Source organism: Peromyscus leucopus, chromosome 5, assembly GCF_004664715.2.
Source record: "Peromyscus leucopus breed LL Stock chromosome 5, UCI_PerLeu_2.1, whole genome shotgun sequence".
NCBI lineage: Eukaryota > Metazoa > Chordata > Mammalia > Rodentia > Cricetidae > Peromyscus > Peromyscus leucopus.
In genome coordinates, this window is record NC_051067.1 from 119,364,361 (window position 1) to 119,477,370 (window position 113,010).

Below are 113,010 nucleotides of genomic sequence, written 5' to 3' on the forward strand. Positions count from 1 at the left end.
ATGTGTATTTTAGCTTAGATGCTTTGTTTATTTTTGTTTGTTTTATAAGCCAATTACAAATCTTTCATAGAGCAAAGCAGAATGTAAATAAAACTGAGTTAATAATTTCCCACTCTGCTAGCTGAGAGAATTCCCACTGGGTTTTACAGTGTCCAGAAGAGCCTGGCTGTGTCTCCCCCCCCCCCCAATAGGCCTTGGCCTCTCAGCTCTTGAGAGAGGGGATACAGAGTAAAAAAATATTACTGCCCCAGACTTTTCAAATGCTAAGCCTAGTCTTGACCTTTCTCAGCTCTGTGACAAGCCATTGCTGGGCCTGACCTCAGGGCCCCTGCTTCCTTCAGTAGGCAACAAAAAAATCCCCATGGGATGTCACAGAGACTTTCTAGTTACATAGACATCTGCTTAGGTTGAATTCACAGTGCTATGGCCAATAGCTTTCCATAGCCCAAATAACTCCTGCACAAGGTGTGAGTATCCAACCAGCAAACCAAGCACTCTTTCTGTCTGGTCCTACAATGTGATAAGACCACTACCATAATAGTCAATGTCAGGCTCACCAAAGTGTGACCTACTCAGCTCTAGGTGGTGACTCAGCACAGTAACTACCACACTTAAGCGATAAAACAGATTTCAGTGCACAGTGGGGCTTGCCTTTAATCTCAGCATTCAGGAGGCAGAGGCAGGCAGTGTGAATCTCTGTGAGTCTGAGGCTAGTCTGGTCTACATAGAAAACTAAAGCACTAACATACACGTGTGTGCGCGCGCGCGCGCGCGTGCGCGCACACACACACACACACACACACACACACAGAGAGAGAGAGAGAGAGAGAGAGAGAGAGAGAGAGAGAGAGAGAAAGAGAGAGAGAATGAATCCCAGTCTCATCTCCTGGCCATTGTGAGACAGCTGCACCAGTCTGAGCCCTAGTAACAAACACTCCAGGCAATCTTCTAACCAAGCAAGGCTAAGGAACATGACACAGCAGAACCGTGGGATACACATGGAGACATCTAAGCCCCCCAACAGCTGCATACAGTATTCAGTTCCTGTCTGGTCTAGATCAATTCATCTGCCAGTTTATTCACACAGGTCACCCATCTGCCACTCCTATCTACGTAGGCAGGGTTTCTCACAGTCTGACAGCTTAGACATGTGTGTTCTTGGGGCTGGGGCTGCCCTGAACACTATAGGATACCCCTGGGGTTTGGATGTGAAATGCCCAACAGGCTCCTGTCTTTGAATACTTGGTCCTCAGCTGGCAGGGTTATTTTGGAAGATTGTGGAACCTTGTGGAGATTCATTGGAAGAAGGGGTTCACTGAGTAGGCAGTTGATTTTAGAGACCAGCCCTACTTCCTGCTTCTTAAATTTGGACACTGGTCTAAGCCACCTAATGTTCCTGTCACCATACCCTCCCTGCCAGTGGGATATAATCCATTGAACTATAAGTTAAAAATAAATCCTTCCTCAGGCCAAAGAGATAGCTCCACAGTTAAGAGCATGTGCTGGTCTTGTAGAGAACCAGAGTTCAGTTCCCAGCACTTATGTTGGGTGGCTCACAACCATCTATTACTCCAGCTCCAGAGAATCCAACACCCTCTTCTGGCTTCCTCGTGTACCTGCACACATATGTTTATACATAAACACAGACATACACATGCACATAAATAGATAATATCCTAGGGTGGTTCTTTGAGACAGAGTTTCTCTGAGTAGCTTTGGCTGTCTTGGAACTCACTTTGTAGACCAGGCTGGCCTCAAACTTGGAGATCTGCCTCCCAAGTGCTGGGATTCAGGGTGTACACCACCACCATCGTGCTGATAATTTAATTTTTTAAATAAACCCTTCCTCCTTAGATTGCTTCTTGTTGGGTATTTGGCCACAGCAATAAGAAAAGTGATTGAAGGTGAGTGGGGACATATGTAGCTCAACTGGTAGAGTGTTCGCTTAGCATGCAAAAGGCTGTGGGTTCTATAACCAGGGCTGCTAAAAAGGACATGATAGCACATGCCTGTAATCCCAGCATTCAGGAGGTAGAGGCAAAGGCAGGATGATCAGAACTTCAAGGTCATCTTCAGCTACATCGTGTTTAGACTAGCCTGGGATATGTGAAGCTCTATCTCAAACCAGAAGTGGAAAGGAGAGGAGAAGAGAGGAGAGAAAATACTTAGCAGCATTCTTGGCCTCCCCACTAGGTGTCAGAAGCATCCCTTCCACTCCACTCACGTCAATCAAACACATCTAACAGAAATTGCCACTGTTCCCTGGGGAGTAGACATGTGCAAAATCACCCCCGTGTCATGAACCACTGACCTGTGGAGACCAACCATTCTATCTGATGCTTAAACTAAAAGTTGACAACTTCTCAGTCTCAGACCCCTAAAACACATGCCTCCCCCTGAATCACTCCTTCCCTTTGGAGGATTCTGAGTAGTTCATATCCCACTATACAAAGTCCCAAAGTCCCTTGGTTTCTCTGGTCTAGATGGAGGCTATGAAGAGGACCCTTAAGTGAAATTATACATACGTCATTGAGACATCCCACCCAAGGGGTCCAGGAAGGTGTGAGCACCCACCCTGGCACAGTATGAGCTCCATGAAGGCAGACTGCTAATGCCCCACTACCTGGTCTAAAGCCCATGACATGTGATCAGTAAGCAATTGCCAGGAGTGTGGTGGAGGTGGACAGATAATCTGATAGGTGAACAGATGGGTAGGTGGACAAGTGAACAAGCAGGGGCAACACCCAAGGGACGACAGTTGGGTTACCCAAGCTCTCAAAGCTCCAGCGCAGCCACACTCATAGACTGTGGAGAACAACCCCTTCTGCACGGGGCTGCTGGGAAGATTAAATGAGAAAGTGAAGAGCTGTGTATAGCTTCCAGCATGAAGATGCTTAATGAAATGCCTGGCACATAGTAAATGCTGGCTCCCTTCTGTCTTTTCCAGGGTCCAGAGAACAAATTAAATTTAATTAAATGGTTCTCAGATATGGAGAAAGATAGAAGCGGTTCTCACAATGCTCCCGACGCAGACAGGAAGGAGCAGGGAAGTGCAAACACTCCTATCTTTCTGTCTATCTCATTGTCATAACTTCACATCATCCCTAACTCAGACGATGGATGCAATAAATTGAGATGCCACAGTGCCTTGCCAAGCACTTTCTGTCTGTGTGCCCTGGCACCTGGGAAACTTTGGTAAGCGGCTCTCTGTGCATTAGGCTCTTCTGCCTCTGAGCCAGTCAGACTCCTGACCAGTGGGTCTCAGAGTGTTAATCCAAAAGCCAGGGAAGGGGAGTATAGCAAGAGACAGCATCTCAGCCTTTACTTAGCACTTTAAACCCGGAGAGGCTTCGCTTGGCTCACCCTGGGTGTCCAGGACCTTGGACACCATTAGCGGATGTGAGTGCTGGGAACTGAACTCAGGTCCTCTGCAAGAGCAGCAAATGCTCTTAACCACAGAACCATCTCTCTAGCAGACTGCATTAACTTCAATGGTCCACTCTTTCCAGGCCTGGCAGGCCACACCTGTAATCTCAATCCCTGAAAGGGAGGGGAACTGAGGTAGAAGGATCATTAATTGGAGGCCAGGCTGGGCTACAAAGCACTTCTTTAAAACAAAAGGCTTATGTTCAATTTCAAGTGCACAATAAAGTATTATTAACTCTTAATTAATGACAACAATTTGCCATGATGTCATTAGAAATCCTACACTGACCCTTTCTACATAGCTGAAACCTCACCGTCTTTGACCAGCACCCCAGCCCAAAGAAAGTCCCCTTCCTCAGAGCAGAGAGGGAGAAGGAGGCAGCCTCGGAAAGATTTGACAACGTTGTCAAACATGAATTATAAAGAACTGTAATAAGCCTCAAATCTTAGGACTCAAGGAGCTACAAGGCCACGTCCAGATGGATTATCTTCCACAAGAAGTTGGGACAAGATGAGAGGAAGCTACTCTTCCCGTGCAACCAACAGCATAAGCAGTGCTTGCTGGACGAATGAGTGAATGAATGAATGAATGAATGAATGAATGAATGAGTGAAAGAATGTTCATCATTGGCTGATCCAACTCTCCCACACCTGGTTATTGCATAGTCCACACACCTTCTTTAGCTATCAAGGGGAATGTACAGAAATGACTTGCATACTCCTGTTTGGGGATTATGCGCTCTTTGACAATTTACACCATTTTAATGAAAGAAAGAAAAAGAAAACCGCAAGCCCTATGGCCTGCTCCAAAGCCATCTGGTGAGCCTTCCAAATTTAGACAGAGAAAGACACCTTGCCTTAGGTACCTGTCGCTAGAGCAGGTACTCCATATGTCTGCTCCATACGAGTACCTCCTAAAACGGCCAGATTCTCTCCTGAGAGATCAGAATTCTTACCCTTTCCCACTGCCTGTTCCCTAAGGGTGGGGACACATGTGATTTTGGGGGGACCATTGCATGCATGCACAAGTGCATGTGGAGACCGTGCTAAACTCTGGTGTTCTTCAGGAGCCACCCACCTTGTTCCTGGAGCTGGTCTTCCACTGCCTAGTAGCTCTCTGAGTAGGCTGCCTGGTCGCAGAGCCCTGGGAATCTTCCTGCCTCTGCATCTCCAGATAAATTTTTGTGGGGGTTCCAAGGATCAAGCTCCACTTGCAAGCACTTTATGAACTGAGCCATCTCTCCAGCCCCAGCACCCATTCTTCTGACACTTTATGAAAACACATTCCCTTACCCAGGCTGGGGGAAAGACCATTCAGGGGCTGGGGATTTGGTGGCCACAGCACAGCCCTGCTCGGTTCTCCTGTGTGAGAACCGCTGACATTCAGCGAAGGTGCGCTCTTTTCTCTCAGATGCCTCCTCTCAGTGGTCCAGCAGAGGCAGGGCAGAGAGCCAGCAGCCCCTTCCCACAGGCCTCGGCACTTCTACAGAGCGACTTCGGTTTGCAGACTCCTCACATAGGATGGTGTGCTCTGGGGTTTTTCCTTGCGCCACGCCCACGTTTCCCACTCTCCTTCAAGGCATCAGACTTGTCTCTAAGGAACAGTCTTGCCCACTTCTCTTCCTTCTTTGTCCCTCTGTGCCTGGTTTCCAAGGTCAAGTCTCCTAACGTGTTATTTGCATCTCTGATCCTATCTGAGTGCCTGCTTCCTGGAGTCCTGACCTGACCCAGACAGCCCGGCTGTTTAATAAATCAGAAAGGCTGTTGATGCTGAGGCTCCACTGTTTGCTTTCAGTTTACATGTTTACAAGGCAAGCAGGCTTTGATCTTCTTGTTATTTTTATTTTTGTTGTTGTTGAAAAGAGAATGGTGGGATTTAGAGTTTGGAGAGTAGAGAAAGCAGGCAGATGGAGGGTTGCCATGGTAACTGTTTCCTTGACCGACAGTGTGCAAGTTATATGGAAGATGGAATAATGACCAAAAGTTGAAAGGAGTGAATTATAGAGAGACAATGCGAGGAGTATGAGAAGTTCTACATGACCAAAAGTATCAGGGAAGAAGGTAGTCATCCTTATCACTGGCTACAGAAGCAGCGCTGCCCTGTGGGAATCTTTATTGACGATTGTGTCAGTTAGCTACTGCTGTGTAACAAATTGCCTCAAACTCACTGCCTCAGAACATCATCATTCATCATTGTTCATATGTCTACACATCAGCCTGGGTTTGGCTGATGTAGGCTGAGCTCTTCTAAGGCAACTTTGCTCCACATCTCTCATCCTTCTTCTTTGGACCACCTGGCTCCCCTGGGAACGTTCCTTTCCTGATGACAGCAGAAGAGAGAAAAAATAGAAATGTGTGAGATCCAACATGTATCATTGCCCGGAAGAAATCACTTGCTCAAGAGTTAGATTAAAATTCCTCCACCTATAATGAGGCCTTGTAAAGATCATGGAGATGGAAGAAAATGGAGGTTTTCTCACTAGGAGACTAGCAATGAAGACAAGTATCCATGAGGAAAACTCAACTAAGAAAGAACAAGAGTGATTCAACCCCCCACTGATGGGAAACTTTATCTCCCTCTGACTCTGAAGATTTGAGTGAAGCATTTAATCTAATTAATCTTTATCAATAAAAAACCTGTAGTCAAATATTGGGGTAAGAACTTAAAAGATCAGAAAACAGAGAGCAGCTGCCAGTCACTTCCTACCTTTATTGTTCATTGATCCAAAAGGGCCGACATCTCCTCTCAGCCCTGCCTTACTACTTCCTGTCTCCTCTCTGTCTACAGTCCTCCAAACCTCTATGGTCAGCTAGTGGCTAGCTTCACCCTCTGACTCCAAGCAAACTTTATTTGTCAGAACACAATCAAAATATCACACAACACTTGAGTCAGGATTTTAGCTTGAACCTCATAAAGTAATAAGACTTCCTCTGCCTTAGTTTCTGCACAGTACTCACTGTGATAACTTCTTTTGAACATCAACTCTGTCCCCTTGCTATCTTCATGGCGAAAAGATGACAACAGGCAGATCAGAAGACACCCCCTCTACCATCCAATAAAGGTTTAACATTGCCTTCTGGAAAGACCAACCAAGGGGCTGAAAAGACGGCCCTGCCATTAAGAGCACCAGCTGCTCCTCCAGAGGAGCCAGGTTCAATTCTCAGCACCCACAAGGAAGCTCACAACCTTCTGTAACTCTGGTTTCAGGATATCTGTCACCCACTTCTGGCCTTCAAGGGCACTGCACACACGGTGCACAGACATACATACAGACCAACAGTCATACACATACAATAAAAATTTTTTTAAAAAAAGTCTTTTAAATCTTGAAAAAAAAAAAGACCAACCGAGTACAGCCTGTCAAACAGCACCACGGCCATACTATACTGTTTCCACGTAGTACCAGTCACTATAGCAAGGACAAGATGACACCACAGCATTTCTCCAATCTCCTGTTGGCGACACAGCAGGGTAGAACTGATCTCACCAAGGAGAGAGAGCATGGCTGCTCTCAGGAAGGGTGAAAGGAATGGGGACTTGGGTAACCAGCATCCACTGGCAGCAGCCAACACGTGCATCTGCAGAGCACGGCATTGCAAACGACTACGTCCCACCTAGGGAAGCAATAACAGCGATACTGACACCAATGACTAGGGGACTCCTGACACGCACAGAAGCATGATTTGAAAGAGTGAGCATGACAAATTAGGTGAAAGGGGTTGTAGGTTGGGGACAGAGGAGAGGAATGCTTAGCACATCCCAGGCAGGAGAATAGGCTCCGGAACCAAAGGGATAGTGACATGGGAAGAGTTGAAAAGGAACCCATGCAGCTAGAAGTCAAAGATAAGTAAGAGAGACATGAGTTCTGGGGCTGCAGAGAGGAGAGAGCAGAGAGGCAAGTTATGCATGGTGCCCAAAGCTCTGCAAGGTATTTGCTTTTTACTCCAAAAGAGCATGGGATGATTGGAAGTTTCAGAGTGAGAACGGGAATGTGGAATGTGGCTTAATGGCCACAGAACATTTGCCCAGCATGAACAGGACCTAGGCTTGATATGTATTATAACGTTGCCAAAAAGGAAGAGGGGAGTGGGAGACAGAAATAAGGAGGAAGAGAACACAAGAGGAGGAGGAAGAGCGGTGTTAGATAAATGTCAAGATCCAGTTTATGTTCACTTTGCTCCCACACACTGGAAAGAATGTGTTGGAGGAACTGAGGTTGTAGACCAGTAGCTAGAGTGCTTGCCTGATGTCCGCAAAGCCCTGGGTTCTAGCCTCAGCACTGCAGGAGCCAGGTTTGGTAGCTCACAGCTATAATCTCAGCACTCATAGAGGAAGGCAGAAGGATCCGATGTTCATCTTTGACTCCTTAGTGAGTTCAAGGCCAGCCTGAGCTACATGAGACCCAGTTCCCTCCTCCCTGAATAAATAATGAAAGAATGGATTGCAGTTGGCAAGAGTGGCCGCAGAGAGACCTGAGTGGATATGCCGTTTATGGTTCCTGAAAACAAGGGTGGGAGTTTGGAGATGAAACAGAATAGGCAGACCTGGAGGGAGAGATGTAAAATCAACAAGGGTTGATGAGCCAGGAGGGAGAGAAAGTGGTAGCCTCTAACTCTGGGCATCGCCCTACACTAAGGGGACTCTGGTTTGACTATGGATGTCACAGGGTTGACCTTGGTAGTATATAACTGGGTTCTGAGCCAAAGTCTACCTAACATTACTACAAGCATTCTCACTCTGCCAGCATGATGCCATCACGCTTCAGGGGCTCTTCAGTCACAGGAACCCACCAGCTACGGCATGATCCATTTCCATTGACATATCCATTTCTAGCTCCATAGAACAGGAGTGACACACACCTCTTGTGGAGGACCTAACCTGGGCTAAGTCAATCAGATGATCTGTAGGAGAACCTCATGTCTCTTCCATGCTCAGGTCCTGTTCGGCTAGAGCCCCAGCTCTCTCCCTCCACTAACAGGCCTTGAGATCAAAACCAGAGAACACCATTACATCTTTTAGGCTAAATGATCACTTGGAGAATTAACAGGTAGGGCTGGGGTAATAACTCTGTTGGTGTAAAGTGCTTGTTTGACTTTGATTCCCAGAATCCATGTGAAAAAATAAAAATAAACAGCCAAGTGTGTCAATTTCATTTCTGTTTCTGTGGGGGGAAAATACCTTGACAAAAGCTGCTTGAGAGAGTTTTTTGTTTTTGTTTTTGTTTTGTTTTTTTTTGTTTTTGTTTTTGTTTTTGTTTTTTGGCTCCCAGTTGTGGAGAGATACAGTCCATCCTGGTTAAAAGGAGGTGGGGATCATAAGGCCAACTAGTCACATTGTATCAGCAATCAGGAAAAGAACAGAGAGAACAGGAGGTGGAGCCAGACTATAAAGCCTCAAACGCCACCCATTTTGCAAAGGGTAAAGGATTCTGAAATGCTCATTAGTTCAGTACAGCCCTAAGCGAAGTCCCTGTCTCACAGGCATATTTATCCAGCACATGGGATTCTGGAAATGACTGGTTTTATAATTGCTCATCCAAAAAAAAAATGGAAAATGGTTCCACAGCTCTTTGTTTCAATACCATGCCCCTACAAACTCAGGGGCCAAAACCTCTTATTGTGGCTTGACAATGAAGGATTTCAAATGGAAAAACACAAAGTGTGCTATTTTGAGCACAGCTCAGAAAACCTGTTGTCAGTGATCTGTCACCTGTGTCTAAAGTCCTCTTTGATAAATTACACAGGTGTGAAAGCCACAGGCAAGCAAATGTTCAAGGCACAAAGGTGTCAACGAGATCAAGCGAGGGGTTGGGTTAGTCTTCAGCAAAGACCTTAAATCATTTTAGCGAAAAAGAAAAGGAACTCTTTAATATGAAGCAGTAAAGCTCCGGGTCTGCAGCAGACTGAGAGATGATGAATCCTGGGACTTATACAATGCCAGCAGCTGCTCTCCACCTCTCAGCTCCCTCCGGTCACCTAGCCTTCCATCTTCCCCTTCAAATACCCCCCAGGTTCAAGTCCAACACAAAAAGAGAAATTTCCTTTTTAGTAGCTCTTGAGTAAGTCCTGGGTCTCCTCTGATTAGACCAACTTGAGTCACATTTTCATTCTTGGGGAGGGGAAGGTGTGCCACCTGTATATCTGACAGCTAATGTGAGCCTATGTGTGTATGTGGAAGCCAAGGTACCATTCCTCAAGTACCGCCCACCGTCCCTTGTTCTTTGGGATAGGCTCTCACTGGCCTGGAACTTACCAGGTAAAGCTAGGCTGGCTGACCAGCAAGTTCCAGGGATCCACCTGCCTCCAAATCCCCATCGCTGAGACTATGTTTGCCCCATTGTACTCCGTGTTGTGGTTTGAATGTAAAATGTGTCCCCACAGACTGGTGTTTGAACAGTTGGTACCCAGATGGTGGTGACATTTGGGGAGATTATGGAACCTTTAGAAGGTGGAGGCCTGCTGGGAGAAGTATGTCACTAAAGTGGTTTTTGGGGTTTCACAACCTGGCCCCATTTCCTGCTCTCTCTCTCCCCCTGACAGCCAATGTCATGTGACTGAGCTGGCTTCCTGCTCCTGCGCCATGCCTTTCCCAACGCCACAGTGGACTCTTTCCCTCTGGAACTGTGTGCCAAAGTAAACCCTTTATCCCTCCAGCTGCGCTTGCCAGGGTATTTTATCACAGTGACAGAAATAAAATTAACACACCTGCATGTCTTTAACATGGGTCCTGGGGCACCAGACTCAAGCCAGCACTTGAGACCACACTGAGCTATTGCCCCAGCCCCACATATTGATTCTCCAAACAGTCATTTGACCAGAAAGAGAGGATGGTGCTGACTGGTTTGGATCTCACGGCCTGTGTGGAGGGAGGGAGGGAGGGAGGAAGGGAGGGAGGGAGGGAGGAGGGAGGGAGGGAGGGAGGGAGGGAGGGGGAGATGAGGCTCTAGCCAAAACCTGAGCATGGGAGACAGGGATGGGGCTCTAACAAAACCCAGAGACTACTGTAAGGGAATGATGTGGGGACTCCCATCTGAGACAGGCATGGGGGCCCCTCACACAGCCTCACCTCAGCCTCTCCTTCCTGCTTCACTCCAGCTCTGGCCCCATGTCCTTGGACTGTGCCAAAATCAACTCTATCCTGTAATGATAATTTCACATGGCAGTACTCCCCCATCTGTGGCTTCCTTTACTGTTAGGGAATGTGGCTATCTGGAGAAGTCTTCTCCTGGCCTTCATATATTGATGACTGCTCTTGTTCAAGGCACCCCTCCACTTCATCCCCGACCCTTCAGTCTGGCGGCCACCTTCCCCTGAAGCTGCCCAGTGCACAGCTCCCCAGGACTCTCAAGCTGAACCAGTGTCTGGGTGCACTTCCTCTGTGGCCACAGCTCCTTTCTGTGTTCCAGCACCCCATTCCTTCCTCTTGTCCTTCCAGACCCATGGACCGCAACAGATTCCAGCTGTTGCTGCTCTCTAGGATTCTCAAGAGCCCTTTTGGTCTTTTTAACCCTGGCCTTCCCTCTAAGATTATTCCCCTAATTAAAATGCTTCAATCCACCTAAAGTGGATGTTCCCTGTGGGACTCTAGCCGAAACCTTCAAAACACTGTTCTGACACCATCCTTCCTCCCCCACATCCATCCTGTGTCTTCCTCTCCCTCTGACTAGTACCTGGCTCAACTTTCCCCAAACTCAACGCAACCTTTCAGCCCTTGGGGTCCATCGAGTGTCCTCTCCCCTCCCCCTCTCTTCTTCATTAAATAAGTGCTCAGGCTGCAGGTGGAAGAGGCACAGTCTCGCAACTGCTTGCCTCTTTCCATGGCTTTCTTCTCCCGCACAGCTTTGGCAGCTCCTCATCTGAAGGTCACCCAGGACATCCTGTTCCATACTCCCCAGGTCTCTGTCTCTCTGTGACTTCTCCTCTACTTCCTGAGTCTGAAATGTAGAATTCCACCTGCATGTGACCTGTGCTTCTGTCTGTTCCTTATGCACTTGAGGCCCCTAATAGATGGTCCTGCTCTGCCTTCCACCCCATTGCATCTCACCATCTGCTAGTTCCAGACCCCTTGAATCTCTCGACTCCTCTCTCCACCTGGACAGAACCCAGAAGGCTCATCTTCACTTGGACAACCCACACCTCCCACCTGGAACCTGCACTGGTTGGGACTCCCACCTGAACAGAATTAATAATCTCAGGATTATGGAGGCCAAGAAATCCCACAGCTTTGCTTTCTGCAAGCTGGAGAGCCAGGAAAAGTGGTGATATAATTAAATCCAAAGCCAAAGAGCTAAGAATCAGACACAAGTTGAGTCATGAAATCAAAGACCTGAGAACCAGGGCTTCTCACATCCAAGGTGGGGAAAGATGGGTGCCCCAGCTCAGGAACATAGAACTTACCCTTCCCCTGCCCAGCTCAAGAACATAGAACTTGCCCTTCCCCTGCCTTTCTGTTTCATTCAGCCCTTCACAGATGGATGATGCCTACCCGAATTAATGAGTGTTGGTCATCAATTAGAAATTGGGTATTTTATTCTAACATGTCCCGGAAGGACCCTCACAAACACCCCAGAATCTTTGCCACTGTAAAGCTCCCTGGGACCTTTAGTCCAGTTACACAACAGAATTTCTGCCCACCACCGCCGCCCCATTCCCCTCTCTGTGTTGCCAACTTCCATCTGGGACACTCATGACATCTCATGGGTATGGTTCCAAGATGCCAATGTCCAGAATGCCATAGCTTCCCTCTTGCCTTCTCTACCTGCCGTGTGGGTGTGCACTGATCTGATGGTGCCTGGACAATGGGCATACATGTCATTTCCAAACCTAACAGACCAAATTGACCAAGAGTACTAAAACTCACTAGGCCTCACCCAGGAACTGCTAAGTAGACTCTCCAAGGGGTGAAACCTATGCATTTGTATTGTTTAATCAAGCTTCTAAATGATAGGTACGTGAATCTCCTTGGGAAACCTGTGACCCACAGAGATGGTATGGGTTCACTTTTCCAGTAAATTGTCTAGTCTATTAAATACAGAAAAACAAATTATTAAAGCAAAGTAGCTTCTAATGTTTCTGATTTTTGAAGCAAGGGTTTTAAGTTTTAGTAGCAAATATTAATGACACATAATTATGGGTTTCATTGGGACCTTTTCATATGTATACATAATGTACTTTGATCATATTTACCACCATCACCCCCTTTTGTCTTCCTCTCTCTCCTGTGGATTCCCTTCCTCCTCTCAACTAATCCCCCTTCTACTTGTGTGGAGTTTGCTTGGGGTTTGTGTTTTATTTTTTGGTGAACCGATGACTTTATTTAGGTTTGCTTACAGCAGTATGGGCAATGTACCAGGAGATACACTGCTGAAGAAAATGTCTCTCTCTTCCCCAACAACCATTAACTAACTACAGATCTTGAGGGAAAAGTGGGGCCTCCCTGCTCCATAATAGAAGGTTGACTACCAGATATTGTGTAGGTAATCACACCCGGAAGACAGTGTTTTCCAACACTGTTCCCATCTCTATGGCTCTGACGTTCTCCCTACCCTTCCTTCCATGACGGTCCCTGAGCCTTGGCGGAAGTGATATAGATGTTCTGTTTATAACTGAGCATTCAACAGTAGCTGTCTCATCACCTTGCCTGTGGAGAAGTCTCTGCAACATCACCACCTAATGCAAAAAGCTGCTTCTCTGAAGTTGACAGCACCCTAATCTTTGGGCATGAACATAAATATTTTGAAGGCAATTTGATAGGCATAGCATTTAAACTTATCAGGACAATAACAATCACTTCACTTTGAGAGTCCATGACCTTCCCTGCTGGCTTTTGTCTGGGTTTATAGTGGACAATGAGTGTTCTCTCCAATGGAACAGACCTCATATCCAGCCGGAAAGTGGTTGGTTACCCCTAAAACAGCCATGCCACTACTTCACTGAAAGCACCTCTTGCCCCACAGCTTCTAACTTTAAGGCAGAGCTTCACCAACAGAGAATGAGAACTTATGTAAGCTACTGTGGCATTCCTGACTAACACTCTGGGTGACAAGAGCAACTTCAAGACTACAGGAAAAAAAAAGAGAGAAAGAGATACGCTGTCAGGGGAGGGGGAAAGGGGGAGAGAAGAGAAATGAGGCACAGGAAGGATTCCTAATACAGAGTACTAAACTACTTGTTTTTTATCAGGACAAACAACTATAGCACTTGCTAAGATGAAGGGAATTGAGGCCAAGATGTCAAGATATATGAACGAGTTAGTCAGCCACCTCTCTAACCAGACTTTTGTGGCTTTCAATGCTTTCAGCCTACTTTTGTTTTTATTTTCCTATGATTTACCAGATGTAATTCCCCTCATAAGCCACTCAAAGCTTGAAGAGTGTTCTCAGGCTTGCTTACAACATCTTGGTGCTGACACTCCATCACTCGTTTTTTAAGCACTCAATCTAAACTGTTCTCTCCAAAAATAACTCAAGTGGACTTTGGTACCTGCTTTCAGCCCCTCAAAAGGAATATTCCACATTTCTTCCCAATTTCCGTAATTATTCTTCCTTCAGAAAGACAAAGGAAAAAACATACTCTTAAGGCAATTTTATCTACAGCCTCTGTTTTGAAATCTACTCAACCCATAACCCCTCAGTATGGCCACTGATATCACTGTCCCGAGCTGGTTAGTACAAAAGTCACTCTTCCTCCTTCCAAGGCTCTGGACCATCAAGGTACCGTCTACCTATGGCCCAAGGGCCCCCTGGGCCTGGAAGCACTGTTGGGCTGGAGTTCTGTTTCTAAGCAGTAATATGCACCCAAGGCAAGAGCATGTGTTGTGGAATAACCTTTTTGTACACTGTGAAGATGTGTCACTCAGACTGGTTTAATAAAAGGCTGAATGGCCAATAGCTAGGCAGGATTTTCAGGGTAGAGAGGACGCTGGGAAGAAGAAGAAGGATGGAGTTGCATGGAGACATGGTGGAAGCAGGAAAGCAGAATAGATAAGATATATCAACCTTGGGGCAGCAAAGATTAATAGAGGTGGGTTAATTTAAGTTATAAGAGCTAGCTAAAGACAAGCCTAAGCTATCAGCCTAGCTTTCACAATTAATAATAAGGCTCTGTGTAATGATTTGGGTATGTTATGATTTGAACTGGCTGGAGGACTTAGAAAAATCAGCATACATGCATGTTTCTGGGAGCCTGCACCTCCCTACCCTAGTTGAGACTAGACCCAAAAAGAATTCTGGGGAAGCTGGATTGTCTATCTCTTCATTAAAGCCTGGGCAGCGCTGTGCTCCCAGCCAGCTTCCCTGTCATTTTGTCTGCCCTTTGCTTGTAAATGGGTAAAAGTCACCACTCTGATGGAGTCTGACCCTCACTAGTAAGAGGTAGGAATTGCTACTTACTCAAGGAAGGCCTGTTACCCTGGTGAAACCAATCACCTTTCTCATGATGGCTCCTCCATCTCTCCCTGGCACAAGCCAAGAAAGGTCAGTTTTAGAATTCCAGTATTGGATGGGGCCTTCAAAAGCATCTCCAGCAAGGGACAGAGGCAAGGCTGGGGCTCCTAACACTCAGCCCAGTACTGAGCATATTATATTGTATTAGTTAAGGTTCTCCAGAGAAATGGATGATGGATAAAATCAGTCATCACAAAGGGCTTATCAGGAGCTCTGTTCAGGACGATGTTTCTCTACAACAGGCATCTGGTGAAGGTGCTGCTGATGCAGTTGTAGATTCCAGAGTAGAAGATTCCAGAGTAGAGTTTAAAGAAGACCTACAAGGCAGGGTGTAGCATGGTGGTGGGGAGGGCTGGATAAGATCACCTAAGAAGCCCGGCAGTGGTGGAGCCCGCCTTTAATCTCATCACTCAGGAGGCAAACATAGGCAGATCTCTATGAGTTGGAGGCCAGCCTAGTCTACAGAGTGAGATCTAGGACAGCCAAGGTTACACAGTGAAACCCTGTCTCAGAAAACCAAAAAATAAAAAAATAAAGATCATCCAAGAAGGAGGTACATATAGTAAAGATACCCAAGGCCTGAGCAAGGAGGGTCTCCAGTACTTGGGCACAAAAGAATGAAAGAGTTCAACAAGACAGACCACCCAGAAATGGAAGGAGGACCGAGGGAGGAGGCTATCCCAGGAGCAAAGAAGAGAACGTGACTGGCTGTGTCAAATATACAGTCAGGACTTAGCCACAAGGAAGTCACTAGAACCTGGGCAAGTGCACTTGCAGAGGAGTGGAGGCATGGGGACCTGATAAGGATGGGATAAGAATGGAAGAGCAGATAGACGTTAGAGGCAGCCAATCTGAACAACCTTCCAGAAATCCCTTGAACCCATAAGGTTTTAACTTTTCCTTAAGCTACTATGAATTAACTTTCTTTTAAATTTTTTTCCAGATGTGTTTATTTTATGTAAGTGTTTTTGCCTAATTGCATATACATGTACTATGCACATGCCTCGTGTCTGTGGGGATCAGAAGAGGGTATCAGACACCCTGGAACTAGAATTAAAGATAGTTGTGAGCCACCATGATGCTGGGAACTGAACTTGGGTCCTCTGCAAGAGCAGTCACTGCTCTTAACTCCTAAGCTATCTCTTCAGCACCTGAGTTAACCTTCTGATATTCACAACCTGATCCCTCACCCCAAAGTCCAGACTCACAGGGGAGAAAGGCAAGGGGATTGAGGATGCTATCAAGTATCTACTGTGTGCCAGGAACTTCATCAACACCATCTCATTTAATTTTAACTTAGTTATACTCATACTCCACAGAAGCTATTATTTATCCAGGAATCACAGGTAAGGACACTGAGGCTCACAGAAACAGACTACTTTAGTTTTCCAATTTGCACCCCAACTGAGAAGTAACTGAATTCTACAGCATAACCACCACAAACTGAGTATGATTAAGAGAACCAGGGTGCCGCCAGGCCCCCGTTTGTACACTGATTCACAGCAGATACTCTCAACCCTCAGAAATACCTGCAGGGCTTGTAAAACACAAGCTTGGGGCTGGAGAGATGGCTCCTAGCTAGGGTTTCTATGGATACAATAAGCACCATGACAAAAAGCAACTTCGGGAGGTAAGGGCTTATTTCAGCTTACAACGCTTAGGTTAAACTCCATCACTGAGAGAAGTCGGGACAGGAACCTGGAGGCAGGAACTGAGGCAGAACCATGGAGGAATGCTGCTGACTGGCTTGCTCCTCATAGCTTTCTCAGCCTGCTTTCTTATACAATCCAGGACCACCTGCTCAGGAGTGGTAGCACCCATAGTGGGATGGCCCGCTCATATTCATCAAACTAATCTGGTGAGGGCATCTTCTCAATTGAAGTTTTCTCTTCTCAAATGACTCTAGCTGTGCCAAGTCAACAAAAAGCTAAACATTTTTACATGATACCGCAATCTTGGCAAACATAGTTGTGTAGTCTGTTCCTCTATTGCCAATTGTAACTAAAAAAAGAAAAAAGAAAAAAAAAGCAGCCTCCACTAATAACAGTCAAACCCAGACTCTCAGAGGGAGAAATAGAGAACAAATCTCCATGAATCTACACAGAGAGAAGGGCAGGCAAGCTTCTGAACTCTGCATGTGCTTTCTTTCTGGAATCTGCCACAGTCACCAGCATGCTGGCCACAAAAGGGTGTTACTTCACACTTAATGCCTTCCCGGCCTTGGGGAGGAGCTTCCTCTCTCCATCCTACACATCCCTGAGCACAGTGGGGCAGAGACTGGAGGGCAGAAACAAGCTGTCAGGTACAGGGAGAGCAGAAGCAAACTGAGCTCAGGGACCTATGGCTGCCTGGACTCCACTCCCAGCCTCCTTCTCTGAGGTGGGCACTGGGGACACTTCTTCATTTGTTCATCTAATGCACCCCTCCAGGGTGGATGTCACCTGATAGGCAACAAGGATATGCTTTGAACAAACTGGAGACAGCTCTTTCTGCTAGCCATAGCCACTCCTCTGAGAGAAACAACTTAATAAAGGAAGGGTTTCTCTTGACTTATGGGTTCAGAGGTTGCAGCCCATGGCTAGTGAGCACCACTGCTCTTGGTTCACAGCAAGGCAAGACATCACGGAGAACACACGGTAGAACAAAGCTGCCCACTGTGTGGTGCCCGGGAAGCTGGGAAAGATGGAGATGGAGGACAGAGACAAGATATACCCTTCAAACACACACCCTATCAACCTACTTCCTCCAGTCAGATTCCATTTCCCAGTAGCCCCTTCAATTATGAATCCACCTGTGGGTTAATTCATCAGTCACTTCAGACTCCTCATGATTCAGTCACATCCCCCTCCTTGTGAACCAGGGACCAAATCTTCAACACTTGAGTCTTTGGTATTATTAACAACAAAATTGGCAGATAGACCCAAAGTGGGATAAAGCAATAATGGAAATAAACATTCAAGCCATGCAGGGTGATGGAGGGAAGCCTCTGCAAGGCAACCCTGTAATGTAAGGCTTGAGGAGAAGGACGCAGCCTTGCCAAGATGAAAGGGACCTGTGTGGAGGGCATGAGTGAAGCAGGACCTAGATGTGTTACAGGCCCAGGGAGGAAGCCAGGAGGCTGCTCAGTGGTGACAGGGAAGGGAGCCAGACCATATGGCATAGCTTTGGGATTTACTCCTAATGTGCAATGGAATGCCACTGGAATCTTGAAGCAGGGGAGCTCCTGATTGACATGAAACCATGAAACACATGTGCATGCCCCCTTGAGAGAGATGGCCTAAATTCCACTCCGTGGGTCAGCTGCTGTCTGCAGCTGCTCTTGCCTGGTGGAGGCTGTACTGTCTGACTCCATGGAGGCTAGTGGCTAATGGTAGCAGTGGGAATTGACCAGAAGGAGTAAGTGATCAGAATAGGTTCTCAGATACAAGGAAAATGTTCTGTGGAGAAGTAGAGACGTGATCTAGAAGAGGGGATGGGAAAAGATTTGCTGAAGAAACACTTGACTGAAGAAGGCAAACGCCCACCCCTTTGGAACCAGCCTTCTATCCCGGATCATCCGCCACAGAGGGAGGCCAAAGTTCTGCAGCTGAATGTAAGCCAAATCAAGCGAGAACGTTTCCAGTCTTGATGGCAAGTGATGAGGCATTACAGACTTCTTCCTCTGGGGACAGTCTCATCCCTCTGAGGAAGTTCCCAGGTGAAGCAGCTACCATTTCATTGCTGTGATCAAATACAGAAGCAAGTTAAGAGAGGGTGGGTTCATTAGGCTGTGTTTTAGGACTCAGCACATCACCGTAGGGAAGGAATGGTAGCAAGGAATACACAGGAGCAGAAAAGATGGGGCAGTGGGCGTGGCTCTCGGCTGTGTTAGCAGGAGCGTTAGGCTACTTGTTCACATCTGGGAGGGCCAGGAGCAAAGAGAGAAGGCTGGGAGCAAGGCCAGGCTGTACACCTCAAGGCTGGGCCTCAGTGACTCTCTTCCTCCAACTAGGCCGCAGTTCCCAAAGATTCTAGAACCTCACTGTCTTAGTTAGGATTTCTATTGCTGTGACATCATGACCATGGCAACTCTTATAAAGGAAAACATTTAATTGAGTGGCTTGCTTAGCAGTTGCAGAGGTTCAGTCCATTATCATCATGGCAGGGAGCATGGCGGCATGCAGGCAGACATGGTGCTGGAGTCCTACATCTTGCAGGCAACAGGAAGTAGACTGAGACACTGGCTGTTATCCTGAGCATAGGAAACCTCAAAGCCCGCCCCCATAGTGACACACATCCTCCAACAAGGCCATACCAACTCCAACAAAGACACACCGCCTAATAGTGCCACTCCCTATGGGATTGTGGAGGCCAATTACGTTCAAACTACACTTACAAAACAATGCCTCCCCCGCAGACGAAGTATTCAAACCAAAGAGCCTGTGAGAGATATTTCACATCCAAACTATGGCACCAGGCAAGGCTGGTCAACACTGCCTTTCCCTCATGAGTGAATCTGTGTGGGATCAAGAGAACCCAGAGTGTCTGCTCCCCAAGAGGTCTAAGTTTTCTCAAGATTAACCATTTAAGGATGAAGGATCTGATAAGCCTCGTGCTATTAGAAAGAAATTTTCAGAGTTGCAATGGGTTCAAAGGAAGAAAGCCCAAGTTTTACATTCTTCTCTGGTCAACAACTATCTCACCTAGTCTCAAAGCAGAGAACCACAAGGGCCCTGAGTTTATGAAAAGGCTTCCGGGTTGTTTGGGCGTGTCTCTGATGATCTCATCAGTCCCCTTTCCCTAACTAGAAACCAGCTCTGATTTGGAAAAGCCAGGTACCATGGATCTCCATATTGAAAGTGATGCCTTGCTATTTGGAGCTAAAACTGCACATTGTGTTCAATTATTTATTCATCCAATAAATATTTACAAGTGCCAACTATATGTCGAGCATTATTCTAAGCAAAGGGGTAAAATCAATAAGCTGTTGTCTGAAGACCGTGCTGCTGCTGGGGCCATGCTGGTCTGGGTGGCCCGCACCACCAGCTGGGGGCCATGGTGACATCTGGACACGGGCTACTGCAGATGACCATGTCTGGGTCAATGGTCCTACTGCAGATGGAGTCTGTGTTGAAGCCCATGGCCCACGTTGCCACTGAGAGCTGTGAATGCCCAGGGTCAGTTCAGCTACCTGAGTCCATGTTTGTGGCCAAGGGTCATGCTGCAGCAGGGGCCATGCAGATCTGAGCGGACTGCACTGCAACCTGATGCCATGGTGATGCCTGGGCCAGAGCTACAAAGGAGGACCATGTCTGGGTCTGTGGTCCTACTGCAGCCAGGGTCTATGTAGATGTCTGAGGTTCCTGTTACCATGGAAGGCCACATGGATGCCCAAGATCTGGGTCTATGTTTGTGTCTGAGGGCCACACTGCTTCTGGGACCAGACCCATCTGAGTGGCCTACACTGCCACCAGGGGCAATGGTGACATCCAGACCCGGCTGCTACCAAGAACCATGTCTGGGTCCATTGGTCCCACCACAGCCAGGGTCTGTGTTGCCATTAAAGGTTACACAGAAGCCAGGGGTCAGGGCCACAACCTGTCGCCTTGTTGGTGTCCTGGAGCTGTAGCACCACCAGAGCCATCCTGATCTAAGTGGCCTGTGCTGCCACCCAGAGCCAGGATGTCATCTGGGCCCAAGCTGCTGCCAAAGGCCATGTCTGGGTCCATGGTCCTGCTGCAGCTGGGGTCTGTGTTGATGTCTGTGGCCATGGGAGCCATGGGTGATGGAATCAGAGGGCCATGCTCAGCTGGCAGTACCCATCGCTGGATACTGCATCAAGAGAGCTGGCCCCAACCCTCATGGGAGAGCTTCCCCACCTCCACCCACCCACTCCACACTCACCCCTGCACTCACTTGGGAGAGACAGCTCCATCCCTCACCACAGGCAGGGGAGCCTGACCCTATGACATAGGCATGGGGGAGCTGGCTCTGCCCCTCGCCTGAGGGAGACACCCTGGTAGCATGGACTCCCTAGCTCAACCACCACCCAGGCCCAGAGCCAGGCCTGGGGTTGGCCCATCCTAACATCTACCTCATTTAGGATCTGCTAGAGCTCGTGAAGGGACTGGTCCTGTGGAACAATAATCACAGGGTCTTCGTGACTTTGGGTGGCCATGAAATATCCAGGAGTTTCGGTGAGGAACCAGTGATGATGGTGTACCAGAAACCAGAGGCCTTGAACTGGAACCAGTGACTCATTGCAATGAACATTTGTAAGTAAAGCTGTTTGGACAAAAGAGTGTACTTACTGTGTGACACACCATAGCTTCCAATGAAGAGGTATTGGAGAGGCGGGAAAAATGAAGGAGCAAAGAGGCGTTTGTTTGTTTGTTTATTTGTTTTTGTCGCTTTGTTTTCATTTTCATTCTTTTTTGTTTTTCTTTTAGTTTTTTGTTTGTTTGCTTAGTTTGTTTTGTTTTGATTTTTTTTATTTTCATTTAAGAGGACCAATTGGGGGGTGAGGGAGGATATGGAGGGACTGGAAGTTGAGCTGAATTGGGGTGCATGATATGAAATTCCCAAAGATCTAATAAAGAAATTATGTTAAATAAAACCTTTTTTAAAAAAATCATTGAGCAAGGAAATGTCACAGAACGCTGGTGCTAGGAGGGGAATCCAGGGGGTGAGAAATTTAGTTCAGCAGAAGAACACAGCTGCTGAGCCATTCCCAGGCCTGCACAGTCCTGTTCTCTATGTGCACAGACAGTCCTGTTCTCTATGTGCACAGACAGTCCTGTTCACTATGTGCACAGTCCTGTTCTCTATGTGCACATCATAGCATCTTGGCCAGGTGAGATGCTGTGGGGCGTTTACCCACCAACCCCACAGTTCCCCAGAGTTTTCTTGAGTGTGAGCAGCAGGAAATACTAGATAGAAGAATTTAGATTGTGGAGATAAATAGATAGAAAATAAAGGATAGACACGAGAGGGCCTGGAACCTATTCCAATGGCCCAACTGTCTCTGCCCCAGGGTATTTATAGAGACGCCAAGGGGTGGAGCAAAAGACCTCCTCCCCCAGCACAGCCAAGTGCAGAGCATCTCAGACACCTGCATTCAGGCCCGTGTTCCTAATCATCCTCTGTGCGGACCTGCTGGGTAAAGCCACGAGGAACCTGAAAACGGGCTCCCACAAGATGCCACCTCGAATCTTCCCTTCTCAATGCTGCAACGTCTCCGTGGTACCAAGCCTCCAACCTTGCCTCTAGAAGAACATGTTTATTTTCAACATCTTTATTTCTACCACTTACAATTGAAACTCCATGAAAATGGAGAGCTTACAGTCAGCACTCTCTCGGCATTGTGCCACGTTCCCCAGGATGCCCCGAATTTGGGCAATTCTGTCCAAAGGGGCAGAAGATGGGATTCTGACTGTCAGCCACCTTAGGAAAAGAAAATGAATAGACACAGATAGACTGCATCTCTCGGGGTTCTCTTGTCTGCAAAAGGAGCTGCAAGAGAAGTGATGGCAATGGGAAAGGACCAGAAGACAGACGCAAATATTTAAAGCTAGAAAGGAGGATGCCACATGGCTAAAATTACAAGGCTTGAGGAGATGGGGACAGACCCTACTACGGCCACATGGTAACTGACATTGCGGTGAGGGAAACTCACGGTGTGGGGAGCAGAGAGTGGCTCACACACAGGTGAGGCTGCCGGAATCAAAAGGCTGCCTGCTACCCACTTCTATTCCCACAACCTCCTGGGAAAGGGGAGACCATGAAGCCGAAGACCAGAGCCAAGGATGCCAGGGTTGGGGGAAGTGGTTTGGGGGAGGAAGATTTAAGTAACATGGGGGTAGGTGAAACTGCTCTTGGCTATATGTGTGTTGACATGACTGTGTGCATTTGTCAAAACCCTTCAAATCTGAGTTTTTATCATCGAGTTGGGGTTACCGCAGTGACAAAAGACCATAAAACTGTGTCCTCTGAATCTAGTGGTTATTACCATCCTAATCAGACCAACCGTGATTTTCTGCAAGAGACCCTCAACAAGGTCTGGCCTGTTGTAAAAAAAACAAAGGGGGAGGGGTGGTGAGGCCTTTAGGCTCTCGCCTGAGATAACAGCCATGCCTTGCTGAACCCCTCTGAGCTGTAGGTAATCCTGTCCCAGCTGCATGTGGTCTTGGGGTGTGCTATGGAGGAGGAGTGTTAACTCAAGTGAAGAGCCCACCTGTGCAGCTATGGGAGTGTCACCACTAGGGTGGGAACTTTCATTGACACAGCTGTTGGGGGTCTGCCATGTTCCTGTAAGTCACCTCAGTAAGCTCATTGGTTCACCAAGCTAGACTTGGACGGAACTGTCACTTTAATGTGTCATGGGTGTCCTATCTGGGGTGAGTAGACAGTTGCTCACACAACAAGGAGAGAGGAAAATATTTGATGATATATATCAAATTTTGAGGTAATTCAGAATTATGTAAGCACTTTAAGACCCAGTGCATAGGTAGGGGAAGGGTATAAACAATGTATATGGGCCAGTACAAATAGTTTAGAAAGTCATAGGAGGAAATCTATGCTGCTGAATTTTTTAAATGTTTATTGCATGTGTTTGTTTATGTCTGTGAGCACATGCATGTCATGGTGTGCTTGTGGAGGTCGGAGGACAACTTGGAGGACCAGCTCACTCCTTACACTTTGTGGATCCTGGGGGATTGAATCCAGGTTGTCAGGCTTGGCAGCAAGCACCTTGACCCTATGTCTCAGTAACTTTTCTATTCCTGTGACCAAATACCCTGCCAGGGCAACTTATAAAAGAAAACATTTAGTTGACGGTGGAATGAAGGCGTGGTAGCAGGGACAGCTGAGAGGGCACAGCTGGATCCATAATCATGAGGCTGAGAGAGTTCACTGAGAGATGCTGTCTTCTGAAACCTCAAAGCCAACCCTAGTTGTAGCACGAATTTTAACTGGTCTTAATAATAAAAACTCAGAATCAGATATAGGGGCAAATGCTAAAAGATCAGAGAGACAAAGGAGCAAGCCACAGCCACCTCTTACCTCTACCAAGTCCTCAGACCGAAAGGGGTGAGCTTCTGTCTCCACCCCACCTTATCACTTCCTCTCTCCATCCAGCCATATCACTTCCTGTCTCCACCTCCCATGTGCTGCGATGAAGGGTGTGTACCACCACTGCCTGGCCTCTAGTGGCTAGCTCCGCACTCTAATCTCCAGGCAAGCTTTATTTGATAGAGTACAAACAAAATACCACCACACCCAGTGACACACCTCCAACAAGGCTACACCTCCTAATCCTTCCCAAAAGGATCTACCAACTGGGCACCAAGTATTCAAACATAGGAACCTGTGGAGGCCATTCTCATTCAAACCACCCCACTGTGCTCTTTGGAGGTTGTGGGACATTTAGGACACAGAGCTTTGCTAGAGAAAGCACGTCATAGGAGGTGGGCTTTAAGAACTTACAGGCTCATCTCACTTCCAGTTCACTCTCTTGGTTTCCTGGTGACAAAATGTCATCAGCCAGCTTCCTGTTCCAGCTGCCCACTGCCATGCTTTCCCCACCTTATATATTCTAGCCCTCTGGAATGATAAGCCAAAATAAATTCTTTCTTCTTTAAGTTGCCTCTGATCTTGGTATTTTATCACGGCAACAACAAAAACAATAACTAATGTATACTCTCTGAGCAATCAATCATCTTTCCCCTGTTAAATGTGACGCCAAAGAAACCTTGACATGTCATTTGCAAACTTTGGGATTTGGTGAAATTTCACAATAACCAATGTGTACAGTGGGTCAGGTGGTAATGAAAAGAGAGAGGGAGGGCCTACATTCATTATGGGTATCAGTACAAATAAAGATGACCTCTTTGGAAAACAGCTGTAAACATTTCCCATAATTTCAGCCTTGGAAATGTATTCTAAAAGAAATAATTCAGCAAAATCAAAATGTCATGTATCACAAATATGCTTATTACATTGTCAGCTAATACAGAAAAATAACAATAACTAGAAATTGAATATCTCACACCAGGAAAATAGGATGATAAATTATAACATATCCAGTAAAAATGACATCTGAAAAGCTGAAGAGACTATAAAAATGCTAATGAGTATTTCTGGGTTTAAAAAATGATACAAAATTTCATGTGCAATAGCTTTTCACTACAAACAAGAACTAAATTTTATTGTCTGTAAACAAGAACAGCCTATATATTCCAAGATAACAGAAGGCACTAACATTTGAAAAACAAGAACAGGGGTTGTGTGCAACCCCTGGGCTCCCTCCCCTTACCAGCTGTATAGGAGAATCACAGCCCGTAAGTGTCACTCCGGGCTTGTAAACTAAGGTAAATAACAAGTGTCACAGAGGGAAAAGCAGAGAACACTTTCTGTCAGTGGGGAAGGCACAGGACACAGCTCCACACTGTCATCTTTAGCAGCCTGAGGAGTTGTGCCCCCCCCACACACACACACCCAATCTTTAAGGACTTCAACTCCAGCAAACCCAGGTGTGTGACTTTGACACAGAAAAGAATTGCAGGCCAGGCTGTGTGAGACAGAGTTAGATATTTTACTAAGGAGATTTTAATATAGACTTTAGGCACAAGAGTTTGGAGAATGAGGTGTGCTCAGAAAGAAAGATTGGCATACCTCAGGCCAGGGCATAGGCTTCCAGAAGAGCTACAGAAGTAAGGTGGACTCGAGTGTGGGTACCACTCAAGCAAGGGCTGCAACTGTCTCGGTATTAGCCTCGATGCCATCTCAGGAGCTCTCAAGTTACATATTCAAAGATTCCTCCGAGACCTTTTGTTTTCACTCTCTCTTGATATATGAGAGTTTAGTCTTAGGAGGTGCCTTAGATGGAGTTATAATACGATAAGGTGAAAACAGAAGCCATAGGTACATAAGAAGGGTTTCTGGTGAGAATCCTAGAAAATGGCAGGTTTATACCTAACTGGGGAAAGGCAAAAGCCTTAAGTAGTTAATGGTGCTGAATTATTGTTTCTCAGCTGGCCAGAGGTTTCAGCCAGACTCTTTGTTTGTGTATTTGTTTTGTTTTGTTGAGACAGGGTTTCTCTGTGTAGCTTTGGAGCCTTTCTTGGACTCACTCTGTAGCCCAGGCTGTCCTCGAACTCACAGAGATTTGCCAGCCTCTGCCTCCCGAGTGCTGGGATTGAAGGCGTGCACCACCACTGCCCGGCCCTCAGCCAAATTCTTAGATGAGGGGCTCCTTTTCATTCTCCAGTCTTCATGTTATTTCTAACATATAATGTACTATATAAGAAGAGTTTAAATCCCCAGGAAATAAAAAAAAAAACCTTAATACTTCACATGAAATTGGAAGATGAACCGCAGAACTGATGGCATAAGTTCTAAAAACTCCAGGAGAGTCCTGGTGTGTGTCACATGTGCTCACAGGTGCCTTTGGAGGCCGGAAGAAGGTGTTGGATCAGGGTCCTAGAGCTGGAGAGACAGGTCATTGTGCTGTGGGTGCTGCGAGCGAACCAAGCTCCGGTCCTCTGAAAGAGCAGCAAGCACTCTTAACCACTGAGCCATCTCTCCAGCCCTCTCGAGCCCCTTCGCAAAAGCTGAGAATAGTTCTTTAAAATTTCGTCTCTTCTTGTATATCTTACCTATGAGAACAACCACAATTGGGTTAAACTGTTAAAGCCAGCAAAGATTAATTTTTATTCTCAGTATGAAGAATCAAACTCAGTGCCTCGGTCATGATAAACAAGAGCTAAGTCCCCAGCCCCAAGGGTTTGTCTTCAGTTGCTGACCAGAGAATATAACACCAGGATGTCCCTCCCCACCCCCACGCCCACCCCACCTTCTCCAGTTCGAACCCCACCTACCCACCCAGCTGCTCCTGCACACCCCTGCCCCACCCTGCTGGGGAGAAGGAAAGAGAAAGGGAATAAAGGACAGGGAAGGAATGGAGGGAGGGCGTTATTTCTACAGAACAACAAATGTGAGTATAAATCTCAATTTTAAAAATTCCAAATAAATTGATAAAACACACAATGAGATTTTTTTCTATTTTATTGAGGCGGAGTTTTGCTAAATAAGTTTAGACTGACCTCAGACTTGTGATCTGCCTGCCTCAGCCTCTTGGGTCCTGGAGTTATTGACATCTATATCAGGCCCAGCTAAGATATTTTTTTTAATGGAGACTTTAGGAAACAAGTTGAGGACACAAACAACAACACTATAGAGCTAATAAATTATAAAGGACAACAAAGAAAAAATAATTGTATGATTAAAGCTGGAATTATTAAAGTAAAAGATCTGTATTACAATTAAAATACCAGATGTGTTAGAACTGTTAGAGAATTTAACAGAAACAGCAAACATCAACTGTGTCTGAACTATTTTTTATAGACAATTCAACAAATAGAAGATATCCCAAAAACGTATACATTTTGTCTTCCTAACATGAAGACAAAAAAAAAAAAATACTAAGATAATAGTCACAAAGGTATAAATGTGGGACAGGGTTATCTTGAAAATACTATACCCAGCCCAATATGCCTTCCTCAAGAAAAACAAGACTCATAAATCATTATTGAACAGTTTCAAAATCCAACCCAGACATAAGGAGATGGCAAGGGAGAAGAGTGAACAAGGGGAAGCTGGGACCCTGCCACACACATCTGGAATCCCAGCACTCAAGAGGCAGAGGCAGGGGGATTAGAAGTTCCAGGTCTCCCTCAGCTACATTGTAAGTTTAAAACCAGCCTGAGCTACATGAGAACCTGTTTCACAAACAACAACAAAGCCCACCACACAAAACAAAAACTTAGTGATAAGGATTGTGTCTAAACACAGATCATGGTGCCGGTGAGGTGGCTGCGGTGGGTAAAAGCTCTTGCCAACAAGTCCTACAGCCCAAGCTTAATCCCTGGGCCCCACACAGTGGAAGAAAAAAGCAACTTGTCCTCTGCCCTCTAAAAGCAAGCTGGAGTGTGTGTGTGTGTATGTGTGTGTGTGACAGACAGACAGACAGAGAAACACAATGGTCTGTAACTCTAGCTCCAGGATATTCAAGGCCCTCTTCTGGCCTCCATGAGCACCAAGCATACACAGGGCACACAGACACATGTACAAGCAAAATATCTACACACACAAAACAGAAACAATCATTTAAAAAATTTTAAGTGAGGGCAAAAAGACAGAAGTTCAAGACTAGCCTGCCTTTTTGAAAATACAGATAAATAGATAACCAACAGTGAAGACGGATGGGAAATAGATTTCTGTAACTCAACATCGATGTCACAAAAGCGAAAAATTAAAAATAATCGTAGTATAACTTACAAATCCAGAAGCAAAAGAAGGGGTGGGAGGAAAGATGTGTGCTGAATGCTTTCCGTTTCCCTAGCAGGACTTCATTAACTAGCTAAATCGAAACACATAGCTCTTTCAAATCTCCAACCACTTAATTCTCCCCCTTCCCTCCCTTCTCCTTTCTCCATTTTCTTTTTGAATCGTTCCTAAAGGAATAAGGAATATTTTATTGTACATCCTGTAGTAAAATGCATCTACTTAAAAATTCAACAATTATTTTCCATTTCACTGTAGTTCCTTGGATCCAAATAAAATTACTGAAGTGATTTTTTTTTTTTTCATTTTAAAAGCATCTATTTTAAGTTTCGTTTTAATAAGATAGTTATCTCTTTCCTCTAACTGCATATACCCGTAAAATAAAATACACTTGAGTGGTGTCCATTCCGTTAACTATGGCTGTTCCTCAGTAGTGGGAATTTTGATTTTCTCCAGTGTGGAGTTTATTGCATCTTTTGGTTTACTTAAAACAAGCACGTTGCCTCCTAGAAGGAGGTGATAGTCTCGGATGATGGAGGAGAGAGAGGGAGCTGCAGCGAGTAGGGGAGACTTGGGGAGGGAGGGAGCCCAGGCTCAGGAGATGCAGGAAACTCTCCAGGAGGCTGCTGGCCACAGGCTGACCTACTTTCTCAATAGGGTTTGCAGCCAGTGCTACTGCGAATCCTTGAGCTGAGCCTGAGCCGCGGAGGGAGGAAGCCAGGCAGGCTGCGCGCCAGGGCTTTCTGCGGGCGGGCGCCAAGGGCTGTGGGTTCCTTCCAACCTGCTTCCTGGCGGGACATCCCCTGTCGGTAAAGGCCAGGCTTCTAGAAAGAGGTCCAATCGGCTTCCTCTCGCCTACTGCGGTAGCGTCACGTCACGTCACGTACCTCTCCTTTCACTGTGGGGAAGACTAGAGCCTGCTGGGGGCTAGAGAGGGGTGTCTCTGGGATCCTGGCCTCTTTGGTCCAGGCCCCCTCTGGTTCCCCAGGCCTAGGGACACCCCCGTGGCCACAAGCACAAGCCCAGGTCCTTCCTGATCCAGGTGGCTTCCAAGCACCTGCTACAAGACTAGAAAGGAACTGGATTTGTCCTCAGTGCTGGCTCTTTCCAGCCTTTGACCTTGGACAAGTCAGCTGCACCCGGCATCCACAGTTGTCCTCAAGAAGATTCTGACTTCACCTCGGTCCTGGGGTGGAGATTATAAAGAAAATAACACGTGTGGGAGTGCCTGGCAGAGCAGTTGGCACTTGGCATGTGCCTGGTGAAAATGTGGGGTTAGGATGAAACTGCTTGGTAGGACATCTCTGGTCCCTGCAGGCCAGGCTTTGCACAGTGGACAGCCGGTCTCCAGTGATCTACGCCATCCTAGTCACAAGTCCTGAGGAAACAACTCCTTTCAGGGTCATTCCTTATGAGATACTTTGTCCTTGTGTCCACTGCCTAAAGAACTGTTGAAGGGAGGGAGGGAGGGAAGGAGGGAGGGAGGGAGGGAGGGAGGGAGGGAGGGAGGGAGGGAGGGAGGGAGGAAGGAAGGAAGGAAGGAAGGAAGGAAGGAAGGAAGGAAGGAAGGAAGGAAGGAAGGAAGGAAGGAAGGAAGAGATAAATAGGCCAGCTGGCAGATGGCTCAGATGCTGGGCACCAACCCTGAGAACCTGAGTTCCATCACCTGGACCCGCATGATAGAAGGAGAGAACTAACTATGGCAAGTTGTCTTCTGACCTCCATGTGCCCGCTGTGACACATGAACACCCACCCACACAATAAGTAAATAAAGGTTAAATTTTTAAAAGTAAGCCATCAACACTTAACAAAGCAGTTACTTTAATGTACATGGAAAGCAGAAAGTTCCCTGCAGAATCATAGATCTCCAGGCAGTGGATGAGAGGCTGAAGTATCTCATAAGGAATGCCCCTGGAAGGAGGCAGTTCCTCAGGAGTCCGTGACTAGAACGACACAGATCACTGGAGACCAGCTGTGCAAAGCCTGGCCTGCAGGTATGAGCAGGTGCCTTCGACAAGAGGATTTTGGAAGCTGGGGGTGGTCTGACATCATTTCCCTCTGTTGTTAAAATTCTTTCCCTGAGGAAGTTGTAAACAACATCTACCCATCCTTCTAAGGTCCCAACGACAAACTGAGGTACCGTTCCACCTAAGTGCAGTCTGGAGAACCAATGAGTTCATTGGGCCAACTAGAGAGTATAGGTAAGAGTTATTACAGGAGTGCCCCTGGCCCCGCCCCGCCCCCGCCCCCGCCCCCGCCCCCATGCACTTGGTGCTCTGATTCTGGGAAGAACCCTGCTTCCACTTCTGCCCATGTCAAGTGAATACAGAACCAATTTCCTGGAATATATCCAAGTCAGACCCACCCAATGTCTTCACTGATCATTGTGAATGATGACATCCTAGGAGGACCCCCGCATCTTGAGCCTGGGGGAAGGCTCTCCAGAGAACAGAGTCACAAAAGCCAGAAGAGATGAGAGGTGAGCAGCAGCATCTCCAGGCCCACGTGGAGTTCTCTCCATTCTGTGGCTGTCCCTCATTACATCCTGGGCAGATAGTCTCCATCTGGGTGGCCAGGTGTAGGTGTAATAGGCACCACCTCTGCCTTGAATTGCATTTATTTCTTACATTAGATCTCTGAAGTAAGGGCCAGTGAGTAAAGGCACTGAGTGCCAAGCCTAATGACCTGAGTCCCACCCCAGGGTCCCAAATGGTAGAAGGGAAAAAAACAGCTCCCACAAGTTGTCTTCTGACCTACACACACAGAGAGAGAAACATATACATACACAAAATAAACAATATAACTCTAATTATTTTGTTATTTTTATTTTATGCATACGGGTGTTTTATCTTCTTAAACCTCTGCACCACACATGTGCAGTGGCCACGGTGGCCAGAAGAGGGTGTCAGACTCCCTGGAACTAATGACAGTTGTGTGGCTGGAAACCCAACCTGGATCCTCCACAAGAATAGCAGGTGCACTTAACCAATGAGCTATCTCTCCAGCCCCCAGGATTTTTTTTTTAAGCTCATTTATTGCACTCAAGTTAGCTGCTGAGGTACGTCTCTGTTCAGCTTGGCTCCACGTGCCTCTCACTCCGGGACTCAGAGAGAAGGGACAGCCACACTGTGGTACTTAGAGATCTTATGGCAGGAGATGCGAAAGCAAGAAACAGAGAAGAACCCAGCTCTGCCATCTCGCAGACGCTTCTGTTCATCCATGCTCAGAATAAATCACGTCTGCTCACATTCCAGTGGCTAAGCCTACAGATGTACCCCACCTACTGGAACCACTCCTGAAAGAAATCCTTTCTGCTTACTGGAGTGTTTTGCTGACTGGAACGGCTCCTGGAAGCCACACAGCAAAACGGGAGAGAGAAAAAAGAGAGTAGCAAACCGTAGCAGAGCTAGCCAGTTATACCAAGCCGCAAACAGCACAGCGGGACTCGGGAGGAGTCTACCTATCATCGGGAAGTCTCGCCAGCAGGGCTGGTGGAAAGAGAACAGAGCAAACTCCCAGATCCCAGAATGGAGCCCTGGCTTTGCACAGGGTGCACTCTACCGACAAAACAAGGTCCTGAACACTAGAGATTTCAGCATCTGGGGCCCAGCTGGGGACCTAACAAGACATCAGAACACAATGACCGGAGCAGGTAGATAGATCATGACTGTCAGAATACCCATCGTCTCGGGCACTGTTGTTAATGAGTAATTTCCCTCTGTGCTCTCTTGTGCTACTTTCATAATTGTATTTAAAAAACAAACAAACAAACTGGGTTTTTTTTTTTTTTGTTATTGTTCCTGAAGCCCCAAACAACACGAGCCAGCCAGCAGAGGTGGTTGCCTTTCCTTCCAGCCCTCTGGGCTGGGAAGGCTTCCCTTCAGATGATGTAACAAGGGTACCCATTTCGATCCCAGATGGTCCTGCCCATCCTGCCTGACAGATGGAAAGTCAATACCAGGGTAACCTCCCGGGCTATTTTTGTTTGCTTGCTTACTTTGTTTCGTTGGGTTTGGTTTTGTGGTGGTGTTTTCTTGGTCAACACATTAGCCTTCACTTCCTAAAGCAAGGCATTCCTGGAATTTTCCACTCGCAGATTCTGTCTGAGGTTGAAGGAAGAGAAAGGCCACCATGAGTTCACTATTCAGGACATCCTGAATCTCTTCCTGGCCCAAGCGAGATTAGGTAACAGAGACTTAACAGTGTCCTGGCTGGCAGGGGACCTGTGACAAGCCAGCCGTGTGACTTTAAACAGTCACACATCAGCTGGAGTCAAGTGAAGCGACCACGATGCAGAGATCTGAGCCCTGGGCTTTGGTTACGCAGCCTTTCACACTCGGCCTTGCGCTTCACAGCTCTGCAACTTTGGGCAAATGATTTAACCGTCCGAGCCTCCATTTTCTCCTTCGAAAATGGGATAATCGGGCTGAAGATATAGCTCAGTGGTAGAATGCCTGCCTAGGAGGCATGAGGCCATAGGTTCAATCCCGGGCATCAGCAAGAATGAGGCCAAGAAAGGAAGATGAGAGAGGGAAGGGGAGAGAGAAACTCGAATGTCCACCACACTGAGATATGTTTTCAGAATAAAATATAGATATGCATTGAAGAAATAGAAAAATTTGATTCTGAGTCCTAATAGGGACAAAATTGATCAGTCTATGTATATTTGTGGTGTTTCCTGCTCCCCACCACTGTTGAAAAAAGGCTTCCTTTACCCTTTCTTTCTCCCACATTCTCCACTCTCTCTGGGTCTTATTGGAGAAAGTGGGCGATCAATGGAAGAACCAGAGAAGTAAGAATGGGGATTTGCAACAGAATAAGATAAACAAAGTGAAAATAAAAAGAGTTTATGGGAGGAATGGGGGGTGGAGTAGAACACAGAGGAAGTGAGGGTGTGCTTGTGGAAGGTTTGAGAAGAGCAGAGAGCAAGAAACAAGCTGCTAGACTGAGGACTGTTCCACGGTGTGATGGAAGCTATTCTAGACTGAGGACTCTTCCACAGTGTGATGGAAGCTGCTCTAGACTGAGGACTTTTCCACAGTGTGATGGAAGCTGCTCTAGACTGAGGACTCTTCCACAGTGTGATGGAAGTTAAATTAAGAAACAAGTTCAAGCCAGCCATCTACTGCTGCAAAACAAGCTACTCCAAAACTAAAACGATGAATTTTATTCCCCTGCTTCTCTGGATCTGAAAATTTGGAGAAGCTTCAGCTGTGGCTCAAGGTATCTTCTAAGTCTCGGGTTAAGATGCCTCCAGGTACATCTGAGGGTGACTAACAGCTTGACTGACAGATCATCTCTGAAGGTGGCTCACCCAGGGCTACTAGCAGGAGGCCTAATTTCTCACAAGGGCTCTCCACAGGGGTGTGTGAGGTTAGAACACAGTCATTAGTGGGGGCTGGAAAGGTGGCTCGGTAGTTAAGGGCACTCACTGTGCTCCTACAGAGAACTGGAGTTTGGTTCCCAGCACCCACATTAGGTGACTCACAAGTGCTTGGTGCTCCAGCTCCAGGGGATCTGATGCCCTCTGCTGGTCGTGTGGGCACACATATACATGTGCATGCACACATAAATATAATTTTTGTGGGGGAAGATGAGAGTCATTAAGTCCACCCCACACTGAAGCAGAAGAAAAATATCCTTCATCTTTGTGGGAGCAGACATGATGGGTGGACAGATGGGCCCCATTTAACGTCATCTTAGGGATTTAGGGAGCATGGTTATAGATTGTAAGTTTGACTCTCGAGTATTTTTAGGAGATCAACTATGAATCTCAGAACTACTTTTGGTGTGGGTTATGCAGTTGTTGTTGCTGCTTTGATGTGGTCCTTAGATGGGTCTGTGCCCATAGATTTGTCCTAGAAACGTTAATAAGCTTCAGTATCGCTGCTACAGACTAATGCACAAAAGGAAAGACCTCAGGACCTAGAAACTTGCAACAGAGGAGAAAGTGGCAGCTTTCCTCACTGGACGTGCTGCCAGAAATGACTAGAGAAAGAAAAGAAGTTCCTCCTCAGGGCCAGAACAGCTTGCTGTTAGATTGAATGCCAGCTTGCTACCTTCACTCTACTCCCTCCTACAGATACTGTCTGCCTAGAATCCTCCTGCTGCCAACCTTCCCATAACCTCTTCTCATCATTCCGATCTCTAATGACACATTCTCAAAAAAGCAGTCCCTGAATGTCCTCTTGGATTAGAAGCTCACCCTCTCCATTGCTTGTTTGTATGGTTTTTTTTATTTTAATATTGTCCTTTAATCCCAGCACTTGGGAGGCAGAGGCAGGTGGATCTCTGTGAAATCAAGGTCAGCTTAGCCTATATAGCAAGCTCTGGACTATTCAGTGCTACACGGTAAGACCCTGTCTCAAAAAGCAAAGCAAAACAAACAAAAAACTCAAAACTTTAACTTTTAAGATTGTATTTATTTGCTGGTTGTGGTAGTTAATACCTTTAAACCCAGCCCTCAAGAGGCAGAGGCAGGTGAGTTCTATAAGTTCTAAACCAGCCTATTCTATATAGTGAGTTCCAGGATAGCAAGAGCTGCACAGTGAGACCCTGTCTCTATGTTTAATCTATGTGTTCGGCTATGGCATGTGTTGGGAGGTCAGGAGTCAGATCTCTCCTTCTACCATTGGGTCCCAGACATCAAATGCAAGCCTTTGGCATTGGTTGTAAGCACCTTTACCCACTGACCCATCTTGCCAACCAAAGAAATACCTTGCATTTCTATCTTAGTACCATTTTTTGTGACTGAGTCGTACATAGCCCAGGCTGGCCTCCAGCTCCCTATGTATCTGAAGATGCCCTTGAACTTCTGATCCTCCTGCTCTTGCTTCCAGAGTGTTGGGATTACAAATATGTGCCACTACAGCTGCTTTATGGGATAATGGGGATTAAACCCAGGGCTTCAGCCATGCTAAGCAAGCAGTCTATCAGCTAAGCCACATTTTCAACCCCACCCCTCTAACCTTATTCACTTATGGCTTTGTAGCTTTCCTGGCACCCCTGTGTCTGGTGCAAGGATTCTTTGTCCAAGGTTGCTCTGGAATTTATCTGGAGGTGAACATAAAATGTCTCAAAGGAAGCCAAGAATTTATATCTTCAAAAGCATATTATCCAAAATTTATATCATACATCTTAATTACCTCTGTTTAAAATCTTTATTAAAAATCTTCTCTCAGGGGCCAGGTGGTGATGCACACCTTTAATCTCAGCACTTGGAAGACAGATACAGGAGGATCTCTGTGAGTTCAAGGCCAAAATGTCTAGCTACATCAGTGTTTCTCAACCTGTAGGTCTCAACTGCTTTATGTTGTGCATCAGATATTTACATTATGATTCATAACAGTAGCAAAATTACAGTTATAAAGTGGCAATGAAATAATCTCATGATTGGGAGTCACCCACAACATGAGGAGCTGTATGAAAGGGTCGCAGCCTTAGGAAAGTTGAGAACCACTGATCTACACACAGACTTCCAGGCTAGCTGGGGCTACATAGTAAGTCCTTGTCTCAAAAATAAGTAAATTTCTCAGGGGCTGGAGAAATAGCTGAGCAGTTAAAAGTGCTTGCAGATTTTTCCAGAGATCCCAAGTTGGATTCCCAGCACATGTGACAAAGCTTACAACCACTGGTAAAATCCAGCTCCAGACCATCCAACACCCTCTTCTGGCCCCACACACAAGTGGTACTCACCGTCACAGATGCACACATAATAATAATAAAGACACCTTTTTAAACCCCTTCTCTCGTGTGTTGGATAGGCAATTATCCTACCTGAGTAAGAGGAGACTTAACACAGTCCAGGAAGCAGCACTAACCTGATCCTAATGCTCCTATGTAATCAACTAGTGCTGTGGTCTGACTCTGAAATGCCCCCACAGGCTCGTGAATTTGTTGTCCTTTTGGGATGCCATGAAATCTAAAAGAGATGGGGGTTCTAGCTAGAGAAGTTCTCGATGCACAGGCCAGGCTTGTAGGCTATAGCCTGTGCCCCGCTTTAGCCCCTGCTCTGTTTCTCAGAACATGAAGATGTGAGCAAGGCGATCTACTCACTCCTACTGCCGTGAACTCAGCTAAGCCTTCCCCACCTTGATGGACTGCACCTTCTCAAACTGTGAGCCATTTCTTTCTCCCTTGCTTGTCCTGTAGTTGGTCACAGGGACCAGGAAAGTAATTAACACCCCAGGAGGCACCTGCTAAGTTGAAAACAGAACCGTATTATCCCTGGTCACTATTAAAATCACTACAAAGAATGGCCATGTGGTTGGTTGACTGCTGATGTGCAGGCAAGATGCATCAGATGCATCCAAGCCTGTATCTCCAGAAGCTATGAACACACTCGCGTGCGTTTGGAGATCGGTGCTTGAAAACCAGGAGCAAAGTAAGGACCTTATGAGCTCATTCTGAATTGCCCAGGTGGCTCTATAGCCATGACATCACACAGAAGAGGGAAGACAGTGACAAAGAGACCATGGGAAGCCAGGGGCAGAGAGTGGGGTGATACCAACAGCTACCGGCAGCTGGAGACGTCCAAGAACAGACTCTCCCGGCACCTTCAGAGGGAATGGGTTTGCTAGTCTTTCGTTAGACTTCGAGTCTCTAAAACAATAAGAGAATAAAGTCTCCTGAGCAAAGCCACCGTTTTGTGGTCATTTGTTGCAACAGACACAAGCGCACAGAAAGGAAACTGACACCTGTTCTCAGAAGACAAGGAACTGACAGCCACACTGGTCCCTCTCTCAGGGTCTGGTTTCCCTGTGTTTGTGAGGCTAGCCAGCGGCTAACTCTTGCTAGTAGTTACAGCCAGCCATCAGAGCACGCTACTACTTAGAAGTGGTCTGTCCCCCAAAGTCACATGCTGGCAGCATGGTCCACCGTGTGGTGGTATTGAGAGGAGGGGAAGCTGGGTGGAAAGCGGTAGGTCATGGGGGCATTGGTCTCAGAAAGGATTAATGCTGCTCTGATTCTGGAGGCAGGAGAGAGAGTTGGTTGTTACAGAAGAGTAAGTTTGGAGACAGTGAGATGGCTCAGCAAGTAAAGGCACCCGCAGCTAAGCCTGGCGATCTGAGTTCGATCCCCAGAACCCACAGGATGGAAGAAGCAAACTGACTACTACAAGCTGTAATCTGATCTAGATATGAGCGTGTTGCAAACTCAGACACACCAGACAGACAGATACAAACACACACACACACACACACACACACACACACACACACACACACACACACAAATGTAGAAAATAAATGAATAAACTGGGGCTCTGAGTACCTCTCTGGCTTTGTCTTGCCAGGATCTCTCCTTCTCACACCCATTTTCATGTTGATACCACTTGCCATGTTGAGATGCCACCAAAGAAGCCCTCCCCAGAAGCCAAACAGATGAGGCTGCCTAATTTGGGGCTTTTGGAACTCTAACAGTTAAACGCTAACAACTCTAAAAATCAAACAAACTTCCTTATTTTGTAACGCACCTAGCTTCAAGTATTCTGTTACAGAAACAGAAAACAGGCTAATACAGAGACGAACATTGATATAAAAATAGGGATAATTAAGAACTGAATGAAAACAAACTTTTTGTTTTGCTGATTTGTAAATAATTGTGTATGTACGCTTCCATGGCAGCCCATGTGGTGTAGCTGGATGGTCCCAGCTGCCCAACAATGGAAATTCAAGCCAAAGCAGCTTCAGCTGCGAGAGCACCTCCTGGCTCACCCTCTAGAAAGGCAAAAGTGGGGTGGACTTCAGAGGCGGGATGATACGAACAGCACGGGTTCATCTCCCCACTCGGCCACTTACAGGTCCTGTCATTTGCTTCCAAAATCTGTCCCCTTGGGGGAGCGGAGCTGCATGCTCTTTTTAGATCTGCATGCCCTTTGTGGATTTAGCAAGACGAGAAAGGAGGCCGAGTAGGAGAGATCACTGGCGAGATTTGTTTCTGCCTCCGTAACTTGGAGGGTCACCGGACCTCTTTGCTTCTTTTCCTTATGTGCAGTTGTTGACTGCATCTTCTTCTGCTTGACTCATTCTTGCTTATCTGTTTCATTGGCCTGTTGATGGCAGGTGGCCATGCCCAGGTTGTTAGGACTGCAGCCACCCAGGCTCGGATCTGACAGCTCTGGAAACAAGGGCAGTCTGGGGGATATTCACCTGCCAGGGAAGTCAAAGAGAGCATTGTAGATGCCCTGGAACTGGAGTTATGGATGGTGGTAAGCCACCTTGTGGATGCTGAGAATTGAGCCTGGGTCCTCTGCAAGAGCAACAAGTACTCTGAACTGCTGAGCTGTCTCTCCAGCCCCCACCCCTAGCTTTTTAACAGGTGCTGGAGATCTAAACTTGTGTCTTCATGCTTCTAAAGCAAGCACTTTTCCCACTGAGCCATCTCCCCAATTCTTTTCAAACCCATACTTACACTGTCCTAAGACAAAGTCCTAAAGACACACACCCTACCCAAGACAGAACTGATGGTGACCCACCCCCACACAATCTGTTAAAACCCAACTTCCTGTTACAGTTTTCAGTGAGGGGCAGTAGTGCCCCCTGGAGGACATGGAGATGTGTGGTGACATTTGTAATGGTTTTCTGCTTGGGAAATTGCAGCGGATGGTGGGGAGGGGGGGCAGTTGTCCAGCTCAGATATTGAATAGCCTGCAGTGAGCAGAATAGAGGGTGAGGCATTGTCTGGTCTAAAAAGTAGACAATACCCTTTCTGAACTCTGTCAACAGTAGAAGGCCAAGGTCATAGCCTGATGTCTTCATTGTTATGGTTCCAGCCCTGGACTGGATTCTGGCAGGGAGGGGTTCCATAAATGCTTGATGGAAGAAAGCAAAAGTGAACTCAGAGTTTATGTGCTGGCTCTAGGAACTTGAGCACCTGCAAAACGTACTGTGTAACGGAGGTGTAGATTCCTGCTACACGGAGGTGTTAAGGCATTAGTAAGAACCTGAAGGGAAAAAACACACATCTTGTTAGGAAGACAAGCTGGAATTCTCTTTACATGTGGGGAAAATCTTTTTGCTCTCTTTTCCTAAAAAGCTACTGGATGCTGTCCTGAAGCCTACTTAGAAATCTGAGGAGGCTGAAAAGAAACAGTTAGTAACATGCAAACACCCAGATGCCACAAGGCAGCTCGGCTCTGGGTGTGAGCCCTTTCTACTGAGGCTGGCCACCACTGGCACCGCCAGACAGAAATTGCCAGAGCAGTTAGTAACAGGCATGGGGAGGAAAGGGGGGTGAATCTCATCCTGCAAGACCACAAGGCAAGTGGTTAACAGCTGGGCTCTTGGTCACAGCTCAGCTCCGACACCTAGCGGCTGAGACTGACTTCAGGTAGGGGGCCGAGCCTCCCTAAGCCTCAGCTTCCTCACCTATAAAACGGGAGACAATGGCACTTCCCTCAAGAGTAACAGGAGGTCAAGCCAAGTTAAGGAGAGTACAATGCATGGTGCTTGGCCCTTAGTGAACATTATTAGCATCACTAGTACTTTGAACAGGAGCCTCAGACAGATGCTAAGTCATAAGGCCTGCGACCACCTCAGAACAGAACACACACTTCGCCTTTTACCCTAAGGACACAGGCAGACTGAGAACATCATGTTCTTAAGAGACACAAATGAAATCATTTTATTCTACCTCTAAGTCACTTTGTTCCCAGGTTGAACGAGAGTGTTGTGACTCACACTTTCCATTATAATTGTGTTTCTATATCCCTCTGGTGATAAATATTTCATTTTTGAGCCTCTTTTGTCAAAATGAAGGTCTTCCAGACGGCTCACTCTACATGCAGACTTTACAGATTCTCACTTCCCACCCCACTGCCCTCCCCTCTTCCCGGGCCTTTTGGAGGCATTGTGTTTTACCAAGGAGTGGGTTTGTGTTTTCTCCCAATGACTCTGAACATCCACACTAATGGGGACGCCTGACATCTGTTTCCTGTTGCAATGATGCTTTGGAGCAGTACTTACAAATCCCACTTCCCAACCATCGCTTTCACATTTGATGGAGAAACAGTAAAGCCTGGCATTCCACATCGGAGCTACAGGCTGTGTCGGGCAGACCCTTTAGGTTTCCAGACGCATGAGTACACTGCTTAAGAAACGTCACGTGACCAGCTAAGGGAGCGAAGGCGCTCCTGTCTGGTTCCAAAGCAGGGTTGTTCAGGTTCTCCTCCCTCAAACCCAGGCCCCTCCCACACAGGTTGGAGGTTGGGGGTAAGTCAACTGTTGGTGCAGTGTGCACCGGAGCATACCCGTGAGTTGACCTTTTCGTAAGAACGATCTGACATTAAACAAATCGAGATAATTAACAGTAGGACCAGGGCAGGGAGCGACTCACATCCCCTCCCGCCTCTCTCTGATTAAATTCAGGTATCCATTCGGAGGGCTGAGAAAATTCTTTCCTTGGCAGGCAGGCAGCAAGCTCCACACAAGCCGTCCCCAGCAGCCCACTTCTGAGAAGTACTATTGCTAAGTGTGGCAGGCTGGGTAGGAGCCATCAGAAATCCAATCTCTGGAACGTGCTGCTTTAAGTGGAAAAAGGATCTCTGAAGGTGTGAGCCCATGCTGAGGCCATGGCCATGGGTTGTCTGCAAGGGCTTGAACGCCATCACTAGGAAGGGGCTTCATAGGAGAGAAGTAGAGGAAGAAAGGTCAAACTCGGATAAGGAAAAGGCCACGGGACATGGAGGCTCATGGAGGGACCAGGAGCTAGACAGAGCCCCATGGACAGACAGACAGGAAAAGGGACACATACCATGTAATGAAGATGGAAAACTTCTGATTTCTTCCTCACCCTCGACCCAAAACCAAGGCCTGGAGGGCTTTTTCTCCAGCCAGCATGGCCCCTCCTTCCAGAAACTAGACCAGGCTAGCTGGACGTGTTCTAGGCTAGACCTGCACGTGTTTACCTGAAGCTCCTCTTTCTTTTTTTAGATGACCAACCCAAAACCAGAGGAAAAACACTTTAAAGATCTGGGCCCTCCTGGGAGATTTGGATGTGGGTGCTTTGTTCTGACTGTGTGTGTCACACACACACACACACACACACACACACGAGAGCACAAGCACTTTTTTATCTGTAACAAAGTTGCTTACCCATTGCTACTTTCTATGGCTGAGATTTTTTTTTTTCCAAGAGATTTAATTGGTGGAAAAAATAAACCTGTTCCATTGTAACAGATGGATGCCCGTAAGTCAAGCAGCACCAGCCACCAGCAGAACAGGAAGGAGGCCAGGGTGGATTTTTCCCCAGAGTCTCCAGGGAGCACAGTCTCCTGAGAGACTTCAGCCATTAACATGCACTTCAGAGCCAAAAAAGAAACTGTTGTTTCAAGGCCAACCACAACTGTGGTCATGTTAGTGAAGTCACAGGAAACTAACACACCATCCAGGCATGGTGTCTCACACTGGCAGCTTCCCTTTACACTGCAGACATCCCAGTCTTGAGCACACATCTGGCGGGCCTTTGACCAACCGAAAGGTCCCTGTGTCTGACTGGTTTTCTCTTCTGTCTCTTCCCTGGGGGAGGCTGAGAAGACCAATCAAGTCTGAAGGGAGATGATATAAATACTTGGAACCACACATCTGAGAAGTCATCTGCAGAAATGGAGGCAGTTTGCACAAATTCACTCCAGAGGAGCGAGTCCTCACATGAGATGATCATGCATCTCAGCTGGGATGGATTTAAAGGAAGATAGAAGGCATGTGCCCGAGTGTGGTCATGTGTGGTGAGAGAAAGAGAGAGAGAGAGAGAGAGAGAGAGAGAGAGAGAGAGAGAGAGAGAGAGAGAGAGAAACATTAGATTTCCAGAAAAATTATGCTAAGTAATTTAAATCTCACCACATATGAACTGTGGTTTAATTAGTTCTCCTCACAAGCCTATGATGCAGATGCTGTAATTAATTACTACCATTTCAGTGGAAGATATGGAGGTTCTCAGAGCTTAAGTGAGTTTGACCTTCGTCACCCTAGCTCATAGGTGAAAGCAAAGATCTGAATATAGACCTGATTCCAAATTTCTAACCCAGGCAGTAGCCCACCCCTTAAGAATATCTGAGGGCCAAGGAGACAGCCCAGCCTGAAAAGGTGCTTGCTGCCAAGCCTGACCACCCAAGTTCAAGCCCCAGGAACTACATGGTAGGAGAGAATTGACTCTTGCAGGTTCTCTTCCGACCTCCAAATGTGCAATACCACATGTACATGCGTGTACACACACACACACACACACACACACACACACACACACACACACACGTACTGAAAGACCCTAACCCTTCAGGCTTATACCCCCCCAAGCCCCAGGAGAATAAGGAACTAAAAAGAAAACTAGTTCCAAGGGCAACCTGACTCAGCCATTATTCAACCACCCCTGCCACAATGTAACAATGTAAAAAGATCTCTGTTAAGAGATGAGCTCAACTGTGACTGGGATAACTGCAAGTGTTCCAGGAAGGACCACTGTGACCTTTGTGTAAACTCCACTCCCGCCCTGATACCCCCCTTGAGGTTTTGGGAAAAATGTGCATGCAGACATGACTGTACCCACTCTGTGATCACCCTGTGATCAGGCCATGATCTTATGAAATTAGCCTCTAGACATAAATCAATCGAAACAAAATTGTATAGGAATTGTAATCTTATGGCTTTTGTGGGGTTTTCCTTTAAAAGTACCCATGTGATTGCAATAGGCGTGACTCTTGCTCTTTGGAGCTGAGTTAGCCCGACTGTACAGCCGCATCAATAAATCTCTTGCTGTTGCATCAACTGGACCAGAGTCTGGGTTCTTGGGGCGCCCACCTGAGAAGGTAGTACCCTGAGTCTGGGGTCTATCAGTACATACTATTGTTTTAAAACTGATAAGCAGGACTGGTTACCAGACAGAAGGTCACAGGCCATGACAAAACCTAGTATCAGAGCTTTATTAGGAGGAGGTGGGGGGAGACAGAAAAAAGTAACCAGGCCTGGGAAGAGGCATTTGTGGAGGAGGAAGAGAAGGAGAAGGAGTCGAGAGCAGAGCAGAGTGAAGTCTGTGTCCGACTTTTTAAGGATTCCCATGTACATGCACTGGTGGGCTTACAGAGCTATGCCACACATGCCCTGATTGCATGACCACAATGCACGCATGTATGCAAGACCCCTTGCTTAGCTCCTGAACTGTGCATGTGCAGTCATGCAGCTGGAGTGGCGGCAGAATCCTAACATTCCACACTTTTTGCTTATTATAAAAAAAGTGGGTGAACAGGAATAGGGGTGTCATTTCTTCCAGCTGACTTGGTAGGCATCAGTTGACTCTTGCAGGAATAGGGAAGGGGGCTTCTGAGGTAGACAGGCGTTCTGGGGTCATCTGCTGCCTTGGAAATCATCTGACAGGGTGCTGTCCAGGCGGATTCAAGCCAGTTCTGGAGCTCGCTGACCTGTCCAGGTGGATTTTCAATCTGGTTAGCGGGTGTGTTGTGCAGAGCAGTCCCAGCAGCTGGGCAAATGGAAAAAGCTGAGTGGGTAGTTGCAGGTCCAATAAACAGGGTCCCAGACACAGAGCCCCAGACGCAGAGCCCCAGACGCAGAGTGCCAGGAGAGCCTGTCTCAGCACAGCACCAGTGTTGTTTTAAAAATGATAAGCGGTGCTGGTTACCAGGCATAAAGGTCACAAGCCACGACAAAACCTAGTATCAGAGCTTTATTGGGTGGGGGGAGGGGGGAAAGACAGAAAAGAGTAACCAGGCCTGGGAAGAGGCACATGCAGAGGAGGAAGAGATGGGGGAGGAGGAGAGAGCAGAGAAGAGGGAACCAGGAACAGAAAAGCTTGTGGGGGTGAGACCTCATTCTTCTGGAATTGGTGACAAGGCAGTGGATCCTGATGTCCTCTGGTACTTGAAAGAGAGCAGGGCCTTGTCTGTGTCACTGTATATGAGAAGGAGAAGCGCTGCTGACCAGTCTGGAGTAAGGCACATGGAGGGAGCAAATGAAATGTAAGCTCCTACCTTAGCTGGAAAATCTTTTTCCATTAAGTAACCCTGGAAGTACAATTAAGTCTGGTGAGGTGGGTAAGGCTGTCCCCCTTACCCCAACAATAGGGAAATGAGAAGGAGAGGTGGGACCCCAAAACTCCCTCAGGACTGATTAAGTGCTTGGTGTCCAACAGGAAGGAAACAGATCACCCCATGCTGCATCTTGGGTTCCCTGTAAGTCCATGGCCAAGCCTAGAAGGTCTGCTGGAGGTCTTAGTGTAATGTCCCCATGCCACTGGGTGCATGGGGGCAGTCAGCTGACCAGTTATCTCTCTAGGTGGGACTTTGAACAAGGCTCAATTGATGGCCCAGCAGGGCACGCACTAGCCCAAGTGGCTTTCTGAAACAGGGACCTGGAAGCCCTTACGCAGCTGCTGCTGGGATAGCGTGTGCCAACATTTTGCAGTTTTGTTCATGGGCTTTCTCATCTCTCCCATGGTACACATTAATGCCACAGCTGAAACTTCTGCCTGTGGGGTCAGGAGCCTTGCTCTCCAGATGCTTAAGTCTTAGCCCTAATGTCAGGGAGCTCTGGGAGACAAGAGATGGATTTTATTCCATGTCTTGAATTACTTTTTTTTTTTTTTGATAGTTTGGTGGTTTGAGGACAGCTTTAGGAAGACCCACCAGGAGGCAGGCTATGAACTGATCTCTAGCTAGAGAGCCATCTGGATTATTGAGATCCCAATGTGGGTCCTGATCATAAATTTATTTGCATGCACCCTAGCCTGCTTCTACACCTGTCCATACTTAGCAGCCTGCCCAGTACCAGAGAACAGAGCGAAGAGCAGATAAGATAAGGTTCTTTGGAGTCAGAGATTCCTTATATTTAGGAATGTAAGTGGGCAGGAGAGAAAGACTCAGAAAGGGAGGGTTCAGAGCTTAGTTTTGTAAAAGCATAGAGATAAGGTAACTTTTCATTTGCCCATTCACTGGCAGAAGTTAGATAATTCCTGTGAAATATTGGGGTTCAAGAATCCCTTAACAAAACAAATCTCTTAACAAATGGGATCCCAGGCTCCCATCTCAAGTATCCCTGAGGTAATCTGTGGACCAGCATAAATTATCAGCACAAGTTACTTGAATCATCGTCATGGAAGGGTCAAGAGCTGGGGGGCATACGTACCAGAGGACTCCCCAGGAGTCCAGACAACATTCAAAACTTCATCAAGAGAGAATGTATCATGGTACACAGTTGAGTAACCCCCGGGGGTCCAGCACGAGAAATATACCTCAGGCTATAGTCGTGGGAAATGGCGTGGGATCAGAAAGGGAAAAATTCACCAGTCCCAGTCACAGCACCAATGTTGGCTTTAAATGTGGTGCTTTTACCATGCAAGGAAAGGTCAGAGGCACAACAAAACCCAGTATCAGAGCTTCATTAGGAGGAAGGGAAGGACAAAAGAACCAGGCCTGGAGAAGAAGCACATGCAGAGAGAGGAGAGAGTGGGGGCAGGAGAGAACAGAGAGCAGAGAGGAGGAGTGTGTGTCCAGCTTTTTAAAGATTCCCAGGCACATGTGCAGGTGGGCTTATGGAGATACGCCACGCGTGCGCTGATTGTGTGACCACACTGCGTGCATTTGCACAATCACACAGCACACAGATGACGTAAGATGCACATGTGCAGTCATGCAGCTGGAGTGGCGGCAGAATCCTAACACATACCCGGTCACACACAGAGATAAATGATGCAATTTAAGATTAAAAAAAAAAAAAAGAACATCTCGGGGGGAAAAAGAAATTTAGATTAAAAAACAAGAAAACAAAAAAAAAAAGGGGGAGCCTGGTATGGAAAAAAAGTCTTCTAAGTAGTTTTGGTTAAGTTTTCTGTGTGAGAATACACATTCATATTTGACCCTATTCTTTTTCTGTGCCTGGCATTTCCATAGCTAACATTTGTTTTGGTTTTGTTTAGGGGGGGTACTGTTTTTGAAAGGCTTTGTCTTTAGTAAAATACCCCAGAACTCTTCAGAGACAAAAAGACCAAAATAAACCCTAAGCATTTAAAAAAGGAAATATGTTAGTTTAAATCTTTTTTTCCTCAGAAAAGTACACATTTCTGACAAGCTATATTTCTAGATAAAATTGCTTCTTGACTTCACAAGTCTTGGATGTTAAAGATTTATTTTATTCTTATGTGTATGGGTGTTTGCCTTCATGAATGCATGTGCATTGTGTGTGTGTTCATGGCCCGCATTGCCACCAAAGGCCACAAGTATGCCCGGCTTGTGGGCCATCACCTGTGGCCATGTTGAAGTCTGAGGGACATGGCCACTGCTGAGGTCATGCCAATCTGAGTGGCCAGCACTGCCCCCTAAGACCATGGTGTCAACTGGACCCAAGCTGCTCCCAAGGATCATGTCTGGGTCTGTGGCCCTACTGGAGCTATGGAGGGGCCCCAGAACAGCTTGACCACACAGCTGCCGTGACAGGCTTAGGAACCTAGACACAGCTTCTGTGACAGGCTTACTGGCAGGCAACACTCAGACCCAGGAAAATCCTTAAGCTGACACCACCCAGGGATCCACCCAGGGATGGGGAAGTACCTGACATCCCAAACATTACAACCATTAGATAAAGTGGCTGGATGTCCCTGAGCCTAGCACTGTAGCTGGAGAATTTCTCTCCAGCTCCCACCAAGCCCCGCCAGTCCCAGAGCCTACTTATAAAATAAACACATCAACTCTTATATTATTTAAACTGCTCAGCCATTAGCTCAGGCCTACCATTGTCCAGTTCTTATTCTTATACTAAGCCCTTTTTTGTTAGTCTATATGCTGCCACATGTTCCGTGGTGGCTTTACCTGTTGCCTCTACATGATGCTCCCTAAACGGCAGCTGGTGTCTCCCTTTCCTCCACCTTTCTCTCCTTTTCCTCTCTCTCCTCTCCTAGTCCCACCTATACTTCCTGTCTGGCTACTGGCCAATCAGTGTTTTATTTATACAGAGCGATATCCACAGCACTTCTCCTTTTCTTCTTTTTCAAAAAGGAAAGTTTTAACTTTAACATAGTAAAATTACATATAACAAAACAATTATCAAGCAAGAATTACAGTTACAATATTATAGAAGATATCCTATCTATCTTATATTTGTGAGTCTAAGGTTTTCTATCTCACCCATCTTTTATCATAACTGAGGAAATTGTAACTATCTAGTCTTTAACCACATCAAAGACCTCAGAAGGATGTAATACTACCTGAGAAATGGGAGAAGGATGCAAGCAACTTTTGGGAGTCTTATAGGGCAGACAGAGACAGCTGTCAGTCTGGACAGTCATCCAAAGTCCTCTTGTAAAGTTGGGGCATCTGTCTTCAGCCCACAGGGCTAGAGTCTCTCAGTCATTTTTTTTTTAGTATCCTCCTCTCTGAAGTAAATCCGACGCTGCCAGGAGCAGACATGTCTCACTGTCCAGAAAGTCTAAATTTTTAAAACATTTTAAATGCCATATTCTGTAGGTCTTTGAAGTGTTTGAAGATTACCTATCTATCTGAAATATATCTATGTATACCTAGAAAACTTAACTAACGTGTAATTGCCATCTTTACATGGCTTATTTTTTATATTATTGATGGTGTACCAGAGGCCATGAACCTGACCAACAACACATTACACAATGAATATTTGCAAGTAAAGCTGTGTGGACAAAAGGGTCTACTGCATGATATACAGCAGCTCCCAATGCATTTTTTTAAAAAAAATTTTTATCTTATCTTATTATTTCTTTTTTAGTTTTCCTTTAGGGGGAACACTACAAGGGTGAAGGGCAGATGCAGAGGGACTGGGAAATGAGTGGGATTGGGGTGCATGGTGTGAAATTTCCAAAGAATCAATTTAAAAAGTCAATTTAATAAAAGAATAAAAAGCCGGGCGGTGGCAACGCCTTTAATCCCAGCACTTGGGAGGCAGAAGGATCTCTGTGAGTTCAAGGCCAGCCTGGTCTACAAATCAAGATCCAGGGCAGGCACCAAAACACCACAGAGAAACCCTGTCTGGAAAAAAACATAAATAAATAAATAATAAAAGAAGAAAAACAGTGCTGGGCAAAATTCCAAGGATTCCTGAAAGTATAACAAAGCTTTCTCAATCTTTCACAGTAGTCACAGCCATCTACCTGAGGCTAGCCATTTCCTCCAATCCCTCTCTACCAACTTTGTTTGCGGGAACCACTCACATTCATTTCCCCTGTGAATACTTTAGTGCATCATCAGAGACATCTTTTGAACATAATAGAAAAGTCGGTATCACATTTAACAAAATTGCAGCCATTTCTTAACATCATCCAAAACCCATGCTTGGATTTTTTCAACTGTCTCGTCAGTTTTTTTATTCTTGTTAGTTTGTTTCCATCAGAACCCATATTCATGTTGCAGTTTGTTCTTTAAAAAAAAAAAAAAAAGAATTTAAAATTTTTAACCAGGCGGTGGTGGCACACGCCTTTGATCACAGCACTGGAGAGACAGAGGCAGGAGGATCTCTGTGAGTTCAAGATCAGCTTGGTCTACAAAGTGAGTTCCAGAACAGCCAGAGCTGATACACAGCGAGACCCTTTCTCAAAAAAAAAAATTAATAATAATAATTTTAAATTCTTAAATTTATTATTAGTGTGTGTCAGTTACCCATCAGAGGAGTCAGGGGCAACTTTCAGGAATCAGTTCTCTCCTTCCACTGTGGGTCCCAGGGACCAAACTCAGGTAGTCGGACCAGCACAATGGGTGCCTTTCCCCGTTGAACCATCCCGCTGGCCCAACTGCATTGTTTCCCTCATCCTTAACCTAAAACAAGCCCCACCCTCTGTTCTATGCCATTTACTTGCTAGAGCCACTGGGTCGGTTTTCCATAGATCACGCCACGCAGAGACAGCTATGGAGCTCGCTCCTCCAGCTCCCAGATACCCAAGCGGGAAGCTAAAACTGGAGGATTGATTAGAGTCTGGAAACCATGGCCAGCCAGCAGCTCACTCTTTTTTTTGGGGGGGTGGGGGGTTCGAGACAGGGTTTTTCTGTGTAGCTTTGTTGCCTGTCTTGGGTCTTGCTCTGTAGACCAAGCTGTCTTCAAACTCACAGAAATCCACCTAGCTCTAGGCCTGCGCCACCGCCCGGGCGCAACTCATTGTTTTAAAGGAGGCACACCATGTGCACGGCTCACTGCGCCTCTGGTGACTTACAGAACGCAGGACTGATCAGCATGTTGAGGGCTCATTGGTCTGATGTCTTTATTTTCCGCTTCCCCATCAACGTTTCTCTTTGACCTAGCAGTTTCAATCAGACAGATTTTAAAGCTCACTGATCGGTTATTGTATTCGGGTGTTGCAAAGTGGTACTTTCCCATCAGTCTTCCTGGGTTTATTAACTGAGGTTCTTCGAGAAAGAACTTTGTCATTATTCATCAATAAAAAAAAAAGAGAGAGAGAGAGAATAAAGAGTTGATAGCACGTGGAGGAACCTTGAAAAAGTTGTGCTAGGTGAAAGGAACTCACAAAGAATACATGTCATTCACTTTCACTTATGTAAAAGGTCTGGAAAAGGAAAATCCGGAGACAGAACAGAGATTATGGCTTCTCGGGCTAGAGAGATGGAGAATGGAGAATGACTGCTTCTATGTACAGAGCTTCTTCTAAGGGTGAAAATATTCTAGAATCCTAATTGGTCTTAATAAAAACCCGAAGCCAGATATTGAGGTAAATGCTGAAAATCAGAGAAGCAGAGCAGCCAGCCACTAGTTCTTACCTCTACAAAATCCTCAGCTGGAAAGACAGCTCCTGTCTCCTCCTGCCTTACATTCCTTTCTCTGCCCATCCATATCACTTCCTGTCTCAACCTCCCTTGTGCTGGGATTAAAGGCCTGTGTGCCTCCCAAGTACTGGGAGCCAAGGCATGAGATCCAAAGTGCTGGGATTAAAGGTGTGTGCCACCACTGCCTGACCTCTATGGCTAACTGGTGACTGTCTTTGCCCTCTGATCTTCAGGCAAGACTTACTTGTTAGATCGTACACAAAATATCACCACAGGTAAATGCTTGCACAGCTTAACAAATATAGCAAAACCATTAAATTAAGTAGGTGAGCTTTAGTTTAATGGCCTGTGCAGAATTATAGCCCAAGAAAGATATAAGCAAAGAACTTTCCTTTGAGGGCTGGGGATCAGTAGAAGAGTGTTAGCTTAGCATGCTTGAGGTCTTAGGTTCAATTCCCAATATCAAGGATTTTTTTTCTTTTGAATTTGACTTATCCAGTAAAGTTAATATAATTCTTTCTTCCCCTTCCGAGTAATGAGCTGGATGCTCTTGCAGACCCCTGTGATGGCAATGCCTTTTAAAGTATTTCCACAGCTCAAGGGTATTTATTCAATGTATTCAAGTCTCATGTCCATTATTGTTTGGGGTTCACATGGTGTGTCCATGACCAGTGGGTACTTCTATGCCTGGTGTGATCCCAGTAATCTTTAACAGTGTCCTCATTTTCTGGCACAAGATGTCACTAGCCAGCAGCTGGACTCAGTCTTCTCCAGAGGTCTGGTGTCTTTTAGGGACAGATCTTTGAAGAGCAACATCTGAGCCCTGAGGGTGGTAGTCATCAGTGTTCTCATCCCTCCACACACCTCTTCAGTGGGCTGAATGACAAACATGGGTTTTAGAAAGAGAAAAATCATAAACTCAAAGTCCTAGCTCCAATTCAAATGGGTGACTACAGTGTGGCTTGTGTTTTACTTATACTTTGTTTTGTCGTTGGCTGAAAATCTTTGTTTCTATTGATACTAACATGGTCATTATTTTCTGATACGTTCTATAGTAATGGTATAAAATAACAGTATCCAAAAATCCAAGATCTTCGTATTTTTAGATTTTTATTAATTATGTGTATATGTAAATGTGTCACACTGTGTATATATGCCATGCATATACAGGTGCATGCAGAGGCCTGAGGCTTTGGATTCCCTGGAGCTGGAGTTACAGGTGATTGTGAGTCACCTGACTCGGATGCTGGGACCCAAACCCAGGTCCTCTGCAAGAACAATGCTTCTCTCTGCAACCATGCCAGCCCTCTAGCCCCAGCAAGCCCATTACTACAAACGAAGCATCTCAGACTTCGCTGAAGTTCTTACCCTCAGAATGTATCTCCTAGGGATGGACAGTCAAGACTGAACACCAGATAATCCTCTGTGGTTACTTATTCCCAAAAGTCAGCAATCTCTTTTTCTTTTTGCACAGCTATTGCTATATAGCCATACACACACAGAAAAGAGCCTTCCTTTTACAGCTTTGCACTACACTTCTGGGTAAGTGTGCTGCTTAGGCTTTTCTTTTGACAGTCTTACTACTTAGCACAGGGTGACCCCAAACTCTTGATCCCCCTGCCTGTACCTCATGGATTACAAGCATGTGTCACCACATCTGGCTGAACACACCATTGTTTATTTATTCCCTAGCAGCAGACACAGGCAGCCCTTCTCATTTCAGTTATAAATACCCAACGATGGGCCTATCCAGTAATCTACAGAGAAGTAAGAAACAATGAATTGTAAGGTCCCCCAGGTTAACAACTCATTCAATATTTCATTCAGTGTCCATTAAGACTTTATTCATCTAGAGGGCTGGAGACATGGTCCAGCTATTAAAAAGAGCATTTGCTGCTAGGGGTGGGATGAATAAGAATGGCCACCATAGGCTCAGATATTTCAATGCTTAGTCATCAGGGAGTGGCACTATTTGAGAAGATTGGAAAGATTAAGAGGTGTGGGTTTGTTTGTTTGTTTGTTTGTTTGTTTGTTTGTTTTTTGAGGAAGTGTGTCACTGGGGGTGGGCTTTGAGGCTTGAAAATCACATGCCAGGCTCAGGCTCAGTCTCTCTCTCTTCCCCTCCCTCTCCCCCACCTCTCTTTGCCTATATATCTGGATGTAGCTTTTGATTACATCTCCAGCACCATGCCTGCCATGCCTGCTGCCATGCTCCCTGCCATGGTAATAATGGACTAAACCTCTGAAACTGTAAGCCAGCCCCAATTAAATGCATTTTTTATAAGAATTGCCATGGTCATGGTCTCTTCCCTGCAATAGAACAGTGACTAAGACACTGCCCTTGCAGAGGACCCTAGTTCAGTTTCTAGCACCCCCATCAGGGGGCTCACAACTGACTGTATTGTATCTCCATCTCCTGGGGGATCTGACACCATCTTCTTGTCTCCCTGAGTACTTATATACATGTGAGCATACATGCACACAGATGATACATACACATAAATAAAGTAAATCTGTTTAAACAAACAACTTAATTCATCTAGCGAAAAGCACCTACTACTCGTCATTTATGTGCCAAGCACTATAAGCTACAGGTACAGCTATGAATAGAGAAGACTGGTTTCCAGTCAGTTCACCTCAACCCCAAATATCCTGGATAGACCAAATTCTCTACTAACTGAAGTGACCTACAATTCCAGCAGATGGGGCCAGCACCTTATCTTAGATGGTCTCTAGGTGATTTTTTGATTTGCTTTACATCTTTCCTTATTTGGGGATATTGCTTGTAAGTCTAGTCAGCAGATCAACCATCAAGGGACACAGGTTTATATGGATATCCACCAAAAATAGGACAGGTCTATCTAAAAGAAGCACTTTAGCCGGGCGGTGGTGGCACACGCCTTTAATCCCAGCACTCGGGAGGCAGAGCCAGGCGGATCTCTGTGAGTTCGAGGCCAGCCTGGGCTACCAAGTGAGTTCCAGGAAAGGTGCAAAGCTACACAGAGAAACCCTGTCTCGAAAAAACAAAAAAAAAAAAAAAAAAGAAGCACTTTAAAAAGGTTGTGTGTGTGTGTGTGTGTGTGTGTGTGTGTGTGTGTCACACACAATAGCCAGAAGAGGGCATTGGAGCTGGAGTTACAGACATCTGTGAGCCATCCAGCCTGGATGCTGGGATCCAGACTCAGGTCCTCATGACAGAGCACTCTTAGCTACTTCTGAGCTATCTCTTCAGCCCCATGGCCTAACTAACGCACCTGTGCTGAAGTCTGTCCGACTTCCACTTCTCGGTTCTCTACTTTCCACAGGTGAGAGCACAGCCTGAGAATTCCATACCAGTCTTGGATCTCCAGGAAGATTTAGCTATCCACATTCAATGTGACAACAACAAGTGTTATTTCCTCAATATAACACATCACTCATCAGAACTTTCCTCAAAAACTTCATGTGAACCCTGTCCCCTGCATATAACAGCCACAGCCATCTTAATCAAACCAGCTGTGACTGTCAACAGGTCAGGCCTGTTGATGCTCCTTCGCAGGAGGGAGTAGTGGAATGGTAGATATCTATATCTGTGCCATATCTATATTTAGATACAGATTCAGTTAAAATGAATAAATAAGTGCCAGAAGCAAGCTATAGACACTACACTACATAGTGTTTCCCAAATAAAATGTTCCTTTATGTACACTAATATCCTGTTTATGGATATTCACACATGTAACCATGCATGGGAATAAACTAAATCTAAGTCTGTGTAGTAGTTACCGCTGGCAACAAGAGGAATAGACAGGGATAAGAGACACAGGAGGCTTTACTCATATTTTCAAAGTATTATTTCTTAAAAAGAAGGGAAACCTGGACTAGGAAGATGGTTCAGCAATACTTACAAGCGCACACTGCTCTTGTGGAGGATCCAAGTTTGGTTCCCAGAACCTGTGTCACGCAGCACTCTGCTGCCTCGAACTCTTAATTTCAGGGGCTGCGATGGACCTGGCCTCCACATGCACATACTCACAGACATATGCACATACACATAATTAAAATTTTTAAACCTTTAAAAACTATGCTGAGGTTATGCCTCCATTGGTAAAGTGCTGGCCATGACCCGAGTTCAATTTCCAAACTCCTTAAAACAAACAGGTGTGCTGGAAGCAACCCAGTGCTGGAAGGTGGAGAGCTGGATCTCTGAAGGTCTCTAGCCAGAAACAGCCTGCCTGGAGAGTTCAATGCCAATGGAAGACCTTGTCTCAAAACCAAGTAAGTGTTCTAAAGGGTGAGCAGCACCTAAGGAATGACACCTAAGATTGGGCTTGGGCCTCCATCAGCACAGAGAGAATCTGATGGCTATTCATGGTTGTCAACTTAACTGTATCTGGATTAACTAAAACCTACAAGGCTGGGTACACCTCTGAGGGAGTTTAGTTTATTATTAAGAAAATTTTCCTCCAGGCAGTGGTGGCGCACACCTTTAATCCCAGCACTCGGGAGGCAGAGCCAGGCGGATCTGTGAGTTCGAGGCCAGCCTGGTCTACCAAGTGAGTTCCAGGAAAGGCGCAAAACTACACAGAGAAACCCTGTCTCAAAAAACCAAAAAAAAAAAAGAAAGAAAAATTTCCATTAATTTTACATACCAATTAAAGATCCCCCTCTTCCCTCCTTCCGCGCCCCCAGCCTTCCCCTCCCAACCCATCCCCCGCTCCACCCCCACAAGAAGGCAAGGCCTCCCATGGAGAGGCACATCCAGTAGAGGCAAGTCCAAGCCTTTCCCCCTGCCTCAAGGTTGCACAAGGTGTCCCATCACAGGAAGTGAGCTCCAAAAAGCCCGCTCATGCACTAGGGATGGATTCTGATCCTACTGCCAGCCCCCCACCTCAAGCAGATCAAGCTACACAACTGTCTCGCCATGCAGAGGATCTAGTCCAGTCCCATGTAGGCTCCACAGCCATTGATCCAACTTTCATGAGTTCCCACTAGTTTGGTTTGGTCGTTCCTGCAGGTTTCCCCATCATGATCCTGATGCCCCTTGCGCATAGAATCCCTCTTCTCTCTCTTTGACTGAACTCCTGGAGCTCTGCTTGGTGTTTGGCTGTGGATCTCTGCATCTTCCTCCATCAGTCATTGGAGAAAAGCTCTGTAATGACAGTTAGGGTATTCATGGTCTGATCTCTGGGGCAAGCCAGTTCAGTTCAAGTACCCTCTCCACTATTGCTAGTAGTCCAAGCTGGGGACATTCTTGGGGATTCCTGGCAACTTCCCTAGCAGTGGTTTCTCTCTCTTCCCCCCATCATATCTCCCTGAGGGAGTTTTCTTAATTAAATCATTTGAAGTGGGAAGACCCACCTTTAATCTGTATTTTTTGAGGTGAGAAGACCCACCTTAAATCTGGGCCACACCTTCTGGTGGCAGCATATATAAAGGACATGGAAGGAAGCTTCTGCTCTTTGCCTGCTTGCCCTCTCTCTTGCTGGCAAGCCCATTCCTTCACTCGCATTAGAAACTTTTTTTTGGGGGGGGGAGGACGGGGACAGGGACTGGCATGTGCTGAAGACCAGCTGAGATCCAGTGCCATGGACTGGACAATTACTGGATTTTCAGACTTTCCGTTGGTAGAGAGCCATTGTCGGACTAGCTGGACCCTAGCCTATAAGCCTTCTAATAAATCCCACTTCTACATACATACATACAGACAGACAGACAGACAGATTCATTCATTTATTCTAGCAATTCTGTTCCTCTAGAGAACCCCGACTACTACAGAAATCTACAAGGATGGTAGAATGCTGACACTAATAAAGCTGAATAGTGGCTAGCACTCATCAATCTGTGTGCTTCCCTGCAAAACAAAGCATTTCATCTTTAAAAGGCAGTATTAAATAAATATTAAATGAAGAGGTGTATTGCAAAGTGTAATGCTCCCTCCTCTCTCACTGATCCAGAAAGGATAGACACACTGAGCTAGTTTCCACTGCTAGCCCTCCGCCTTCTCTTGTCTACTGCCCTCCTTTTTAGCCTCCCATCTTCCCACGTGACCAGCTGCTGGTGAGGTCAGACTTGTGCCCAAAAGAAGAACCCTGATACAATTATCCAGCAGGTTCCAACTTCAGTTTCAGGCTGTGGTGGAAAAGGCAGTGCCTCTGTGCCTGTGAGATGTGTTTTGTTTGTCTTTACCAAGTACAAAATGATCTCTCTGTCCACCAAGCAAGTCGGAGGGAGGCACAGTTTATTTGGTTCAGCCCAGGGTTTTTCAGGAAAACTCTGTGCATTCAGCTAAAACCTCTGGAGATTAACTCGATTTTAAACTCCATTTACAAAAGGTCAGAAATAGCTCAGCTTTCTCTCTTCACTCTTAAATAAAATTCTGCTTCTTAAAATAAGCATTAGTAAATTTGTTGTGAGCAGAGCATCAGGGCTCAGTGTTCAACAAAATTAGATTTCTCAGGAAGACCTTGGTCTGAGGCCCTCAGCTTCCAAGAGACTGTACCTTATGACCCAAAGGAGCAGGAAGTTGAGAAGTCTATCTATTCGTCTACTCAGCATCCTGCAGACCAGATGCCTCCCCAGTTCACACAGAAGGAAAGCTGAGTCTTGGAAGGTAACTTAGGCTGCAGGTGCAGTCACGAGACTGCACTCACGCCAACCCCTGGACTTCCTTTTACACCCAGCAAAGGCAGAGGCGGAGCTCTACAGAGCGAGAAAGAGGGTTCTGAGCCTTTGCTTGCACCAATAGGAAAAAAAAAAGTCACAACTCTTGTTTGCTCTAGAAAGCAAACACTTCCACTCTCATCTACAGTAAGCTGAAGAAAATCCAGGGAAGTACAGACTTGGACCATACCACTCAGAGGTGGTATGGTCATGGAGGATGAGAGACAGCCTTTCCACCCATGAATGGGGCCAAGGAGCCAGGAAAGTGGCTCAGATTGGGGTATATGCTGGTGTTTTGACTTGACACAAGCTTGAGCAATTGGATGTATTACTTTTCCCTTGGCGTGATAAAACACCATGACCAAAGCAACTTATAGAAGGGAGGGTTTATTTGAGGTTTACAGTCCCAGCGGGTTAATATCCATAATGGCAAGGACAGCAGGCAGCAGATGTGGCTGTTGGAGCTGGAAGCTGAGAACTCACATCTCAATCGGGAAACAGAGTAAACTAGGCAAGTCACATGGCTTTTGAGACCTCAAAGTCCACCCCCATGACATACTTCCTCCACCAAGGCCACACCTCCTAAGGGCCCCCAATAGCGCCACCAACTGGAGACCAAGTATTCAAATGCCCAAGAATATGGGGGACGGCTCCTTCAAACCACCACATTTGGTAAGAGGGAACCTCAACTGAGAGAATGCCTCCATCAGATTGGCCTGTAGGCAAATCTGTGGGTCTTTTCTTGATCCATGATTGATGTGGCCCATTATAGATGGACTGGTGGTACTGAGTTGTGTAAGAATGCAGGCTGAGCAAGCCATGAGGAGCAGGACAGTAAGCAGCCTTATTCTATGGCTTCTGTTTCAACTCCTGCCTTTAGGCTCCTTCCTTGACTTCCATGCATAATGGACCAAAACCTGCAAAGTGAAATAAACCCTTTCCTCCCCAAGTTGCACAGGTGGATACTACTTTATCAAAGCAATAGAAAGCAAACTAGAGCAGAGCGAGCTCTATAGACCTGACCCCTCCTTCTATCTTCTAGCAAGTTGGACACCCTGCCCTCCCCACATCAGTGGACTCCTGCCCAAATGGGGTGGATCCAAGTGATATGGAATATACTTTAAAAATGTGGGGGAGCTGTGTCCAACACCCTATGCAGTCACAAGAACAACAGTATTGATACAGCCTTTACTTTAGGCCAGAGAATTTGCTCTTGTGTACATCTCAATGAATCCTCACGGTAACCCTGTACGGCAGGCTTGTCACTGGCTTGAGTTAGTTTGACTATCACTATTCTTTCCCAGAAGGCACAAAGATAAAATCTAAGGGATGAAACTGGAGAGCAGGCTCATGGTTAAGAGCACTTGTTATAGGAAAGCTGCAGACTGGGTGTGTAACCAGTACAAGAGAGAAAAGTGTGTTGCAGTCAACAAAGCTGAACAGAGTTGGAGATCTGAAGAGAGCTTTGACGTCAGATGTGGAGATTCCATTTGGAGTTTGCCCTGGTGATTTTTGCTTTGTCCAGTATTTCCTCACTCTGCTCCTTTTCTCCCTTTTGTAATAGGAATGTACATTCTGTCCCATTGTATGTTGGAAGAACGTGATCTGCTTTTTGATATTCTTTTTACCAGGAGTAGCCATTAAGAGATTTCTACACGTCTCAGAAGAGACTGAACTTTTAAACAGTGTTGAGACTGTTATAGACTATGGGCACTTTTGAAGTTGAACAGAAGACATTTCTGCATTATGATATGGCTACAAGCCTATGGGGGCCAGGGAGTGGAGTGGTGGTTTGAATAAGGATGGCCCCCATAGGCTTAGATCGAGAGCTTTGTCATCAGGGAGCAGCACTATTTGAAAGGACTAGGAGATGTAGCCTTGTTGGAGGAAGTGTGTCACTGAGGTGGCCTTTGAGGTTTCAAAAGCCTAAGCCAGGCCCAGCGGCTCTTTCTGTTGCCTCAGATCCTACTGTAAAACTCTCAGCTACTTATCCAGCACCATTTCCCCCTGTGAGCTATTGTGTGTCCTGTCATGATGTGAATGGACTAAACCTCTGAAACTGTAAGCAAGCCCCAGTTAAATGTGTTCTTTCATTTAGAGAGAGAGAGAGAGAACACGAACTTGTTCTTGTGAAGGACTCAGGTTCGATCCCCCACACCTGCATGGAGGCTCACCGTTTCCTCAGGCACCAGGCACATATGTGATGCACAGACACGTGTATAGGCAAACACTCACATGAATAAAATAAAAATCTAAAAAAATTTTTAAAAAAATCCAAGTCATGACCAATTCCTACTTAAAATCATTCCATACAATACGAAATAAATAATATCTATGTTGCATGCTGTGGTTCCCAAGGCCCAGGCAGAGGCAGCATGGACCTGCCCAACTCCCCTTTTGTCTCACTCTGCCTTGTTCACACTCAGCTCCAGGGTTTTTTCGTCAAGCTCTAAGACACACAGAGCCTATGTTGCCAAAGCCTTGAGTGTGTACTTCACAGGGATTGAGAATGGCTGGGATCTCCAAAGACTAAGTAAGTCCTTACCCGTGGCTTGCTGCCCTGAGAAAGGGCTTCCCTGGCAGTGCTGCAGATTGCCCAGATGGAAGTCAGACCAGAGCAGGAGACTCACCCTGCGCAGGACTCCAACTCTCCACAGAACTTCAGTACTACTACTAAGTGGCTCCTGCAGGGGTGAGAAATGTCAGCCCAGGAAGCTGAGACCTAGATCAGATGAGAAACAAGACAAAACAAACAGAATCCCGACCAAACTGCTCATGAGTATAAAATTCATTAGAGCAAAAGAATGTTATCTCAGCTGGAGATGAAACTCAGCAAAGTGCTTGGCTATCATGTGTGAGGCCCTTGGCACATGGGCACACACAGGCTACATCCTACTTCTTTCTACCGATTACTTGGCGCCCATGCTTGAGATGCTTTGGACTCTGTCAATCTTTAGTCTCTACACACTTACATCCATACACACACACACACACACACACACACACACACACACACATAGCTACACACAAGTAGACATGTATACACACATGCATGTGTACCATAAAAAAAAACCCACCAATATAGAGTTGAACCAGAGGCTGAAGTGCCATAATTAACACACATATGAGACAGCCCATGGCCATTAGTAGGATTCAACTGGAGATGACTACCAATCTAACAAGAGTCAGGCTTAGGACTAGAGGCCTTTGAGACCCTGAACTCTGCTCCTGGGCCACAAATGCACACAGTTCGCATTTCCTCTCTTAACCCACCTAGCATGTGGTCATTCAAGCTTCAACAAGATGACTCGCTCAGGGAGCCTTTCAGGACTGAAACGCAGAGCAACCCAGCCAACAGCAAGTTTTGTTAGTTCCTGTCACGACACTCCTCTGATGTCCATTTCCTGTAAATAAGCAAGGCCCCTGGGAGCAGGGCAAGCTGCTCCAGTTAGCACAACTGGACTCTCCTTGGCTTTTCTGGCTTCCTTGAGCAAAAGGATTGATTTTTGTCCCCCCAACTACAATCAGGAAATTGGCATTAAAATACAAACTGAAACAGCTCCTTCTTACAACTCCCTCCGCTACCACACTCAACTCAGGTCTGCAGGCAGAAATGGCGGACTTCAGAGCGTTATGGGCTCTTCTTCTCCGCCATCAGCTCCATCTCCCAGTCATACTGATTCCCTGCTGGCATAATTCATCAATTATATCTCAGTTTATCTTGCCAAAGGTCACCTTCACCAGAAAGCTTTCCTGGAATGACTCCACGAACACTGGGCACAAGTGCCCTTGCCTTGTTTTCTTTAACACCTCAATAATCATGCGGCTTTTGTAATTATATTGACTATGATTAACAGTCAATTTATTGGTTCATTATAAGATTCTGCCAGCAAAATGTCTGAATATCCGGATCAGCTTTCGTAGGAGGGACTTCAAGAACTCTGGTTCTGACCCCACTCCTCTCCTCAGATGTCTACCCTGTTTAACCACCCTGCAAACTCTATGTCCAGCTCCTCCTGCAACAGGAAAATCATTTATTAAACACCAAGGTCTCATACAAACATTACACACCAAACACAACCGCAACCTTATAGCTCGGTCTGTCTTGTGGCTCCTGAGTAGGCCTGAGGAGCCATGCTGGCGCTGTGGTGAAACTGCTAGCTTCCAACTGTCAAAGGTCTCAGAAACCAGTGGAAGTAGTATCCGTGAGGGAGGAGCCAGGAGTGGACACATGAAGAGCTCTGAGGTTCCAAAGCTAAAGCCCAGGAGTCAACTGGTACCCATGGTGGGAACATTTAACCCACCATGAACTCCGAAAAAGCAGAGTCTTATGGGACCCTAACTAGATGCAATGCTATCCATGTAAAGCATCTCTCCAAAGGGCTGGGCAGTACTGTTTCTAGGACTCTCCACTATTCAAATCTACAGATGCTCAAATCCCTAAAGGGCAAAGTATTTGCATAAAACCTACAGACTTTCACCTGTGGCCACACCAGCTCTCACTTACTTATGAAGACTGTATAAGTAGTTGTTATGCTGTTATTATTTAAAGAGTGGCAAGGAACATGTACATGTCCACTACGGATCCAATTATTTTTCAAATATTTTCCATCCATAACTGGAGAGCTAAGTAGAAATATATGATCTTTCAGAAAACATCTGCTTAAAAAGACAAAATGGAGAACTTCATATAGTTAACTCTGCTGGAATTTCCCCAGCACTCCCACGCTAGCTCTTGTCTTCAGAACCCAATCTTCAAGCACCATGTTCTCAACTAGAGGAAGCCATTGGCACCACTTTCCCTCTTGCCCCAAGAGGGTTAAAGAAAGGGAGGACACCACTGTCCGATTACTTTATTTCAGGAGGTGAGTCAGTACTAGGTGGATGGAGGCCCAGGGCAGCAGCAGAGGAAACTTTGGCAGGCACAGCCCATGACACTAAGGGCTTTTGTTCAGGAAAGTACTGAGAACCCACAGTCTCATGTTTCTCCATGGTTCAGTTCTTCATGGTCACTTTTCATTCAAAGGATCGTAGAGACCAAAAGGAAGGGATTTTTCCAGCTACCAGCCCTCTTCAGGTCTCCAGTCAAGACATCCAATGGACCTATCTTCCAGCTTCCTCTGGAAGGTCAGAGAGCCTCTTTCGCATGGCGGCACCATGCTCCCTGCTCCTGGTCCTCTTCTCTGTATACTGGCAGGAAATGGGAGAAAGGAGACACCACCATCAGTTAAGCTAAATAATGAATGTTTTTACCGACGAGACTCTTTCATTCACAAAACCTGAGATTAGAGGCAGTGATCCCTTGTTCAACACAGACTGGACAACAGCATCATGGATGGCCACTGCATCTCAGAGAAGTCAAGGGACATTTTGAACAGATGCGTTCTACCCCTGTCCCCAGCAGATCCTCTGTCTAATTACTGGGGTCACTACCTTGAGAGCAGTCTGTTCAGCTGCTGGGCCCTTCTGCTTATCCGAAGTTGTCACAGTGAACCAGTATTTTCCTGTCAACTCCCCTCCTGCCTTCCATCGTCCTTGCCTGCTTTAATCTTCAAGTAACTGATGGCCAACAATGACCCTTTTTCCTCTTTTCTAGGCCAAATGTTACTGTTTTCTCCAAGTGTTTACAGGGCATGGCCTTTTTCTTCTGATGCCTGCAAAATGGTTTATTCTATTGGGCACTTTAATAGCAATGTTCTTTATTAAATTTCAGAACTAGAATTGAACACAGTACTCAAGCCAGTGACTGACAGACAGGGGTGAGGGAGCCTACTTCTGGTGGTTCTCTCAACATTACAAAGAGCAAACAGCTCTTGGAAGTCACACCCTCCCATTCATTGATTCCCAGGGTAATTACAGCAGGTAAACATTCCAGGATCTCTGCTCCATCATCAACTGTCACGGCTCTTGATCCTCCACAAACCCTCAGCTTTTGCAACTGGCTTGCTCTAAATGCAGCTTCACAGGTCTGCAACTGCACTACCTGTCTGGACATATGGCCAGCAGCCACTGTAGCTGACAGGTAACAGAGCATGCAGCCACTCACTATGAAAGAGCACTTTGATTTTTCTCAAATGCTAATTAGCCTGCATTCAAAATAGAATGCTTTAACACACGTGTTTATATGCTATCAATAGAGAGATATGGACATATTTTTAAAAATTAATTATTCCTCCCTGGGGAAGGGGAAAGAGAGAAAATGAATTAAAACGTGAGCATATATCAACAATGGAACATCTTTTAGGAACCAGAGACATGGAAAGAAAGGACACAAAAACAGAAGATTTAGTAACATCCAATAAAGGACTGAATTCCTCCCCCACTCCCAAGAAGAAAAATATAAAGATTTTCAACTTTTCAATTCCTCTACTTGTCTGGAGCAGGAACCACTAACATAAAGAGCCAGGCCACAGAACCATTAACAAGCTTCAATCAATACAATTTCAAAACTAAAGATTCTGATTAAAAAACTATATAGATTCTTTTGAATGGCAGTTTTTAAAAATTACATTTATTGTTAGACATAATGGCACATGCCTTTAATCCAGCATTTGGGAGGCAGAAGCAGGTAAATCTCTGAATTTGAGGCCAGCCTGGTCTAAAAATGAATTCCAAGACAGCCAGAGCTGCATAGTGGGACCCTGTCTCAAAAAAAAAAAAAAAAAAAAAAAAAAAAAAAAAAATATTGCATTTACTAAGCATCTCCTTGATGCCAGTAATTTGACTTCTTGAGTTCATTCACCTTGAATTTTTCAATGAAAGCAAAGATGCCTTCTCTACTTGTATGCATGGAAGAAAGGGGGTGTGGTGATTTGAAAGAAAATGGCCCCCAAAGGGAGTGGCACTAATGGGAGGTGTGGCCTTGTTGGAGGAAGTGTGTCACTGTGGAGGTCAGCTTTGAGGTCTCATATATGCTCAAGCCATGCCCAGTGAGTCAGACCACTTCCTGTTGTCTGAGCCAAAATGTAAGAACTCTCAGTTACCTCTCCAACACCATGTCCGCCTGCATGCCATGTTCCCCACCATGATGGTAATGGACTAAACCTCTGAAACTGTAAGCTGCCACCTCAATTAAATGTTTTCCTTTATAAGAGTTGCCATGGTCATGGTGTCTCTTCATAGCAATAGAAACCCAAACTAAGATGGGGGCAATGTTCTAAAGTTGTTCCCAAAGCAGGGTTCAGTCCTCTCGGTTTAAAAGAGAATGCCATACAAATAAAGTTGATTTTCTGTTAGACTAAAATTGTAGGAAATCTAATAAGGGCAACAACATAATATTTTAAAAAAAAAGGTTATGCTGTTTAACTCTGGACACGGTTCTTACCTCATTCTTCAAGCACTTTCTCATTTCCCGATCAAGATCGTTGCAATAACCAAAAAATTTCAGAATGTTGTGCTAAAGGGGAGAAAGGGGTAAAATGTTTCATCTCATAATATGCTAACATCTCTGAAACACAGACCGTAAACAGATGCTGCTATGGAGATGGGCTCTACGGTGTGGATCTGTCGGTAAGCAGCCAAGCGCTAAAGGGAATCCCTAGGAGGCCGACCCCTTGGCAGGAATGCACGTTTGCAGCACAGAAACAAACAAGTGGGGATGACGGCACGGCTTGGGGGTGGGGTGCTTGTAAGCACGAGGACATGAGTTACTCCCCCCCGCCCCCCGCCCCCCCCCCCCGCCCCCCCCCCCCCGGCACCCACATAGAAGTCGGGCAGCCCAGGAAGGGGGACAGCAAGATCCTGGAGGCTCACTGGCCAGCCACCTAACTGAATCCATGAGCTCCAGGTTCAGTGAGAGACCTTGTCTCAAAAACAGGGTGAAGTGATAAAGACATCAGACACTGGCCTCCACACTCATGTGAACACACACACACACACACACACACACACACACACACACACACTTCTCAGTTTAAAAAACAAAAAGGCCTCCTAACCCATCAAAATCTTACATAGCATAAAAGAGTGGAAACGTTTAATCACAAGGCAGAAGAGATGGCTCAGCAGTTAAGAGCACTTGCTACTCTTCCAGGACCCAAGTTCAGTTCCCAGCACCCACAATGGGCAGGCAGCTCACAACAACCTGTAACTCCATCTCCAGAGGAATCCAATGCCTCTGGCCGCCAAAGGTACCCGCATCCACGTGCTCTTACAGAAAAACACATACACATAATGAAAAAGTTTAATTACCTAAACCATTTCCTAAGTGCATGCACCACCCCACCCACAGGAGCGAAGACTTACTTCACTAGCAAACGCTGATCCATAAGTTATTGAAGGGGCTGAAGAGATAACTCTGGTTAAGAGTGCTTGCCGCTCCTGTAGAGGACTCAAATCCAATCCCCAGAACCCACACTGGGTATAATTCTAGTTTCAGGGGATCCCAAGCTCTCTTCTGGCCTCTATGGGCACCTGCACTTATGCATGCACACAGTGTGTGTGTGCGTGTGTGTGATTTAAAATATCTTTTTTAGAAGTCATTTAATAAAATGCTTGCTGCCAAAGCCACTTTCTCATGTGCCTCTATCCCAAATGTCATCAAAATACAGCAGATATGTACAGGTATCATTAGATGACCTGTACAGGCCACATAAATAAGCCACTAAGAAAAGCCTGTGTTGGGGCTGGAGAGATGGCTCAGTCCCTGATCCTACAGAGGACCCTGGTCTATTCTAAAGCTAACAAGGGGTCATAACTCCAGCTCCAATGGATGTGACGCCCTCTTCTGGCCTCCATAAGCACTGCATGCACATGGTGCACAGATGTACACACAGGCAAAACACCCATACACATAAAATAAAAATAAATAAACCTCAAAAAAATTTTAAAAATCTATCTAAAGTTCAAAGTCTGCTTTGCTAGAAGAGCAAAACTAAAAATCTAATCTAGGTTTCAAACCCTGTTGCCAAAACAATGGCTGCCACATGGCCAATGTATAGTCAGGGGTGTTTGCCTGTCACAATGTTTGAGGCGGAGCGGGCGGCACAGCGATCTGCAATAATGATCTGCTGTAAATGCTGAACTTGTGCCTGTAATAAGCACGATTTTTCTTCTCTTCCTAATTACGGCTTTCACGGGAACCAGACAACACATAATTAGTAAGCGACGCCTCGTGCTATTTCTCTCCTCCTTTACCGCCACTACAGAAGCACTTCGCAGGTCAACGCTGAATAAATGATCAGAGTTGTTCCAATAAACACTTAAAACAGTCCAGGATTTCCTCTTTGTTACCTAATGGCCTTTTCAGAACAAGCACTTCCTGTGTTTTCCCTAAATGACTTCTGTGACAGCAAATAAACAGGGGAAATATGTTTTCACCCTTTCTAATAAAAAAATAAAAGATGACACGTATACATACATATATACACATCTCCCCACCCCAGTGCATATGTGACCATGTGTGGAGGCCAGAGGCTGATGTTGCTGTTTTCTTCAATTTCTCTCCACCTCATTTTTGAGTCAGGGTCTCTCCTGAACCTGGAGTTTTCCAACTGGGCTACACCGGCTGGCTAGCAAGCCCCAGGGACCCTCTTGTCTGAGCCTCCCACACCGCTGTGCCCAGCTTTCACACATGTGCTTGCCTCAGAACTCAGGCCTCACACTTGCAGTTAGCACTTACCAGCTGAGCATCTCTCCGGCTGCCCTGTATACACACACCTTATTTTCCAAATCTAAGATAAAAGCTAACATTTGTCCTTTCACCTCCACGTTAGCTAAGGCCAGATGAGAATTACACTGTCAGGTTTGTGGGACTGTCAAGCCCAAATACCCCCGGGGAACTGGGACAAAGTCACTGCTGGTACTGGGTGTGTATTCTAAAGCCTGCCCAAAGCAGCAACTGATGAGGTGGTACCTGCGCACCTCTTATAGAGAGAACAGTGGAGCAAGCACTGGGGTGTCAGCCGTGAGTGAAGTGAACCCCAACCCTGCTCTCAGTGCAGAGTGAAGACAAAATGAAGCCATGTCCATACAACAGTACTAGAGTTCAGGGACACCCTGGGGGTTCCAAGAATTTGTCATCAAGAGATGCACATGGGTGCCCTGGTCAAAATCAGTGGTGATAAAATAAAAAGCATGAACATGGGGGAGGAGGGATGATAGCAGTATGGAGGAGATGAGAAGATGAGGGGTGAGGACGAAGAGAAAGCACTGTATACATGTATGGAACTGTCCAAGAACTCAATAAAACAGACATACAATTTTGATATAAATTTAAATACTTGAAGCTGGGCAGTGGTGGCACACCCTTTAATCCTAGCACTCAGAAGGCAGAAGCAGGCTGATCCCTGAGTTTGAGGCCAGCCTGGTCTACAAAGAGAGTTCTGGGACAGCCAGGGATATTATACAGAGAAACTCTGTCTCAAAAAACAACAATCATAATAATAAATTTAAATACTTGAAAACTTCCCCAATAATTCAAGTACTTATCTGCTCTGCTCACTCTCACTCTTCCACAAGAGTGACAGCAGATGTCCCCAGAGGCTGGGGAGAAGTGGGGCAGACGGAATTACAGACAACACTGGTTTCTGGCTTTGACAAGTAGATGTCATTAAGACAGAAAAGGAGGGGCAGTTTAAAAAGAGCTGAGTCTGTCTGGACAAGCTGAGTTTGTTTGTGGAAAAGCTAATCCATGGAGTTAATGTAGAGAAGAGGTAAACAGAATTCAGGGGGAAAATGTTTGAGCTGGAGATTTCAGCTGCCAAAATCAAAGAAGAATTTCTCAGGAGGTATAGCTGAGAAACAGACTTAAGGTAGAGGGAAGGCTGCCAAGGAGACCAAGTGTAGTGAAGACTGAGGAAAACCAGGGAAGAGACGAGGTTGCAGACGGGATCAAATGCTGCCCTGGAGAGGTGAGGTGGCTGAAGATGTCGAGTTTACCATACACTGGCCAGTGACCTCGGCTGGTTCAGCATCCTCCCGAGGAACTGACAACCAACCGAAAGAGGAGAAAGCAGACCCTCCTTCCAGTTTGCTCTGAAGCCTGGGATTACTGCAAGGTTTTGTGTGTTTGTGTCCTCAGCGAGGGAAAGATGGGAGTCCTTTAAAATGTTAATAGGAAGACTCCCTGCAAAAGGAGGGAAACACAGAGATAAGAAAATGCCTGGTAAAGCCTACTCTTAGTGACTTTATTTCTGGGTGGCAAAGGAATGGTAGCTTCTGTTTCCTTGATGCTTTCTTGAGTTTTTCATACTGTCTACAAAGACATGTATTACTTAAATATTGCCTTCATAAATCAGAAAAAAATAGCATTAAGGACTTCCAAGTGGCTTTGAGGAAAGCAGCTGCTTTACATTCTGTATTTTAAGTGTAGATGATTTGAGTCTTGCTGACAAATGTAGGCAACACAGGCCAGTAGATCAGAGGCGGCCTGTAGATACTGACAGCTATGGAAATGACATGTGGCTGCAAAGACCACAGAAAAACCATAAAACATGGGGGAATGATGAAAGCGCAGCCAGGCAGGCTCTGCCGGGATGAAGGGGCCCTGTACTTCAAGAGAACTACAGAGCACGGCACAATCCCTGCATGGAAAGGGACTTCCAGAGTGAGAGCCTCCTAACAGAGAAAGATAAAAACAGCTACACATATTGGGGCCAGAAGCTGGACAACTTGGTCTGCCTTCCTATCAATTAAACTACTGAGGCAGTGTGTGGTACATACCCAGCATCCTTGGAGAGTGCAGGAAAAGGCAGAAAGTTGCAGCTTTAGCAAAACTTCTATAAAAGTGCACATATGGCATGCTCCGCTTACATCAGATGCAAAGCCAGGGGCTCAGTCCACTGTGAGCACGAGAGACTGTCAGGCTCCAGGGATGCTGCTTGAGGGTGGTGCAATTCTGAGAGCAGCCTCTTACTGCTCAACTCTGGGGTACACAGAACACATAGAAGGCACTTCTCCAACTGCTGGCCACTGCCAGAGCCACACTCTACCAACAGCACCTCCATCCTTAGCCTATGTTCAAAATCTTTGACTTCAGTCATCCTCTCCTTTGGTGTGACTCATCTGGAATAAAGTTATAATTATCTGGTTTTACTCATGGCATATTTCTGAGTACAAGGATTAAAGGTATGTGTCACCATGTCCAGCTAAAGGTGTAACCGAGGTTGGCCCTGAACTCCTGATCTTTCTGCCTCTGCCTCTTGAGCATATCGTATCCTACCTGAGTAAGGGCCCGAGCTACCACTAGCTTCTTGTGTATTTTACCACTGTACACAGCACACTGAAAGTCATCTAGTGTCCAAAGCTGAAACAGCCTGGGCAATAAAACTGTACTAGATTATAACCCTTGTATGCGTGAGTCCACACTGATAGGAGCAGGACACCCAAGACTGTCACACAGACAAACCCTGTCTCAAAACACCCAAAGAAAGAAACATAAAAAAGGCTCTAGAACAGCCCAAAGACACGGTCAAGCTCCAGGTCAGCCGGGGACACACAGAGAGACCCTGTCTCTAAAAGGAAAGGACACAGCTGGAGTATGGGTTGGAGACAGCACAAGGCAAGCAGCACTCAAGGCTGTGACCCCAGTGTTAAAACAGACACATACGGCCACGGAGAGCGCAGCAGAAAACAGTGCTTGCCTCATAAACCTGACAACCTGAGTTTGGTGCCCCCAAACCATACAAAAAGTTGAGTCTGCCATCCCAGTACTGCTAGGGCAACGTGGCAGGCAGAGACAGAATGGGCCAGAAGCTCACTCACCCAGCCCAAGGGCAGGAACGAGAGGGATCCTGCCTCAAAACAAGGTGAAACCAAAGAACCAACTCCTTCAAGTTGTCATCTGCCTCATACACACACACACACACACACACACACACACACACACACACACACACTATGGCACTTGTACCCACATACATATATACACACACACATACATACATAGGTAATATTTTTAAAAGTTGAGGAGGCTATTGTAGTGGTTTGAAAGAAAATGGCCCCCAAAGGGAGTGGCACTGTTAGGAGGTATGGCCTTGTTGGAGGAAGTGTGTCACTGTGGAGGTGGGCTTTGAGGTCTCTTATACTCAAGCTTCCCTCAGTATGACAGTCAGTTGACTTCTTGTTGCTTCCAAGGTGTAGGACTCTGAGCTCCAACATCTGCCGCCATGCTCCTGGCCATGATGATAATGGACTGAACCTCTGAAACTGTAAGTGAGCCCCCTCAATTAAAATGTTTTCCTTATAAGAGCTGCCATGGTCGTGCTGTCTCTTCACAGCAATAAAAGCTCTAACTAAGACAGTTATTTTGTTTATTTATTGTGATAAAGAGTCTCTCATGTAGCTCGGGCTGGTCTTGAACTTATTATGTTGTGAGGATGATTGAACTTCTGATCCTCCTGCCTTCACATCTTCTAAATTAGTGGTTCTAAATCTGTGGGTCATGATCCCACAGGGGTCATATATCAGATATTTACATTAACAATACATAACAGTAGCAAAATTACAATTATGAAGTAGCAACTAAAATAATTTTATAGTTGAGGGGGGTGAGGTCCCCACAACATGAGGAACTGTATTAAAGGGTCGCAGCACTAGGAAGGCTGAGAAGCACTGCTCTAATAAACGCTGTGATTACAGACATGTACCGATACTGCTGTTTATGCAGTACTGGGTACTGAACTCAGAGCACTCTGGCAACTAAGTTATATCCTCAGCTCTTCAAAAATCTGAAAAAGAGAAACAATTTTTATAAAAAGAAAGAGACCAGACATAAGAATGAGTAGGCAGACTGCAAAACCAGAAACACTCTTATTTAAGTACAGTCAGCGGGGCTGGAGAGATGGCTCAGAGGTTAAGAGCACTGATTGATCTTCCAGAGGTCCTGAGTTCAATTCCCAGCAACCACATGGTGGCTCACAACCATCTGTAATGAGATCTGGTGCCCTCTTCTGGCCTGCAGGGACACATGAGGCAGAACATTTGTATACATAATAAATAAAGTGGGGGAAGTCTGACAGTCTCTCCAATGGTGTTAAGACAACTAGGTATCTATCAGGAAAACAATGAACCTCAAAAATCACACCTCATACCAAACATGAAACTAAACTTCATCCACCAGAGACGGATATAAAAGAACCATATGACTCTAGTAAAAAACAGGGAAATTTTTGTGAGCACAGGGAATGCAAGATACTTAGGACAACTTTAAAAAAAAAAAAAAAAAACATAAAAAAAGTAAATATGACTTTACCAAATCTGTAAGTTTCTCTTTGAAATACTTCTTTCAGAAAGTGAAAAGACATGTGTTGGTACACAAGTTTAATCCCAGCATTAGGGAGGCAGAGGCAGGTGAATCCCTGTGAGTCCAAGGCCAGCCAGGGCTACATGGTAAGACCCTATCCTAAACAAAAGATTAGCAATACCACAGAATGGAAGAAAATAACATACTTATCAGATTTATATGCCAAATCATTAAAAAAAATTAGATAACTCAAATTTTTCAATATAATGAAAAGATGGTATAAGTAGCCAAAATGAACATGGAAAAAAATCTTAAAATCATTAGCCATCAGAGAAATACACTCTTAAAACCAAAAGGAGACATTACTACATCCTCATAAACAGGCTGAGATTAAACACTTATAACAAGTGTTGGTGAGAACATTAAATAGCACACAATGAAAGAGAGACTGGCAATTTCTTATAGACACCACACAAATTGGTGCACACAATTTCTATACATCCAAGACACATTAAAAGTTGTCCACACAATTGCTTGTAAACAAATGTTCATAGCAGCTTTATTCAAAACAGCACAACTCCAAACAAGCTAAATGTCTACCAGTATGGAGGTAAGCTGTAGAACACTCGGACAATGCACCACATCTATGAGTATGGAGGTAAGCTGTAGAATGTTCGGACAATGCACCACATCTGTGAGTATGGAGGTAAGCTGTAGACCACTCGGACAATGCACCACAGCTATGAGTATGGAGGTAAGCTGTAGACTGCTCGGACAATGCACCACAGCTATGAGTATGGAGGTAAGCTGTAGACCACTCGGACAATGCACCACATCTATGAGTATGGAGGTAAGCTGTAGAACACTCGGACAATGCACCACATCTGTGAGTATGGAGGTAAGCTGTAGACCACTCGGACAATGCACCACAGCTATGAGTATGGAGGTAAGCTGTAGAATGTTTGGACAATGCACCACATCTGTGAGTATGGAGGTAAGCTGTAGAATGTTTGGACAATGCACCACATCTGAGTATGGAGGTAAGATGGGCAATGTACCACCCTCAGAAATAAGAGCCTGGGAGCCAAGGACACAATAAATAGCAGATAGCAGCCTCACAACAGAGGCACAATGGGCAAGAGGATGCATAAGTTACATTTACAACAAATGCCGCCGCAGCAAAGCCCATCTATATTGACAAAAAAGTAGTGGGAAGCAGTTCCCAGGGCCAGCGTGAAGAACAGTGCAGACTCTGTGGGGCACTGATGTGAGGGGACAGTTTGTATCGACTGCAACACCGTGGCAAGGGTGTTGGCCAAACTCAATAAATTGTACACTTAAAATTATAAATTTTATTATTTATGTATGTATTGACGATGTTAATTCTTGAGGTTTATCTTTGGTTCTCGAATTTGAGATGTAACCTTTACTGTATGAAATCTTTTAGAAAGAAAAAGCAGAACCAAATGCTTAAAATGATTCAAATTTATAACAGTCTGGGAACAAATGTCAATATACAAATAACAGGTGACACAGAATAACTTCTGAAAGTGGCATGTGCACACTCACGCATGGCTGGCAAAGCGCAGCTTTCGGGAGGTGGCTCTCCCCTTCTACTGTGCGGGTTCTGGGGTCAAATGCAGGTCTTCAGCTCGGCAGCAAGTGCTGGGACGGAGCCACCTCACCAGCCCAACAAAGAATAGTGGAAAACAAGGGCTGAAAGCCCTACCCTAATTCATTACACAGTGAGTACAGATGAAAAGATGGCATCCCGTGTCTACGTTACAACCTAAGGACCCTCAGTGACAAGACAGAACTGTCACTATGAAGTCTCTGGCTCCCTCCCTGTCAGCCTCGCTCCTTTTCTGTCCTTGCCTGCAACTTACCATATACAGCACTGAAACGTCCTCTACTAAATCAGCACAATCAGCTCCTTTTTAAATAACACTTTACAGTTTTACTTTAAAAACCCTAAAGTTGTAGTTCACTTATTTCACCTGGCTCATTTTCCAGCTAGGTAGAGTGTGCGCAGGAGCTCTTAAGTTGCCCCCCCCCCAACAGGGTTTCTCTGTGTATCCCTGGCTGTCCTGGAACTCACTCTGTAGACCAGGCTGGCCTCTAACTCAGAGATCCTCCTGCCTCTGCCTCCCAGATGCTGGGTTTAAAGGCAGTGTGCCACCACCTCCCAGCATAAGAACACCTAATTCTTGATCTGCATATATTTTGGGAACTGTCTGGCCAAAGGATGTTGTCATCAACAGCATTCTCTGACCCAATAAAACATCTGTCTGCAAAGACTATAGGCATCACTATCATATCATTCTTTGGGTCCTAATCTTGTTCATCTGAGTGGCAGTCACTATTACTAAATGTGATATACCTACAGTTTACAGTATCATGAGATAAATAAAAGCACAAAGTTAAAGAAAAACACTAATGCTTCTTAAAACCATAAATATGAACCAAATATTCAATATCTACAAAAAAAGTCAACTTGATTTAATGTAGTCCCCACATGGGCTCATTTTCTACTCTCCATTCTACCAAGACTTAAGTAAACCCATCATACCTGGCCAATCAAAAACTGCAGCTAGTTACCACATACTTACATAAAGGTGACTATCAAGGAGCAGACAACCTTAGAATGATGCCATGTGATCAGGAACTGGAGGTGCACTAACTGTCCCAGCATCCTTCAATACAGAAATGATACACCTCACTGTGAGGACATGCATTCCAACTACTGCACAGGACTGCACAGGCTCTCTACCTTACCAGTCATAAAGAGCACAGAATCACACACAAGCAGCTCACACCTGTTACTAATGCACTGCCATTGTCCCCTTGGGCTAAAGGAGAACACTTCACATTAGTGTTGTACCTAAGTTTCACTTGTGCGTTACGGTCACTCTTCTGAATTCTTACATTTTTGTGACATTCCTTAAGCAAGTTAATCAAGACGTTGCATTCCTCGGTGTGCAAGTGTGGAGACAAGTCAGGATGCATCTTTAGGAGGACGAATAAATGCAGGGCGACCTGTGAACACAAGAATGTCTTGAGTATTCATGAATACACTTGTATTTTCAATGAGAGCCATCAAGGACCTTTATCAGAATAGTGTCAACAGTGAACCAACTGTGCAGCCTTAGCTTCTTTACAGTGACAGGAACAGCCAGCACGTTCCCTGGACTTAGAGGGCCTGCAGGTCCAGGGGAGGAAAGTGTCCCTCACGCAGGAACACTTGCCTACATCAACAGCTGGGCCGTAAAGACTCTCCTCACACTCCTGAAACTGGTTTCTATCATCTTATTCAGGTGAAGTTTACCAATGTGAGAATTGGCTTTTTACTTCTTTTTAACTGTATGCTACTCTCTGAGGCAGTTATAAAGGGCTGAAAGTCAGTCTCACATTAGTGTGAATTAATGCAGACTGCTTTTTAAACATCTGGCTGAGAAAACTTAGCTAAATAATGAAGTGAGACAATAAGCAAGCCGTTTTCAAATTTAGCAGATCTGTACACAAAAGTAATTACTGCAGCAAAAACAGAAACCCAAGATACCAGAAATTAGTGTAATGGGTCAACCACAAAAGAAAAAATTAGCAACCAAGGTTAAGGGAAAGCATTATTTTAAATTGTCTGCTTTAGTTATATAGTGTTATTCTATATTTTAACTACACTTTCTAACTCAGAAACATGACCAAAAGAACCACTCAGTCGCTTTAATCTTAAAAGCTCCAAAAAAGAAAACATAAGAACTACCCCAGATCTATTAAGAAAGCCACAGTCAGCCTGGTGTGGTGGCCTGTGCCTTTAATCCCAGCACTCGGTAGGCAGAGGGAGACAGATCTCCATGAGTTTGAGGCCAGCCTGGTTTACAGAGTGAGTTCTAGGATAGCCAGAGCTGTTACTCAGAGAAACTTTGTCTTGGGGAAAAAGAAAGAAAAGAAAGAGAGGGAAGGGGAAAGGGATGGGGAAGGGAAGGGGAAGAGAAAAGAAGGAAGAAAGGAAGCAAGCTATTGTCTCCAGGCATAGTGGTGCACTCCTTTAATTCCAGCACTTGGGAGGCAGAGGCAGGCAGCTCTCTGAGTTCCTGGACAGCCTGGTCCACCAAGTGAATTCTAGGACAGCCAGGGCTACACAGAGAAATTCTGTCTCTCTCAAACCAACCAAACAAACAAAAGAAAGCTGAGGGGAAAAGGGCGGGTGCTGAGAGGCGGCTCAGGATGTAGGAGGTATGTATGAGCTTGCTGTGCTTACAGAACTGGAATTCCGTTCCCAGCACCCACATCAAGCAGCTCACAATCCCCTGTAACTACAGCCCAGGGAATCCAACACCCTCTTCTGTCCTCCAAGGGTACATGCATACACATGGTGTGTGTGGCACAGGCACACACACTCACCAATAAGAGTTGGGTTGTTTTTTGTTTTTTAAGTAAAGGAAAATAAGTGTGGGAGAGGCTGGGGGGAAAGAAACTGGGGGACTGTAACCCTTGTACACTGCTGCTGTGACATAAAATGGTGCGGCCACCCTGAGAGTCATCTCAAAATATTCCGGGAACCCACACCTGCAATCTCAGCACTCAGGAGGCAGAAGCAGGAGAGACAAGCTCAAGGCTAATCTGATACAGTTGCATAGCAAATCTTGAGACAGCCTAGGCTACATAGCAAATCTCAGGACAGCCTCAGCTACATAGCAAGACTGTCTCAAAAAGGAAAAGAAAAGGACCAAGTTTCATCAGTGAAGAGTGCTTCCTGCTCTTGCAGAGGACCCAGGTTTAGTTCCCAGAACCCACCTGGCAGCTCACCAGTGTCTAATTCTAGTTTAGGGGTTCCAATGTCCTCTTCTGACCTCTGCCAGCAATGCACACACATTATGCAGGGGAATCCCTCATACTTAGAAAGTAGATGTTTGTTTGTTTGTTTGTTTGTTTGTTTGTTTCTTTCTTTCTTTCAAAAAAGGGGGAAAACGGAAAATAGAATTACTATATGACCTAACAATTCCACCCCTAGAAATACCCCTAAAGAACTGCAGGCAGCATCTAGAAGAGATAGCAAGACACTGACACACAGCAGATTATCCCAACATCCAAACAAGCAACCCAAATGTCCACAGAACTAGGTAAGCACTACCTCAGCCACACACAACAGGATACCATTAAGCCTTAAAAGGAAAGTAACTACATGCTGCAACGTGGATGAAGTTGGGGATATGTTGAAGAAAATATTCCCATCTCAAAAGATTTTTTTAAAAAAAGCCCAGCACAATGGTGCTCTCTGAAATACTTAGTCTACATGTCAAGTATAAAGTAGAGTGATAACTCTCAGGTGCTGAGAGAAAAGACATGAAAGTTGTGTAAGGGACACTTTCCTTTTCACAAGAAAAACGTGTTGCCATGAAATATGGTGGTGGCTGCCGTACAACGTTAACCTGTTCGATACCATGCCCAGAAGTGGTTAAGATGGCACATATTTCATTATAACCAAGAGAAGGAGAGAAGAAAAAAATATGTTTGACAAAGAGTTCTTAGATCAATCAAAGGATCATCCATAAAATAAAAATTCGATTATCTCACCAAAATTAAAATCTTTTGCCCTTTAGAGAACACAGTTAAGAAAATGAAAAGACCCAGGCTGGCAAGATGGCTTAGCTGGAAAAGTCACTTGCTGCTGATGGCCCAGGACCCATGTGGTGAGGAGAACTAACTCTCAGAAGCTGTCCTCTGACTGCCACACAAGCACCACAGCACACACGTGCCCCCCCCCTCAACCCCCACCCCCACACACACTACAGTAGAGAGCTGAGGAAGAAGTCCCGAGTGAACGGGTGTTGCTGACCTAATCCCAACCATGTCAAGGACTCTATAGCCTCAGACCCAGGGAGAAAATGACAAAGCCTTCTCCCTGAGGGTAAGGCTCAAAGGGAAATGGCAAAGTTGTCCCTCGAGTCTGTGTCTGGATATTAATAGAGTGTGCAGAAATGTCCACCACAGCTTTGTCCCCAATCCCACCCACTCCCGGGTATTTATGGCCTGAAGACTGCCCCCCTTCACAGACTGCTCCTACAGAGATTAGCTAAACCTGTCTCCTTGGTCCAGCTGTCTACCATAAACCCTGTCTCCTTCTTTATCTGCATGTATCACCCACTGTCTTCCTTGATTCAGCTGCACACAGTAACCCCACCGCCCCGTTCAACTCCGTATAATAAACATGCCGAGTGGCTGTTTCTCCAGCCATGAGCCCAGACCCCCTGATCCCAGCTTTTCTGTCTCTGTGTCTGTCTTTTCTCCATTCACTCATCTGCCCGGTCAGGTCCGTCCCTGGAACCATGCTCAACATACAAAAATAAAGAAATGTAATTAAAAAATCAAATCTTGATTAAAAAAAGAAAATGAGAAGCACCATTGGGATGATGATGCTGTGACAATGTCATCAACTATCACATACACACAACTCTAGTTTCAGGATCCTGACAGCTCTGGACAGGACGAGGAAAGGAGGGTGTGGGGGGACCTCTGTGATTTCTGATCAGTTTTACTACAAACCTAAAACTACTCTAAAAATTACAATCTATTAAAATAAACAAAAGAAACCACAAAAAGTGATTTGTAGACTTATCTAAGAATATAAAAAAGGTGTACTACTCAGTAAAACAACCCAATTTGTAAGAGCCATAAGATGGGCAAAAGATCTGAAGAGATACTTTTAAGATATAAGAATAGTTGAGTTAAGGAGGCACATAAAAAGATACTCAACACCGTTAGTTCTTAGGGAAATGCAAATAAAAATTAGGAGATACCAAGATGCCTACCAACATAGTTCAGTAGATGCCCCTCGATAGTGGAGGTACATCCAGATACACCCATTACAAGCTAAAAATATTGTAGCTGGGCTCAGCAGGTAAGACCACGTGATCTTTCAGAGGACACAAGTTCAGTTCCCAGTGACCACGACAGGTGGCTCACAACCACCTGGAAACGCCAGCTCCAGGGGATCTGATGTCTTCCCCAGACTCCGCAGGCTCTTACACTCAAACATGCACACACCCACAAACAGATATACACATTTACATAAAATTAAAAACTTCAAAAAGTAAATTAAGCCAAAAATATATCCGGTATTTCTAACACAAAGTCTCTTTTATAATGAAGTACCGGTTACTTCAAATATTGTTGAATGTTGTATTGAAGGTGAAAATAGAAAGGCTGTGTGGGTACCCACCACTAATGTACGCACCTGGAAGCACACTGAACTAGAATTAGTGGCTGAATGGCATGGATGCTGGCGCTGTTAACATGGTCATCAGTGACCTCTTCTGATGAGGCTGAAGTAAAGCTGTGGAAGGCACAGAGGTAATGATGACACGTGCTGGCTTAGTAAGCACTGTATTACTAAGGAAAATGCCAAGCTCTGACTTCACACTTTGTTTTTTTGTGATGGATTTCTCTACAGCAAACAAGAGCATCCTGTACCTACCCGTCAGCACTGCAAATCTCTCACAATGGCCGTCCTTGCCTCCTAGCATCTGCATGTCCTAGCTAATAGGAGCAAATGCTTCTGCCGGTGTCTTGGCTGTGAACTTTCTTGGTGTCTTGGGCATAACTTCCTCCTGAGCTTCAACTGCTTTACTTCTTTCTTCCTGCAGCTCCATCAGCTCTTCACTGGAGTTCCTCAGCCTTGCTGCTGACAATCTCAAGAATGTCTTCCTCATCGATGTCCTATTCCAGCTGTTTCTAGAGCTAACACCTTTTTACTGCACACATCATCAGCATCTTGGTCAAAGCCCTCGAGTGGACTCACATACATTTTCAGAACTCTCTTACAGATGAAGTTCATACACTGCTGGGTGACTTCTTCCCATGCAGCAGCCATAGTCTGGATAGCACTCAAAAGAGTAGAACCTTTCTAGAACCCTAGTAGTGTTTGGAAAGAATCAGTGGCTTCCCCAGCCTATGCAAATGCCTGGCTTAAACGATGTGCTTTGAACACAGCTACCGCACCCTGGCCCATTTGTTATAAAAGTATGGTGGTGTTCAGCAGCAGGTACAACACTTTCACATCAGGATGCATGTCAGCCACGTGCTATGGATGTCTTGGAGCACCATCTAGTATCAGAAGAATCTTGAATGGGACACTGCTTTGCCTACAATATCACTGGCTTCTGGGATAAAACAGTTCAGAAACCAACCTTCAAACAAGACTGATGTCATCCAGACTTTCTTGTTATGGTGATAGTAAATAGGAAGTGTATGCTTGCTCACATTCTTGACTGCTCTAGGATCCTCCAAATGGTAAATTAGAAAAGGCTTTAATTTGAACCCTGCAACATTTCCTTCCAAAGCAGAGTTACATGGTCTCTGAATCCCAGTATTATCTTGGGCTCTTTATGAGCATATGCACATTCTGACATATGCTTCCAGAACAAGCTTATTTCATCAAAATTAAATATCTTGTCTGATAAGTATTTCTGATCCACAATTACCCTATGCAACTCTTCCTTACAAGTTTCAGCACATTCAACACCAGCAGCCACTGCCCCATCACTGACCTTAACAGTATGAAGATTATGACACTTTTTGAACCACAGAAACCACCCAGGGCTTGCTGTATACATCTGTGTATATGTAGGATCAGCATGCTCTTTGAGCATGTTGAAAAGCCCTCTTGCCTAAGCCTGGATCATCAGCAGGCTGAGTGGTATGATCTGCACTTGCTCTTCTATCCACCACACAAGCAACTTTTCTGTATCGATGATCAGCCCAGCCCTTTTCTTAGTGATGACAGTGAACTTAATAAATGCTGATGGTTTCACTGCCTCACCAATTCCTTTATCCTTCAAGATGATTCAGATTGGGCTGGAGGGATGGCTCAGAGGTTAAAAGCACTGGCTGCTCTTCCAGAGGTCCTGAGTTCAACTCCCAGCAACCACATGGTGGCTCACAACCATCTGTAATGAGATCTGGTGCCCTCTTCTGGCCTGCAGCATACATGCAGACAGAACACGGTATACATAGCAAAAAAATAAATCTTTAAGATAGTTCAGATTGTGAACTGGGAAAAGTCCTGACTCCCGTGAGATGACGGTCACTGGCTGGCCACCTTTGTGCTGGGCAATATTTTGAATTTTATCTCTAGAGTGATCTCCCTCCTCTCCTTTACACCAGCGGGATACACAGATGGGCATTTGGTAGACATGATGGGATGCAAAACCACAATATCCAAGAATACTGGCCACACAGACCCTGTAACATTTTCCCTTGTGACCCTGCGGCTGACTGGGAGCTATGGCTGGCCACATGCGGTGACCTGCCTGCAAGACATCACATCACCAGTCAGGGAAAAGACCAAATGCAGCACCTGACGGTGGGTGACCATGCATTGCTTTTGCAGCACTGTGAGCTGACCACCTTTATATCAGGTACATCTGCAATCAGAAAGTCAGACAATACCAAGCAGAGTGAGGGTGAGGAGAAATGGACTCAGGCACCACTGCAGAGGACACATGCAGACACCCAGAGAGACAAAGTAGAACACACACACACACACACACTTACTGTAGCTCCGCATCTGCATACCTGGGCACCTACCCAATATGGAAAGCCCAAGCTCACACTAAGACGTGCAAACATATGCAGAAGCACTAATCTTTTATTATTATTATTTTGGTTTTGTTTTTTTAAAAATAGAGTCTCACCAGGTAGCCCTGGCTGATCTGGAACACACAATGTAGAACAGACTGGTCTTGATCTCAGAGGTCTGCATGCCTCAGTCTCCCAAAGACTGGGATGAAAGGTGTGTACATCGGGCTAGGAGCATTAGTCTTAAGAGTTAAGCCTGGGAATGTAAAGTCACCCAATGTCTAACAACCAGGTATAAACATAAACAAATGTGGCTTAACTATACAATAGAATACTTGTTAGTTACATGCTCTAATCCTGATGAAAACCCTACGCTGGATTAAAGTAGACTCCCAAGACTATGTAGGAAACGGCTCTATTTCAGACAGTATTTACAAAAGGTTACATTCATGGTCACAGAAACAGAGAACCAAGCCACTGGTTGTACAGGACTAGAGGTGAAAATGAGGTTAATTTGTAAATGGGCACAAGCAAATAGAGCAGTGGTTCTCAACCTGTGGGATAAGACCCCTTTGGAGTCTCCCATATCAGATAACCTGCACATCAGATATTTATATTATGATTCATAACAGTAGCAAAATTACAGTCACGAAGTAGCCATTCTGAATGAAATAATTTATGGTTGGGGTCACCACAACGTGAGGAACTGTACTAAAGGGTCACAGCATTAGAAAGGTTGAGAACTACTGTCTTAGAGTGATGAAAATGTTCCAAAATTGGGTCCTGGTAATAGCTGCACAATTCTACAAACTTACTAATATCACTAAATTCGCTTATAATGGGCAAATTTTATGGTATGCACATTCTATACTTCAAATTTTTTATTTAAAAAAAATCTGAGAAATGTGTATATATAGATCTGAAATTCTCAAATTGCCTACCTCATTCCCAACAAATACAACAGAAAACTTAAATAAATAATGCCCAAGGACTAGAGCATAGCCACTATCTTAAATTGCAATTTTATCTGCCCACTGTTCAATTCAGTAACTACTAAACACACATACACACCACAGCTAAAGCCTATAAATCAGTCAGTTCCACCCAGCTAAGTATGTGAAATGGAAAATGGAAACACAGGCAAGTTCAGATTTTGTTTGCTCTACACTGACGACATGTCCTTCTAACGACACAAATTATATGCCTCAGAAGCATGAAGGTTGATATAGTTCAGCAATGTAAGTCCTCGACTACTGTTACAGTGTTAACCACCAGACTCTACCGTGTATAATAATGTGACAGAATGGAGAGTGGAGTTAATCTTGTTTTCATCTCGAGTATTTTTTCTGAAAGCACACTGATTTACCATCTAGAAAATGACTTGAGCGTTTTGTTTCAAAAATGTACTTGTCAAAATATTTTTGCACATTTTGATCAAGCAGCCCTCAAATTTGTTCCTTTACAGTTCAAACATAAATTCAAGATGCTCAGAAACAGCTTCTTTAATTAGCAAAGCAGACACATGGTCTCCGACTTTTGATGGCCCACCTTAAAATTTCTTGACTTCACTATCATAGAAAGATGACACACATTCAGAACCTGTTGTTCAAACCTTAAGCTTTTCATAAACTAGCAACATACAGGCCAATGCTGTCCTGTCTCATGGTGCTGGGCAGTGGTAACTAACCCTAGCTCCCAGTGAGTCACACAATATAGAAAAACTATCTACGCACTAAAGTATACTGGATGGCTATTATTTTTTGAAGCATTATGTTTCCTGTTTTCACATTCTTTTCATGTCTGGAAAATGTATATGTGTATATGCATAAAATATTCAATATTTTATTTAAAAATGAGGCTTTGTGTTTAAAGACTGCTCAACCGTAAGCATTCTGGGCATGGTGACATAGACCAGGGTAAGTTATAGTGTTCAGTCTATTAGGTATACGAAATGCATTGTTTTTTTCAGAGCCAAGGGTCAAACCAAGGGCCACATGCCATGCTAATCAAGCACCCACCATTGCACTGCATCACCTTGACCTTTAAATGAATCTTTGACTTACGGTATTTAACTTACAGTGCAAAACCTGTACATAATCCTACCAGAACTTATCTGTGCTTGAGAAGGCCTTGGCTGCTAATCTACATATGCATATTATATACAAACACAAACACACATAATTGTATGTATTTTCTTCACACCATAGCCAAAGTTTACATAAATTATGTATACTACTACAGTGCCAGCCAGAAAACTTGTTTTCATTTTCTCTTTAACTGAGAAATAAAAATGGGCTCTTCTCATCGCTTACTCTCGATGCCTATTTCAAACTAAAATGTTACCTTTGTTTTCTTCTACTCTTGGCAAGAAGAATGCTATTTAACCTAAGTCCTAAACACTCAACCTTATCTAACAAATCCTTTGCTTTAGCACCAGGTGGCACATTTTTAAAATAAAGAGACTCTAGAACAAGGAAAAGCATGCTAATAACACAGAGGGTATCATAATAGGTAAGCTCCCTTTATTTTAATAACGTGTTTCTTTCAGAACAGTGGTTCTAAACCTGTGGGTCGCAACCCCGTCGCATTAGATATTTACATTATGATTCATAACAGTAGCAAAATTATAGTTATGAAGTAGCAATGAAATAATTATTTGGTTGAGGGACACCACAACATGAGGAGCTGTATGAAAGGTTCACAGCATTAAGAAAGTTGAGAACCACTGTTTTAGAAAGATTGTGCTACTGTGTGGCTGCCTAAAAAAGAAATTTACACTAAAGTTGCCATCGCTAATCATTTACAATAAGCAAGGAGCTGGGGAGATGCTCAGTGGGTAATGCCTGTAACCTTTAATGAGGAGACAGACAGGTAATACCCCAGGAGGGTGCTCAATGCCTGGCCAACCTAGCCAAAATAGCAGGCTTACCCAGGTCCATGAGAGACCAGGTCTCAAGCCAGTAAGGCAGAGAATGACAGAGCAGACTTGACTGGACTAGACTGAGCCCCAACCCTGCAACACACACCTGCAAACACCATATATAAACACCACACACAATTAAAAACAAACTTAATTAAGGCCAGCAAGTTGGCTCAGTACATGATGACTTGAGTTCAGTCTTCAAAACTCACATGGTGGAAGTGGAAGGAGAAAACTGACTCCAACTAACATCCTCCAACCTACACACACACACCAATGTAGTAGTGCTGGGCACAAAATACAAGTCTAAAAGAGAAGTCATGACTCTTGAGATTTGAAAAATTAATAAAATGAAACACGAAAAAAAAAAGCCAAGGAGAGAAAAGTTATCTTTAGTCTGAAGATTTGTTTTCTAGAAAAAACTGAAAACTTACCCTTGATGCTTCTTAAATGTATCTCTTATTTTAAAGACAAGGTTTCAGGTAGACCTTGAACTCTTCATCCGCCTGCCTCTACTCCTGAATGCTAGGATGATTGGCATGTGCTTGCTGCCTAGCCTAGTTTTATGTGATGTTAGGAATCAACCCGAGGGCTACCTGCACACTAGGCAAAGCACTCTACCAACTAAGCTACACGTCCTGCCCCTTAAAATATATCCTTAAAAAGCCTACATGTTTGGCCCATGAGACGGCTCAGCAGAAAAAAAGACACTTACTACCAAGACTGAGGACCTGGGTTCGGTCCCTCAGACATATATGATAGAATAGACTCCTACAATTTGTCCTCTGGCCTCCCACACACACCATGGCATCCACTTGCCACCCCCCACCCCACCCCCGCCACACACACACATACACTCAACACACATGGTCATATCTCAACTATCAAGAAAATAACAGCACATTGCCTACTACTTTTGAATTCCATCAAAAACTGCTTCTCAAGAAATAGGTCTCCTCTGCATTATTCTGGAACAATCTTTTTTTTTTTTTTTCTTTTTTTTTCCCCCCGAGACAGGGTTTCTCTTGTGTAGCTTTGCGCCTTTCCTGGAACTCACTTGGTAGCCCAGGCTGGCCTCGAACTCACAGAGATCCGCCTGCCTCTGCCTCCCAAGTGCTGGGATTAAAGGCGTGCGCCACCACCGCCCGGCTATTCTGGAACAATCTTAACCAGTACCAGGTAGGTAGGTAAGCATTCTGTCAAGTGAAGGGGAATTTTAGAAGAAGAAAAAAAAATCAGTCCCCACACATGTGATAGAACAGAAGCTTGTGAGGGAGTCGTCTAGTAAGTACATAGAGGAAGTGCCCAATAAATGTTTATTGAATGCTGGAATTTATCACTGAACGGGATGAAAAGAGGCTCATTTTCACTTCGCTCAACCAAATACAAAGGAGGGCTGAATGTACAAGACAGAATGGATGTCACAAGCGAATCCCTTTGCCAGTGTAAAGGTGTATACATTTAAATTGGGTTTTGTTACTGACACAGTCTCATGTAGTCCAGCCTGGCTCGAACTCACCCTATGTACCTGAGGATGACCCTGAACTGATTCCTGCTTCCACCTCCCCAGTGCTGGGATGAAGGCACGAGCCACCATACCGTGCTTGTTTCGTTTTGTGTGTGATTTTTGCAAAGTTTATAGCAGAGGTTTCTAATATTTCGACTCTACATACATCTATTGTGAAAACACAATCACAGTCGCCCTCGAAGCCTATAAAACGGACACGAAACGTTACTTTCCTTGCCAAGTGTACCGTGGGCATCTTTGTAGATACCCACATCTCCAGCCAGTTAAGTGACTTTTCTGTACAAGAACTTTCACGGCACCCAAAACGCACTCCACCAGATGCCTGTTTCTGCAGGCAGATCCCTAGATTAGTAACCATCCAAAACAATTCACTGAGCCCTCAGTGTCACACATCTCCAAAGCGCTGAGACAGGGTACGCATGCTCAAGGTCGCAAGGCCAAGAGCGGCGGGGAGAACTCGGTAAGAGTGTGACAGCTCACGCCCTAGCCTCACCAACGGAGTGTCCCTAGCAAAAGTCCAAGGGCACGAACATGGGTGCACCCCGGGCCGCCTTAGCACCCCTCCTAGAGCGGCGTCTTCGCGCCGTAGGCTCCCAAAGGCCCGGAGGCTTGTGGCTGCCCGACACTCACCGCCGCTTAGCCCCCACGGGAAACTCTGATAGAAATGTCACGGACATCGAGCCCGCAGCTCCGCCGAGGGAACGGCTCTGTCCCGCCTCTCTGCGCATGCGCCGCCCGGCGTGCCTCGCCCCGCCTGGACTGATCCACTATCCGAAGCTAAGGGGGGGACCAAGTGCTGGTTCACCACCCACAGCGGGGATAGAAAACAACACGGACTGCAAGGAGGGATTCGAGGCAGAGGTTAACATTATTTGTCTGATTCTTTCCCTGAGTAGAGCGACGCCGGGGGCTCGACACGTTTCCCACCGGGTGCGCCCTCAGACGCGTCCCCCCCTATACTCCTGGAGCAGTGAGGAGGCCTTGCCCGGTGGGCGGGGCCCGAGCAGCCATTGGCGGCTTCGAAAGCGCCTCGGCGGGAACAGCTGCAGACGCGGCCGGAGATGTGGACCGGTAAGGTAGGCTTCAGCGGCACGGATTGGGACCCGGAGGGCGGTGGGAGGACTAAGAGAGCCAGCCCCAAGTCCTCTACGGGGGCCTTGTCACAGCGCAGTACCGCCGCGGGATCTTGGCCTAGCGGTGAGACTAGTGGAGTCTTGAGCCCGGAGCAAGAGGGCGGTGATGCGCGTCCGTGGCGTCATATCCGCCCGGAGTGGGGCGGGACTTTACGTGCCGCTTGGAGTCTGCGCTGTGACGGCTCCGGTCTGCCCGCAGAAGGGTAACTCTACTTTAAGCCATGGGTTCCAGCTGGGCATTAGCTCTCTAGTTCCTTGCCTCGTGTCTTTTTTGTCTGTGCGTCCTGTTGCTTTACTCGTTATGATCCCTGCGCGTCTAAAGGATTGTTACTTAACGAGAGATCTTTTCTGTCATGTGTTCATTCAAGAACTGTGTGGTAAAGCGCTAGAAAGTAGAAATTGAAGTAGTTACAGGGGAAAGTTCACTCAAGGGCTTGCTAACTTTGCCGATATTTTACGCCGTTTCTGTGATTTCTTCTAGGAATGGCATTCTGCAAGCCACTCAGAATTAAGAATCTTCAGAAGTGCTAAGGAGTATTATATCTCATTCTTGGGCACCCCACCCTGAATGCCCTGACCTCGCCTGATTTAGCAGCGTCGAGCCTGGTTAGTATTGGGTTGGGAGAAATGCCTGCTTTGCATACACTTTTCCCGTTTAGCTTTATAGATGCCCAAGAAAGCCCACCCAGTTGTTCTTCCTGGATGAAGTGTTAGTTTGATAGTTGGCAGACTGTTGAACCCAAATCCTTCCCATATGCATACTGCTTAGGGAGAATGTCCAGTCCTTCATCCTTCAGGCATCTGTCAAGTATGTATGAGCTGGTTCTTGACTGAACTCCCTGGGATGACTTGATTGACAGTCACTAAAATTGTCTGGGTCAGAACCTGGGCCCTGGCAACCCTATCAAGCTAAGTTCAGACCCCACTAGGGGACTTTAATCCACACTAGGCCAATAAAAAAGGACAAGTCATAGTGAAAAGCAGAGAAAAGAGATTTATTCAGTGTGACCACACTGGGAAAAACCAAGAGATCCAGTGGCCCACCCTCACCAAGCTCATCTTTGGTGTCCAGACTTGAGACAAAAGTTTAAACAGAAAGTAGAAGGTACAGGACTAAGCAGTCCTGCTCACGGTGTGGTCCTGCCCGTCTCTGAGCCATCATTGTCCTGGTTTCAGTCTACCACAAGAGGGACCGGACAAGTTGGCAGAAACGCTCCCTGACTGACACCAGGTGTCAGCCTTTCCCTCTGCCATTATATTCCTGGGTAAGTTTCATTTCTTGGTGTCTGTTGTCTCTAAAGGGAGGCACACAAGTGACTCTCCTTAGAATGGCTTTACTCCTCCCAGGACAGTACCAGGGCAATAGATTTTAGAGACATAGTAATGAATAAGACAAACGTAGTCCCTGTCTTGAGCACACACACACACACACACACACACACACACACACACACACACACAAAAAAAAAAAAAAAAATACTGTAGCTGTGATCAAGTAACAAAGCTGAGGGCAGGTGGTTCTGTGAAGACAATAAGCACTTGAAGATTTTTTTTTTTTATAAAATAACTTTTTATTGGATGGTTGCAGTAAGTGTCCGAGGAGAAACTAAGCTGAGAACAGAATTACAACAAGAACCTTCTAGTCATGGTTTGCTGCAAGTACAATGCCCCATCCCCAGAGGGATCCTTGAGTCTTACAGGAACTAAGACTCAGTGTGGCTGAAGAGGTGGGCCTGGAGAAGTAGCTCAGTCGTGGTGTTGGCCTCCAGGAGGCCCTCAATTCCATCATCAAATACACGTGCACAGGTGAAGAAGAAAAGGGGATCGGCAGCAGAAAGGAAGCAGGGGCCAGGTAGTACAAGGTCTTGGAGACCACGCTGAAGGTTAAGTTTTGACTTTTAAGGAAGAATGGGCTCATAACTGAACAATACAGCAAATAATACTCCATTTTCACAACCTTAATTCAGCCATTTTTTTCATCCTAAACCATGCTATGGTTTTCAGTACCTTTTTCAAATACAGTCAACTGGGACTGGGGATATAGCTCAGTTGGTAGAATGCTTCCCATGCAGTAAGCCCTGGGTTCATCTCCCAAACCACATGAAACCTGTAATACCAGTGCCTGGGAGATGAAGGCAGGAAGATCAGAAGTTCAAAGCTACCCTGTGATACATGAGACTCTGTCTAAAAAGATAAAAATAAGGAGCTAGAGAGTAGTTCCTTGATGCTCTTTCAGAGGACCTGAGTGAATTCCCAGCAGCCACATGAAGGGCTCACAACTTCCTGTAACTCCAGCTCCAGGGGTCATGACACCTTGTCTAGATGGGGTACCATACCAGCATACTCATGGCATAACTAGTTCACAGGTCACATACTCATACGTAAATAAATAAAAATAAAGTACAGTCAGTTGCATGTCTTTTAGCCAGCAGTCAGCAGCAGTAAGTTGCATGCAGTGTTCAAGAAGCTCTTATAATATTAGATATCTGTCACAACCGGGACTCGTGTGGAGAACAGTCCTCTGTTTATTCTTAGTAACTGTAGGATTGTGGGGATACCTGCCTTTCATCTTAAACATGAATAGCAAAGTCTCTGTGTTCCTTCCTAGAAGACAAGCTGTTCAAGGAAATTAAAGTCTATAGAGACTTTGTGTAGTCCTCATTTGAAATCATGCTTGTTTTCTGGGCATAGTGGCACTGGTCTTTAATCCCAGACCTGGGAGGCAGGTGGATCTCTGAGTTCAAGGCCACCCTGGTCTACATAGTGAGTTCCAGACTGCCAGAGCTACATAGTGAGACCATGTCTCAGAAAAAAAAAGAAGAAATTGTGCTTGCTTGCATTTTATCTCCTGCGTCAGTTTTCCAATTTAGGTAATAGTAGGATTAGCTGTACCCTTTAAAGGCTCTGAAGAAAGTAATAAAAGGCTCAGGATCTCCCTTTCCTGTACCACAGCTTTAATACTCCTGAGGGTCACCTGTTGTTGAGGGAGCTATCCCGTGTTTGGGGCTCAAGACTAGGTGGGCACTGAGACTCTACTTGCAGACACGAAACAGGATAGTAAGATACAGTTATCGATGCATTGAAGCATGAAAAACAACAACAACTGCAGTTGGCCACACTTCTAGTTTCACATTTCATAGGCACATTTCATCTGACACTGGCTGAAATAGTCCATGACAAAGTCTAGAAATACATTGGTTTGTTTATTTGTTGTTTTTATTGTTGCTATTGTTTTGGTTTTTCGAGACAAGGTTTCTCTGTGTAGCCTTGTCTGTACTGTACTACAGAGCACTTGCTCTGTAGACCAGGTTGGCCCCGAACTCATAGAGATCCACCTGCCTCTCCCTCTTGAATGCTGGGATTAAAAGCATGCACTGCCACCGCCCAGCTCAGAAATAAGTTTCTAAGTAACTTTCATTTTATTAGCTGTATCATAGGATGGGAGAGGACCATGTGTGAGGGTCGAGCTCTATAGGCAGAAGAGTGGTCAGATGGCTGGAGGGAGCCGGAAAGCTAGTGGGGAAGCCGTACACACACACTTTCATTTTTGGAGACAGTGCGGCACTCGATGGCCCCAGGCAGCCTCCTGTCTTTGTCCTTCTGAATGCTAAGTTTATAGGCCTGTTTCCCTATGACTGGATTAACACACGTGCCCACCCTGTGAGATGTGTGTGTGATGTCAGTGCGTGTGTGTGCAAGTGAGTGTTAGTTTGTTGTATTTGTGTTTGTGTGAGTCTATGGAGGTGTGAGTGTGTATGTTCTAGAGGTAGACATTCAGTATCTTCCTTAGTCTCTCCACCTTATTTTTTGAGACAGTCTCTCTCTGAATGTGCGGCTCACCAATTCTGCTAGACCTCCTGGCCTTCCAGCTTTCTCTCCACACCCCCTGCACCTGAATTTTCACAAGGGCACAAGGGATCAAACTCGGGTCCTCCAGCTTCTGTAGCAAGCCCTTTACTGACTCCATCATCTCCCCAGCTGTCTTTAAAGAAAACACCAATCCTTGAGGAAACTAACCTGCCTGCTGTGAGAGTGCATCAGTCCCTTCGGAAGGTAGTAGCCAGTGGCCTACCTAATCACCTTCACGAGGCTTCTTAAAGGTCCACCACCTCTCAGTACCATTAAATTGGTATTTAGCACAAAAACTTACTAGCACAAAAATGTATGGTGTACAAACCATATCCAAATCATAACAGTACTTGTCTTTCTTTCTTCTTCTTCTTTTTTTTTTTTTTTTTAATTCTAAAGCATCCTGGCTATAGTAACTCACACTTCTAATTATAGAATTTTAGGAGGCTGAGACAGGAGGATTGTCACCATTTTGAGGCCAGGGTTGGCTACATAGTAGATTCCAGGCTAGCCTGGACTACAGAGTAAGTAAAACTCTTTCTCCAGAAAAATAAAAGGAAAAAAAAATCTAGAGTTTGGGATGTAGGTACAGCTCAGTTGATAGGGTCTGGCCTGGCCTGCAGGAAGCCTTAGGTTTAACCCACTGCTGACTAGAACCCAGCACAGTGACTCACTCCATAATCCCATACTTGGGAAGTAGAGGCAGGAGGATCAAAAGTTGAAGGTCAGGCAGGAGAGGTGCCTTAGCAGTTAAGAGCACTGGCTGTTCTTCTGGAAGACCCAAGTTCAATTCCCAGCACCCACATCAGGTGGCTCACAACCAACTATAACTTGAGTTCCAGGGAATCTAACACCTCTATCCTCAGACACCCACATTCCTGTACAAAGACACATACGGTCACACAAAGAGGCATGGTTAAAAGTAAAAAACAAAATACATACCAATTTTTTCAATGGTTCAAGCTCATCCTCAGCCACATACTGAGTTTTCGCCCAGCCTAGGCTACATGAAGCAGTATGTCAATGCAGCTTAAAGAATAATTCAGTTCTGCATTCTCAAACAGTGCAGACTGTTGAGAAAAGGTCAACATTGGGTGTCTGACCTAACAAGCCCTGGGTTAAATAAGATACTGAACAGTTCACACTGGAGTTTCTGTACTTGATTAATACATTACTATGCTCTTTTTGTTTTAGCCAAGGGCCAGAGAGATGGATGAGAACGTTGCTGAGTTCCTCCGGAGGAGCATCTTGAAAATCCCCTTATGTGAGATGAAGACCATCCTAAAAGCCTGGGACTTTTTGTCTGAAGACCAACTGCAGACCATAAACTTTCGGCAGAAAAAGGAATTTCTAGCCCAGGAAGTGATTCTGATGTGTGAGGTAACAGTGTTGAAAATTATCAGCCAAATAAATTAATGCAATAGAATAAAGTTAGACCAACATGTACATATGATTAATGGATTTTTTTTTTTTTTTTCTTAAGCAAAGCTACAAAAAACAATTCTGGTAAGGAAGAACAATCTTTCCAACAGATGGGCTAAAATATAAAATAGTTGGATGCTTGTGTGCAAAAACCTTGCTGGTTGAGATAGTACATCTGTTCAGTCCCACAACCATGGAAGCCAAGGCAAAGATATCTAGAGTTCAGGTGAAGCCTGGGCTACGTAGTGAATTCAGGTCAGCTGCATAGGAGGATTGTCTCAGGAAGAAAAAAGACAAGTTCAGTCCATCCCTTCTACTGCTTAGAAAGAAAAAGAGATTCAAAATAGATCCAAGACCCAACTGTAATACTTAAAACCATAAAAAGTGTAGGAAAAAGAAAAATTTTGTGTCATTGGACTAGGCAAAGGTTTCTTAGACCACCAAAAAGGTGGTTCACAAAAGAAAAAACAATTGATAAACTAGTAGAATTAATCAATTTTTCTTTGAAAAATAGTATTAAGAAAAGCCACAACCTGATGGAAACTATTTCTAAACCCTGACCTGTAAAGGACCTGTGGCTAAACTATGTCAGGAAGTCTCAAGAGTCAGTAATAAAGAAAAGATCTTAGATGGCTCAGTGGATAAGAACACCAGCTGCTTTTCCAGAATACCTGATTCCATTCCCAGCACCAACGCGGTAGCTCACAACCATCTGTAACTCCAGTTCCAGAAGATCTTACACCCTCTTCTGGCCTCCAGGGCACCAGACACACATGGTGCACAGACATATATGCAGGAAAAACACCCATACACATTAAGAATATTTTTAACACATAGACAATTTGGTTGACACTACCCACCAGAAAACATGCAGATGGTAAATAAGTATACGAAGAAGGGTTCAGAACCCTAGTCTTCAGATAAGTGCAAATAGAGCCACAAAATACGGTCACTAGAATGGCTAGAATTGGCAAGACGGGTCATACCTATTTGAAATAGTTGGACCCAGGGACTAACTAGCGTGTGCTAACAAAGGCTGTCTGCCGAGCTGTTTGTACCCCAAGCCCAGCCTTTATTTTGTGTTTTAGTGCTTAGGATTGAAGCCAGGGTCTCATACATGCTGAGTAAGTGCTGGACCCCAAGCTACATTTCCAGCCCTTGACAGTTTGTCTAAAAGTCTAAATAGTTGCCACCATAGATTGAGCCATTCCACTGCCAGGCATTTGCTCAAGAGAAATAAAAACACATGCATATCCGCAAAAAGGACACGTGTATTAGCACAGTGTTTATCATAGCTCAAACGCAGTAACAACCCAAGTCCATCCATGGGTGAGCAACAAATTGTGTCATATTCACATAACAGAAAACTACTAGCAATAAAAAGAATTGAACTATAGATGGAAAGTATGGCTGAGTGTCAAAATAATTATGCTGAGTAAAGGAAGCCAGATCAAAAAAGAATCCAACCTTATGTTAACATTCATATAAAACTAGAAAATACAAATGTTGTGACAGAAGGAGGGTTCGTAGTTGCCTCAGCACCAGAGACTGGGAGGAAGAGAAGTCGGCACAGAAAAGGATATGAGAGTGAGAAGAAGCACAAGGAAATTGGGCGTGGAGATTGCTGGGCGTGTTCACCACATTGACACAACAGTGGTTTCATAAGTATATTTGTGGACACATCTGAAATTTTTAAGTACATTGTCTTACTTGTCACTGTGATAAAAGACTCTGACAAGAGCAACTTCAGCAAGAAAGGATTTGTTTTGGCTCACGTTCCTGGGGGTTCAGTCCATCAGCTCACTGGCTGGTCAGGCTGCTTGGACACCCAGTGAACAGGAAATATGACCAAGCTCCAGAGCCTCATGGCACCACTCCCAGTGACCCACTTCCCCCACTGAGGCTCTACCCTCCTCCAAAGAGCACCCCCTTCTGGAGACCCAAGTGCTCACCATGTGCACCTGTGGGGACATGTCACGTGCCAACCACAGCATGGATGCAGTTTACTGTATGTTCAAGAGTGGTATTTTGTTAGGAGACAGAGTCTCACTCTGTAGTCCTGACTGGCCTCAAACTCGTTGCAATCCTTCTGCCTTTGCTTCCCAAGTACTAGGATTACAGCTGTGAGCCACCATACCTGACTTCTTAATGTTTTAAAAATCTAAAAGTTAAGTCATAAATGTGGAGTGAATTTCAGGAGAATGTGGACTGAGGCAAGCATTAGAAGTGTGACTGTTGGTTAATAGGAGAATGTAGATTGGAGATAGATTATCAAGACATTACTTCAGGCATGCTAATAGAATGTTCTGACCAGCCCTAAAATAGGCTTGAGAGGACCATCAGCAGACCTCATGCCTCCTTTCCTAATCAGTTTACCCTTTCTTTCAGGGGAAGAGTGCAAGTCTTGATGACATGGCCCTTTTAGACATTGTGTGTAAGTTTGGGGGATTTGTCTTTACACATTGGAGTTTTGTTTCATCGGAAGGGATTTCTTATGTTAATGCAGATTCTAGGGTCTTGAGAAGTGACTCAGCAGTTCCCAACACCCACTTAGTAACTCAGAACCACCTGGAAGTCTAGTTTCAGGAATCTGATGTCCTCTTCTGGCCTCTGTGGGCCACTGCATACACATAGTGCACAGACACAAGCAGACACATCAAAATGAATCTTTAAAGGTGCAGATTCTAGAGTTGAGAGGCCTGGTACCAGATCCCTGCTGTCTCATTGGCGGGTCTAGTGTCTCTTCCTGAGGTGAATCTCCTCTCTGAGCCTCAGACTTCACCTAAATCAGTGGACATGGACTGTGGGAACTCCGGACCTTTAGAGACAGGAACTGGTTCATCGTGAGCATAAAGTGTCACTTGCTGGGCTTTACTTTGTTACACATTTGAAAATGTGCCCCTGAGAAGCTGCCATATAATGCAGCTTCTCGCTTCTTGCTGCTACTTGGATTTTTTTTGTCCTTCTTCAGTATTCACTTTTTAAAATTTAAGGACACAGACCCTACAGCCAGTTGCTTGGGTTGGTTCCGTGGCTCCACCATTGTCTCCCTGTAAGTGCTGGGGGACGGTGGCTCACGTTGCTTGCCTGGTATTTCCTTTTGGCAAGTCTGTATAATGGTGATAATACTGGAGTAAGGCCGTGGTGAGGGTCAAGTGGAAATGCAGGTCCGGCACTTGGAACAGGAGTGGTCGCTCTGGGTTGGGGGTTGGGTCTTACATGATGTTTGTTGGGAGGGCACAGAAGTGGCCTTCAGGACAAGTAGCTAGAGTCAGTTCTGTCCTCCCTGGAGGGCCCCAGGGATCAAACTCAGGTTGCCAGCCTTATCAGCAGGTGCCTTTAGCCGCTGAGCTGTCTCTGGCCCAGACCTGGCTTTTATTAATTTGTTGTCGTCATTATACATTGTCCTAGTTTTCTATTTCTGGGATAAAAACCACGATGAAAAGTAACTTGGGGAGGAAAAGATCACTTTATTTCAGCTTATAGTTTATAATCTATCATGAAGTTGAAATTCAGGGCAGGAGCTCAAACAGGGCAGCAACCTGGAAGCAAGAACTGAAGCAGAGACCATGGAAGAATGCTACTTACTGGCTTACTCCCTGGCTTACTCAGTTTGCTTTCTTATAGTACCAGATCTTATAGTACCTGCCTAGAGGTGGCACCACCCACAGTAGTCTGGGCCATCCCATACAACCATCAGTCCAAAACACTACATCATAGCAATGTTGACAGGCAGTCCAGTGCAGACAGAAGAGGTCCCCCTTTCAGATGTGCCTGGCTTGTGTCAAGTTGGCAGAGAACTAAACAGCACATACGTTAACTGCCTGTATGACTGGAAGTGTACCAAATATCATCTCTATCAACTTTTTTCCAGCTGCGCTGTGGCCAAATCTGCCTCTGATTTAGTGTGCCTCATTTTCTGTCGTTAGCTTCTAACTGAACGGCAAGGTGGATCCTCAGCAGTTAGAGTACTTGTTACCGGGTGCTATTCCGAGCATCTATGTAGCAGCTCACAACTGTCTCTAACCCCAGTTACAGAGGCTCTAAAACCCTCTTCTTGCCTCTATAGGTACCAGGCATATATGTCATGCACTTACATGCCTGTAGACATACTCATACACATAAACTAAAAATCAATAATTCCTTTAAAAAAAAAAAGTGGATCCATAACACACTGCTGAGCAGAGCCGGTGATTGATGATCTTTTGGATACTGAGGTCTAGCTGAGGAGAGGTTAACCAGCCGACCTCACAGTACCTATCACAGTGGTAATGAGTGTGTGAGGGTGAATTAAGAGCTTATGAGAGCACAGAGCACATGATCTTTTTCAATGATCATGGATGGAAACTTCCTTGAGGAGATGATGTTCAAGTTGAAAGCCTAAGGATGAGCTAGCACTAGCCAGGCAGAGGAGAGAGGGAAGTTGAGGAGGAAAATGATGGGCCTGGGGTGAAGAAGAGTGCCTATAAACAGAAATTTCTTGTCCCAAATGCCTGTTCCCAAATGCCCACTCTGAGGCTTATATTAATTGTAAATGCTTGGCCAGTACTCAAGATTTATTACTAACTAGCTCTTACATTTTAAGTTAACCCATATCCCTTTACTTTGTGCCACATGGCAGTACCTTTATTAGCATGGCACATTCATCTCCCGCTTCCTTTGCATCTGCTGGCAATTCCTGATTCTGCCCTTCTCCTTCCTGTCATTCTTAGTTTGTTTGCCCCACCTATACTTCCTGCCTGGCTACTGGCCAATCAGCATTTTATTAAACCAATTCGAGTGACAAATCTTTACAGTGTACAAGAGGATTATTCCACAGCAAGTGCCAGAGATGCAAGAGAAGGGACAAACTAGGCCCCAGCGGAAGGGAACATGGAGACAATACAGAGACTTGGAAACCACTAGAAGGGTTTCAGCCTCTACCCTAAGAATTGTGTCAGCCCTTGATAGGTTATGAGCCAAAGAATTTGGTGCTTGTTTTTGAAATCATGCTGGTTACAGCACAAGAGAGAGCAGAGCGGAAGAGAATTCAGACACCTGAGGGATCATCTGGAGAGGTATAAGCAAGAGAGGGCGGTAGCCCACATGAGGTGGTAGTCGGGATGGAGAGGAGGGTAGAGGGCCAAGGGATGGAGGGGCTTACACCTAGCCCGTGGACAAAGACAAGTGGGTTGAGCTTGCAGGACTCTTGTCTACACATGAGCTAGGAGCCCTCTCAGCTCTGAAGTGGAAGCTGCAGATGCAGGTCTATCACATCTTTCACAGGTAAGGATAGGCTAGCCTGTGCCTGTTGCAGGTGAAGCTGTCCATTTGGATCTAAGTTCTTGATGTTCACCTTTTAGATGACAAAAGTTCTAACTTTCTGTCGTACCAGTCTTATTCAGAGACAAGTCTTCTCAACTCTAAACACAGAACCAGATTTAAAAAAAAAAAAGTGCCAGAAGAAAACCACTTTGGGAGATGGCATCACACTTGCCTTTTGACACCTCCTGTAGATACAGCCAATCAATCAGTGATCTATTGCCAGGCCCATTGGCATGAAAAGAAATAGGGGCCAGTAACGGGGACATGCAGGCCCAGGAAAGGAAAAAATGCTAAACATAGGGCGAGACAAGGAGAACATTGATGCTGAAGTTGATGGTACCCTGAGTGCTGGGTCCATATCCCCTTCAGAGATTAGAAAACCCCATCTGAGGTGAAGACACAGAAGGAGGTCAGTAGACAGATGGAGGTCGGCACAGGGACATCCTTTAAATCCAGGGTGAAGGGAAAGAGTAGAGCTTGCTGAGCCCCTAGGTCCCATCCTCCTGCAGGTACTCCGTATCTCCTGAAGGGCATCTTCTGTGTCACACACCTACCCTGGCCTTCATCCCACATGCATGCTTTATGCGAGTAGGGTTGGCCTGGGGCTACAGCACTGAACAAGTCCCTTGTCTTCACAAGTGCCATGGAGAGAAGCAGGGGCAGTGTGGGTGTAATCAGGGTAGGCCATTGAGGAGTTGCTGCTGAGGAAGAGCAGGCTGATGGGGAAACTGGAGAAGAGGCCTCAGGCCTCCAGGCCCTGCCATAACTGGTCAGTCATTCCATCTTGTGGGCACATGCATAACGGACGTATGTAAAAATGACAAGTGAGGGCTGAAGAGATGGCTCGGTTATTAAAAACACTTGTTAAAGACCTGGGTTTGATTCCCAGCACCCATGTGGCCCCTTCCAACCAATCCAAGGGCTCCTACGCCCTCTTCTAGCCTCCATGGGCACCAGGCACTCATGGTACAATGTGGTGGTAATCTAATTGTACTGAAATATTATTTTGATTGTATGTTAATAAATAAAGTTGTCCGGGGGTCAGAGCTATTAGAGCCATAGCAAGAGTGTGGCGGTGGTGACACACGCCTTTAATCCCATAAGATCTCTGTGTGTTCAGGGATATAGCCAGCATTGGAGACATATGCCTTTAAGACCTAGGGGGCTGTACATTCAGACAGTGACGAGGCAGTCATGTGTTTGGGTTTACAACCAATGAGAAGGCAGAACAACATACTATAAAAAAACGAACCGACAGGAAGTAGGTCTCTTTCGCGAAGCTGGGACAGCAGGAGGAAGGGTGAGATTTTAGCTCTGAGCTCTAACCTCTCGGCTTTCTCTTTTACATTGTTTCTGTGTTTCTTATTTAATAAGACGGTTGGTTACATCTATATATGGCGCCCAATCAAAATAATATTTCAGTACAATTAGATTACCACCACAGTACATAGACATAAATTCAGGCAAAACCTCCACAAACAGAAAATACTTCTGCCCATTTAAAAAATGTAATTAAAATAACAAAAGACCTGGCAAAAGGTAATGATAAACACCAAAACTGAACTGTATTATCTGTGTTGAAGTCAGTAATTGGAATTTATCTGCAATAAGTTTACTCCATTTAAATTTTATGTTTCAGGTTTTTTAAGTTTGCACTTTAATTTCAAAGCTGTGTCACCTTTTTTATATTATTAAAACTATGTATTTGTGGGAGGATGGGAAGGAGAACCACAAATACACTCCTTGTTCAAAATTGTCAACATTGTCTAACACATCTTTGCTGGTTTAAAAAAATGAGTGTATGTTTATTAGCACATACTTCAAAGTCCTAATATACACACTAAGCTGTAAGCCCTTTTCTCTCAGATACTCAAGCTCATCGGCACCAGAAGCTTTGGAGCGTCTTTCAGATGAGTAAAGAACTAGGTAATGTTTTCCACTTTAAATTGAACATCTGAATTTGGCAATTTAAAAATGAGGAGCAAATGTGGTCTCTTGGGTGGAGGGTTTTGTTTTGTTGTTTCTGAGTCATTGTATCCCTATGTTGCATAGGCTAGCCATGAACTCACTATGTAGCCTAGCTTGGCCTTGAATTCACTGTGTAGACAAAGCTGGTCTTGAACTTGTGGTTTTCCTGCCTTTGCCTCCAAAGTAGTGGTTCTCAACCTGTGAGTTGCAACCTCTTTGTGGGATCAAATGACTCTTTCCCAGGGGTCACCTAGGACCATTAGAAAACACAGATATTTACATTATGATTTGTAACAGCAAAAATTACAGTTAGGAAGTAGCAATGAAAATAATTTTATGTTGGAGGTCACCACAGCAAGAGGAACTGTGTTAAAGGGTTGCAGCTTCAGGAAGGCTGAGAACCACTGCTCCAGAGTGATGAGGTGACAGGGATATTCTTCCATACCCAGCCTAGCAGTCTGCTCTCTCAGGCTTCTTTTGAAAGATAGGACTCTTGCTCATTTATATCCCCTGGCACTCAGGGGCATGTATGGGGTGGCCATTACTGCTATGGGATGCACAGACCAAAGACATTGTAGCTCCCTTAACATCTTTTTATATTTCTGTGCACTTTGACAGGTGAAGATGTCGACTTTTTTGACATGAAACAGTTCCAAAGTTCCTTTAAGAAAATTCTTCAGAGAGCATTAAAAAATGTAAGAAAAGAGTCTTCATGGATTTCTACAAAATTCAATTTAGTAATATCTGGGGGGTAGGGGGGAAATATGCCATTACCTTAACAAACTAAATATTATAAAAAACTTCCATCTCTCACCTGCCCATCTCACCCAGTGCTTTTTAGGGGCAGTACTGCCCACTGGAACTCTGCCATGGCATCTGCTGCTGATGACAATGTCCAGTACTTAGCTGATTGCCACATGAGGACTTGATAGGTGGCTGATGTGACTGAGCAAATGAATCTTTAAACTGACTTAATGAGTTCCCATTAGATGGTCCACATGTGGCTAGTGGCTCTGCCAGTGGTCAGCAGTCACTTTTGCTTTTGTAGTGGGAAGTGAAGGCATCCAGAGTAAGACCCTCTGCTCTTCCAGCCAGTAGGGGCCACTGAGCCACAGAAGAGAGCAAGCTCTCTACTGCTCACCAGGGGATGAGACATCATTCTGCAAACCCACAGCCAGACAGGGAGCTTTCCTCCTCCTTGCACCAGGGGATCAGGAAAAGCAGCTGAGTGCAGAGTGGCAGAGTTTGCTCTGAGCCAGCAGACAGCATAACCACCTGCTTTTCCTGGAGTAAGATCCCACAGGGAGGAAACAGCAAGCCAGCTGGCCCTCTCTTCAGGTTCTCCTTTCCTGGTCAGGCCCCAAAGGAAGGTGAACTGGGGCTAGCTGATGACCTAGCAGCGGCTATTAAATTCCAGAGCAAGTGCAGTCATAGCTGCAAGTTTAGAAAGACTGAGGGCTGGCTGTGACATGGATACCACACAACCTCATGGGCTGCCACATTCCTGAGTGGCTCTAGCTGCTGAGACTTGTAAAAGAATATCAGGATCAGTGCACTCTGAGCTCCTTGCCACATAGAAATCCTGCTGTAACTTCAGAGGGGCAAACTAAGTGTGCTAGCCAGCACTAGTAAAAAGGCTTCGCAGGAAAGCACCCCTCGCCTTTGTTTGTTTTGTTTGTGAGATAGGATCTCACCATGTAGCCCTAGCTGGCTAGAGCTCCCGAAGATCTGCCTGCCTCTGCCTCCCAAGGCTGGGAATAAGGTGTGCCGGGCCAGATAGATCATTGTTTAAATTTTGTTTTATTTCTTGATGTGTGTTAGTGTTTGTGTGCACTGAGTGCATGTCTGGTGTCTGCAGAAGGCGGAAGAGGGCATCAGATCCCCTAGAACTGGAGTTATAGATGGTTGTAAACCACCCTGTTGATACCGGTAGCCAAATCATGATCCTCTGCAAAAGCAGCAAGTGCTTAACCTGTAAGCCGTCTCTCTGGCCTGATTATAAGTTTTTTTAGGGATTTTTCTTTTCTCAAAAAATACTTTGCAACATGTAAATATATCTTTATAAAATAATTATAAAATGTTTTCCCAAAGAGTCTCAAAACACTGTCTAAAAAGTAGAAATAGGGGAAAAAAAAAAAAAGTCAGGCAGTGGTGGCTCATGCCTTTCTTTAATCCTGGCACTCATGAGGTAAAGCCAGACAGATCTCTGTGAGTTCGAGGCCAGCCTGGTCTACAGAGTGAGTTCCAGGACAGGCTCCAAAGCTACACAGAGAAAAACCAAAAAAAAAATGTAGAAAGCTGATGTGATGTGTAGATGTAACCAACTGTCTTATTAAATAAGAAACACAGAACCAATGTAAAAGAGAAAGCCGGGAGGTCAGAGCTCAGAGCTAAAATCTTACCCTTCCTCCTGCAAGCTCCTAGCTTCCCGAAAGAGAGCCATTTCCTGTGTGTAAGTCATTTCATAGTCTTTTGTTCTGCCTTCTCATTGGTTGTAAACCCAAACAGGTGACTGCCTCGTCACTGTCTGTATGTACAGCCCCCCAGGTCTTAAAGGCATATGTCTCCAATGCTAGCTGTATCCCTGAACACACAGAAATCTACCTACCTCGTCTACCAAGTGCTGGGATTAAAGGCGTGTGCCACCACCGCCACACTCTTGCTATGGCTCTAATAGCTCTGATCCCCCGGGCAACTTTATTTATTAACATACAATCAAAATCACATTTCAGTACAATTAGAATACCACCACAGTGATGGGTCACCTAGAGTTATTTGCTGCCCAGCCTGATGACCTGAGCTGGATCCCTGGAACACATGTGGTAGAAGGAGAGAGCTGACCTCTGCAAGTTGTCCTCTGACCTCTACATGTGTGCTGTGGCAATTGTGTGCCCTTATACATACTTATAAATAAATAGAATCTTTAAGTAGACAAAAAGGCTGGGTATCCACACACATGACAAATTACAGTAACATTGCTTGTGTCTCAGGTGCCTGTAGTTGGTGCCACAATGAGATTTAACCAGGAAGCTTATATCTTTTCTTTATAAGGTTACGGTCAGCTTCAGAGTCGACGGGAAGAATGCAGTGTGGATTCGGGTTGCCTGGGGAACACAGTATTCACGGCCAAACCAGTACAAACCCACTTTTGTGGTGTATTATCCCCAGACTCCGTATGCCTTCATTTCCGCCAGCCATCTGAAGAGCACTGTACCCCTTCTCCATCAGGTAGGGAACAGATCACAACAGCTGGAGGACTCGATACCCTTGTCTCAAAGGTTCACATAGGTATTAAGTCCAAGAAGACTTAGTGTAGAGTAACTTAGTTCCTGTTCTTCTAAGGTAAGGATCAGAGAGCTTTCTTACCTACAGTGGAAATGTGACAGAAGGTATTAGCTTTTTTTCTTTTTTAATGTAAAAGTAATGCATGCTTAATATAAAAACAAATGCAACCAGTTCAGAAGGCTCTAAAGGTAAAAGGTGAGTCATCAAAACTCCACCCTTCTTCCTACGCCATTCACCCCAGATAGCTAGTGTCACCTTGCTGTCTCCTTCCAAAGCGGTTGTTAGTGTCACAGCAGTGCTTTTTGTAGTTTTCTTTAAGATTTATTTATTTATTATGTATACAGTCCATTGTCAGCAGCAGGCCTCGGGGTCCCAAAAGTGAGTAACAGGTGAGAGGATTAAATTTCTTCAGTTTCTTTTCACTTGTGAGGGGTCAGGGGAGTTACCTTTGTTTGGAGACGGGGCTCATCCCTGCCTCAGCCTCCCCAGGGCTGGGGTCCCAAGTGTGCAGTGAGCCTCTACACAGTGTTCTTAACAAGATGTGCATCCTAACAGTCCTGCTCCTTTCCCTCCAAGGCCCTGAAGGTTGCTAGCAAACACCATCAGATCGTGCAGATGGATCTGAGAAGCCGGCACCTGGACTCGCTCCAGGCCATTGTTTTTAGAGAGTATGATCAGGTGAGTCTTTAAAGTTGGGTTTCCCTTTATTGCTGTGCACACTGAACAGGGGGAGGGCCACTCTCAGCACGTCCCTGGCAGTGAGTCGTTGACCCTTTCAATCATTTCACTTTGTTCCATGTTTGTTTATTCTTTCACAGTGTCATACATGTATAATGGACTTTGACCCTACTGTCCCCATCATCCTCTTAACCCCTTCCTCCCAACAAGTCCCTTCCTACTGTCATGGGCTGGTGGGGGTTCTTTTGAGCCCCCTGCATTTAATTAGGGCTGCTTGCCTGAGTCTGGATGTGGAGTTACTTCCTAGAGCAAGAGCGTTCCACATTGGCTACACCACTGAGCAATTCAGCTTCTTTCCCCAACAACCATCAACTGCCTAGAGCTCCTCAGAAAGAGGTGGGGCCTCATGAGCCCTCCCCTATCCAGGATAAAATGATGAAATGTTTGGGTGCGGTGTTTCCATTTCCTGACAAGGACAGGTCTGCCCCTTGGTCTTAAGGTTTCTTTTGTACAGGGCAAATGTTTGCACATGTTCAGATATTTTAGGTGGATGGGATTCCTTAAGGGTATGCTGTGTGTTATGTTCTAGGTAGGGAGAAATGATGGCTGTCTGCAGGTCACTCTTTAAAGGGAAGGGTAGAAACTTGAAGATGTTTTTGCCTTAGGGTCCTGCCAGCCACTGTAGATAGGAACATCTAACTGTGGGCCAAAATAAATGCTTCTTCCTTTTAAAAAAGAAAATGATTTTTACTTTCCTTCTTGAGGGTTTTAAAATGGGATCTCATGTACCCCAGGCTGGCCTTAAACTCATTACTTAACCTTAAACTCATTACTTAAACTGAGGCCTCTACCTCCCAAGTGCTGGGATTGCAGGCTTGAGCTACCATGCTGGCCTCTTAAGAAGGTAGATGTCAAGCCGGGCCGTGGTACACATGCTTTAATCCCAGTACTTGGGAGGCAGAGGCAGCAGATCTCTGTGAGTTCAAGGCCAGCCTGGTCTACAGAGTGAGATCCAGGACAGACACCAAAACTACACAGAGAAACCCTGTCTCGAAAAATAAACCAAGAGAGAGAGAGAGAGAAGGTAGATGGCTTTCTCCCTGACTACCCCTTCTTTGTGAACCCTCCACCCTCCTGCCAAATGGACATCGACTGTTGTTAGCCACCAAACTGGAGAAATGGTCACTCACTCCAGGGAGCTGCAGTAGAAAGGGTACAAGAAATGTGGACTCATGGTAACAAAGTGATTTTTCCTAAAAGGCTCTGAGAGTTGTTTCAGGGTATCATGACCCAGTGCTGACCCCGAGATGTCAGGGTGTCTTTTATTCCTCTGACTTCTGCGTAGCCCCTGCACCTGGAGGTGCCTTTGTTTCAGATGGTGCTGGGGATGAACCCAAGGCCTCCCCCATGCTGGGCAGATTCTCTAGCACTGAGCTGCATCCTCGGCCGCCACACAGGATGCATTCTTACGTCCGTTCCTAAAACAACCGTGCTGCACAGCTTGCTGTCCTAAGAAATATGCTCCGTTTAGTGCCTGTGGCAGAACCCTCGCCTCTGTCTGCTTAGTAAGAATATACAATATAAGACCTCTTCAAAAAAAAATAAGATTTCCAGGAAGTGGGGGTACACACCTTTAATTCCAGCACTTGGGAGACAGAGGCAGTCAGATAGCACTCGCTCGCGCTCTCTCTCTCTCTCTCTCTCTCTCTCTCTCTCTCTCTCTCTCTCTCTCTCTCTCTCTATTTGGTTTTTTTCAAGACAGGGTTTCTCTGTGAAGTAGTCCTGGCTATCCTGGAACTCACTCTGTAGACCAGACTGGCCTCAAACTCACAGAGATCCACCTGCCTCTGCCTCCCAAGTGCTGGGATTAAAGGCGTGCGCCGCCGCCACCACCACCTGGCAAAGCAGATCTCTTGAGTTCGAGGCTAACTTGATCTACAAAGCAAGTTTCAGACAAAGAAATTTTGTCTCAAAAAACAAAAATAATGATTTAACACACTTTACATCTTAGAACCAATTACTATCTATATATCCCAACATGTTCACTTTTTCTTTCTCCTTTTAGACCTTTGAAAGTCACAACTCTACAATGCCTCTACAAGAAGAAACCCTTGGACTAGACCTGAATTGTATGTGTGCTTTGAGACAGTTGGGGTTGGGAAAGGCATCTCTGCCTTTCAGGTGGCTGCTACACAGTAAAACACTTGTGCTAGGATCTCATTGCAGAGCTGGTTCATATTTCAGAAAAATCAAGCTAAGTATTTGGGGCAGAAAGCCAAAGCTACCACAGGTGTTCTTCAGAGTTCACCAGAATGGCTGGCCATCATAGAGGTGTCTTCCATGCCCAGCAGCATACCACAGTATTCACATGTGATTGTCACTTTGGTTCTGACAGCCGTCCTGTGACAAAGCACTGTCCCCTGGGAAACTGGGTTTCAAGAAGGCCTGGTAACTCCAAACAGGGTCACAGAGCTAGGTCTGTCCAAAGTGGAGCCCGTGCTCTTAGTGAGCGGGGACGCTGGTTCTAGAACAATACGGTGGTTGTGTTGCTACTCACTCACAGAGAACCCAAGTCTCCCTAGGAAAGCTAAACTCAGATTAACAGTGGGAGAAAACAACCCGTGTTAGGAACAGAGCACAGACTCCAGAGGCCTAAGACCTGCTGTGGGTCTCCTGTGAAGTAAAGAAACTTGATACAGAATTACTCATGGTAACTACACAGAAAATGTATTAGAACCCAGACAGTGTGATGGCACTGAGTTATTTCTCTCTTGTCAGCCTGTGTTTCACAGCTGCTCCATGTAATGACTGTTCCCATGAGAAGAAGGGACAGGAAACAGATCTGAGCTACACAAACCATCTCAAGTTTAGGATGGGAAGAACATTGTATGAGATGAAGTGATTCCTAATGGCAGTCTCAATCCAAACTCTCATCCACAGTGGATTCAAACATCATTCATGAAAACACAGAAGAAAGAGAGAGAATCCAAAGAGTCACTCAGGAGACCTTTGGAACCTATCCCCAGCCACAGCTGGAATTTGCACAGTATAAGGTAGGATGGCGCAGTGAACGGCACCTGAAGTTTAGTGCCTTTTTTTTTTTTTTTTTAAGGTACAGAAACCTTAACTGTAAAACATGGCTGAAAACTATTCCTTTTCCATTTATCACTTCAACAAATTTGTAAATTACATAGATCTTTTTACTATATTTGTAAGTTCTCTTGTTAGCAAAGGAGACGTCCTGAAATTTTGAATTTGCTTTTGCATTTTGTGTTTGTAGTAATTCATTTGTATATTGCTAGCTGCGGTAAGCAGGGAGAGCTATACCCTACTAGCCTATGCACACCTAGGATTGTATTTGGCATATAGCAAATGCTCATAAATACTTGAATGAATGAGCAGGGTATGGTGGCACACACCTGTAATCCTAGCACTCAGGAGGCTGAGGCAGGAAGATCTCAAGTTCAGGCAAGCCTGGACTACATAGCAAGTTGGCGGCAAACCTGCCTGCCTGACCCCAAAGCACAGAAACAAGAAGAGAGAAAGCACACATACTACCTAGCCCCACTGGCATCAGATGGAGAGCAAGCAGTAGTGCACATATACTGTGAATTAAACTTGTTCTAAAGGGGTGCTACTGCCCACCACATACCCGAGTAGGAATACAAGCGCATGGCCACCATTAGAAGAACTCTAGTGTATGTCATAGTCATCCTAACATAAGCCCATGCTCCTCCTCTTAATACCTTCCTTCCCTGAGCCCCAATAAAATTGTTTCCGATGAATCTTAGAGCTACAGGGCACACAAAAGATCGGCTATCCGTTGATCTGCTCACTTAGGCCCAAAGTCTATTTGGTTTGATTTGTTTTTAAAGGAAGATGTTGGCGTTTTTCATGTTTTTGACAGTTTTATGTTTGTTGATGTGTATGCACACACAGCTTTGCTCACTTACGCTCGCAGTTAGGGAAGCCAAAGGTCAGTGTCGGATATCTTTTGGCCTTATTCTTTGAGACAGGGTCTGTCACTGAACCTAGCGCTCCTTTTCGACTTGACTGGCTGCAGGGAGCCCCAACTTCTTCCTGTCTCTGCCTTCCTCCCAAGTGCTGGGGTTGCCACCACACCTAGCTTTTACCTGGGTGCTAGGGACCCAAAGTCCTAGTGCTCAAGCAACAAGCACTTTACCCACTGAGACATCTTTCCAGCCTGCCTGTTTGTTTTTCAGACAAGGTCTTGTAGCCTAGGACAGCCTCAAATTCACTATGTAGCCAAGGCTGACTCTGAACTTCTGACCCTCCTGCTTCCTCCTTGTCACAGGTATGGCTACCACACTTGGCTGTGTTGTATTAACTGAGCTTTAAAGAGCTCCTAATTCAGTACAGTAGCTCTCAGGGTGTGGTCTCTGAACTGGTAGAACCAGTCTTGTGGGAATGAGGAAGGAGCATAGATCTTAGCTCCACCCTATTCCTCCTGGGGTGGGAGTGGGCACAGTGTCCAGCCATCTGTTTCTGCTTGCTGTCTGGCTGCTCTGGGCTGTACACTAACACTGGAAAGCCACTGGTTCAGGAGATAGTTTGCTTGTTCAAACATCTTAGAGTGGTTGTGTTCTGATAGTCTAGGTGTGCACTAACTCACTCACACCTGATTTTCTCCAACCTCAGGCCATGGCCAGATGACACTGAATGCCATTTGTCCACTTTAACCAGCCAGTGGCTACATTTTGCCATGTCCTCTTTCTTTCTCTTTATTCCACGTATAATTTGAATTCATTGCAGACATTTAGTATCTCATAGATATTTCAGCATAGTGCCTCAAAGTTTGAAGAATCACTCACATTTTTGTTTCTGTTTTTAAACATGAGCATATAAGAGGCACAGGCAGAAGGATCACTCCAAGTTCAGAGCAGCTGGCCTACCCAGGGTTCCAGACCAGTCAGGCCACAGTGAGGCAAAGAAAAAGGAAACCTAGGGTCACATCCTGTGTACTTAGGTGTGTGTTGATGTTGAAGAATTATTATTGTTCTAGGCTGGGCCTATAGCTCAGAAGTAGAGTGACGCCCTTGTCACTATTCTGTTGCTGTGAAGAGACACCATGACCACAGAAACTTACAGAGGAAACATGTCACTGGAGGCTTGCTTAGTTCAGAAGTTTACTCCATTATCTTCATAGCAACATGCAGGGAGGTGCTGAAGCAGTAGCTGAGAACTACAACCTGATCTGTTAGCAAAGAGAAAGACTGGGCTTGAAATGGAGTTTTGAAACCCTAAAGCCTATCCCCAGTGACATGCTTCCTTCACAAGGCCATACCTCTTAATCCTTCTAATCCTTTCAAATAGTTACCACTCCCTAGTGACTAAGCGTTCAAATATATGAACCTATGGAGGCCATTCTTATTCAAAATGTCACAAGTGTTGTTTTTACATACCTTAGGCCCAGCACCTGAAAAATTAAAAATAAGCATTCCAAAACATTCGCCGTAATCTGTCCACTTGGGAGACTGAGGTTGAAGAGCAAGTTGAAGACCTGGTCTACATAGAAAGACCCTGTCTCACAAAAAAAAGTAAATAAAATGATGTATGACAGTGGCATAGAGATTCCCTTTGGGCCTCTTTTAGATACATACTGAAATATTTACAGGTCAAATACTAAGTTGTTTTAGATTTACTCCAAATCTAAGTGGAGTGGGGTGGGGGAACATTAACAGATGAATCCAGAGCTGTTGGTAACTGGTTCAGATGGATGATAGGCACATGGGAGTCACAGTGTGCTGCTTCTGTGTGATATGGTTGGGTTGGGAGGGGCTGTTGGGGGCAGTTGGCTGTTGAGATGGTGTCTGGCCTCAAACTTGGAACCCTTGTCTCAGCTTTCTGAAGCTAGGATTATAAGCATGTGCTATTACATCCAGCTTTTAGATACATTCTGAATCTTCCATAATAAAAATCTAAGATTTTTTTTTTCTGTGTGTATAAGTGTTTTGCCTAAATATGGGTAGTGCACCAGATGTGTGTCCAGTGCTTACAGAGGCCAGAAGGCTGTGTAGAATCCCTTGGAACTGGAGTTATGGACAGATGGTTGTAAGCCACCATGTGGGTGTTAGGAACCTAACCCAGGTCCTCTTCAAGAGCAGCAAGTGCTCTTAACCACTGAGCCATCTCTCCAGCCCTGAGATTTATTGTTTTTATATTGAATGCAAAATATAATGGGCATGTAAAGACAGCACAGACTCTTGGCTTCTCCTGCAGGTCAGGTGCTATGCTGAGGGCAGTGCTGACACTCAGCCTCACCTGTGGGTCAGTACCATGCTGGCATTTTGTGTTGGATGTCTTTCCTATACCAGATACTTCCTCTTTGCAGTGAGCAAGTCAAATGGGCTCTGCCTGTATTAATCCATGTGTTTCTTGAAGGCAGGAATTAATGGAATATGTAAATTGTTTATCATCTCTCACCATCCTGGCTGATCCCAGGATTTAACCATCACTTATAAATTTTTTTTTGACAGCTGGAGACCAGATTCAAGAGTGACATTAATGGGGGCATCTTGGCTGACAGGAAAGAACCTCTGAGGTGCCTTGTAAAGTTCTCAAGCCCAAACCTTTTGGAAGCATTGAAGTCCTTAGCACCAGCCGGTGAGTGGTCAGCATGTCTTACCAGCCAGACCACTGCTTTTGATTCTCAGTAGCTGACTAGCTGGTTACCTCTGAGTGTTCCTGCCTCTCCAGTTGCTGCCTATCAAGCCCTATTTTGCTTCTGCGCTTAGTAAGGGTTAGACGATGCCCATAATTTGCTTCTGATCTTGGCCATTTTTAAGTTAATTGTGCCTGTGATTATGCTGATGGTTTTTTCTTTTTCTTTTTTCAGGTATAGCTGACGCACCGCTTTCTCCACTGCTCACCTGCATACCAAGCAAGAAAATGAATTATTTTAGAATTAGAGATAAATGAGATACATGTGGCTTTGCTTGTATTGTACATGCAATTCCAGTTATGGCTGGCTAGTTTCTATATATAATCTTGTGTTTTAGAAATCAACCCTTGGCATTGGAAATTCAATGTTTTTAATTGTCACTGTTGGGATTAACTATGTCCTTCCTATGTGCTTTCACTTCCTCTCTACTAAGTACAGCAGCTGGGGGCATTTGAGAAGTGATAGCACACACTCACACACATACACCACACACACAACACACATACACACAACACACGCACACATACACCACACACATATATACACACACACACTGGGCCACTCAGAAGTCAAGCATGACACAGTGGCTGATCCTGCTGGCATCACCCCTACTGTCCTCTATCCCACTCCTCGTCCTCAGTCCCTGGTTTCTGTGGGATTTTGGAAACTTCTCAACCCAAAACTTGTAGGAGAATCAGGGGAGAGCTGACTGCGTTAAGATACTACACAGGCTGCATAGCTGATGGCTTGTTTCTATAAATTTATTCTGTTCTATTATATATACGTGGAACATTCAAACTGAGCATCACTGTTACACTGACTTGTGAATAAAGATACTAGAAAACTGGTCTATCAGTTGCTTTGGATGAGAATCAAACAGGCTGAGTAGAATGCATAAACACAGCATGAAAAGACTTTAGTGCTTTATACTGTGATATGTACAGACTGGGTCATCTGTTATTCCCAGATCGTGGAAACCCCCAAAAGACCACCACGGAGACGGAATACCACATATAAAAGCAAAGAGCCTTTATTATCAAGCTCCAAGCCTTGGTCTCTCTGTCTGTCTGATGCAGTGGTGAGAGCAGAGCCCTGAGCCAAGGGGAGGTAGAGTTTTTACCATAGCAATGGTTGGGTGAGGACATTTCCAAGGTTCCCTGATTGGCTGACATTTGTGGAGCGGTATCTGTAAAACAAAAATAGGTGTGTGCTAGACTCAGGGACATCTGGCCACCTTATCTAATGGTTGGAATGTTTGGGATGTCAGGTACTTCCCCTTAGATGTAGGCCATCCCTGGTTGGGGTCAGCTTATGGCTTTTCCTGGGTCTGGGTATTGCCAGAAGCTGTGCCTGGACCTCTAAGCCTGTCATGGCAGCTGTGTGGTCAAGCAGTTTTGGGGCCCCTCTACATCATCCAGTATGAAAAACTATGTTTTTACATGTAATGTGATCAGATGTGTCAGGTACTTCCCTTGTCCCTCAGTGGTAAGAATATATTGGGATTTGTGCTGGTTATGCCCAGATCACAGGGACCCCCAAAAAGACCACCATGGAGACCGAATCCCAAATGTAAAAGCAAAGAGCCTTTATTTCAAGCTCTGGAGCTTGGTCCCTCTGTCTGACACAGCAGTGAGAGCAAAGAGCTCAGGTGGGGTGGGGTTTTTATCATAGCAGAGGTTGGGGTGTGGGAGATTTCCGGAGTTCAGGACCCTGATAGGCTGACAATTGTCCAAGGATATCTGTAAAACAAAAATAGGTGTGTGCTAGACTCAAGGACATCTGGCCATCTTATCTAATGGTTGGAATGTTTCGGGTGTCAGATACTTCCCCATCCCTGGGTGGTGTCAGCTTAAGGATTTTCCTGGATCTGGGTGTTGCCTGCCAGTAAGCCTGTCACAGAAGCTGTGTCTGGGCCCCTAAGCCTGTCATGGCTACTGCATGGTCAAGCTGTTTGGAGGCCTCTCCATAGTGCTGGCTAGTTCTGTGTCAGTGTGATGAGCTAGAGTTATCTGAAGAGGGAACCTCAGTTGAGAAAAATATCTCCATAAGATCTGGCTGTAGGGTATTTTCTTAATTAGTGATTGATGGGGGAGGGCCAACCCCACTGTGAGTGGGGACATCCCTGGGCTGGAGGTCCTGGGTTGTATAAGAAAGCAGGCTGAGCAAGCCATGAGGAGCAAACCAGTAAACAGCACCCCTCCATGGCCTCTGCATCAACTCCTGCTCTGTTTTTAGTTTCTGCCCTGACTTCTTTGATGATGAACAGTGATCTAAAAGTGTAAGCCAGATAAACCCTTTCCTCCCCAACTTGCTTTTTAGTCATGGTGTTTCATCACAGCAATAGAAACCCTAACTAAGGTTTAAAGATGCTAACTCCCCCTATACATACCTTTTTTTTCCCCTTTAATAAGATTTTGGGATTTGGCTGGTCAGTGGTGTCGCATGCCTTTAATCCCAGCACTTGGGAGACAGAGACAGGCGGATCTCTGAGTTCAGACCAGCCTGGTCTACAAAGTGAGTTCCAGGACTGCTAGGGTACTCAGAAACTCTGGAGAAAAAAAAAAAAAAAAAAGATTGTAGGATTTTATTTTGTGTATATGTATTTTGCTTGCATCTGTTTATGTATATCACATTCATGCCTGGTGCCCTCAGAGATAAGAGAGCATTAGATGTAAGGATTATGTCCTTAATTACGTCACTAGCCTGCGACGTTGTCCCAGCCTAAAAAGCAGACGTGCCTTCTGTGCGTTCTCCTTTTCTGCATTCTCTCCTTCCGTTCTCTTCCCTCTGTGTGGTCTCTCTGTTTCTCTGTCTCTCCCTCTCCCCCCCCCCAATAAAGCTCTAGAAAGGTAACCATGGCTCACGACTCTCCTCCAGCACTCTCCTCCATCGGCATGGCCGCCGCGGGCAGCGGCCAGCCACGAGCAGCACTGTAGGGTAACCAACATTAGATCCCCTGGAATTGGAGGTATGGATGGTTTGTAAGCCACCATATTGGTGCTGGGAATCAAACTTGCTCTTCCTAAGAACAGTAAGGGCTCTACCACTGAGCCATCCCTCCAGCCCCACTAACTCCCTTTGACCCTTGTCACAACTGGTCACATACTAAGGCATTTGGCCCTCAAGGTGCCTGAATGGTCAGATTGGAACTGCAGGAGTCCTTGAGCATCCTGGGGCATCTCGGAAGTCCTGGAGCATCCTGTGGTATTCTACCACTTCAAAGCTCTCCCTGGTATAATGGCAGGGATGAAGATTGGAATCTGGATAAGACCCATCATATTATCCTGCTCGAATAGTATCATAGAGTGCATCCTGTGGACCTCCCAGAGTGAGGCTCCCGCTTAAGAAAATTCTGGATTTGGGGCTTCTCAAACTTACCTATTAGACACTTGATGGCCATCTGCGAATGCCTGGGGACAGCTACTGCAGGAAATGCAAAGCCTTCACAGTCAGGACTGACTCAGAATCCCTGCCTTAGTTACTTTCCTATTTCAACAAAACACTGTGACCAAAGCAATTTATAAAAGGGCGTGGTGGCACACACCTTTAATCCCAGCTCTCTACAGGAGGTAGGAGGAGGCAGATCTCTGAATTTAAGGCCATCCTGGCCTACAAAGCGAGTTACAGTACAGCCAGGGCCGTTCCACAGAGAAATCCTGTCTCGAAAAAAGAACAAACAACAACAACAACAACAACAAAAACCCACATTTAACTGGGGGCCCACAGTTACAAAGGATTAGAACCCACACCCATCATTAGAGGGATGATGGTGACAGGCAGGCGTGCGTGATAGTGGAGGAGTAGATGAGAGCTTCTGTCTTCTCCACACACATGAGGCAGTGAGAGGAACCTGGGAATGACGTGCGCTTTTGAAACCTCAGAGCCCACGCTTTTGAAACCTCAGAGCCC

General features: G+C 45.4%; 2 protein-coding genes across 7 annotated transcripts; one reads left to right on the forward strand and one right to left on the reverse strand.

Annotated features, from left to right (window-relative positions):
• Positions 1-61,412: 61,412 nt before the first annotated feature.
• Cmc2 (C-X9-C motif containing 2) lies at positions 61,413-85,515 on the reverse strand. 2 transcript variants are annotated; one of them, XM_037206291.1, is made up of 5 exons: positions 85,411-85,510; positions 77,991-78,089; positions 73,682-73,792; positions 63,899-63,970; positions 61,413-61,764 (listed from the first exon to the last, which is right to left on the reverse strand). In XM_037206291.1, the coding sequence occupies exons 3-5, from the start codon at positions 73,760-73,762 to the stop codon at positions 61,678-61,680; spliced, it is 240 nt and encodes a 79-aa protein (XP_037062186.1). In that variant the 5' UTR covers positions 73,763-73,792; positions 77,991-78,089; positions 85,411-85,510; the 3' UTR covers positions 61,413-61,677. The 2 variants fall into 2 exon arrangements, with proteins under 2 accessions (XP_037062186.1, XP_028731535.1); XM_028875702.2 differs by lacking the exon at positions 77,991-78,089 and having other exon boundaries at positions 85,411-85,515.
• A 242-nt stretch (positions 85,516-85,757) lies between these two features.
• Cenpn (centromere protein N) lies at positions 85,758-109,950 on the forward strand. Of its 5 annotated transcripts, none has more exons than XM_028875705.2 (12): positions 85,758-85,856; positions 86,395-86,519; positions 90,957-91,142; positions 93,573-93,618; positions 98,355-98,414; positions 99,075-99,151; positions 101,508-101,684; positions 102,318-102,419; positions 104,485-104,548; positions 105,360-105,472; positions 108,917-109,043; positions 109,276-109,950. In XM_028875705.2, the coding sequence occupies exons 3-12, from the start codon at positions 90,972-90,974 to the stop codon at positions 109,356-109,358; spliced, it is 1,020 nt and encodes a 339-aa protein (XP_028731538.1). In that variant the 5' UTR covers positions 85,758-85,856; positions 86,395-86,519; positions 90,957-90,971; the 3' UTR covers positions 109,359-109,950. The 5 variants fall into 5 exon arrangements, with proteins under 5 accessions (XP_028731538.1, XP_028731541.1, XP_028731537.1 ...); XM_028875708.2 differs by having other exon boundaries at positions 85,760-85,851; XM_028875704.2 differs by lacking the exon at positions 85,758-85,856 and adding an exon at positions 86,036-86,116.
• Positions 109,951-113,010: the final 3,060 nt, after the last annotated feature.

Bases quoted from the DNA above. Each gene is read 5' to 3' on its own strand.
- Cmc2 (XM_028875702.2), bottom strand. From the start codon at position 73,762: ATGCATCCTGACTTGTCTCCACACTTGCACACCGAGGAATGCAACGTC. The intron at 63,971-73,681 runs GTAAGAATTCAG...TCTCCCCTTTAG, and splicing joins TTAAGGAATGTCACAAAAAT to CACAACATTCTGAAATTTTT. The intron at 61,765-63,898 runs GTAAGAACCGTG...ATTTCCTGCCAG, and splicing joins GAAAGTGCTTGAAGAATGAG to TATACAGAGAAGAGGACCAG.
- Cenpn (XM_028875705.2), top strand. From the start codon at position 90,972: ATGGATGAGAACGTTGCTGAGTTCCTCCGGAGGAGCATCTTGAAAATC. The intron at 99,152-101,507 runs GTAAGAAAAGAG...TTTCTTTATAAG, and splicing joins TTCAGAGAGCATTAAAAAAT to GTTACGGTCAGCTTCAGAGT. The intron at 105,473-108,916 runs GTAGGATGGCGC...TTTTTTTGACAG, and splicing joins TGGAATTTGCACAGTATAAG to CTGGAGACCAGATTCAAGAG.